The following is a 144,179-nucleotide window of genomic DNA, read 5'->3' on the forward strand; positions in this document are numbered from 1 at the left end:
TCTTCTTTGATTTCATTGTTGACCCATTGGGTTTTTTTGGAGCGTGTTGTTTAGTCTCCGTGTAATCATTTTTTTTCCTCGTTTCTCTTTCTGTGTTTTTTTTTTTTTTTTTTGGTCTGCGTTGGGTCTTCACTGCTGCACAGGCTTTCTCTAGTTGCGGCAAATGGGGGCTACTCTTTCTTGTGGTGTGCAGGCTTCTCATTGTGGTGGCTTCTGTTGTTGCGGAGCATGGGCTCTAGGCGTGCAGGCTTCAGTAGTTGCAGCACACAGGCTCAGTAGTTGTGAATCGCGGGCTTAGCTGCTCCGTGGCATGTGGGATCTTCCCAGACCAGGGATCGAACCTGGGTCCCCTGCATTGGCAGGTGGATTCTTAACCACTGCGCCACCAGGGAAGTCCCTGTGGTTGATTTTTAGTTTCATGCTGTTGTGGTCAGAAAAGATGATTGAAATCATTTCTACCCTCTTAAATTTGTTGAGGTTTGTTTTGTGTATTAGTATGTGGTCTATCCTAGAGAATGTTCCATGTGTGCTTGAAAAGAATGTGTATTGTTTTTTTTTGGATGTAATGTCCTGAAAATATCAGTTAAGTCTAACTGTTCTATTGTGTCATTTAGGATCTCTTTTGCCTTATTGATTTTCTGTCTGGAAGATCTGTCCCTTGATGTCAGTGGGGTGTTAACGTCTCCTACTATTATTGTATTCCCATCAATTTCTCCCTTTATGTCTGTTAGTATTTGTTTTATGTATTTAGGTGCTCCTATATTGGGAGCATATATGTTAAGAAGTATAATATCCTCTTCTTTTATTGATCCTTTTATCATTATATAGTGTCCTTTTTTTAATCTTTCTTTATAGTCTTGTTTTAAAGTCTATTTTTTTCTGATATGGATCTTGCTACACCCTCGTTCTCCTGTTATTCCCATTTGCAAGAAATCTTTTTCCATCCCCTCACTTTCAATCTGTGTGTCCTTCGTCCTAAAGTGGATCTCTTATAGGCAACATATTGTAGGCTCTTGTTTTATTATCCAATCTGCCACTCTATGTCTTTTAATCAGAGCATTTAGTCCATTAACATTTAAGGTAATTAATAGATATGTATTTTTTTTTGCCATTTTAAACCTTGTTTCCCAGTTGATTTTGTATTTCTTCTTTGTTCCTTTCTTTTTGTTTTTCCTTTTGTGGTTTGATGGTTATTTTCGTATTATGCTTGCGTTCTCTTCTTTTTGTGAATCTATTGTATGTTTTTGTTTGTGGTTACCCTGGTTTTCAAGTATGTTAAACCATTACTATATCTATTTGCTTTAGATTGGTAGTCATATAAGCTCAAACACATTCTAAGAAAAAAATCTATATTTTTCTTACTCCCATCCCCCACATTTTATGATTCTGATATCCTCTTTTACATCTTCATGCTTATCCTTTTGCTGTTCATTGTAGTTATAATCACTTCCACAAAAAATTTTTGATTTTTTTAAAATCTATATACTGGCTTATTTTAGTGTTTTACTTTCCTATTGTGATTTTCTCTTTCCTTTATAGATTCTTGCTTCTTTTCTATTTAGAGAAGATTCTCAATCTTTCTTTCAGGATAGATTTAGTCTTGCTGTACTTTTAAATTTTTGCATGTCTGAGAAATTCTTTCTCTCTCCTTGTATGATCAGGCCACCCAAGACGGTTTTTCTCCTGCTCTGTACATCCCCTTCTCAACCAGTGCCTGCTTCCCCTATACCCTACTCACATGACTGACCTTCCTACACATACTTGCCCCCACCTCAGCTAGTTCTTCCTACATATTTGCCCCTAGCTAATGACTGTTCTAACCTTTAGATCAGAATATCTCCACCATGATTGATAGCTTATCAAAGGGGCAGTGAGGGGGTGTTCCCCTCTGCTAGTTTCCCTGGTAACCAATAAGCCAACCTGACCTCAATTCTCCCTATAATGGGTAACCTTGCCCTCACCCCAGGAACAAAGATTGCCACCATGTCCTGCCCATCTGCCACACACAGTGGGGTGTTGCTCCAGGACCCTGCTTCAGTCATGTAAGATTCCCCCATCCGTTAAACCATTAATGTCTCTGTCACTGACTCGGGGCTCTTTCTTTGGTCTCAAGGATGGACAAGTACAGAGCTTGTAGGCCTGCAGGGTGCAGCCCAACAATTGACAAAGCCAGCAAGGAGACCCAGGAAACTCCTGTGAGCACAGAGATATCAGGAAATAAGGACAGGGAATGGAAAGTTGCAGGGACTGTCCACTAACACATGGGGTACAAAAGTTGTGGGAGAAATCCCAGTGTGGCCGTCCACTACACATGGGGCCCATAAGTTGCAGGGGAAATCCTGGGGTGGCTATCCACTAGTATGTGGGGCCCTGTGGTGGCTGTCCTTGATGAATGAGGGCTGACAAGAGAGTATGGAGAACAATGGCCTAATGGCTCTGCTACTGTATTAAAATGAGCCTTTTGTAATTGGTTTGGCTTTAATCTTGGGTGTATGCATGAGTGCCCCAGTATATGAGTCCAAATCCTGTTGTCTCTCCTTGGTTTTGACCCTTGTTAGGGGGTCCTGGTAACTTGAGTGCTGATGCATGTTCCTCTGAAAGTGATGGATATGAATGTGAGTGAATGATATGTACTACTGTCTATCACTATTATTTGTTTAAACTGAATTAGCTATTCAGAAATTGAAAAAATTCCATGAAAATGTCCAAGATGGGACTCCTGACATTCTAAAACTGGTTTCTGCATATGCCATTAGAGGAAATTAGCTTTCTAGAAGGAAATGGTATTTCTCTTCCTGTGCCTTTGAGATGTAAATAATCTACCTGTGAGTGAAGGGGGAAAAAGAGACCCTCTTAAACTCTAGGAAAACTGTGAGGTCTCTGTGTCTATATAGATATATGTATGTCTATGTGTACCTTATAAATATGATGTGTCTCTGTCTCCAAATGGCATGGTGAAGATTGGTTTGTGGATGAGCTCTGTTTAATTGGCTTAAAAGAAATTAAGCACTTACATAAATTCTCAGAAAGATAAAAGAAACTGTCCAGAATGAATTTCAGGTTCACATGATCTGGGAAATATTCAGTACTGAACTGATATCTGCTATTGAAACTACTTAAGCTTGTTGGTTTGATTAATATAGATATGTCTTTAGAGTCATCAGTGTTAAGTATAATACTTCTGTTGTACCTAGGTTTACAAGAGGTAAAATAAGACCTTAATATATCTGTTGCAAATCTGTCAGCAAGGAAAATAACTTGGGGACTTCCCTGGTGGCGCAGTGGTTAAGAATTCGCCTGCCAATGCAGGGGACACAGGATCGAGCCCTGGTCCGGGAAGATCCCACGTGCTGTGGAGCAACTAAGCCAGTGTGCCACAACTCCTAAGCCTGCCCTCTGGAGCCCACATGCCACAACTGCTGAAGCCCGTGCGCCTAGAGCCCATCTCCACAACAAGAGAAGCCACCACAATGAGAAGCCCATGCACCACAACGAAGAGTAGCCCTCGCTCACCACAACTAGAGAAAGCCTGCACACAGCAGCGAAGACCCAACGCAGCCAAAAATTAATTAATTAAAAAAAGAAAAGAACTTGATATAATGAAACTTTAAGGAAATGTAAATGAGATAAGAGATTTGGGACAAACTCTCTAGGAATTACTATGTTTTGGGAATGTCTGTCTAAAATAGTCTCTCCAGATTTTGGCAACTTGAAACTAAATGAAGAGAATTCATTGACTATCTGGGTCATTTCAAATAGGATAAAATATTGGAACATTAATTGCCAGGTGGGTCTAAGTTTACCTACCTTTGCCTTCTTAGGAGAGGAAGACTAAAGCGTAAGTTTTCCAATCAGGAAATGCTGGTATAAAAAAAGTTCACAATTACTTACTCCTTGGTTTTTGCCAGAGATTGAGGTTTTTAAGGGTTAAGATTATAATGTCATAATTTTAGTTATTATAACCAAGTTTCTTTATTGATTACATTGTAATCAGATGTTTAACTATACCTTTTTAAGTCTTCTGTCATTTATAGACAATTATTGTTGTACTCTGATGCTCTTGCAAAAAGTGCTCCATCTTCAAGAAGATTCATAGGAAGGACTTTTTGACAAGCACAAGTCTCAGAAGTTTCAGCTCACAGTGCTGAACTGGGTAAGAAATCAAACAATGCTAATGGAAAACCTGATGATCTCATAAAAAGTTAAAAGGATTGGTTACTGAGTGAACTGGTATATATGGTTATAATTTTTATGGTTTTTGTCTGGAGTATTACTGGTTTTGATCTATGTTTTCCAGATATAGGGAAGCCCTTCCCTTCAAGTTAGTTATGACTTCCAGCAATTTGTTAAACTATACCTTTGGGTAGAATTGAAACATTTTTCTTTTCTCTCTACCTGGTTCCTCCAGAAATTGAAGACTCTTGGGTTCCAAGCAGGTGAATGGGAAAGACTGTCTCCTGGCATGTGCAGGAATCTCAATATTTGGGGGACTTCTACAAGAGGGGACTCCACCAAGGCAGAGTTGATGGCAGGCCTTGGTATGGCTTTCCTGGCCTTGAGAGGCCTTTTGGGAACTCAGTCTGAGACTTCTGAGGAATTCCACAACAGCCAGTTTGGAGGAGCCTAGGTGGCCACTGTAGGTGTGATTTTGGACATATTCCTGTATTACTGAAAACTTGTTTTCTGAACTATATTACAGACCTGCACAAAAACGACAGGCAGCTGTGGTTGATATTATCTCAGAATACGGATACGGCTTGTATTTTGCTTAATGGTCATGATCTTCCCTGTGTTGTGCCTGTCAGGTGTCTTACATTTTGTTCCTAGCCTGAGTGGAGGAAATCTATTTGAGGACTGAGCAGCAACAATAACCTCACTGAGAAAAGAGTCTAATTGCTGGGTTAATGGCAACAGCAAGATGCCGTTTTTGTCTTCCTCTGGATTTCCATGAAAAATCGACCTGGCTAATGTGACCATGTGGAGACGACTGACAGTGGCGGGGTGGGGGAGGGGCAGGGGAAGACCCTTACCATCGTCCTGTCCCACATGCCAGTACGTCAGAAGGACCCTGTCGGTAAACATTACCATGTAACACATCATACACTTTGACTGCCCATGAGCCCCCCACCCAGGCTATGCTGTGTGGAGTGGAATAGGCTGGCTTCTGGACACACATGTCCAACTAGTGTGATTAACTGTTTTTTTGTTTGGAAAGACCTAATGCGTCCACCCCTAACAAAACATGGGGTAACTGCTGACTCCACCAGAATGTATTTTTTAGAGCCGAGGCCTTCTCCTCCCCATGGGGGTTGCTCGGGATTTGTGAAAAACAGGGTTGGCCTTACCTTCTTTATAACCAGACAGGGCACTGCTGCTATTGACTCCCTCTCCATTACCCCAGTAAGTGCTTGGCTCCAAAATTTGCCCACATTCTGGCAAATGACTGTTCTTAGCCTACTAGGTATCTTACTCTTGATGCTCTTTGGCTGCTGCCATCTGTATTTGTGGCATCTGGCTGCAGTGCCCCCCTACACACCTGACCCCAGGGATATCACAGAAGAAGGGCAGACCAAGATTGTGAGGGTCGTGCAGCGTACGTAGGGGTGGAGTGTATGATCAGGCCACCAAGATGGCTGCTCTCTGCACATCCCCTGCTCAACCAGTGCCTGCTTCACCTACACCCTACTCACATGACTGACCTTCCTACATACTTGCCCCCAACCCAGCTAGTGACTGTTCTAATCTTCAGATCAGAATATCTCCACCATGATAACTTATTAATGGGGTGGTGAAGAGCATGCCCCTCTGCTAGTTTCCCTGGTAACTGATAAGCCATCCTGACCTCAATTCCCCCTATAACTGGTAACCTCGCCCTCGCCCCAGGAACAAAGACTGCTGCCATGTCCTACCCACTGTCTGCCACACATGGTGGGGTGTCGTCCCAGGATCTTGCTTCAGACATAAAAGATCCACCACCCTTTAAACCACTGAGGTCTCTATCACTGACTCCAGGATCTTTCTTTGGTCTCAAGGATGGGCAAGTACAAGGCTTATAGGCCTGCAGGGTGCAGCCCAACACTCCTTCTATTGTAAATGATACTCTCCCTGGGTAGAGTATCCTAGGTTGCAGATATTTCCCTTTCAGGACTTGGAATGCATTTTCCCACTCCCTCTGGCCTGCAATGTTTCTGTAGAGAAACCAGCTGATAGCCTTATGGAGGTTCCCTCTGTTTTTCTCTCGCTGCCTTCAGGATGCCTGCTTTAACTTTTCCCATTTTAATTATTAGATGTCTTGGTGTAGGTCAGTTTGGGTTCATCTTGTTTGGGACCTTCTGTGCTTCCTGTACCTGGATATCTGTTTCCTTCTGTAGGTTTGGGAAGTTTTCCACCAAAATCTCTTCAAGTTCATTTTTGATCCCCTTTTTCTCCTTCTGGGATCCCTATTATGTGTAGATCGGCTCACTTTACATTATCCCATAGGTTTCATATATTGCTTTCATTTTTTTTCATTAGTCTGTCTGCTGTTCTGACTGGGTGATTTCAGTTATTTTACCTTCCAGATCACTTATTCATTCTTCTGCATCATTTAGTTTGCCCATGGCCAGGACCGTCTGTGTAGGTCTGTTTTCTGCCTACCACAATGCAGCTACTGCACTGCCCTCCGAGCCTCTGAAGCTCCCTTTCTGTCCCAGCTGATCTCCCAGCCACTGAAGGGGCTTCCCAGAGTGAGGGAACTTTTCCTCTTTCACAGCTCCCTCCCAGGGGAGGTGCTGTCCTAATTACTTTTTTTTTTTTTTACTTTGGGACAGGTGCTGTCCTAATTACTTCTTTTTTTTTCTTTTGTCCTACCCGGTGATCTTTCTTACAGCTTTGGTTGTATGAGATCTTATGCCAGAGTTCAGCAGGTATTCTGTGAGAACTGTTCCACATGTAGATGTATTTTTGATGTATTTGTGGGAGGAGGTGAGTTCCACGTCCTTCTATCCCGCCATCTTGACCTCCACCTGTCCTTACTGTATAAGGTTCTTGAGGATCAAACCTAGCGCGGTGCTCCCGTGGCCAAGGGCCAGCTCAGTTTCCAGCACAAGACGTGGTAGGAAGCAGGAGAGCCACCTGCTGGTGAAACTTCATCCATCAAAATCAGCAACCAGGTTATCTTCTTATGTTCCAAGGACACCCCCAGAGTTTGCCCCACTTTCCTTTCATCCCTATATCACTTGCCTCCAAAGATGCTCTCCTAACTCAATCGAAAACAGCTCTCTCAGTTCCCTCTCTTAAGCAGCACTGTCCAATAGAACTTTCTGACATGATGGAAGTATTATTCAACTGCACTGTCCACTATAGTTACCACAACCCATGTGTGGCATCGAGTACTTGAAATGTGATGAGAGCAACTAAAAACCTGAGTTTTTATTTAGTTTTAATTGTATTTAAATAGCTAAATGTGGCTACTGGCTACTGTACTTGGATAGCACAGCAGTAAAGCAGTGGTTCTCAACCTTGTCTGTCCCCTAAATTCACCCCAGCAGGGACCTTTTAAGAATCCAGATGAGCAGACCACACCCCAAATCAATTAAATTAGAATCTCGGTATTTTGTAAGCTCTTTCTGGGTATTTCAAACATGTGTCCAAAGTTGAGAACCGTTGCTCTAAAACCAGTGTTTGGCAAACTATACTGTGTAAGAACTTCCTGGGGGTCTTGTTAAAATGCAGATTCTGATTCAGAGGCCTGAGGTGAGAACTGAGATTCCACAGGTCAAACAAGCACAGGCTGCTGCCCCTGGGCCACACTGAGTACCAAGGCTCTACCCCAGCCCTTCGAATCCTTTCACTCACGCAAACATTAGGTACTTTCTGAGCCCAGTGGCATGACAGTTCTGGCTTTTAGAGTTTCCATTCTAATCGGAGAAATAATAAGCTTGTAATCTCAAACAGTGATAAATGCTTTGAAGTAAATAAAACAGTGTAGTGGGATGAGGATGTGTGCGGCCAACTGCAGATTTAAGGAGGTGAATGTTTAGCTTTTGGCTTTCAGGAGCCTACAGGTGAAGATCTAGAAAAACATGCTCTCTGGGGAAGAGGGACAGTGAGTGTGAGGCTCCTGAGGCAAGAAAAGGCCTGGCAGAGTAACGCACAGGTGAACGGGGAGAGTGACAGAGGTGGGAATCAGAGAAGGGCAGTGGTGGTCACGGTGAGGAGTTTGGACTGTGTTCTAACTGAACTAAAAGCCGCAGCAGGGCCTTAAGCAAGAGCATGAGGAATGCTGATTTACTCTGAAGAGATCTGCTCACTGCTGATCTGACTTTCTGATAGTTTTTCACAGCATCATTTAACTGCTAAGACTCGGTCTCCTCTTTCCCCTTTGCTGATTTTTTCCCCCTCACACTGTAAAAAGAAATACAAAGATAGGTCTCTAGGTATAAGAAAAACCAAGGAATCATTTTTACTTCTGAGGAAAGCCAAACTCAGAACTACACATTTCAGAGAAGCTAGGGTGGAGACTCTGGCATTGGAAGAAGCAGGCAAGGAACTCAGGGTTGCCCCCCTTCTCCGGAAGCTCCTGGTGGATGACCTCCGTGGATGGTGTCAGTAAACTGTAGCCCACCTTCCTTCTGCCAGATTCTTGCCTTAGGCAGCAAGAGGACTGAAGGTGTAAGAAATAAAGAGCAGCAGGAGGAAAGAAGGGACCCAGTGGCCACCTTTTGTCTGAAAAAAACCTGCCGAAGTGAGAGACTGCCTCTGTTTGGAGTCACAGAAAAGCCAAGCCAGAGATCAGGACTCTGAGCTATTGCAAAGGAGTAAGCCAACATGGGTCTTGGTTTTCTTCTTTCTCTCATTAATACAATTCCAAAACCACTTCTATCAGTAGCAGTTAAATGACACTGTAGCACAGGAAGCTGTCAACCAAATAAATCTTAAAATGCATACAAAAGGACATGAGTTGAATAAATTTACACGTGGCCTCATGAGGATACAGGGTTAGTTGGAAGTTATTACCTTTAAGAAAATCCTAGGAAAGATATGCACCCAAATGTTAACAGTAGTTACCGCTAGGAGATAATATTAGATGGCAGAAGGAAAAAGAAGGGTACCTTCTGCTTAACTTTCAAAAGTTAATCAAAATATTAGTAGAGGTACTTCCTGGGTGGTCCAGTGGGTAAGACTCCATGCTCCCAATGCAGGGGGCACGGGTTCGATCCCTGGTCAGGGATCTAGATCCCGCATGCCACAACTAAGAGCCTACATGCCACAACTAAAACTTTGCACGCCACAACTAAAGATCCTGCACACCACAACGAAGATCCTGTGTGCCGCAACTAAAGACCTGGTGGAGCCAAATAAATAAATATTAAAAAAAAAATACTAGTAGAGAAAAAGGAGACTCCAGGAGCATTTAACTAGATGATACAGCTTCTTCCACATCAAAGGAAGGCCTGGCCTCTTGGTTAAATCATGTTTCCTTAAGTGCATTTTGTACATATTATTACTCTCCTAAGATGCTTCATTAACAAACAAGAATCTCTGTTCAGGTAAATTTGTGAAGTACGATAGCTGATGACATCCTGGAACACACTTTGGACCACGCTGGGTGCGGTAGGCTGCATAATGCCCCCCACCAGCTATGTCACATCTTAAGTTTCGGGACCTGTGAATATTTTATGGCAAAAGGACACTTTGCAGATATGATTATGTTAAGGATCTTGAGATAAGAGATTATTATGCACCATCTGGTGGGCCCTCAATGCTATCGTAAGTGTCCATATAAGAGGGAAGCAGAGGGGGATCTGACCACACAGAGAAACAAGGCAATGGAAGCAGAGACTTGATGCTAAGCTGCTGCTGCTAAACAAAGAGGAGGGGCCATGAGCCACAGAATGCAGCTCTAGAGACTGGAAAAGGAGGGGAAAGATTCTCTCCTAGAGCCTACAGAGGGAGCATGCCCTGCCAACACCCTGGTTTTTGCCCAGTGAAACCATTTTGGACTTCTGACCTCCAGAACTACAAGGTAATAAATGTGCTGTTTTAAAGTCCCCACATTTGTGGTAATTCGTTACAGCAGTCATACGGAATGAATACAATGAGTTAAGGTCTAGGAATCGGGGAAGGAGAGCAGGAAGCGTAAGAGTTAAAGTCCCACATAGCTGGATTGGAACTCTACTCTTCAACTTACTGACTTGGCTGTGGTCCAGGCTTCTCCAATTCTCAGCTTCTTCACCTGAAAATTGGGGCTAACGACTTCCTCATGTTTAGTGTGAGTATTCAATGAGAAGGGAAGTAGCAGATGGATCGCAGGGAGTATTCAAATGTTGGTTCCCTTTCCCTGGCTGTTTTCTCTTCAGAGGAACTGCCAGAAACTTGTCTTCTCCCAGGCAGCTCCTACTGTGGAAGTCACACAAGGACCCAGAGTGACCCCCGAAGACCCAGGGTGAGATCATTGTTGGCCTTGCTCGGTATCATGTATGTGCCCGCTGTGCGAATATCCATCGAGAGAGGCTGATTCAATTGTTCTCATCCTCTAACTACAGTTTCTGCCCATCATAGTAGATAATCAGATGCAGGCCCAGTAACAAGAATCATCCCTTACCTCTTAGCTACCGTGATGATTAATTTTACATGTCAACCTGACTGGGCGATGGGATGCCTGGGTATGTCTATGAGGGTGTTTCCAGAAGAGATCAGCATTTGAACTGGTGAACTGAGTAACGCAGACGGCCCTCCCCATGTGGTGGGAATCATCCAATCCATTCAGGGCCCAAATAGAATAAAAAGGCAGAAGAAGGGCAAACTCACTCTCTCTGCTTGAGCTGAGACATCCATCTTCTTCCCTCAGACAGCAGCACTCCTGGTTTTACACCACCAGCTTTCCTGGATCTCCAGCTTGTGGATAGCAGACTGGGGGCCTTCGCAGCCACCATAATCACGTAAGCCAATTCCTATAAGAAATCTTCTCTTATACGTATCTGTTCTATTCTATTGGTTCTGGAGAACCCTAATACCACTATTAAATCTAAATTATTCCCCTGAAGGGAAGATAAGAGGGCAAGATGAGGATCACTGCAACAGTCTGAGAAGTCACCATGATCTGACAGCCCTTTAAGGACAGGCCCAGTTTATCTGGGCTGGGAAGAACATGGAGCCCAGAAGTCTGAATGGGCCACTGAAAGTTCATTACAGCAACAGAAGCCTGCCCATGTGTACTCACTGCAAAGAAGGTCAAATCCTCTGCCTTAAACGTTTAACTTTAGCCCTATCCTGTGTCCTCCTATAACCCTGAGATGTGTATAGCTTCAAAACATGACACTGAAAGGACTGACGGTGTGATTTATTTAGTTTCAGTATACTGCAGTGGATTACAAATAATCTGTACGTTTAAAAGGAAACTCTTCTGTCGTAAGACAGCAAGCTGTAACTCAAGGACTGGAGCCGGTTTCCCCCATCCCCGCAGCGCTGGCTCTGGCCAGTCAGCATTCACACCAAACAGACCCGTCTATTAATTAGCCAAGCCCTCTCTCCTGACTGCCAGCCTTCTGAATGGAATGACAAGGGGCCATGTCTTTAAAAACGTCAAGGAGCAGAAATCTCTGCTGATTCCCCCAGGAACCTCTATAAAGGCATGGGTTCTTTAAAGCAAGCTAGAGAATGAACCTGTCAGTGGGTCGGCTCTGTGGAAGAACAATCCTGGTCCCTCCCCCTGTTTTCCAGTAGTGTGCTAGTGGCTCTCAAAGATTTCCCAGAAATTTGCTTTAAGGAAAATCACAGCTTTCTTGATTAGCATCTAAAAGGCACTTACGCATATTTTCACTTAGGAAATTGATTGAGCGATGAAGAGTAACACTGAACCATTCTCTTATCCTGAATGGCCAACATTCTGGATCTAAACTGGTAGGTGGCTGCACCGCCGCGGTCAAGAGAGCCGCTTCTCATTATTCCCAGGCCCGGCCGTGTTCACTGGCTTCTCTGCACGTTTTCAAAAAGCAGACTCCACGTCACCCATCTCCACACACACAGTCTTTAGTTGTGAATAATATTCAATTGTCACACGGCCATTCTCTCTGCCAAACCCTGAAAGGAAGAGAAGGGGTGAGGGTGAGCCATTGCGGTAATCCAGCCAGTGACCTGCAGAAACAGGCACTGCTCCCAGGGCTGGAGAAGAGTGCAGAGCCAAGAAGTTCTGGGATCAAGTCCTCAACTGCATGTATTAACTGTGGAGCTAGACGTGGGAAAAGTAACACACTAGCCTTCGGGGATGGGGAACTATTTAGGTTTCATTTCTTACCAGTACGACTCTTAACTTCTAGTATCTACTCTTCTAGACTAAGGTCTAAAAATGTTCAGACTTTCTTATCAAGCATTAGAGCATTCTCTACAATTATCAATCAACCTGATGCCTTTGAAAGTCAGTGCTAACTTAAAACTTAACTCTACATAATAGGCTTATTAACCTTCTCTTATACTAAATCTGTAAGAGCACCTACTATTTATACTCTGTCCACTCACGTGGGGAGTGGACCCTTTAGGCTCTCAGGTTACTCAAAGCCAAGACACTGCCCAATGAATAGTAGATGAGGTTACAGGACAGCCTTCCTTGTGTCCCCTACCCCAGACGGAGGCAGGCTCTGCATCCTAAGAGCAAGGCCCAGTCTCCAAAAATGCACCTCTCCAGGGGGCATCATTCCAAATGGGACATACACAATGGCCCTGCTAAGGCCTCACTCTGCCTTTTGTTCCTTTCCAAATCCTCTCAGCATGGAGCCCATTGGGCATGTTAGGCCAGCTTTCTGTCCCTCTCATCTCATATAGGCATATCCATGGGCACTGATCCAAAGATTCAGGTTTAGGGAAGGGAAAGCTGGCCTCAGAGGCCCCACTGAGGCCAAAGCTGCAGATTCCAAACAAACTGAGGGTTATGAATTAATAAAACAGAGCCTTGGTTCCTACCCTGCATTTAGGTCTGTGTTACAGCTCCTCCAGGTACCCCATAGGGACAAGAAGGACTAGTAAAGTATGACTAGAGAATGCCAGAATGATACCAAACGCAATACCAAATAAAACTGTCAAATTAACACCCACCATCTCATCATCATTCATCCATGTTTATATGTTTGCCAACACGGTGATGGCCATAAATATCTGCCAGGAGAGTAGGGGTCGGACTCTTAGAATGGTGCACCCACAAAGTCCAAACCAATTTTCATACAGAATTGGTGAAATTAGCAACAAACTCCAAAGAAAGAACCTCAAAGTAATGGCTATGTTCCTGATGCCTCAAATCTCCTAACAGACTAGATTTACAAACTTGCCATGGTTAGAACGCCTAGGGGTGGTTTCACACTTAATGGCAATCACAGACTGTGAGGAAAAAGTAATCCTACCCATGAGATAAACCTTTTTCAGATATATGTCAGCTGTTCACAATCCAGTCTACACATCAAAGACTTCTGGAGAGCTTCTGGAAAAAAATAAAGATACTCAGCTTCCATTCCCAGAGACGGATACAGTGGGCCTGGGGAGGACCAGGAATTCATATACTTTTCCAGGTGATTCTGATACACACACGGGTTTAGGAACCTGTTCCATAAGGACTGAATTATGACCAGTGTTTCTAGAGACGGGGGTTTGCTTTCACAGTTCCCAGATCCTCACCTGACTTCTTATATCCACCAAAGGGCAACTCCACTGGGCTGACATTATAGTTGTTAATGAAGCACATTCCAGCCTGAAGCGCAGCCACCACTCTGTGGGCACGCTGGATGTCCCTATGAAGAAAAAAATGCATTGGTTATTCAGTTTCTTTTGCTACAATCTTACCAGGAAAAGTTAGTCGGTCACTTCTAAGGGTCTCAAAACAATGCCAAATTCTTGTTTCTTCAAACAGTGTTTTAAAACCTTATACCATCCATGCAAAATAGACAAAGATTTGAATTTTACAGTCTCATCCAAACGCATGTATAAAATAAGCAGCAGCAACAAGGGTGCCAAAACAATTCAATGGGGGAAAATAGTCTTTTCAACAAATAGTGCTAGAACAACTGGATATACATATGCAGAAGAATGAAGGAAGATCCCTTTCTTACACTACACACAAAAATTAACTCAAATGGGTCACTGACCTAAAATGTCAGAGTGAAAACCACAGAACTCTTTGAAGCAAACAGGAATAAATCTTCATGACCTTCGGTTAGATACAATCTTCTTAAACATGACACCAAAAGTAACAGATACAGAAAAAATAGAATAATTACACTGACAAAATTTTAAAATTTTGTGCTGCAAACGAGACTATCAGGAAAGTAAAAAGACAACTCACAGAAATGCAAATCAAAACTGATACAAGACACCACTGCACGACCTCTAGGATGGCTAAAATCAAGAGAACCGACAATAACAATTGCTGACTAGGATGTGGAGAAACTGCAACCCTTATACATTGCTGATGGGAATGTAAAATGGTACTGCCACTTTGGAAAACAGTTTAGCAGCTCCTCAAATAGTTAAACACAGAGTCACCATAGGATCCAGCAATTCCACTCCTGGGTATATACCAGAAATGAAATATACAAATATCTACACAAAGACTCATATATGAATGCTCACAGGAGCATTATTCATAATAGCCAAAAAGTAGAAACAGCCCAAATGTCTACCAATGGGTCAATGAATAAACAAAATGTGATATATCCATACAACAGAATATTACTCAGTAGTAGAAAGGAATAAAGTAGTGATACGTACTATAACAGTAAATGAACTTTGAGAAGAAGCCAGTAGATGAACTAAGTGAAAGAAGCCAGTCGTGAAGGGTCACATACTGTATGATTTCATCTACGTAAAATATTCAAAATATGCAAATCTATAAAGACAAAGTAGATCAGTGGTTGCCAGGGACTGGGGGGAGGGGAAAATGCAGAGTAACTGTTATTGTTCTTAGAATGAAGAAAATGTTCTAAAATTAGATTATGACAGTTGCACAATCTGTAAATATACTAAAAACTGTTGAATTGTACAATTTAAATAGGTGGATTGTTTGGTATATGAATTATCCCAACAAAGCTGTTTTAAAAAAAAAAAAGGAGTTACCCTCCTTTGTAACTGGCCTTTGTCTGTATTTTGGTGGCGAAGCAAAGCAAGAGGAGAGACTTATCCCACTCAATCCTCAAATCAAAAAAAGCAGCTCCTGGGACTTCCCTGGTGGTGCAGTGGTTAAGAGTCCACACTCCCAATGCAGGGGCCCTGGGTTTGATCCCTGGTCAGGAAACTAGATCCCACACGCATGCTGCAACTAAGAGTTCACATGTCACAACTAAAGAGCCCGCCTGCCACAACTAAGGAGCCCACGTGCACAATTAAGACCTGGCGCAACCAAATAAATAAATATTTTAAAATATACATATATATATACAAAAAAAAAAAAAAGCAGCTCCTGGGAATTCCCTGGCGGTCCAGTGGTTAAGACTCTGTGCTTTCACTGCCAAGGGCCTGGGTTCAATCCCTGGTCGGGGAAATAAGATCCCGTAAGCTGTGAGGCACAGCCCAAAAAAACAAAGCAAAGCAAAACAAAGCAAACAAACAAAAAAGCAGCTCCTCAGAGAGGACTTTTAGGGTAGTGAAACTACTCTGTATGATATTACAACAGTGAGTACAAGTTATTATACATTTGTCCAAACCCATAGATTGCACACCAAGAGTGAACCCTAATGTGGACTATAGTCTTTGGGTGATAAAGATGTGTTCATGTAGCTTCATCAGTTCTAACAACTGTTCCACTCTGGTGGGGGATGTGGATCATGGGGGAGACTATGCATGTGTGGGGCAGGAGTAGCTGGGAAATCTCTGTACTTCCACTCAGTTTTGCAGTGAACCTAAAAGTGCTCTTAAAAATAAAGTCTATTAAAAAAAAAAAAAAGTAGCTCCTCACTTTTTTCTTCAGAACTCAAAAAGAAGCTACTACATCAGGTCCTCAAGGGAGACGTGGGTCTTCCATCCCACGTTCCTGACCACAAATCTACAAAAAATAATAACCTTGTATGTCACTAAAGAAACTGCATAATCCCAAGTGTAAACAGTCTTAGAAAACTGCCTACTACTGCCAAAGACTAATCAGAATTTGTACATAAACAAGCAACCTGCAAGAATTTTCTAAGAAATTTTTCTCCGAAATCACTTTTTGTTTTTCTTATAGTGGTTAAAGTTTATGTACAAAGATATTAATCCCAACATTACTTACAACAGTTAAAACTGGAAATAGCACCCTAAATACACAACAATAGAAAAAAGGCCCACATGTGTTACAATGCATTCCAATTTAGGGACTTCTATAAAGCTAAAAATCATGGCTTTGAAGGATACTGCCCAGTATTTATATGCTTATGGATTTCTAAATTCCTTGACATACATGTTTTTAATAGGCACCTAACATGATGCTTTACATAGATCAGAAACTTAAATATTTATTCAATGTATGAATGAAAAAAGGATAGAATTTTCATCAATAAAGCTAATAGCTTAATTTAAACTCAACACTAGGGTTCTCTGGCTATTCAGGGCTAACTGTGAAATGCTACTTTGCCATCTTTTGACTTTAACTGAAGCAAATAGAAAGTGCTGATGAAAATGCAGTGAGGGCAAACTCCAGTGAGGGAACAAGATCAATTAAATATCTAAGAAGACACTGCAGCCCCATTTCTTCAAAGCCACTTGGGGTGTCCTTCCCCACCTACCTGGTGAAGACACCAGCTGCTAGTCCGAAAGTGGTATCATTGGCTCTTTCCAGAACCTCAGCTTCAGTGTCAAATGATAAAATGGACATAACCGGTCCAAAAATCTCTTCTTTCACACAGGTCATGTCATCTCTACAATTAGCTGCAAACATTATTAAAAAACCAAACATCAGCAAAGGAATGATTATTTCTGGCACGTTAAAATTTCCTGTTCATAGTAAACAGTGAATACACGGCTTTAGAGAAATTTCAATGTGACATTTTCAGTGTGAATATAAATCCGAGCATCCTTTCTGCATGACGATTCAACACTACGTATTAAGGAGCCATGGCCTCTGTGTTCATTCTAAATCTACTTTTTTGAATTCATCATAAGGAAATAGCTAATGAGGTGTACAAGGATGTACATACAAGGACTTCCATCACAACATTCCTGTGACAGTCAAAACTAGAAGCAACACACTAGACATCCAAAATAGATGGGATGATCACGTGAATGGTACACAACCCAATGATGAACTGCTATGAAGCATCAAAAAGTAATGTTGGGCTTCCCTGGTGGCGCAGTGGTTGGGAGTCCGCCTGCCAATGCAGGCGACACGGGTTCGTGCCCCGGTCCGGGAGGATCCCACATGCCGCGGAGTGGCTGGGCCTGTGAGCCACGGCCGCTGAGCCTGCGCGTCCGGAGCCTGTGCTCCGCAACAGGAGAGGCCACAACAGTGAGAGGCCCACATATCGCAAAAAAAAAAAAAAAAAAAAAGTAATGTTTTGGAGACTTCCCTGGTGGTCCAGTGTTAAGAATCCGCCTTCCAATGCAGAGGACGCGGGTTCGATCCCTGGTTGGGGAACTAAGGTCCCACATACCGCAGGGCAGCTAAGCCCGCGCGCCACAACTAGAGAGCCCATGCGCCCCAACTACTGAGCCTGCGTGCCCTGGAGCCCACATGCCACAACTACAGAAGCCCACGTGCCACAACTAAGAAGCCCATGCACCACAACAGAGACTCAGCGCAGCCAAAAAAACCAAAAAAACAAAAAAACAAAAATGACGGTGTGTGTGTGTGCATGTGTGTGTATAGGATGCGCTCCAAATGAATTAAAATGATTACTAAAAAAAAAGAAGTAATGTTTTTGAAGAAAACTTAGTAAGTAAATGCTCATGATTAACATTCACTGAAAAAGGTACAAACAGTATATGTCCTCCCAATTTCTGTTAAAATGTTACACATGACTAACATTTTTTATATTTTTTCACATTTTCTTAATGACTCTGATATGATTAGAATGAGAAACAATATTTTTAAAAAAGAAAATACAATGTAAAAATAATAACTTAGAAATAACTGAAGGAGTGTTCATTTTATATGAAAATATACTTAAGTTTTTAAGTGGCTAAATCCCTAAAAAGATTAAATTCACTTGACATTTTAAAATATGCATATATGTCTAAAGAAGCTCATATATTTAGATGTGAAATACTGAACCTCACTGATCCTCAAGACAGTGGTGCTTTTATCCACACTTTGGCTGAAGAACAGCTCACCTCAATGCTGGAAACCACGCATGGAGTGAGATATGTTGTTTGTAAGGTTGTGTGACACACGTAAACAACGTGGAGGCAGAAAAGCAGCTTGAGAACCCTACTTTAAACACCAGCTTTACACTAGCCAAAGCTAAAAACCAACTGCTCACATATCTACAAAGAGGAGGACTCTAAAATCTCATAAGAGATGAATCAGAGCTTGCACATACAAAGTAAGAACAGCACTCTGGTCGTGTGTATGTTACACTGTACTCTGGGGACACCTAAACTACCTTCAAAGGTATATTAAATAATTTTAGGTTGTGTTTAAGGATAGTTTATTATAATCTAAATCTTTGAAAATTAGTAATCCACATACAATTTTTAGGGAAATTGTTAGCCAGAATATTAAATTACTCAAGATAATTCATTACCCAACAGTCCCAGAATACAGTTTGTCTTACACAGGTTGATAACACAGTATGGCTCTGTGTGCAATGCATTCTATATTGGAGAGTCAAAAGAGATGAGGGGATAAAGCAGTAGCTGATGTTACGAGAAAAGAAAAGGTTCCTGCCCCACACATAACACTCATTATACTTTAGCCCCAAATCTCAAGTAAATGAATCTAAACATTGAGGTTCTGGAGTCATTCTCCAGTCATTTTATATGCGTAAAAATGTACTGAGGACTTATTAACATGCAGATCTCAAGGTCCTGGGCCCTGAAAGTGACATTTGGGGGTCTAGGGCAGGGATGAGAAATCTGCATTTTTAACAAGTTTTCCAAGTGATACTGACACTGTAGATGACAAACAAGGCTTTCAGAATCACTAGAATGAAGTTAAGGTAGTTAGCTCCCTGTCCTTTGCATAGGTTCACAGTTTGTTTAAAAACATTTTTTTTCCTAATTGTAAAATACATGTTCTCTGTAGAAAAATCTGTAATATTCAGAAATGCACAAAGTATAATAAAAAATCACCTTTAATCTCAGCATCTAGAGAAATCCACTATCAATATTATGATGCAGACGTCCCTGGTGGCACAGTGGTTAAGAATCTGCCTGCTAATGCAGGGGACACGGGTTCGAGCCCTGGTCTGGGAAGATCCCACAGGCCACGGAGCAACTAAGCCTGTGCACCACAACTACTGAGCCTGTGCTCTAGAGCCCGTGAGCCACAACTACTGAGCCCCCGCGCCACAACTACTGAAGCCCATGCACCTAGAGCCCATGCTCCACAACAAGAGAAGCCAGTGCAACGAGAAGACCACACACCACAACGAAGAGTATCCCCCACTCACCACAACTAGAGAAAGCGCATGTGCAGCAACGAAGACCCAACACAGCCAAAAATAAATAAATAAAATGAATTTATTTAAAAACAAAAACAAAAAACCTGATTCCTTTTAAAAAAAATATGATGCATATTCTCTGTTCCTTCTTTTTCCCATGCACATATTTGATTTTTAATAGATTTGGGATAATGCCATATACACTACTGTTTAACCTGTATTTTCTATGTAAAAACATATAGTAAGTTTTCCCTCTTCCTTAATAGCTACAAGCTAATCCATGGCATGGATGCTAAATTCACAGCCCTTAAACCTCAGCAGATCTTTAGCTTTTTAGCAAGACCTAAAAGGTTAAACTGCACCAAATATCAAGGGTTGAAAAGTGTGACACCACTATCAACCTCAGGGACAAAAATCAGCTGAATCTATCTTCACGATAAGGTGTAAGGAATTATACAACATAATTCCATCTATATATAGGTTTTTAAAGTCAAGGAAACTAGCAATATTTTCATAGGAGATACAATATAAAATGACAGAGAAAAGTAAATGACAACAGCAACATCTAGAACAGTGTCACCCCCAGTAGAAGAGAAGGAGATGGGTGTGAGGACAGTAGGATGACCACATACTTGACTGTCCAAACCAGGAGATTTTTCAGATTGAAAGGAAGTGCTAAAATTATTATATCATATAATTTTTGAAAATATTAATATATTGTCCAACAAATTGGTTTTATTATATTGATGACCTAAAGTTCAAAGAAAAGCACATTCTTTACCAACTTTCTTGAGAAAAGAAATTCATTACTGAATTTTTAACAAACATGCCCTTTCATTTTTTTGGAGTGCCTTGATTCTAGAACAACAGCTGTACACCCAGTTAAGTCCCATGTAACTGATATCATTGTCCAAGAAGAGAAGGGGCACACATGAGGCTTCCAAGGTAAGGGAGAACTTCTACTCCTTAAATCTGAGTAGCAGGGACACACAGTTTGCCAACACTTGCCTTATACCATATACACAGTTTAAAAATATTCTTGTCTATCTGACATTTAATTCAAACTGTTTAAAAGCAAACAAGAAGAGGACATACTTAACACACAAGGTCTCATGTAATACCCATCCTTTAATTTGGGATCTTCAGGTACGTAGAGGTCTCCACCACATAATACTTTAGCACCCTGCCAAAAAAGAACGCATATTTTATGTTAAACATAAAACCCCAGTATGCATTCCCGAAATGCCACTTGTGTCCTGAACAAATGCATACTTAGTCACTCCACTGCAAGTACAATGCAGAATACAGCTCCCAAATGGATATGACCATAGGAAAGAAGCATAGAGCAAGTAACCTAGGAGTAACTACCCCTCCCCCTCCTCTCATCTCACCTCCACTTATTTCTCACCTGCTCCTTTGCCACTTTAACAAACCCAAGGACTCGCTCCAGATGTGGTCGGTTGATCAGGGGACCCATCCTTGTATCTTCCAGAAGGGGATCTCCAATTTTTATCCTTTGGGTCTGTTTCACCACTTCCTCTGAAAATTGATCAAGAATTTCCTTTTGCACAAATACCCTTGTACCATTACAACAAACCTAAAGGACAGACACATAAAAATTTATATGTAGATGAGGGGGGGAAAAAGGAAAAGGATAAAAAGTTCAACAGCTTTAAATTTAAAAGAGACAGTATACTTTCTTTAAAGGTTAGTTCCACTTCTAAAAATTATCACCATACTGAATAGGATCACACGTGTAATTGTGGACATAGTACCTCACACACAAACTCTCTGCCTTTGTTTTTGTATAAATTTCCTTAAAGCAATGAACAGATCCACATGACCCATAGGACTTCTGTTTCTTCATCTCAGATCCTCAATTTGGCTGTATATTTTGAGAGCAGGAAGTAAGAGTGGAAGGGACTGAAGAGTAAAAATAGATCAAGAACTGAGGCCTTCAGTCTAATAAAAACCTAGGGCGGTTCAGAGTCAATGTTTGTCTCTAAAAACACAAGTAATGGGACTTCCCTGGTGGTGCAGTGGTTAAGAATCCCCCTGCCAATGCAGGGGACATGGGTTCGATCCCTGGTCCAGGACGATCCCACATGCCACAGAGCAACTAAGCCCATGCGTCACAACTAGTGAGCCTGCACTCCAGAGCCTGTGAGCCACAACTACTGAGCCTGCGTGCCACAACTACTGAAGCCTGTGCGCCTAGAGCCCGTGCTTCGCAACAAGAGAAGCCACCACAATGAGAAGCCCACACAGCGCTATGAAGAGTAGCCCCTGCTCGCTGCAACTAGAGAAAGCCCGCACGCAGTGCCAAAGACCCAACGCAACCAAAATTTAAAAAAAAAACACACACACAAGTAATGACTATTTAGACCCTCCCACAGACATGAACATAAATACTACTCAAATGATATCAGAACAGTAGAACAGAAAAGAAAGTCCAAAAATAGATCCAAGCACTCAAGGAAATTTAGTTTACGATAAAGGTGGAATCTAAAACCACTAGAGTAAAGATGAATTAGTAACAAATGGTTCCACTGGTTACCCATGTGGGAAAAAAGATACAATCTCATACTGTACACAGGAGTAAACCCCAAATGTATAAGGAATCTAAATATAGAATAAAAAACCAATTACCAAGAGAAAATATAGGTGAATTCTACTATAACCTAGGTGCAGGAAAAGGTTTTCTAACTAGTACTCAAAATCTAGGTGTAATGAAAGAAAAAAATGATAAATTTGACTACATAAAATCAATAATCTTTTGCATGGCAAAAACATCCTAAACAAAGCCAAGACAACAAACTGGAAGAAAACATTTACAACGTACATCACAGATAAAGGGTACTATCACCAATATTTAAATAACTTATAAAAACTGAGGGAAAATCAAAACTAATAGTATAACACACCAAAAAAAGTGAACTTGGGAATTTTCTGGCAGCCCAGTGGTTAGGACTTGGCGCTTGCACTGCCAAGGACCCGGGTTTGATCCCTGGTTGGGGAACTGAGATCCTGCAAGTGTTGCAGCATGGCCAAAAAGAAAAAAAGTGAACTTCACTATGTGTGAATAAGAAAAAAATCTCTACAAAAAGAATTGAAGGAAATGACTAGATGTTCAATATAAAATTGGATAAAAGTTATACACAATTCACACACACACATATAAATGGTCCTTAAGCCTAGAAAAGATGTTCAATCTCGTTCATAATTAGATAATTGATATTAAAACTACAATGAAGTATCACCCCTTACCTCGTGAGGAAATAGGCACACATATATTGTTGGTAGGAATGCAAGTTGGTCCAACCCATTTGGAGGGGAATATGGCACTATCTTACAAAATTATATATGCACTCAACATCACTAATCATAAGGGAAATATAAATAAAAACCTACAGTGAGATACTACTTCACATCTACTCTGATGGCTGCGACCAAAAAAACCAGAAAATAACAAGTATTGGCAAGGATGTGGAGAAATTAGAGCCTTTGTGCATTGTTGGTGAGAACGTAAAATGGTGCAGCTGCTGTAGAAAACAGTATGGCAATTCCTTGAAAAATTAAACACAGAATTACTATATGATCTAGAAATTCCACTTCTGGGTATATAGTGAAAGTGAAAGCGGGGACTTGAATAGATATTTGCACATCAGTGTTCACAGCAGTACCAGTCACAATAGCCAAAGGTAGCAGTAACCTAAATGTCCACCGGTAGATGAATGGATAAAGAAAATGTGGCATACATATACAACGGGATATTATGCAATCTTGTAAAGGAAGAAAAATCTGACACATGCTACAACATAGATGAACCTTAAAGACCTTAAGTTAAGTGAAATAAGCCAGACACAAAAGGACTAATACTGTTTGATTCCACTTACATGAGATACCTAGAATAGTCAAATCCATATAGATAGAAAGTAGAATAGTGGTTACCGGGGACTGGGAAGAAAAGGATATATGAAGTTATTGTTTAATGTGTAGAGTTTCAGTCCTATAAGATGAAAAGAGTTCTAGAGGTGGATGGTGGTGATGGCTGCATAACAGTGTGAATGTACTTAATGCCACTGGACTGTACACTCAAAAATGATTAACACGGTCAATTTTATATTATATATATTTTACCACAAAAAAATAGGCACAAAAAATTACATTTACCACTTCTAGGAATTTACTCTGAAAATATATCTCCAACAATGTGAACACACACGTGCACGAGGTTATTCACTGCACAACTGTTTGTAATCACAAAATACTGGAAACTAAATCCCATCCAAAAGACAGTAGTTGAATAAACTAACAGCTATACAAGGAATTATACTACACAGCTATAAAGAAGAAAGAAGATTTCTATGAAATGAAGTGATTTCCAAGTGAAAAAAGCAAAACAGTAATTCTGCTATCTTTTGTGTTGAGGAAAGAAGAGAAAATAAGAAATATACAAGTACCTGGTCATTTGTGTAAAAAGAAATAGGAAGGAAAAATGAGAAACAGGTTTGGTTGGATAGGGATGGAAGCAGGAGGGAACGGGAATGAGTAGAAGGGATAGGAGGAGTGCCATTTGTTTCCTTTTTTGGTAAAATTCTGACATTTAGAACCATGTTAGTATTTCGCCTAAAGCAAGGATGGGTGAAAATAAACCCCAAATGAAATAAAAACAGAAATGAATAAACTCATTATTTAAAATGAATATCATAACCATACTGAAGGGGGTGGTGAAGGAAGAACTGACTCATTAACTTCTGAACACAGAATTTTAACTGTACCCCAGGCTAAAGACAAAAAGAGCTGTAAAAAAAAAAATGTTGCACTCTAGTTAGAAGGTTTATTTTTCACAGTAGTGTACTTTCACAAATCTGAAACTATTATAAACATATTGTAGGACAGAGTAATTACATATATTGTGAGTAATGGAAGCTAAATGTCTCACTGTCAGAGAAGGAAATTATAAATATGAAAGGGAGGAGGCTAAAATAAACCTTGCAGTTTTGGAATGACTGGAAATATCTGTATAAACTTGTAGTTATTAATATAGATGGATACATAAATAGATGTGTGTATACATACATACACATATGCCGAATATATATTTCCTGGCTCTGGCCTCTGAGAAGACATATGAGCAATGATACTCCAGTAGAAACGAGTACAGCTGGCACCCAGATCTTGGTTTCTAAATACCATCTACCACTAAATGGAACCAAGCCTCCTTAGCGAAATGGCTCATTACAGAGCTTCACCAGAGAAAGCACAAGACGTGTCTAGAACGCCTTGCTGTGCCAGGAAGTAAAGAAGTGCTCAAAGAATAATGAGAACATATCAAAAAGTCACAGAAAGAGGCTCCCACTATCTGAATCTGCAATTATTTGAGCATCAAAATAAATAATACTAGTAATGGGTTATAACTTGCAGAATGAAATAAGAATCCATTGGTGCATGCTGATATAATGAATGAAAAACAAACTAGGGAAAAGGGAAAAAAGTTCTTTCTTGTAATAGACAGTGAACTATATAAATGTAGAAGGAGTAACAGAATTGGAAATACACCAATTTTTCTTGGTGACCACCAGAAAAAAATGTTTCCAGCAAACATCAACAAAGGGTGCTAACACTAGTAGGTCAAAGTTTGATAAGGAACAAGATAGTCTCCCTTTATCTCCTACAATATACTTATTAACCACAAAGGAAAAAACAGTAACTTTACAGTAAAGACCCACTTTAAGCAAGTGATCAAAGTCAGCAACACCACTGTGAAATATAAAACATCTTTTTTTGTGGTGTTTTGCCAAAAATGCATAACCTGAATCCAATTAAAAAAAAAAAAAACAGACAAAACCTAGACAGACCCAAAATGAGGGACATTCCACAAAATAAATGGCCTGTATTCTTCACAAATGTCAAGGTCCTGAAAGATAAGAATGACTTCAAAACTGTTCCAGATTAAGTGAGAGTAAAGAGACACAACAAGTAAATGCAATGCATCTTCCTGGATTAGATCTTGGACCAGCAAAAAAAAAAAATGTTTCTAAAAGGACATTAGTCAAACAAATGGAGAAATCTGAATAAGGGCTATAGACTGAGTAACAGTACTACATTAATATCAAGTTATATATTTTACTAAGTATTTTGTACTTATTTAAAAGAATGCACTTGTTTTTAGGAAATACACATAGGAATGTAGAGGTTAGGGATCTTCTGTCTGCAACTTTCAAACAGATCAGAAAAAAAAACAGTAATAATATGCATATGTAGGTATAGACATACCAACAGAATGGTAAATGTGATAAAATGTTAACACTGAGGGACCTGGTTCAAAGATAGATTGGAATTCTTTGTACTATTTGTGCAACTTTTCTGTAAGTCTGAAATTATTTCAAAATAAGCTTTAAAACACGTTTTGAGGGCTTCCCTGGTGGCGCAGTGGTTGAGAGTCCGCCTGCTGATGCAGGGAACACGGGTTCGTGTCCCGGTCCGGGAGGATCCCACATGCCACAGAGCGGCTGGGCCCGTGAGCCATGGCCGCTGAGCCTGCGCGTCCGGAGCCTGTGCTCCGCAACGGGAGAAGCCTCAACAGTGAAAGGCCCGCGTACCGCAAAAAAAAAAAAAAAAAGTGGGAGGCCCACGTACCGCAAAAAAAAAAAGAAAAAGAAAACACGCTGTGAGATGAAGGGGTCGAGATTCTTATTAAACCTCTTCCAGGGTCAGGTACACACCTCGCCTTGCGTGAGGAAGTTGGCCATCAGTGCCCCCTTCACAGCATTCTTCATATCACAATCTGAGAAGATGATCAGTGGAGACTTGCCTCCAAGTTCCAAGGTAACAGGTTTAATTCCTTTAGCTGACATCTCCATGATCTTACAGAACAAGAACAAAAGCATTCAGAAGTCTAACACCAATGAGATTACATGCTACGTTAACAAGATCCTGACCCTCCAAAGTCATCTTGAACTATGCATGACCTGCAGCCTTGTTCTTAGTATACTTTGTACTCTGTCTACTTGAAATATTCTTTTCCAGAACACTGAAGAGAATCCTCAGAATTGCACTTGATAGTCTGAATAGGGAGTTCATTTAAAAAATACTATCAATTCCCCTGACTGTCATGGGCAGAAACGCTTTTGTATTACTGTTACTATGTTCAAGGCGGACACAGTTCAGAGCACAAACTAAGGTCAAAACAATGAATCTGAAATAAACTGAGAAAATACCCTTTCTTCCGAGGTGGCTGCTATAGATGAGGTAAGTCACCAAACAATACAAGTGACAGCTCAGGGTCTGCCCTCTCAGACACAGGCAGGAGAAGATGACTCCCATCCCCAATGAGCCTAACACAAGTGGGCTGTTCTAATTATCCTTCATACTTTTAAAGCACACTTCAGACCTCTGCCCAATAATACCTACAGACTCCCTGCCAATACAAGCTGGGTAAAATCAGAGGATAAGCCTCCAACATATATTCTGGGGAGGCTTGACACAGCCGGATCTACATGCCATTTATGTTCTCCTATACTGGTCTTGTCTTTACCTTTGAGCCAGTGGGCACACTTCCAGTGAAGGAGACTTTGGCCACATCGCGATGCTGACACAGAAACTGGCCTGTGGCAGCCCCTCCTTGCACCACGTTGAAGAGCCCAGGAGGCACGCCGGCCTCAGTATAGATTTCAGCCAGCAGCAGTGTGGACACAGGTGTGAAGGGAGAAGGCTTAAAGACCATGGCGTTACCTGCATTACCGAGACACAAACACAGGAAGACTTTTAAGACAGGATCCTTTGAAGACAGGACAAGAAGACACATCAAGAACAACTCCAATTGTTTCCTTTTTTAAAATTTTAATTAATTAATTAATTTATTTATTTTTGGCTGTGTTGGGTCTTCGCTGCTGCATGCAGGCTTTTTCTAGTTGCAGTGAGCGGCGGCTACTCTTTGTTGCAGTGTGCAGGCTTCTCATTGCGGTGGCTTTTGTTGCGGAGCACGGGCTCTAGGCGCACAGGTTCAGTACCTGTGGCACACGGTCTTAGTTGCTCTGTGGCCTGTGGGATCTTCCAGGACCAGAGCTCAAACCTGTGTCCCCCCTGCATTGGCAGTTGGATTCTTAATCACTGCACCACCAGGGAAGCCCCTCCAATTGTTTCCTGTTCCCCATCAAATGCTAGGTCAAAAATGTTATTAATAAGTAAATATATCTTGCTCTTCCCACTTTGGTTTCTCTCATTAAACAGACCCCAAGCCACACACTTGCAGTGTCTCAGCCAATAATACCTTACACTTGCATATCTAGGCCTTTTTGCATATATTAATCTCAACATTTGCAACAGTAGTAAGAAGTAGGTATGATCAGACCCATTTTATAAGAGTTGAAACTGAAGACCAGAAAGGTTAATTAATTTGATGCAAGTACCCAAAGCTAGTAACTTATTCTATTTCTCCTCTATCACAGAGAAATGTGCAAAAAGAACGTGAAGCAGCAAAAAGAAAAAAGCTGCATTTCAATAGAGTGTCCTAATAGTAAAGCTTTTTTAACCTGACAGTTTTTCTAAGGTACAATGTCTTCTTTTCCGACAGATTCTTCTCTTTAAATAGCATGAGAAAACTTTTTGTTAATCAGCCAAAGCTTCTCTGATGGAAGCCTTGTTTATCACTTCTCTTAAGACACAAATGAAGGAGGAAGTTTATCTTCTGCTTCCTAAATGAAGTCAAAACTCCTAAGTGCTACCCCCTACACAGAAATTCATGCCCAGAATTCTTGTCCATAAAGGAAGAGAACTTACAAGTAGCACAAATCGAATTCATTTGACAGTTTAAAAAAGGAAGACCTCCAAGACCAAAATTAACTTTCTTCCTTCCCATAAACAAAAATAAATTAAATAAAAATGGGAATAATGTAGACACGGTCTGTGTGTATAACCTCAAAGCTCCCTAAGGGGTAGGGCAGGGGTGAAACCGTGTCCTGGGAGAAAGGGTGGCTCACATGTAGAGGAATAATTCATTCTTACCACAAGCCAGAGCTGGAGCCGACTTCCAGCAGGCGATCTGAAAGGGGTAGTTCCACGCTCCTATTCCGACACACACCCCTAGTGGTTCCCTTCTGGTGTAACCAAAGGATCCGCCAGGGAGCTGGATGTGTTCGCCTAAGGGGAAAAAGAGGGTAGAGAAGAGTGCAGTACCGCTTGTCCCAAGACTCCACCAGCACCTGGACTCACTCTGGACTTGTCAGACCAGCCCCCTCCCAGGCCCCAGCCACTGGGCTCACAACACCTCTGTTCTTTTGTTCATTCTAGTCATTCTTACACTGCTTCCGCATGTTCTCTTCACGTAAATAGTCCTTTCTATCCTTCAAAACCATGTTCGTTCAACTCAATATAACCCTCTAAAAATTAACCAAGCATCCACTACATAACTTAGATGAAATGAAACAGAAATGGGGAAAGACTCAGCAGCTGAAGAGTCTGAGGACCCTGAAACCTCAGACTTCCGGCTCCCCACAGCCCTCATGGGCCCTGCTAAACCAGCTGACACGTAAACTGTAAACTGTTTCTTTGTACACTTCCTAGACAAAGAAAATTTTCTGCTAAGTAGGTAAAACTAATAAATATGATGTACTTACTGACTCTTGCAAGAACTGGTTTTTCCACAACCTGTTCTACAGCTCAGGTATGAGGCTAGGTGCTTTACATACACATCTCATTTAATCCTTATAATAACCAAGAAGATGGAGATTACCATCTCCAGTTTAAATAAAGAAAGATAAAGTAGTTCTCAGTGTCACCGAAGTAGAGAGTGATAAGCCCAGGATTTTAACCCAGGCCTGTCTTAATTCCAAAATCTGTACCCTGACCCCCCAGGCTCTGCTCTCCTGCCTCCTTGTCAGCTGGTCACAGAAGGCCAGGTGAGGGCTTACCGGCCATGGATCCCGCTAAGCCTGCATAGTACTCCAGGCACTGCCAGGAAGTGTCAATGTCCCAGCGGGCCTCAAAGATGGACTTGCCGTTGTTGATGGTCTCCACAGTGGCGATTTCATCCTTCCGATCCTTTGGGTGAAACAGAAGACCAGATTTAAGACAAATTACCATACACCTCAACACATTCAACAGTCAAACCAGAATACATTGCCCAACTTTTAAAAATAGAAACAGCTTTCACTTTCAATGAAAACAGAAGGAATGTCAATGGGACATTTGGAAGAGAAATAAAACTTATTGCTAAACAGTACCCTGTTCTCCCCATCAAATAACTGTCACAGATACAAGACCAACACCTCATTTCAAGATCAATTAGAAAAGGAATGTTTTGAGAAATAAATATTATATATGTACATCTGTATAAATATGTATAGATACATGTGCATGTGTTTGCATGTATAGAGTAAGAGCAAACAGTCCTTACTTAGGAAAACTGTACAAAACAGCCAAACACACAATCGGCATTTAAAAGGTTATATACCCACAGCTTTAATTCACCCAAAGAAATGCAGCATGTTAAAATCATAAGATAATCACAAGACAATTATTTTCTAATGCTTAGTACTCATCAATTCTCTTTTCTAATACTGTTTCCAGATGTAGTTTATACAACTTAGAGGTAAGAGAGTCCAGGGATGAAGGAAAAAGTTTGGGAAATTAGACCTAAAAAGAAAAGCTAAATAATGCCCCTAAAGGAGATCAAAAAATTGAATATGTAAGAAATAGATATTTGCTATTATGGATCCAATTTAAAATAAACATTGTGGTCAAAATCTAAACATACAAAATCTAAGCATTTAATTAATTAAATGCTTAATTAATTAAGCATTTCTAATGCTTAATTAAGCATCTAATTAACACAAACTCTATCAAGATTGAGTACAAATCTCAGAAAAGATGGAAGGAGGAATGTGAAAATCAGTATGAAATACATAAAAGGACAGTTTGATAATGATATTTGGACATGTTCTGTTTCTACAAAGACCAGAGGTATAAAGTGCTTTGATTCATTCATTCCATATTTGTCGAATTCCAGACATGGCAGAGTAGAAGGACTTGAGCTCACCTCCTCTCATGAAAACACCAAAATCACAACTAACTACTGAATAACCATTGACAAAAAAGACTGGAACCTACCAAAAAAGATATCCTACATCCAAAGACAAAGAAGAAGCCACAATAAGATGGTAGAAGGGGGGCATTCGCAATCTAATCAAATCCCACGCCCGCCAGGTGGGAGACCCACAAACTGGAAAATAATTATATGGCAGAGGTTCTCCCAGAGGAGTGAGAGTTCTGAGCCCCATGTCAGGCTCCTCAGCCTGGAGGTCTGGCATCGGGAGGAGGAGCCCCAAAGCACTTGGCTTTGAATACCAGCAGGGCTTGATTGCAGGAACTCCACAGGACTGGGAGAAATAGAAACTCCACTCTTGGAGGGCAGACGCAAGGTCTCATGCGCACCAGGACCCAGGGAAAAAGCCGAGACTTCATAGGAGCCTGGGCCAGACCTACCTGCTGGTCTTGGAGGGTCTCCTGGGGAGGCGGAGGGTGGCTGTGGCTCACTGTGGGGACAAGGACACTACTGGAAGACGTACTGGGGAGTGCTCATTGGCATGAACTCTCCTGTAGGCCGCCATTTCGACACCAAGACCTGGCCCCACCCAAGAGCCTATAGGCTCCAGTGCTGGGATGCCTCAGGCCAAACAACCAACAGGGTGGGCACACAGCCCCACGCAGCAGCAGACAGGCTACCTAAAGTCTTCCTGAGCCCACAACAACCTCGAAACACACCCCTTGACATGGCCCTGCCCACCAGAGGGACAAAGCCCAGATCCACCCACCAGTGGGCAGGCACCAGTCCCTCCCACCAGGAAGCCTGCACAAGCCTCTAGACCAGCCTCCTACACGAGGGGACAACACCAGAAGCAAGAGTAACTACAACCCTGAAGCCTGCAGAACAGAGACCACAAACACAGAAAGTTAGACAAAATGAGATGGCAGAGAAATATGTTCCAGATGAAGGAACAGGATAAAACCCCAGAACAACAACTAAGTGAAGTGGAGATAGTAACAAATGCGGAATGACTGCCTAAGAAAAAAAGGATAGATCCAGTCTCTGCCTTCAAGGAGCTCACTTCAAGGAGTCTCACTTAGTGGGACTTCCCTGGTGGTCCAGTGGTTAAGATTTTGCCTTCCAATGCAGGGGGTGCAGGTTTGATCCCTGGTCAGGGAGCTAAGATCCCACATGCCTCACAGCCAAAAAACCAAGAAAAAACAAAATAAAAAACAAAAAGCATAAAAAAGGAAGTTAGTAACTTCTAAATAAATTCTGCAATTACTGAATAGACATGTTCCTTCAGAAAGGATAATTTGTTTACATTCAACACAGTCTAAAATAAACTGTCTTTTAAACCAGCAATTTACCTTCTCTTTCTCTGATTCTATACTCACCAAAACAACTTTTTAACAATTAACTTGTTTCCCAGTTACTGAATACTGGAAAGAGGGTACCTAGAAGGACAACAAGCATCAGTACTGATGTAACAGTTCTTTAACTAGGTGTAAGTTATTCCCCTTCTTGGATCTGTTGAGTATGATCAACATGAAACACATTTTCAAAAGGCACGATCAACCGTAAGTGACTTAAACTACATTTCTAGAATGCAACAGGGCAACTAATCCCTAAAAAGGAAGTAGGTACTGGTTCACTAATCAGCATGAATACACTGATGAATCAAACACATGAAGAAATATAAAACTGGCAAAAGTGAAATGCTGTTGTCTTCCACATTAATACAAGAGTGGACAGACAGGAAGTAATCTGTGACTATCGCTGAAAAGCCTTGGAATATTTACTAAGAAAGGAAGTTTTATTATTATTATTATTTTTTTTTGGTAAACAATGGACAGGCAATTAGCTTTGAGGACTGTTTCAAGGTTTGAACTCAAAGAGAAAATTCAAGTTATTGGCTGGCCTTCTGAGATTTTTCTTGTCTTATTCCAGCATTCTCTACCCTCACAAAAAAGGTTATTTCTAAAAAGCCATTATGAGGGACTTCCCTGGTGGTTCAGTGGTTAAGAATCTGCCTGCCAATGCAGGGGACATGGGTTTGAGCCCTGGTCCAGGAAGATCCCACATGCCGCCGAGCAACTAAGCCCATGAGTGACAACTACCGAGCCCACGTGCCATAGCTACTGAAGCCCGCGCACCTAGAGTCCATGCTCTGCAACAAGAGAAGCCACCTCAATGAGAAGCCCATGCACCGCAACAAAGAGTAGCCCCCGCTCGCCACAACTAGAGAAAGCCCGCGCACACCAATGCAGACTCAACGCAGCCAAAAATTTAAAAAATAAAATAAAAAGCCATTATGAGATCTTTTAACATACCTTCAAGGATCATCAAAAAAAGTCCCTGACGAAAACTATCAAAGAGTCCAAGTGGATCTCTACTGACACTTAATATTGCTTTCAGGGAAACGGTATTCGCTTACCCTCCCAGAATAAGGAGAGCAGAGGGAGAAGGGGAAAACAATATAAGTTTCCTGCCCCTACTAGTACAAGAGCCATCACAAAACAAAACTGTCCACCATGACAATGTACTGCTGTTAAGTATTTCTTGGGAAACATGTACTTCCTATCTACCCCTGTCATCCTCTCCACCACCCTGCTTCACATGTGACCTGACCAGGGGTCCTCTGGGATGAAAGAGAAGAAGCAAAGGGCAGGAGACTCACCTCTCTCCTTCACTTCAAACCCCCCAGCAAGCTCAGTGTTTAGCTTTTATAAGAGAACCACCTGAGCAAAGACATGCCCACTAAACCTTGACAAGCGTGAGCCCCTGCTTGCTTTAAGAGGCAGAGCTGAGCAAAGCAGTCACTGAAGGCAAGTGCATAATCTATATACACAATCTTTTTATATGTAAATGTGTTATCACAGTTTTAAAACACATTTTCTCTCTCCTTTTAAAGCCAAACGATAGCTACTTTCATAAGAACACTCCAACTAAGAAATGATTGGGGCCTACCATTAAGATCTTTATAATCTGATAAAAAGCATCAAAAGATTCAAAGTGAAAAGGAAACATAAGACCAATAAATATACCAAAAACCATTCACTTCACTAGGAGTCAATGGGCTCCCAGCTAAGGTGGAATTACAGGGACCAGATTTAGCCTCCACCTTAAGCAACTAAAAAGACCAGGTAAAATACATGAAACAACAATTTTCAGACACTGGACAGACAGCTCAGGACAGTGATCCCTGAGAGAGGGAAACAAATGAGGTGAGCCCTACACGTATTCTTGCCTACTGCCTGGAAAGAGTTCATCACAGAGCAGGGAGGAGGAACTTAGGTGGGGCCCAACAGATACTCTGAGTTGAGGAAACAGGTTGGGAGTTCAGGGAGTATGTGATGGCTACAGTCTGCAGGCTGAGTATGGGACAGAAGAGAGCTGCACAGGAGAACCCCAGAGATCCCCCTTAAGTCTTCATCTGAGAACTGGTCAGTTGTGAGGACACTACCCAAGGCCAGGAAAAAAACTAACCAAAAAGGTGAAAAAAATCCCCCAAACTCACACAGAGCCAGGAATAGTTCATGGTCCCACCAGCCACAGTGAGAAAAACCTCACTAATACACAGAGCATCAAGCTAGGTATTCAAAAGGGTATTCACTAGTGGGGCAAAATTAGCTTCTCTGGTCATACCTAACAAAGCACAGAAGCAAGCCTTGCAAGGATCATATTGATTCCAAGTAACTTCACTGTGTCCCAGAACAAAGTTCATTAATATTTTTTAAAGTACAAGAATATTCGACATCCAACAACATACAATTCACAATGTCTATTGGTAATAAATTACCAGACATGCAAAATGTAGGAATGTTATATAACGCCTAACCAGGAGGAAAAAAAACAATCAATAGAAACAGAACCAGAATTGAGAGATGACAGAATTAGTAGACAGGGATATTAAATGTTATTATAACTATATTCCATGTGCTCAAGAAGGCAGAGGAAAACATGAGTATGTTAGGGAGCAATGTGGAGCAACGACAAAAAAGACTCATGTTGAACTTCTAGAGATGAAAAATACACTGGATGGGATTAATAGCAGATTAGACACTATAGAAGAAAAGATAGATGAACTTTAGGCATAACAATGGAAATTACCCAAAATAAAACACACAGAGGAAAAAAACTGTGGAAAAAATGAACAGAGCATCAGTGAACTGTAGAATAGTTTGAAGCAGCCCAACATATATGTAATTGGAGGCTCTGAAGAAGAGGAGATATAAAAGGGGGCAGAAAAAAAATATCTGAAGAAATAATAGCCAATATTTCTTCAAATTTAACTAAACTGTAAGTGTACAGGTTCAAGATCAATAAACTCCAAACAAAAGAAATATAAAGAAAACTGCATCAAAAGCCATAATGATGCACCCCAGTGTTCATTGCAGCACTATTTACAATAGCCAGGTCATGGAAGCAACCTAAATGCCCATCGACAGATGAATGGATAAAGAAGATGTAGTACATATATACAGTGGAATATTACTCAGCCATAAAAAGGAATGAAATTGGGTCACTGTAGAGATGTGGATGGATGTAGACTGTCATACTGAATGAAGTCAGAAAGAGAAAAATAAATATCATATATTAACACATATATGTGGAATCTAGAAAATTGGTACAGATGAACCAGTCTGCAAGGCAGAAATAGAGACACAGATGTAGAGAACAAACATACGGACACCAAGCGGGCAAGCGGGGGGTGGTGGAATGAACTGGGAGACTGGGATTAACATATATACACTAATATGTATAAAATAGATAACTAATAAGAACCTGCTGCATAAAAAAATAAAATTAAATTTTAAAAAAAGGAAGATATAATGAAATTGCTTAAAACTAGTGATAAGAAGAAAAATCTTAAAAGGAGCCAAAGGGGGAAAAAACATTAAAAACAGAGGAACAAAAATAAGAATGAAAGCAGACTTCTCTTCTGAAACAACACAAGCCAGACTACAGCGGTGCAACATCCTTAAAGTACTGAAAGAAAAAACTGTCAACCTAGAATTATCTACCTAGAACTCTTTTAAAAAGGAAAGCAAAATAAAGACTTTCAGACATACAAAACCTGAAAGAACATCTCCAGCAAACCTGCACTATAAAAAATGCTAAAGAAATTTCTTTAAGCAGAAAAAAAAATATGGTAACAGATGGAAATTTGGGCCTACCCAAAGGAATGAAAAGCGCTAGAAATGCTAAAAATGTAGGAAAATATCAAATATTTTTATCTTATAAAAGATAATTGTGCATAGTTTAAAAATGGAAGGGGCAAAGAACTGCAGATCACGATTAACTAGAAAAATCACTACGAGAAACAACTGAGAGCTATAACTGTAGGCTGTGGTCAGAAGGTGGGATTTGTTTAGTTACGGAATAGTTTTGGGTAAAGGCAGATCCAGGGTATGATCATCAGACAAGAGCTTTAGAGAAATATAGTAATACATTTTTGACTGTAATATGTAAAAACATTACATAAGATATTAAAGAAAATGGAATGGGGAGTTTAAAGGAAAAGAAAATTAATATCAGATAGTCCATTTCAGAGCAAAAAAAAATTAGATATTATTCAGGATTTAAAAAGTAATTTTATAATGATAAAGGAGCCAGTTCTTAAGAAGATATTACAGCCCAAATGCTTATGCACAAGGAAAACGTGAGAGACAAATCAGAATAATAAATTATCAGCTTTGAGTTAACACTTTTAATCTATCAAATAAAAAATAAATTTTAATAGCAGAAAATACCTTGTTGGGAGAAAATTCTCCAGGAATATTTTGACACTACTGCATGGTCCAGGCTTTCTGAGCAAAGGACACTGGCAAGCTGACTGAAAAACAAAGGCCTTAGAAGGCAGAGACGGGGTCTCCCAAAAGATAGAGGTCACTGGAGCAATGTGGAGATATAAAGCTCTCTACTTCCTGTTCCTGGAGACATCTGCTTCTATTCCAGGGTAGTAAACCTAATGACACCTTCCCCCCTTATGAGATCTGCTTAATGAGTAACCTCTCTCCAGAGAAGAGAATGGGCAGATGTGCAGCCCCCATATAAGCTGAGTCTCATAATTTTAGGGTTCCTCTCCTGTGGTGCAACCACTGCATGCAACAGGGTTAACACCTGCCTCTCACTGCATCACCCCATGGGGACTGGGACTCAGAAAACTAGTGCTAAAGTATTGCTCTGGGTACAGCATCTGGGTGCTGTAACAAACCCTTTCCCTAATCCAGAAAGCTTCATGTCTCTTGTCAGAATACACATATAACCTTGCAAGTAGGGTAACTCTTAGACCCTCAGTTTCTGACAATAACACACTGATGAGGAAAAAAGAAAATCATCACAGTCCTACACTGAGAGATAGCCTTGACTTATATTTTGGTGTATATCCTCTGAATTTTCTAATTTTCTGTAATGACAATCTAGTACTTTTGCTCTTTAAGACTGTAAAAAGCTAAACTTTATTTCTTAAGAGGGGAACACTGATGAATCTATGAAATCTTCCAGGCAGCTAAGGTAGAAAATAAACCTGAAAACGAAAAGTGAACTTAAGAGTCATCAGAGGAAAAAGTAAAAAGGAAACAAGTATACATAGTAAAATGAAAAGGAGACAAGCTACAAAGGATACATTATCACTCCAACAAAGAAGGAAAAGAAGGGCTTCCCTGGTGGCGCAGTGGTTGAGAGTCCGCCTGCCGATGCAGGGGACACGGGTTCGTGCCCCGGTCCGGGAAGATCCCACATGCCACAGAGCAGCTGGGCCTGTGAGCCATGGCCGCTGAGCCTGCGCGTCCGGAGCCTGTGGTCCGCAACGGGAGAGGCCACAGCAGTGATAGGCCCGCGTACCGCAAAAAAAAAAAAGACGGAAAAGAAAACCTGCCGAGGGAGATGTCACAAGGAGCCAAGAGCCAGAATGAAATCACTGATGGAAAGCTTGTTGTACATACCAAGGTGAGCATATGGAAATGTCTTCCTAATTCATCAAAAAGGTATCACCTAATAGCGCATCAAGGTCTAACTGCAAATCATCATAAAGAACTCACAGAACAGTGCAAGAGGACTTTTCTGGAAGACATTAAATTAAAACATACCCTTATTATCCTGGCAGCCTCCAAAAGGATTCGGCAACGTTCCATGCCAGATTTTTGACTCCATATTTTAAAGGCAGCCTTTGCATCTTGAACAGCTAAATTTACTTCCTTTTCTCCTGAACACGTGAAAGTAGCTATCACTCGCCCTATAAATACAGGGAAAGTCAGTGTTATCTCAATTGGTTGCCACACATTTTAAATAAAGTATTGTGTATCCAATTTTCCTTTTATTGATCCTCTTCTTGTTTTAAAGTATGGTTTGATTTAGTGACTACCCTTATACCAGCAGCTGACCTTTTTAAGAATCTAATAAAAATTGCAGACTTCTGTCCAGAAAAATCTACTGAACTGTATCACAGAATTATAGAGAGAACATGTCCCTTGCCTAGCACACCATGAACTTCAGGGTAAGAACCCCTGCCCTCCTCTATTTTACATTTGGGTTTACTAACATTAACCTCCAATCAATTATTTCACAATGCTCCTTAACAATGTTTGAGAATCCCAGAGGTCTTACAAAATCAAAGTACTCCGTCTCCTGTGTTATGAACTCTGACTTTAAATCACTGCTTTATGTTCTATACAAGTCATATAATACTGATACTTGATGAATATGGTTAATAAACAGAATATCAAGAAAAGATATTCCTAAAAGCAAGAAAAATTTTTTCTCAAATATGGGGAAAAGACAAACAAACAGTCCCTCATTTTCTTATCTCAGTCTTATTCCCTATCCTGGGCAAAATATGAAATGATCAGTTTTTCTAGACCCAAATCCCAAGGGTTGTGACTGACTCTACTAAAAAGTATTCTCTAAGATGTCAAGTCAGCAGTTTCTTTTCCCCTCCCACAAGAACACCTGGGACTCCTGCTTTTTCCAGAGATTTCACAAACCTGCTATTTGTTACAAATTTAAGTAGCCAACTGGTAAAGGCAGTGCTTAAGGATCACACACACTGTAGGCAATTAAAATAAAGAGCAATTTTTCTTTCTTTTGTATCATTATGGCGGTGGGGGTCAAGAGGCTGTTTCCTCCTACCTAAAGAAGAGCCTGATGGTGTCTGTGGCCCCTTCCTGCTCTGACAAGTCGCTGCTCTGTGGTTTGGTGTTATTGGTCAAATGTAAATTCTCCAGTCTCTTGAAATCCAGTTTTATCCCTCTGGCTACATACCACTTGGTTTGCACAAACATTTACATTTCTCTCCTCACAAATATTCCGTAACACCCAGCAAAACAAACACAAAGCAAAACCAAAACTAAAAACCTGTTCCTCATTTGCTTTGTGATCCATGGAGCTCCCAGGGCAAACTGAGGGCCTGGCACAGTGCTGGGCACACATTAAACACGGGATAAAAGCAGGATTTTTTTTTCCCTTTCCCAGTTCTGGTTCATGTTCGGAAATATTTTAACACTAGGTGACGGCAACAAAGTCCTCATTCACGCTAACTAGAAACCTCTGTGCGCGTTCCTCCATTTTCGCACAAGTGTTTCTTTTCACCCCGTCCTTCTAGAACTCCTCTGCTACGTGCACGGTTGAAGACATTACTGCAGTCCTAACCTTAAAATTTAATAATTAACGAAGACTCCACCTCACCCACCGGGGGCTTTGTGGACTCTCTGTTCAGGCCGTTGTAAAACTACCCATGACCCCATCGAGCAACTCACCAGCCTGTCCAGTTTCCTACGACCCCCTTCGTGTCCGGTCCACATGCTTTCGAGTTTGCACAGCACCGTTAGCTGCCTACACATACAACTTTATACTCTACACTGTCACTTACCTGTGCTCAGTAAACGTCTGCTGAATGCACTACATGAAGGTTCAGGGAGGTAGACTAGGCTCACCCCTGGGGCGGGGGAGAGTCAATCCGCGCCCGACCCTCGCCCCTACCCCGGTCTCCGCCTCGTTCCCCGCCCCGCCGCCCCGGCCCTGCCGCCCGGTCTCCGTCCCGTTACCGGTTGCTGGCTCTAACGCCTTCTCGGTGCCGGAGGCGTCCACCGGATCCACGCCGGCCCCGCCGCGGTAATTGAGCGGCTGAGACACGATGAAGGTGCCAGTGCTCATGGCGGCGACCAGAACAGGCCGGAGAGTGTGGCGAAGCGGAGAGATCCCGGCCGTACCCGCTCGGAGGAACATGGGGGACGGGCGCACTGTCGTGCCCTAGGTTAAGGGGAGGCGGGGAGGGGCTGGGGCCGCTGAAGGGGCGGGGGCCGCGGGAGGGGCGGGGCCGCGGGGAGGCAGAGCTAGCTACGGGCTGAGGGGCGTGGCGCCGCTGGACTAGAGTTAAGGGGCCTCCAGGAAAGGAGCCGGGCCTTCCGGGGCGGAGTTTGCGAGACTTTTGGGGGCCCTCGCTAGGCTCCTCCGCGGTCCAGGTCTGGCCCTCGCTTAGCTGAAAGGATGGGCGAAACACCAGAGACTTAAACACACGCACACGCATGCACGCTTTCTCTCTCTCTCTCTCTCCCTCCCTCCCTTCCTCCGTCTCTCTCTCTCTCTCTCTCTCTCTCTCTCTCATTTTTGCTTTCTTCTTCCAGATCAATATTTGAAACAAGAGTTATCAGGTACATCACTGCATGTAATCATCCCAGGATCTTACTCTCGATTTTTCTGTCTGAAGAAAGCGGAGGATTGGAGTGCTAGTAATTTTACTTTGGGGATTACTTCACTATTAAGCCACCATTTCTTTATTTGTGTAATAATACTTTTAAAAAGTTATTGCCGGGCTTCCCTGGTGGCGCAGTGGTTGAGGGTCCGCCTGCAGATGCAGGGGACGCGGGTTCATGCCCCGGTCCGGGAAGATCCCGCATGCCGCGGAGACTGCGCGTCCGGAGCCTGTGCTCCGCAACGGGAGAGGCCACAGCAGTGAGAGGCCCGCGTACCGCAAAAAAAAAAGAAAAAGTTATTGCCTTTGTTGTACACCTGACACTAACACAACATTGTAAATCAACTATACTCCAATATAAAATAAAAATTAAATTAAAAAAATGTTTAAATGTTATTGTAAAGACCAACGGGAGGACTGTCAAGGAAACATGATATTTTGGAAAGTGCTGGGAGTGGGGGTGGTGGTGGGATGAATTGGGAGATTGGGATTGACATATATACACTAATATGTATAAAATAGACAACTAATAAAATAGACAACTAATAAGAACATGCTGTATAAAAAATAAATAAAATTCAAAAACAAATGCAGTAAATAATTGTGAATAAATTAATACAAGTAAAAAAACAAGATATTTTGATGTGAAGCTGCTTTTTTTTTAAAACATCTTTATTGGAGTATAATTGCTTTACAATGTTGTGTTTGTTTCTGCTGTATAACAAAGTGAATCAGCTACACATATACATATAACCCCATATCCCCTCCCTCTTGCGTCTCCCTCCCACCCTCCCTATCCCACCCCTCTAGGTGGTCACAAAGCACCAAGCTGATCTGAAACTTCTTTTTAAATTCCGAAAGATCTATGTAAATTCTATTAATGACAGCAGCACAAACGGAAACCTAATAACAGGTTATAAAGAGCAAAATCCTCATGAAAAGGCCTGTGGAAAAAAGGCACTCCCAAGGTCCCAGCAGCTAAGGGATCTTACACAAAAGCAGTCTTGTTCATTCTTCATACTGAACTCCCATGCATCTGCAGCAGAGAGTTTCATGAACAGAAATTAATTGCCAATATGCACATTCCATTATTTCCAGCAGGCTTGTTACTCTTCTAGGGGCTGCAGTCTTGCTCAATGTTCTTTCCTTTACCTACCAGCACAATATTAGGGAGGGTGATTTTCACGTTTGAAACAGAAATAAACTACACTGGTCAACTTTTCCAGAACTCTATGTCAATTTGTTAACCCCTGCAATGCTTCTGAGATTTGTAGGTCTTGGTCCTCAAGTGGAAACAGCAACATTCAAACTTAGAACACCTGGGGCCAAACTCCGCTACTACCTTTGTTATTATTGGCCATTGGAAACAGAATTGAAAAATATCATGAGTTGATAACCAGCAATGTAGATTTCCAGGATCACTGGATCAAAGATGGTCATTTGCATGTACAGAGACCACACATCTGAAGGTTTTTACTTGGGGGGTGCAATTCCTACTTACAATGTTCTGCCCCAACAAATGCATTTTGACCTGTCAGATCATGGGTCCTGATGTTTGTTTTAGACATATGGTCGTGATGTCTGTTGCTATAATTCATAGATTATAAAAATGACAAATCTCCACCAAAATATTTAGCTCTTCCCCTTACCTACTGGTGCTTTTATTATTAGTGTTATTAACATATTATTATTTGAAAAACCCAACATGTAGAGAGAGCTTTATAGGTTGCAAAGCCCTTTCACATTTATCTCCTCACATAATGCTCATAATAACCCTGTAAAAGAAAAGGAGACTAGTACATTGAGTGAGGAGCTCATATAGGGCACTCTCATAAATATCTTAGTGGTAATTCAGCAAGTCAGGTTTTATCATCCTTTGTGTAGATGAGGCAACTAGCTCAGAAAGGTTGTAGATCTCCCCGCCTGGAGGACCTGGGATGGGAATCCAGGTCTGTGCAAATCCAAAGCACATTTCTTCTCACTACACCAGGTCCAGATGTTGTCCCCATGAAGGTTGCCATCAAAATTCTCTCTTAATTGGGTAGTCATTTATCAAAGAAAAGGGGGATTTTGAAACCCAGGAAGCTGGCCCTGGGGAAAAGATTTAAAGAACCTGTAAACTTCCTGGGAGGAGCTTCTTAGCAATACTCCCAAAGCAGCTGAGAAGCCACAGAGGGTGTTGGCCAGTTGTGATCGGGTTGAAAATTTAAAGAGACAGGCACACACCGAGTGAGACGAGTGCACCTCCTGAGATGGATGCACGAGGGACAGCACAGGTGAAGGGATAAAGAGGAGTGGGAGGAGTGGAATCGTTGCTAAAGGAGGAGGAGAAGCTGAGAGAAACTGCCTACCTCACAATTTGCTTAAAGCCAAGCCTGGGTGCCACTAAAGCCACCTCCATATCCAAATTTCCTTCCCCAGAGAACTGGAGGTGAAGAAGAAAAGCAACTAGATCCTCTTCCCCCATCTCCAGGATTCCCAAAGGAGGGAGCCCTTGGGAACCCATTTGGGGTCCCTCACTCCCCTCTCACCCCCATGTCATCCAGCTGCCAGGCTGTTGCTTTGGCTTAGTTTCATCATTAGCGGTACTCCATGCTTTGATACATCCACCAGGAGGAAAAGAAAATGTCTTTAGGGAGTAGCCAGCTCTTACTCCATCTTCTAGAACTACATTAAAAATAAACAGTCATACAACTTTTTTTCCTGGATACAATAATACATCTATTACACTTTTCTTTCAATGAGGAACCAGAAAACCATCCACACAAAAAGAGGAAAAAAATTATTCAGAATCCTTTTCCTGCCCATATTTACAGGGACTTTCTCTTATAATAGTTTACAGATTGAATTCCATTTTAAGCCTTGAGAATGCACACATTCTTCACATATAGAATATAATTGTCTTGGGACTTCCCTGGTGGCACAGTGGTTAAGAATCCACCTGCCAATGCAGGAGACACAGGTTCGAGCCCTGGTCCGAGAAGATCCCACATGCCACGGAGCAACTAAGCCTGTGCGCCACAACTACTGAGCCCGCGTGCCACAACTACTGAAGCCCGCGCGCCTAGAGCCGGTGCTCCACAACAAGAGAAGCCACCACGATGATAAGATCATGCATTGCAACGAAGACCCAACGCAGCCAAAAATAAAATAAAGAAATTAAAAGAAATTAAAGACTCAAAGATTTAAAAAAAAAGTTCTCTCTGTGATAAGCCATAATGGAAAATATGAAAAAGAACATATATTTGTATAACTGAATCACTTTGCTGTACAGCAGAAATTAACACATTGTAAATCAACTATACTTCAGTAAAATAAGTTTGAAAAATAAAAATTACAAAAAGCAATTTTGAAATTAAAAAACATCATCTCTTAGTAGACTTACGTTTATCCTCTTCCATATTCATTTGTGACAGGTGAACAATTTCCTGATTTAATAATTTAAAATTTTCTTCTAAGATTCACAAAGTCACATTAATATGTACCATTCAGATGGTGAAACAGGAATGTGGGGAAGTTTTTTAAAGAGAGGGAAAAGAGACAGTGATAGTCACTTAAATGATACTCCCTGGGAACCCCAGCTTGCCTTACATGAAGACATTTTGCATAAAGGGTAACAAGTCCAGACAGGATTCCAGCTCAGCAGTCTTATACTGTAGACCCAATGGAGTCAGCCTACTGGATGCTCTAGTGGAAAGAGCATGGACCCTGGGGCCTAAGGCTCTTCCTGGTTCTGCCACTTGCTGTGATCTTGGACACATCACAACATTTCAGAACCTGATCTGTCACATAGAAAATCAGGACAATAAAAAGATATCCTATCTACCTTATAGGACTGCTGTGTTTGAAGATCAAATGCTCTCAATATGCGAGGCATAATGTCAATTGCTTTATATAATCCATCCAAAACACTATGAGGGAAAAATCCATGTCGCTGATGTGATGTAGGTTGTCGCTGATGTAATTTGTAGGTTAATCTAAAAAGTTAATTACAGAATCATGAAAAAATTTTGTATGTACTTCAGACACTTCTAACTTATAACAAATATATACCTATTCACTTCTGATGTAGGGTCAAGGCTTTTTCCCTGAATATGAGCCTAGTTTTTTGGGTCTCGCTTTTCTTTTAATAAATTTATTTATTTTTGGCTGCTTTGGGTCTTCGTTGCTGCGCGCAGGCTTTCTCTAGTTGCGGCGAGCGGGGGCTACTCTTCGTTGTGGTGCGTGGGCTTCTCGTTGCGGTGGCTTCTCTTGTTGCAGAGCATGGGCCCCAGGCATGCGGGCTTCAGTAGTTGTGGCTTGTGGGCTCTAGGGCTCAGGCTCAGTAGTTGTGGCGCACGGGCTTAGTTGCTCCGCGGCACGTGGGATCTTCCCAGACCAGGGCTCAAACCCGTGTCCCCTACGTTGGCAGGCGGATTCTTAACCACTGCGCCACCAGCGAAGTCCCTTTTTTCTTTTTTTGTATACACTAAACCCATAATAAGTGTTCAAAGAACCCTTTATTTTATTTTCCATGCATAGTTTATAGCAATAAAACAACAGAATCAAACATGTGCAACTCAAAGATTTCAAAGACTGCAAGAATTTAAACAGAGTTTTAAAAATTTATTTATTTAATCTTATTTTTTGGCCATGCCGCGCAGCATGTGGGATCACAGTTCCACAACCAGGGATTGAACCCGCGTGCCCTGCAGTGCAAGCATGGAGTCTTAACCACTGGACCGCCAGGGAAGTCCCTAAACAGAACTTGTGATGATGAAAATTCCATGTTTTGTGGCAATGCTTTCCTAAAGTAAAATGTTGTGGGTTTTTTTTTGTGGTATGCAGCCTCTCACTGTTGTGGCCTCTCCCGTTGCGGAGCACAGGCTCCGGACGCACAGGCTCAGCGGCCATGGCTCACGGGCCCAGCCGCTCCGCGGTATGTGGGATCCTCCCGGACCAGGGCACTAACCCGCGTCCCCTGCATCAACAGGCGGACTCTCAACCACTGCGCCACCAGGGAAGCCCTAAAATAAAATGTTTTTAAGACGAAAATGTATCACCTCTGATTTCCAGTTTTGGTTTCTTTAAAGTGAAGTATGAACTAAAACACTAAGAATGAATATGAGTACTGAATCTTTCTAAACTTTTATTACTTTTTTCAGTCTCTGTTATTTTACCCATATGTAAGTCAAAGCAATTATTTTTAGCAATTTGCTTTTATTGAGTCATTCCAAACCATTCAAATTAGTTTTCATAGACACAATTCTCTTTTTTGCATTCATATTTCATTAATTTACACAATACTTAGTGTACATAATTAAAATTAACAAGTAAAACAAGTAACGTTATACAATTCCCTGGTAAGAGCTAAAGTGCATACGTGCGGCTGAGAGTGTCCAGTGTGCTGTGGGCAGCAGGCAGCAGGGTTTTCAGAGGGAACTAAGAGAATCTAGCTGAAGACTCAGATGAGTGATGTTGGATATGACAGTTTTAACTGGAGTGTTCATCCCATTTTCCAGACGAGGCCATTGAGGCTTAGACAGTTAAAGAGATTTGCCCATTTTTAATAAATGACTCATACGAAAAGCTCAAACAGATATAGGGAAAAGAAACCTAACACATAAAGGTCAGAGAAAACCTTTAGGAGGAGGAGATGCTTGAGTTGAGTTGAGAAGGAAACATGAGAAAATCAGGCAAATAAGAGAAAGAATATTTCAGGCAGAGAAAACAAAGGTAATAAAGTCGAAAAATGTGAAAAATGCAGAATTTAAAAAATAAATTGCTTGACTAGATCCTAGGATGTATGCGAGACAGGGATGGGAGAAGGGTAGATCCTAGGGGTGGGAGAGGCTGGAGATCCAGACTAGGATGATTTTCTATGCTAAATAGTCTACATTTACTTACAGGTTACTGGGAGCCGGTGGACAACTTTCCTTGGAGGAGCAACACAAGTAGATTTATATTTTAGAAAGATTATTGACTTTACAGGATGGATGATGAGCCAGGAGAGACCAGAGTAAAGGAGACTACCTGGGAGGCTACTTCAGGGAAATTTAGGGGACAGAGATGAGGACATGAATGAGAAATTCAAAAAAGAAACTATTCCACATAATCTGAAATTTCAGTAATCTGACTGTATACCTGGAGTGGGATGTATTTTAAAGAACCTCCCCCCACTCTCCCCCCAAAAAAACTTCAATTATTTTCAGTAATTATATTGTTGGTAGTAATGTTGGTATTGATATTCTGGGACTTTGGGGTGGATATTGTGGGATTATGCTAAAGACTAAGTATATGATATTCCATCATTTCTGGCAATGAAAACTGGAATTCTTAGCATGAGAATTAAGAGAGACACAGGTTAAAGAAATTAAGGAAAAACTCTGTAGCTCGGAATTTAAGAGGGGCATAGAGTACTGGTATAAACGCATGATGCATTTTACCTTAAAACAACAACAAAACGTATTCCCTATCTTAGTCCACAAAAAGCGCCTAGAAACCTACTAACCCAGTCTCAACGAGCATCTTTATGCTCTGACTGCAGTCTCCAGATACCATTCCCCAGTAAAAATAATCAGGCCTCCTTGAAGAAAGTGTTGCCTTCTGCTCAGGCAGGAAATATGAGGTGGCCCTGGAACATCTTGTCATATCACTTAGCAAGGATGCCACCAATGAAAACTAGGGTCATGTCAAACAGTCCCAGGAGCCAGCTTAAAGAGCCTCTCGCTGGCCAAAAATAGGACAATTTGAGCATCCGCAAGAAAAATAACTTCAGTGAACTGAAATGAATCAAGTATGTTTAAACCTATGAACTGCTAATCACACACATTGTTCACCCCTGGAGCATTAGAGTGAACAGCTCATTATTTTGAAAACCAGATAATCATGCATTTAGTCTGCCTTTCCTATAAAATTTAACACTGGGTAACCAAACGGTATATGAAGGGATGCTTCTACCTATAGAGGTACTTTTACCTAATAAATGAAGAGATAGTAGAGTATCATAATTTTTCAATCCCTAATTATTAGTAATTAGTGATTAGCAAAAGCTAACATTACAAAAAGAGACAAGCAACAGTGTGTAAAACAGGCATGCAATCAGCAAATTTCAAACTGAGGGAAACCCTACAGGGGAAATAATGCAGTTTCTTCAACAAATAAATTACAAGGGGGGAAAAGAAAGAGAGATAGTGCAGAACTAAAATGTGAGTGGACTGCAAACCAGCCAACATCAGTGTCACCCTGGAATTTGTTAGAAGTGCAAGTTCTCAAGCTACACTGCAGTCTTATCAGAAACTCTGCAGTAGGGCCCAGCAGTCTGTGTTTTAAGGCTTCTAGGTGATTCTGATGTATTCTAGTTTGAGAACCACGATAATAGATTAGAAGAGATTTACAACGCTTGTCAACCAACTGATTCAAAAAAACTGTAAAAAATTTTGACATCTATAGACAATTATCCTATCACGGAATTGTCAATTTTTTAAAGTGTGAAAATGGTACTGAGACATATATAGAGATATAGATATTCTTTAAAGCCCTGAAACGTTTATGAGTAAAAGATACAATGCCTAGGATTTGCTTTAGAATAATATAAGAGGAATAGAAGAACACGTAGACAGAAGATTGGCCATTAATTAATTGCTGAAGATGAATAATCAGTATCTGGGTGTTCTTTATACATTTTTTTAACTTTCATTTATTTTTGAGGTTTTTCCCCATTCTAAAAAGCTTTAAAACTCAAAGCAAGAAGTAAATTCAAAGAAAATAAAAGACTGTAACTTAAGCAGAATTAATCCAAAAAAGGAGAAAGTATATGGTGCTTTTACTTGTATTGAAGGGCAGGACTGAAATACACAATATAAGTTTAAGTTATGTTGAAAAAACCCTACTACACACTAGCCTGTGACAAAATGATTTTGATTTGGATGTAAGGGAAAATTCTGGATGCTCATCAACCCACTGATGTCATTTTAAATTACTAGACAAACTGAAGAGAATAATTTTCAAATGAGAGAAGAGGAACCACAATCTGGTCAAAGGCATATGAGTACACTCGTTTGCTTTCCAGGTTTCAAACTGGCTTAGATTTTGAAGTCTTATCTGTTAATAAATTTAGGTTTACCTGAATTTTTAAAAAGTTTACTACTAAGTATATTATGAGCACAACCTGAGTAGCCTAAGGTAAATATTAATAATGCTTGATTTTTTTTTTTTTTAACTAGGAAGGGGACAATCTACCCTTTACATAAGCAAAGTAGCCAAATCACGTGTTTTGAGAGCTGTTCAGAGGCTTCTCTGGCTTGAAATGTCATCTCCACTAATTCAGTGATGGTCTGGATTTAGAGTCATCCAAATGACTAGTCTTGAAAATTTTTCAGGGCAAGTAAATTAAAAAGCTAACTGTGAGGCTACAGTAGCCCTTAGTATCTCCTTGAGTTTACATTCTTGTGATGTGATAGCTCTGCTTCCTCTGCATACATCCCTGCTATTGTGTCCTTTTAGGAATAGGGTGAATAGATGTTCTCTCTCCTCCTTCCTTCTCCTTTTTTACTTCTCCCTCTTATTTACCCTCTTCCACTGAAATATACTTTATGAAAACCTCAACATCCATTAGAAATCTGATTAGAAAGCACCAGCTTCAAAACCTAAGAGGGCTGATGGGAGGATGAACTATATATTTTCACTTTACAAGGTAATAGCAGAATTTTGAGTGTGGTTTCTTCTCTTTTTATGCTTTATTTTAGATATTCCATCATTTTCTCATCATTGTTATCATGATCATCATTTCCTTCTTTATCACCCTTTTAATTATTATTTTGCCTGGAACAGTTAATGACATGGAGAAAAGACCATTAGAAGTTATCACTATCCATTATCAGGCATCTTTTCTGATAAAGGTAACCTTGCAATAGAGATTTCTGTTCCATTTCATCTGCTTTCAATGAGCTCCTGCTGTGCTCCCTCCCACCCACGTGATGGCTTTGAGGAAACAAGAACAACCACCAAAAAAGACAAAGCCTCAACTTTAGAGCTCATATACTCTAGCTGAGGAGATAAGGGAAAGAGATGGGAAGAGACTCACCACATGCTATATTGGGATGTTATAATACAACATAGCATTTGAGAGCCTGGACTACATGGCTTTAAACTGCTTGGGTTCGAATCCTAACTCTGCCACTCACTAGCTAAGGGATGCTGAGCAAGTTACTTAACCTCTCTTGCCTCAGTTTCTTCATCTGTTAAATGAGGGCAAGAACAGTAATTACTTTGTGGGGTTGTCTCGAGATAATGCTTAAACTAGATAATCCATAAAATATTTAAATTTATCCATATATTTTATCAATTTCTGTGTTGACCATCGATTCTTCGATCCCACACCTTCCCCCTGGTATTCTTCCCCGTCCCTGAAATATACCCTTTAATAATTCAACTATCTTGGATTTTGTAGCTCTGAAAATATTTTCCCCAGTTTTGCTCCCAAACTTCTGGTTTAGCTGTACATAAAATTCTAGGTTGATAATTATTTTCCCCAGCTTTCAAAATATTATCCCACTGTCTTCTGGACTTGATGCCATTGAAAAGTTTGCTGTTGGTTTAACAGTTGTTACTTTGCAAATAATGTACCTTTCTCACTGGTAGAATACATGCATCTAAGGACACTACTGATAAAAGTAAACATTTAGTACTAGAGTTATCACTCCACATAAGATTTCTAATTCCATGGATTCGGGGGCGGGGGGGGGGGGAGATCATGGTATAAACATCCCCTCATCCTTTACAAAGGAGCAGGGCAGGAACCGAAGGCCACTGTGACTACAAGGAAGGTCTGCAAGATTAACCACAAATAACCATAACCTTGCCTCCAGGGGAGGACTGAGTGCCTTCCCAAGAATCCAACAGATTGTACTAGGGTATGAAGGAAACTGCTGAGGACCCTCATTTTTATACTCCCGTGAGTTATTACCTTCCTTTCCTCTCATGCTTTAGAATTCCTATAACAGGGCAACTCTGTATTTTGAGCATATGAAGCAAGTATGATAAAATATTACATTTAAACATTGCCCCAGGGTAGGGGGGGACGGGCGAGAAAAAACAAAAACAGCATTGCCCCTTCCTCGCCAATGTTTTCCCTTATGTTCAGATTACTAAAAATATGTATCTAGAAATATGGCAAAACAAAACACGTCTCTCCTTGTAGATGAAATAGCTAAAATTTTGGCCTCTTTTATTGATCTCAGGTCATATATTTGGGTTGAAAAAAACACACAACAAATTGTTCCAAATAAGAGTTACATAAACTAAATTTTTCTTCCAGATCTCTAAATGCTCATAGAGAGCCAACTTCCATGGTACATGGCACACAGCACATACTTGAAAGTTGATCCCACAGAAATATTTGTGTAAGCAAAATAAGAATTTGTTTCTCATTACATAAACATCACCTGTGCTTATCTAATCAAAACACTTGTTTAAAAAAAATTAATCTGTGACCAAAAGCACTATCATGTTTGTTGAGTGCCATTCTCATTCGAATCATATCCAAAAAAACCTAGAAATAACTCAAAATTAGAAAGTGGCCCAAGTGCTAAGGCTGCCTATGGCTCTTGCTACAAAATAGTTGCCGGTCTTATTTGAGTGTCTAAAAAGAATGACAGGAATTATAGGGTTCTTCTTAAATTCAAGAGAACTTTCCAGAAGGAGGTGGAGGGCCAAGAAATCCACCTGCCTGCTTGGTGGCGGCTCGTGAAGGGGCAAGGCCAAGGATCTTCTGGATGTTCTGTGAAGGAAACAGAATAAAAATTGGGTTTTAATGAGATATAGAGAAAAGTATTTAACATAGATCTCATATAAACAGAAACCTTACAAATAAAAAGTACTAATATGACCTAAAACAGGACGATTACTACTTATTTTGTAAAAGGCCTACAATGTTATAGAGATCACAGAACAGTAAAAGGCCTCTTCCCTCATAGGATCTTGGTCTACTAACCAAAGAAGCTGATTTTTTCAAGTGGAAAATCATAAAAAGAGGTAATCTTTTATTTCAACACAAAGTACATTCATTAGCTATTTCGTGTAGGAAGGCTTCTTCTCTGAGTATGGGGCTTATAGCTGGATTTAGTCATTATTGCACCGTCTGAAGCTGAAACTGAAATATTCAGTATCAGCTGGAACTGAAATATTCGGTATCAATGTCTTCAAAGAAGTGAGAGAAATCAGAATTTTGCAAAGTAATCTAAGTTCAGAATCCTCCTAGGTTTCTACACAACCCCTCATCTTTTCAGCTGTCTCACTTAAATCTAATTCAGTAGTTTTTTTTTTAGAAACTCAACTTTATGAAACTAGTTCTCATAGAAAAGACTATTTTATACTCAGATTTCATCAGTTAGTATAACATTAAATTAAATAACATAAATGCAACAATGAGTAAAACTAGCATAAACAGTTTAGGGATAAACACAATTGGCTCTTGGAAGGCAATGACTCAACTGGTGGGAGCAGACAGGTGGAGGAGTTCTAAAGAGCACAGGAGTGGACAGTGTGATGTGGGGATAAGGTGGTTTGCTTTAAAGAGGGAGGGAAGGGGTTCATGAATGTGGAGAGGGTAAATAAGGTCAGTTAAGATATTGTACAGCACCTGTAAGTGGGAAAAACCTTAAAGATCATCTAATTATTTTTGCTCAAGTCTTTCATTTTATATTTGAGAAATTCCAATTAAAACTTGGAAGAGTAGGATGGCCTGTCCAAAATTACAAAGTTAAATGAAGAACAGAGTTAGAATTAAAACCCATGTTTTTGGACTCTTAATCTAATGGGTTTTCTTACATAGTACCTCCTCTATTAAAGTTCTGTTCTTCAGAACCAAATCTAACCCAGGGTAGGCAGGTTAGCTTATATGCATTCATTCATTCAACAGTTACTGAGTACCTAATGTGCATAAGGCACTATGAGAATATCTATATCTAGGCTCCTCTGAAGTATACACTCCCTAATACTTTATCATTAAGAATAATTGCTACTGAGAGGGCAGACAGCAGAAGCAAGAAGAACTACAGTTCTGCAGCCTGTGGAAGAAAAACCACATTCACAAAAAGATAGACAAAATGAAAAGGCAGAGGACTTTGTACCAGATGAAGGAACAAGATAAAACCCCAGAAAAACAACTAAATGAAGTGGAGATAGGCAACCTTCCAGAAAAAGAATTCAGAATAATGATAGTGAAGATGATCCAGGACCTCAGAAAAAGAATGGAGGCAAAGATCGAGAAGATGCAAGAAATGTTTAACAAAGACCTAGAAGAATTAAAGAACAAACACCTAGAAGAATTAAAGACAAAAAAACAGAGATGAACAATAAATAACTGAAATGAAAAATACACTAGAAGGAATCAATAGCAGAATAACTGAGGCAGAAGAATGGATAAGTGACCTGGAAGATAGAATGGTGGAATTCACTGCCACAGAACAGAATAAAGAAAAAAGAATGGAAAGAAATGAAGACAGCCTAAGAGACCTCTGGGACAACATTAAACACAACATTCGCATTATAGGGGTCCCAGAAGGAGAAGAGAGAGAGAAAGGACCCGAGAAAATACCTGAAGAGATATAGTTGAAAACTTCCCTAACATGGGAAAGGAAATAGCCACCCAAGTCCAGGAAGCGCAAAGAGCCCCAGGCAGGATAAGCCCAAGGAGAAACACGCTGAGACACATAGTAATAATACTGACAAAAATTAAAGACAAAGAAAAATTACTGAAAGCAACAAGGGAAAAACAACAAATAACATACAAGGGAACTCCCATAAGGTTAACAGCTGATTTCTCAGCACAAACTCTACAAGCCAGAAGGGAGTGGCATGATATATTTAAAGTGATGAAAGGGAAGAACCTACAACCAAGATTACTCTACCCAGCAAGGATCTCATTCAGATTCTATGGAGAAATCAAAAGCTTTACAGGCAAGAAAAAGCTAAGAGAATTCAGCAACATGAAACCAGCCCTACAACAAATGTTAAAGGAACTTCTTTAGGTAGGAAACACAAGAGAGGAAAAGGACCACAAAAACAAACCCATAACAATTAAGAAAATGGTAATAGGAACATACATATCAATAATTACCTTAAACGTGAACGGATTAAATGCTCCAACCAAAAGACACAGGCTCGCTGAATGGATACAAAAACAAGACCCATATATATGCTGTCTACAACAGACCCACTTCAGACCTAGGGACACATACAGACTGAAAGTGACGGAATGGAAAAAAATATTCCATGCAAATGGAAATCAAAATAAAGCTGGAGTAGCAATACTCATTATCAGATAAAATAGACTTTAAAATAAAGAATGCTACAAGAGACAAGGAAGGACACAACATAATGATCAAGGGGTCAATCCAAGAAGATATAACAATTATAAATATATATGCACCCAACATAGGGGCACCTCAATACATAAGGCAACTGCTAACAGCTCTAAAAGAGGAAATCGACAGTAACACAATAATAGCGGGGGACTTTAACACCTCACTTCACCAATGGACAGACCACCCAGACAGAAAATTAATAAGGAAACACAAGCTTTAAATGACACAATAGACCTGATAGATTTTATAAGACATTCCATCCAGAAACAGCAGATTACACTTTCTTCTCAAGGGCACATGGAACAGTTCTTCTCCAGGAGAGATCACAACTTGGGTCACAAATCAAGCCTCAGTAAATTTAAGAAAATTGAAATCACATGAAGCATCTTTTCTGACCACAGTACTATGAGACTAGAAATCAATTACAGGGAAAAAAACATAAAAAACACAAACACAGGGAGGCTAAACAATATGTTACTAAATAACCAAGAGATCACTGAGGAAATCAAAGAGGAAATCAAAAAACACCTAGAGACAAATGACAATGAAAACACAACGATCCAAAACCTATGGGATGCAGCAAAAGCAGTTCTAAGAGGGAAGTTTATAGCAATACAAGCCTTCCTCAAGAAACAAGAAAAATCTCAAATAAACAATCTAACCTTACACCTAAAGGAACTCGAGAAAGAAGAACAAACAAAACCCAATGTTAGTAGAAGGAAAGAATTCATAAAGATGAGAGCAGAAATAAATGAAATAGAAACAAAGAAAACAATAGCAAAGATCAATAAAACTAAAAGCTGGTTCTTTGAGAAGATAAACAAAATTGATAAACCTTTAGCCAGACTCATCAAGAAAAAGAGGGAGAGGACTCAAATCAATAAAATTAGAAATGAAAAAGGAGAAGTTACAACAGACACCACAGAAAAACAAAGCATCATGAGAGACTACTACAAGCAACTCTATGCCAATAAAATGGACAACCTGGAAGAAATGGAGAAATTCTTAGAAAGGTATAACCTTCCAAGACTGAACCAGGAAGAAATAGAAAATATGAACAGACCAATCACAAGTAATGAAACTGAAACTGTGATTAAAAATATTCCAACAAAGTCCAGGACCAGATGACTTCACAGATGAATTCTATCAAACATTTAGAGAAGAGCTAACACCTATCCTTCTCAAACTCCTCCACAATATTGCGGAGGAAGGAACACTCCCAAACTCATTCTATGAGGCCACCATCACCCTGATACCAAAACCAGACAAAGATACTACAAAAAAAGAAAATTACAGACCAATATCACTGATGATAAATCCAATATCACTGATGATAATCCATGATGAAAAATCCTCAACAAAATACTAGCAAACAGAATCCAACAACACATTAAAAGGATCATACACCATGATAAAGTGGGATTTATCCCAGGGATGCAAGGATTCTTCAATATATGCAAATCAATCAATGCGATACACATTAACAAACTGAAGAATAAAAACCATGTGATCATCTCAATAGATGCAGAAAAAGCTTTTGACAAAATTCAACACCCATTTATGATAAAAATTCTCCAGAAAGTGGGTATAGAGGGAACCTACTTCAACATAATAAAGGCCATATAGGACAAACCGAAGGATATACAATGGAGAAAGACAGTCTTCAATAAGTGGTGCTGGGAAACCTGGACAGCTACATGGAAAAGAATGAAATTAGAACACTCCCTAACACCATACACAAAAATAAACTCAAAATGGATTAGAGACCTAAATGTAAGACTGGACACTATAAAACTCTCAGAGGAAAATATAAGAAGAACACTCTTTGACATAAATCACAGCAAGATCTTTTTTGATCCACCTCCTAGAGTAATGGAAATAAAAACAAAAATAAACAAATGGGATCTAATGAAACTTCAAAGCTTTTGCACAGCAAAGGAAACTACAAACAAGATGGAAAGACAACCCTCAGGATGGGAGAAAATATTTTCAAACAAAGCAACAGACAAAGAATTAATCTCCAAAATATATAAACAGTTCATGCAGCTCAATATTAAAAAAACAAAGAACCCAATCCAAAAATGGGCAAAAGACCTAAATAGACATTTCTCCAAAGAAGACATGCAGATGGCCAAGAAGCACATGAAAAGCTGCTCAACCTCACTAATTATTAGAGCAATACAAGTCAAAACTACAATGAGGTATCACCTCACACCAGTTAGAATGGGCATCATCAGAAAATCTACAAACAACAAATGCTGGAGAGGGTGTGGAGAAAAGGGAACCCTCTTGCACTGTTGGTGGGAATGTAAATCGATATAGTCACTATGGCAAACAGTATGGAGGTTCCTTAAAAAACTGAAAGTAGAACTACCATAGGACCCAGCAATCCCACTACTGGGCATATACCCAGAGGAAACCATAATTCAAAAAGACACATGCACCCCAGTGTTCACTGCAGCACTATTTCCAATAGCCAGGTCATGGAAGCAACCTAAATGCCCACTGACAGACAAATGGATAAAGAAGATGTGGTACATATACTCAATGGAATATTACTCAGCCATAAAAAGGAATTAAACTGGGTCATTTGTAGAGACATGGATGGATCTAGAGACTGTCATACAGAGTAAAGTAAGTCAGAAAGAGAAAAACAAATACCATATATTAACGCATATATGTGGAACCTAGAAAAATGGTACAGATGAACCAGTCTGCAGGGCAGAAATAGAGACAGAGATGTAGGGGACAAACGTATGGACACCAAGCGGGGAAAGCGGCGGGGGGTGGTGGTGGTGTGATGAATAGGGAGATTGGTATTGACATATATACACTAATATGTATAAAATAGATAACTAATAAGAACCTGCTGTATTAAAAAATAAATAAAATAAAATTTAAATATTCAAAAAAAGAATAATTGTTACTGATGTGTTTATATTTGAGATAACACTGTCAGAATATCACATAATATTTAAATATGAAGACACAACTTCAAGAACTCATTTAAATTATATTTGCCATAAAATACTTCATTCATTCATTCAATCACTCACAATACTATAGACCATGCTGTACTTTAAAAAGAAATCTAAAAACAGGTTATGAAGAAAAATCACTCATTAGTAGGTTACTTCCCCTTAGTAAAGCTGGAGAATGTCTGTATTTCTTTCATAATAAAAATAGCTCCTTCATGCTCCCCTCTAAAAATCCACTACACAAAGCAATAAGAAGACCAAATGATAGAATGTCACTAAATTTCCAACTTCTTTTATTTATTTATTTTAAAAATATATTTATTTATTTATTGGCTGCATTGGGTCTTTGTTGCTGTGTGGGGCTTTCTTTAGTTGCGAAGAGCAGGGGTTAGTCTTCATTGCGGTGCGCGGGCTTCTCCGAGCGCAGGCTCAGTATTTGTGGCACACAGGTTTAGTTGCTCCGCAGCATGTGGGATTTCCCCAGACCAGGGCTCGAACCCATGTCCCCTGCATTGGCAGGTGGATTCTTAACCACTGCGCCACCAGGGAAGTGCCTCCTTGAAAACTCTTAAGTCAGTGGTGAATCATATAATCACTAACATACCAGAACATGAAAAAAATAAGTAATAGATAAAAACCAGACTCACAAATACTTACGTGAATTAGTAATGTCATAAAATTGCCTTAGTATAGGTTTAAAATTTAATCTTTGTTTAATCTGCCTCCACTCTGAATGATTAGTATAACAGAAATAATTTTAAATGTACTTCTATACCCTCATATTTGATAATGATTTCTTTAGAAGTGAAGTTGCAGGTGGGGAAAATTAACCTTTTTATTTCAAAAGAAACATAAGTTCCATGAGGGCAAGGACCATAAGTATATGTCAGTTTTTTTTTTTATAACTGTATACTAAGCATCCAGCACAGAGCCTGATACACATATGTGTTCACTTTTGTTGAATGAATAAATGAACAGAGGACTCTATCAAGGGATTATTATTAATGTGATAGTAAGTTCTCTTATAGATAGGGGAAAAAAATATTGAAGCAGATAGATACCCTTAATTCAACCTAATATTATACCTCCATCATAATAAGGGGGCATGATATAGAAAGTTAGCAGTTTTCTTTTTTGTTTTCAGTAGTTGTTCTTAGGGTGACACCTTTTTTTAAACCAGTTAGCACACTCCTACCCTTGGGGTATTGTCACGAAGGGACTGGAGCTAGCTGATTTAATCACACTACCACTCTCAGTAAAGGAAGTGGATTCTGGTTAATACCGTAGAGATGTTATTAACTGACATATGTAAATATCATAATCTTTCACAAATATAAGGTGTTTAAAACAAATTCCAGAAACCTGGTGATAGAACTATCTACTCACTTCAGCAATTAAAACCGTTGACACTTTAAGGACATGAATAACAGAAATGTTTCTCATTCCCGTAGATGCTATATTCTAATTTACTACAAGAAGACTTCCCCATTAAAACAAGCAAGGCCACCCTACCATTGCTGGAGGTAACGAATAAAATACATTTTGTTTTTACACATTCAGCATAAACATTAACCCTGAGTGAATGAAATTATGGTTTTCACTTACTGAAACAAAAGCATGAGAAATTACTTGTATTCTTTTAAAAATGGTCTCAAACAGGTGGCAAACTGAAGCCTTAAGATAACAGTACTGGGTAAAATGATGAGTAGCTGTGGAAAACAGTATGTTGATTCCTCAAAAAATTAAACATAGAATTGCAGTATGACCAGCAATTCTACTTCTGGGTATATATGCAAAAAGAAGGGAAAACAGGAATTCAGACATTTATACACCTGTGTCCACAGCAGCATTACTCACAACAGCCAAAAGGTAGAAGCAATCCAATTGTCCTTTGACAGATGAATAAACAAAATGTGGTATATACATACAATTGAATGTCTATTCACCCTTAAAAAGGAAAGAAATTCTGACACATGCTACAACATGGATGAACCTTTAAAACATGCCAGTTACAAAAGGACATAAGTATGATTCTACTTATATGAGGTCAAATTCACAAATATGAACAATCAAGTTCACAGAGACAGAAAGTAGAATGGTTGTTGCCAGGGACTGAGGGGAGAGGGTAATGAAGATTTAGTGTTTAATGGGCAGAGATTTTCGGTTTGGGAATATGAAAAAGTTCTAGAGATGGATAGTGGTGATGGTCATATGACAACGTACAATGTACTTAATGTCACAGAACTGTACAGTTAAAAATGGTTAAAGCAGCATATTTTATGTTATGTCTATTTTACCACAATAAACAAGAAAGATTAAAAGCACTGGAATTACTGAATATAGGAAACCAGAAAGTAGCTTCTGGACATAAGAGAGCATTGCCTTGAGGATTCCTCAGGAAAACTGCTACGAGGGGTGGTCACACTGACAAGTTTAAACCTTGGCACTCTATAGGTATGACACATATATTTTGACCCACTCCTCCATATTCTTTTACTCTAGGGGTTCAGATCACAATGCTTAGCCCACTCTATGACACCTGCGCATTGCAAAACCCTAATTATCTACACAAGGTGTGAAGAAAGGAGGAGTGTCCCCAGCCAAACACTTGCACTGGGATCTGAACAGACTTTCAAATTTCAAAGAGGAATTTAGACAGGCACTCCAGAGAAAATATTAATAGTAGGCTGCTGACAGGGCTTCGTGCTATTCATATACACACTAGATTCAAGAATAATCATTAACCTTACTGCATTCTTTTGACCCTCCGGCTCCTCAGTCTTTGAAAACAAGGGATAGGCAACCTTTGATCTCAAATGAATCCATGTTTTCCCTAATAAAAATCACATAATAGTTGGCAAAGTACAAGAGCAAAGAATAAATAAGGTACACCAGTGTCAACTCCAAATGCATCGAACCATGACTTAATGAAACCAAAATGTACTAGAAGAAAACAAGGATGAATTTCTTTATTTATTTATTAATTTATTTATTTATTAATTTCTTTATAACTTTAGTTAAAGACCAAAAAAGGAAAAGAAAAACAAAAAAAAACAACTAAAAACCTCCAGCAAACAAAATTTTGCATGGCAAAAACCATACTAAGTAAAACAAACACGAATGACAATTCGTAAAAATTACTAGTAACTTAGATCACAGAGAGGGCTAACCTCCCTAAGAGCTAAAAATTAAGAAAAAGACCAACAACCCAATAGCGAAATAGGCAAAAAGCATACACGGTGTCTCGCCTACCAAAGAAAGAAAAAAAATACATGAATAGTTCTTAGACAAACAGAGATGCTCAATCCAAATAAGCAAATTAAAACTACGATGAGAGAGCAATTCTTATCTGTTAGATTGGTAAAAACCCCAAAGTTGGACAATTCCTACTGGAGGTTGGGGGCAACATGAATTTTCCCACATTGTTTTAGGGAGTAAAAAGTGGTATAACCCCAATTTTCCAAGTTTATATTTGGGTGTAGTATCTACTGTTTGTTTCACACCTGCCTTTTAGGTGCACACTACACTTTAAGGTATATACAGGAAATTCAGAAATCACTAGAAGCCCACGCACCACAATGAACAGTAGCCCCCGCTCGGTGCAACTAGAGAAAGCCCATGTGCAGCAACAAAGACCCAACACAGCCAAAAAAAATTTTTTTAATATATATATTTATTAATTAATTAATTTTTAAAAAAGAATGGCTTCATTGAGGGAATCATAATACAATCTCTAATCTGAAAGCCTCATATTTTATGACGGATCATTTCACATGCATCTACAGAGTCAACTATTATGCAATGTAAGATCTTAAAAAACAAATACAACAACAAAACAAAACATAGAAAGAGAAAGGGAATAAGAGAAAGGAATTTTAATTCAAAGAAAGAAGCATATATTCCATAGTAACACTTCAAATACTAAAGTATTTCAGACTGGAAATAAGTTCATAATCCTCCTGTTAGTATACATACTAACAACCAATGAGGAACAGAATAAGAAACTATTGGCAGCTAATAAAAATGATAAAAGTAGGTCATTTTAGTGATTTTTCAAAGATTTTTAATATCTCAGAATACCTATACTAGAGCTCTATATACTTTTCTCTTATTAATATCAGTGCATAGACTCGGACAAGCGGAAATTAAAAGTATGAATATATATCTTCCTTGGCTGAAAACAAACACACTGAATTTTTGTGTGTTTTTTTTGCTGCTCCTTCTCTCCCCACCCAACACCTTTCACCTTTTTTTTGTATTCTCAGGAGTTAGCATGGCTGGTCTACTGTCCGTTTTTTAAAAATTAATTAATTAATTAATTAATGGCTGCATTAGGTCCTCATTGCTGCGCACGGGCTTTCTCTAGTTGCGGCTAGCGGGGGCTACTCTTCATTGTGGCGCGCAGGCTTCTCACTGTGGCGGCTTCTCTTGTTGCGGAGCACAGGCTCTAGGCGCATGGGCTTCAGTAGTTGTGGCTCGCGGGCTGTAGAGCGCAGGCTCAGTAGTTGTGGCACATGGGCTTAGTTGCTCAGTAGTTGTGGCACATGGGCTTAGGATCTTCCCGGACCAGGGCTCGAACCCGTGTCCCCTGCATTGGCAGGCAAATTCCTAACCACTGCGCCACCAGGGAAGCCCCTGACTGTTTTTATAAATAAAGTTTTGATGGAACACAGCCACATTCATTCATTTACATATTGTCTAGGACTGTTTTCATACTATAATGGCAGAATTAAGTTGTTGTGACAGAGACTGTATGGTCTGAAAAGTAAATACAAAAGTATTTATCATCTAGACCAGCAGTCCCCAACCTTTCTGGCACCAAGGACTGGTTTCATGGAATACAAATTTTTCCATGGACGGGCAGCGGGGAGATGGTTCAAGCAGTAATGTGAGCGATGGGGAGCAGCAGATGAAGCTTCGCTCGCTTGCCTGCAGCTCACTTCCTGCTGCGCGGCCCAGTTCCTAACATGCCGTACCAGTCCGCAGCCCGGGGGTTGGGGACCCCTGATCTAGACCATTACATGGTGGTCAGCAAACCTAAGAAGTTTGCTGACCACCACGATAAATGACCATGGCATTCCTGATAAAATTAATTGCTACACATACACCTCACCAGACTTTCTGAAATAACTGAAAGGAGTTTAAAGACCAGCTTGAGCTGAACTTTCTCAATGATCATTCTTAACATTTATTTCACTAAAAAAAAAACCTTTACAGTTCAGATGGTGATTTCTAGGTAACAATGTCCAGGTAGCAGTGCAAATGGTGCATCTAAAATAACTATTGTGAGGGAGTTCCCTGGTGGCCTAGTGGTTAGGATTCCGGGTTTTCACTGCCATGACCTGAGTTCAATCCTTGGTCAGAGAACTGAGATCCTGCAAAGCCGCGAGGCTGGCCCCAAAAAAACAAACCCCCAAACACAAAAAAACCACAAAACTGTCGTGAGCCATCACAAATAAAGTAGTAACATCTGCATGTAATTAAAATAGAATTGTTCTTTGTTGCTTAAAGTAGCATGTATACATCATTTTTTATTAATATTTTGACCTTAGCTATAATTTTAATATTTCATACTTAAATAATCAAATTTAAGAGCAATATTCTAGTTATCAATGACCCCTGTTAAACCAACAAAGAGATCCATGTTGTCGCTGTCTTGGCTTTCACCTCGGATAAGCCAAAATGCTAAAGCATGTCAAAAGATGTAGTATACACCTCGGCTACACAAGAATACCACTTCCTGGTGGAGATACCCACTTAAGTGCCTCACAAACACCTCAAACAGCATGTTTTCTAACCAACCTACTTCTCTTTCTTCTACTCCCATCCTCCATTTGGTCACCAAAGCCATAATGTTGAAGTTACCTTAGTTTCTCCTTTCTCACATTAAATCAATCACTAAGTTCTGCTAGTTTACCTCTATATATTTTTCAACTTTGTCCTCTCCTTTTCAACCCTCCCATCACTGTAAGTTTAGAACATAGTGATTTTTTGCTAGACTACTGTGATAATCTTCTGAGATTTCTGCATCTGGTCATATATCTACCCTTCAGAATGCAGCAAGTGTCAGAAAATGATTCCAGGAAGCCTGGAAACTTGGTTGCATTTAATATGCAACAGAAAAAGGTGGGAGACATCCAGATAGAAGGAAGAGCATTCACAAAAAATGAGTCTGGGTAAGCGGAACATGGAAACTGTCAGGCAAGTCAGAATGGCTGGAGTGTTGGATGAGGTGAGAGATGAGGGAAGGAAAGTATTAAGTGGTAAGATCATGAAGATCTTTGTGACCTTCAAACTATTATTCCATTTCCTATTGATTCCCACATGCCAGACAAATCAAAAAACCTGCTGCCACAGACAATATTCAGAGGAAGAAGAAGAAAAATAACTCTGAATCATTTATGTAACAATCATTGAAAGAATCATGTTCATACTTATTGCATGTGCCAACCTCCCCACTATAATGCCTGCTGAGTGGCAGTATGTTCAAAAACTGAATAATGCCTTGAAATATGAAGAGTTCTGGAGCCAGAGACTTTAATTAACCTCTCTCACTTTTTAAAGTCCCATCTCAAAAGCCGCTTCATTCTTTCAACCTTTTTGCCTGAATCGTCTGCCACTAATTGAATGTTATGTCTCTCTTCCAGGCTCTCACAACCTTATATGTATCTCTTAGCTCTCACTCTTTTTCACTATGAATGTCTGACCATCATGTTGCTTGAATGTAAATTCTACAAGCCAGACTTTATCTCAACTGTGACTAACTTCAAGTCACCAAATTATTTGTTTATTTGTGTTTCTGAAGTGCCAAAAGGCACTGGTGTATAATAAAGAAGAAATGATAGTGGGAAGACAAAACCTACTCTTTACTTTCCTACCTTTAGATAGTTGCAATAAAGAAGAAACTTGAGAGCTCTAAAAATGGGATGTGGAAACCATGTTTGATTTTATGGCTACTTCCCATCCCTAAGGATCAGTAATCTAGACCTACATACATTTAAAACAGTTTTAGATGATACTCGAATTCTAAAACAAGCAACTGAAAGATCTCAGTAGCAACAGGTAGACACTTCCAGTATTACAGAAGTAGACACTAATTTAGGGTGTGACAGCAAGGAAGGATATACATATTAAATAGTGGATGTTGTCACTTACCTGTCGAATTGACATGGTACAGAGAATATACAGGAAGATGAAGGAACAGTCTGTGGTATCATCCCCCAGCAGATTTCGATGAGACAGTCCTTGGATGTAGGAAAGGGGGGTGAAAGGGAGCTTTGCCACCACTCTACCATCAAATCTAAAAAGGACAAAACAAAGAACTGTTATTTTTGGAAGACTGACAAGCTTCTTAGTTCCAGAGAAGAATCTGGGACAGAAATAGAACTCTAAGTCCCTTGATCTCTAAAAAACAAAGAAAGGATGATATTCTAAAAAGAGACTTGAAATATAAGGATGTAAGGAAGGGCGCCTAGATTTTTCCCATCAATCTTTTTCTAAACTAGTGATTCTTAATTTTTTCACTATCAGGATCCTTTAACACTCTGAAAAATTATTGAGGACCCTAAAGAGGTTTTATTTAGAGGTTATATCTATCAATATTACTGTTTTATAAATTAAAACAGAAAATTTAAACCATTTATCAAATCATTTAAAAGGTAGCAATATTCAGTATGTTAACACAAATATTTTTATGGAAAATATATGTTCCATACAGAAAAAGAATTTAGTGAGAAGAAAGGCTTTTTTACCCCCAATCTCTTTAATGTTTTATTTAATAGAAAAATGTTGGATTCTCATAGCTGCTTCATTACTCAGGCTGTTGCAATATTACACACCCTATGAAGCCTCTGGAAAATTCCACTGTACATTCATGAGAGAAGGAGAGTGAAGAAGGCAAATAACATCTTAGAATTATTACAACAATAATTTTCACCTCAAGGACCTCCTAAAAGTCTCAGAGACCTCCAGGGATCCCCAGACCACACTTTGAGAACCACGGTTCTAAACAATGACACCAATAAGATTTTAAGAACCCTCTTTTCCAAGACTCAAAGATTCCCAGTATATACACATTAAACAGGATAAACACTTCTGGAGAGAAATTCATGGAATATACATAGTGGTGAATGAAAAATGGCATACATAATACTCTGAGATAACTTTTAACATACTTCTAATGTTTGAAAGTAATTCTTTTTACTTTTTCTAAAATAGAAAAATGTTTCGAAAAGAGAAAATCTTAGAAAAAAACTAGAAGAAAATATGTATCAGTGTTTATTTTGAGATGCTGGGGATATAAACTTCTTTTACACTTTTCTATGAATAAGCTGTACAGTCAGACAATATTGAGAATTATAAATTAATGTGATTAAGGACAGTGATACTTCATAATATTAGAAAAATATATGACAGCATCAGTTACTTTATCCAAATAAAGTCTTTAACTCCAGTTAAAATATCTAGAACATTCCCTCTTAGAAAAACATTTGGTATTTAGAATGTTTCTATAGAGGGAGAGGGAAAAGAGAGGTAGTATTACCATCTTTTTCGCTGGGGGAAAAAATACCTAAATATCCATATTAACTATTGTGGTTATAAAGAGCTTCTTATACAGCTGAACTCCAAAGAATATAAATAGAATGAATTTGACATATTCTGTACATATGTATGATTGTCCACTTACTATGCCCAACTGCTTTCCTAGTATATAGTTTGCACAGGGTAAGGGTTCTATCATGAACTGTTGTTACTTGGATATGATGAAAATATTTAAAGATCTGCTTGAAGTAGTTATTCTTATCTACTAACCTCACAAAAGCAAAACGAAGTATTGTAATAACTTTTCCAGGAGGAGGTATTCCCATTCACTCACAGGAAGTATTATACACAGTTGTTCCAATATTTCCTGGTTATATGCTATATGCAGTATACTGTTCTACATATGCCACTCTACTCTCCATCTGTAGAGTTAAACTGTGAGGAGTAGGGCTGAAATAAATATAGCCCAAAATGTTTACCCCTCTTGCTGCTAACATACACACCCAACAAATTCATCTTATACAGTCATTTTATTCCTTGACATTTTTGACTTGAAATTGTAACCAAAAAGAAAATCTTTTACAACTAATAAATGAATTCAGCAAAGTTTCAGGATGGAAATCAACATACAAAAATCAGTTGCATTTCTATACACCAACAATGAACTATATGAAAAAAAGAATAAAACAATCCCATCTACATCAAAAACAATAAAATACTTAGGAATAAATTTAATCAAGGAGGTGAAAGATACATACACTGAAAACTATAAGACATTGATAAAGGAACTGAAGAAGACACAAATATATGGAAAGATATCCATGTTTATAGACTGGAAGAGTTAATACTGTTAAAATGTCCATACTATCCAAAGTCATCTACAGGGCTTCCCTGGTGGCACAATGGTTACGAATCCACCTGCCAATGCAGGGGACACAGGTACAAGCCCTGGTCCGGGAAGATCCCACATGCCATGGAGCAACTAAGCCCGTGTGCCACAACTACTGAGCCTGCGCTCTAGAGCCAACGAGCCACAACTACTGAGCCTGCATGCCACAACTACTGAGGCCCGCATGCCTAAAGCCTGTGCTCCGCAACAAGAGAAGCCACCACAATGAGAAGCCCGTGCATCGCAACGAAGAGTAGCCCCCGCTCCTTGCAACTGGAGGAAGCCCGTGCGCAGGAACGAAGACCCAATGCAGCCAAAAATAAATAAATAAAATAAATAGATTTATTAAAAACAACAACAACAAAGTCATCTATAGACCCAATACAATCTCTAATCAAAACTCTACTTTTCACAAAAATAGAAACATCCATACTAAAACTCATATGGAACCACAAAAGATCTTGAATAGGCAAGGCAATCTTGAGAAAGCTGGAGGCATCAAACTTCCTGATTTCAAACTATGTTACAAAGCTATAGTAATCAAACTAATATATTACTGGCACAAAAAGAGACATGCAGACCAATAGAATAGAATAGAGAGCCCAGAAATAAACCCAGTCAACTAATATCTGACAAGAGCCAGAAATGCTCAGTGGGGAAAAGGACAGTCTCTTCAATAAATGGTGCTGGGTAAACTGGATATTCACATGCAAAAGAATTACACTGGACCCCTATCATACACTACTCACAAAAATTAACTCAGAATGGATTAAGGACTTAAACATGATACCTGAAACTGTAAAACTTCTAGAAGAAAACATAGGGAAAAAAGCTCCTTGACATTGGTCTTGGCAATGATTTTTTTGGATATGACACCAAAAGCACAAGCAACAAAAATCAACAAACGTGACTACATCAAACTAAAAAGCTTCTGCACAGCAAAAGAAACAAAATGAAAAGGCAAACTATGAAATGGGAGAAAATATTTGCAGACTATATATCTGATAAGGGGTTAACATCCAAAATATATAAGGAATTTGTACAACTCAATAGCAAAACAAAAAACACCAAATAATCCAATTAAAAAGTGGGCAGAGGATCTGAATAGATATTTTTCCAAACAAGACATACAAATGGCCAAGAAGTACATGAAAAGGTGGTCAACATTATTAACCATCAGGGAAATACAAATCAAAACCACAATGAGATTTCACCTCATGCCTGTTAGAATGACTATTATCAAAAGGACAAGAGATAACAAATGCTGGCAAGGATGTGGAGAAAAGGGAACCCCTGGGCACTATTGCTGGGAATGTAAATTGGTACAGCTACTATGAAAAACAATATGGATATTCCTCAAAAAATTAAAAGTAGAACTACCATATGATCCAGAAATCCCATTTCTAGCTATTTAGCCAAAGGAATTGAAATAAACTACTGTCTCAAAGAATCTGTACTCCCATGTCATTGTAGTATTATTCATAATAACCAAGATACGGAAACAACCTAAGTGTCCACCGACAGATGAACGGATAAAGAAAATGTGATATATATACTGTATACAAGTCTGACAGAGAAAGACAAATACTGTATGACATCACTTATATGTGGAATCTAAAACAGCTGAACTCATGGAAACAAAATTAGATTGGTGGTTGCCAGAGGATGCGGGTTGAGGGAAATGGGGAGATGCTGGTCAAAGGGTACAAACTTCCAGTTTTAAGATGAATAAGCTCTGGGCTTCTAATGTACAGCATAGTAATTATATTTAATACTGTATTATATGCTTGAAAGCTAAGAGAGTAAGTCTTAATTGTTCTCACCGCCAACACAACAAAATGATATTTATGTGAGATGAAGGATTTGCTAACTGACCTTATTGTGGTAATCATTTTGCAATATGTATGTGTATCAAATTATCACTCTGTACACCTTAAATGTACACAATGTTCTATATGTCATTATATATCTCAGTAAAGCTGGAGAAAAGCTTTAAAAGAAAAAGGAGAGAGAAAACCTTTCATGTCCTATAAGTGAGTTATTCATTTATGTGAAACTGAACATTTAGTACGAATGAGACCTTAAACCAGCCACAAATATGAAGGAAAAAACCCCTTCAAATTAATTTTTCCAGGAGATTAGAGGCTTTCCATAGGAATAGCTAAGAATAGACACCATTACTAGTCTGTAGCCTAATAATGAAAAGAGTTAGGGAGAGAAAGAAAAAGGTGCAAAGAGAGAGATAGCTTATAGGTAGATTATTTCTTTAAGTGAACTTACTCTCTGCAGTTCCAGAGGGCAGGACCACTCACTGCTCATGAACAGAACAAGCAGGCATATTTTGGTCCAGTAAAAGGAACCACTTTCAAACCCTAAATACTACTCGGTAAAACTATATTATCTCAGAAAACATCAAGCTCCTCATCGTTGAAAATGATTAAAAATAATGGAAAATTATCTGCTAGAGGTATTATTGGAGAGATTTCCGTATTGACACAGAAGTAATGTGTTAAAATGACTTTTAAGATCACTTCTAAGATTTAATGTTTCAGCTTTATGGAAATGATCCAGAAGAGAAGCCAAAGACAAATAAATAGCTGAATTTGGTGCCTCTTGTTGCTACTCTGGCAATCTGGAGCTCAAGTCCTTCCCATCTTAGTCTAACTTGAGGCTTTTTTCTTATCAACAATTGTAAGACTAAAATGGATATTAGAGATAACGTATTCCATTCTATAATAAACAGATGATCAAGGTGAAACTAAGAGAAATTATGCGAAAAATGAATAGTGATTGTTCAATACAATCAAAATATGTACTAGACTGTAATAACTGACACCCACATTACTTTTGTTTAGAACTGCTAAGGGATGGTGAGCTTTTTTTTTCTATACTTTTTTTCCTTTTTTCCCATTTAAATTTAAAATCCATACATACAAATATGATTAAATTATGATTAAATTATTATTTGCTAATATTTTTAATGAAAAGAAAAAGAAAGGGGTGCATTCAGTTTCAATCCCAGCTATTGTCTGGACTGTCATGTCACATGAACAATGACGTTTTATCTGAGGATATGAAGATAGCATTGAATCTTATAGATTGGATATTCTGAACATCAGATCTGAAATGTCTGCTTTTCAATATATGTGAAATAAAACTTGGAATTTGCTCACCAAAAAAAAAATGTACTAGACTTTTAATGTCACATACCAGCTTATAAAAATAGAGATACATTCTTTAACTTCTAGGTGCTCACAGTCCTAGACATAAGAAATATATATACATATATACATATATATATATATGTATATATATATATATACACATATATATATATTTAAATTTCTGGTCTGAGCACAAAGACCAGAAAAAAAACATGAATACCATTCAGCAACCATGCTCCTTGGTATCTATCCAAAGGAGTTAAAAACATGTTCACAAAAAAACCTGCACACAGATGTTTATGGAAGCATTATTCGTAATTGCCAACTGATGAACCTGCAATGGTACCTCATCATCACCCAAAGTCCACAGTTTACATTAGGGTTCACTCTTGGGTTTTAATAAATGTATAGCAATATGTATCACCATTAAGTATCACACAGAATAGTTTTACACTAAAAAATCCTCTGTGCTCTGCTTATTCATCCCTCCCTCACACCTAATGCCTGGCAACCACTGACCTTTTTACTGTCTCCAGAGCCTTGCCCTTTCTAGAATGTCATATAGTTGTAATCATATAGTACGTAGCCTTTTCAGCTTGATTTCTTTCACTTAGTAATATGCATTTAAGGTTTCTCCAAGTCTTTGCATGGCCAATAGCCCATTTCTTTTTAGCAATGAATAACACTCCACTGTCTGGATGTTCCACAGTTTATCCATTTACCAACTGAAGAACATCTTGGTTGCTTCCAAGTTTTGGCAATTATCAAGCTGCAATAAACATCTGTGTGCAGGTTTCTGTGTGGACATAAGTTTTCAACTCATTTGGTTTCACTTTCACTTTTTATTCTACATTATACTGTTTGAATTTTTTAGAAGTACTTGTGTATTACTAGTATAAGAAAATCTTTTTCTTTTTAAACTTTGGTTCTGATGCGCACTCCTGGTTAAGATCTACTACATAGGGCTTCCCTGGTGGCGCAGTGGTTGAGAGTCCGCCTGCCGATGCAGGGGACACGGGTTCGTGCCCCAGTCCGTTAAGATCCCACATGCCGCGGAGCGGCTGGGCCTGTGAGTCATGGCCTCTGAGCCTGCGCATCAGGAGCCTGTGCTCCGCAACGGGAGAGGACACAACAGCGAGAGGACCGCGTACAGCAAAAAAAAAAAAAAGATCTACTACATAAGCTTTGGGAAGCTACCTGATATATCATAAACTAGTCATTTCAAATCATCAGGGAAAATATATTATTTGTTCCCTACCTGGTATTAACAATAGGAAGTACTTGGTAAAGTTGGAAACTAACCACCAAAAAAAATTACAGATGAAACAAAATTTAAATATAAAAAATAAAAAGTAGAAACAAATTTATATAATCTGGTATGAGAAAGGCACTACTTATATAACAGAAAAGAGTAACAGATTTGACATAAAAATTAACATTGCCCATATATCTCAAAAAGAGAGCTTAATAGTCTCAATAAATAAAAAAGTCTTATAAAAAGAAAATAAGGGAAAGAACATGAACTAGAAATTTAGAAATAGATAAACATAATAAGTATATGAAAAGATGCTACATCTCACAAGAAATGCAAATTTTAAAAGAAATATTATTTTTAGCTATTAGATTTGCAAATATTAAACAGATACATAATTCCCAGTGATGACAAATATATGAAGAAAGAACCACTCACAAGTACTGAGCGCAATAATCGAAAAATATAAATTAATAAAAACCTTTCTACGGGAATTCCTGACAGTCCAGTGGTTAAGACTCCGCGCTTCCACTGCACGGGGTCGCGGGTTCGATCCCTGGTCGGGGAAACTAAGATCCCGCCTGCTGTGCAGCAAGGTCAAAAAGAAAAATTTCACCTAAGCAATACTTCTAGGATATGCCTGAGGAAAAAATAAGTATACACTGGTGTACATACTACCTGTGAAAATTCTGTGTGAAGATTAATAGAAGATTATATAAGTTAGGGTACATCCATTCAATGGAATATTGACAGACATTAAAAATGATTATGCAAGATGGGACTTCCCTGGTGGCACAGTGGTTAAGACTCTGCCCTCCCAATGCAGGGGGTCCGGGTTTGATCCCTGGTCAGGGAACTAGATCCCATATGCATGCTGCAACTAAGAGTTCACATGCCACAACCAAGGAGCCCATGAGCCACAACTAAGACCTGGTGCCACCAAATAAATAAATAAATAATTTAAAAAATCCTAGCCTGCATGCAGCAATGAAGACCCAATACAGCCAAAAAAATAAATTTTAAAAAAATTAAAAAAAAATCCTTTAAAAATGATTATGCAAGAGTTACACATACTGCATTTAAAAAATTATCACAGGTAACTACAGCAGGTTACAAAACAACCATTTTGGGGTATAAAAATTAATACATACAAATATCTAAATGTTTGTATACGGAGAGAAGAAGTACAAATCTTGAAAGGACACGTACTCATTTGAGGAAGGCAGAGTGATCTTTACATTTTATACATTCATATATTATTGGAATTTTTCCAGTAAGAATTTATTACTTCAATGATTACAGAAAGAAATGTAATAAAAGGTTACACCTGAGGGGAAAAATATGGCATTGGGAGAAAAATATATTTGAATCAGATGCCCTTCCCATAGAGCAGCCGTTCATACCACGGTATGTTCACAAATAACATTAAGAAAGGGAACCACATGAATATAAGGCAGCATTACCACTGGTAGAAATGGCCACCATTCTTTCTTCCTTTTCTTTTTTAAAAAATTCAGGTATATGTAAGTTTTACAATATTAGATAAGTTCCTGGTGTATAACATAGTGATTCGCAGTTTTTAAAGATTATACTCCATTTAGAGTTATTATAAAATATTGGCTATATTCCCCACAGTTCTTTCTTAATCAGCCTATTTCGATAGAACCCACCTGTACATAAGACTAAGGAATAAAATCAAATGCTGAACTTCAAGCAAAGCAGTGATTCAAATTTATTGTAGGTATCACACAATAAAGCCAAGACCAGTAAGAACAGCTCTACATACACACATCACTAACCTATAAAAATATTATTTTAAAAATCAGAAGTATGAGAAAAATAAGATGTTAGGCATTAAATTTTTAAAATATAGATGAGTACTTAGCTAGCTCTATACTGTCCAGAATGTGACAAATTAAAGAATATTTGAGTATTTGAGTTGTACCAATGAAGTTTACTAGTTAACTACAAAATCTTTCAGTGTTTGGTTTGCCTGGTAATCCACGGTGATATATACCCAAGAAATGAGAGAAAGCATAGCAGTGAAAAAAGGATACTGAGTTTAGAGTTATAAGTTAGAAATTATGAGACTTCTAGAGACCTTGGGCAAGTTATTTAATCTTCCAAAGGTCCTTTTCAGCAGTAAAGGTCTATGATTTTAGTAATCACTAGTTAAGTGGAAATTTTGTATTAAAATCATTTTGGACATTCCCTTTGGTGCCTCACCTAAGTAAAAATAACCACTCCCCTTTTTCCCCCCTACTATATTTCACACACACACACATCTATTGTAACATCCATCAATGTATTGATTTGTTTGTCCTTTCTTTCTATAAAATTTTGATATTACTGAGGGCAGGGAACACATCTTATTTGTTATATTCTGATACCTAGCACAATGCCTGGCACAAAGTAGGCCCTTGACAGGTGGGAAGAGAAGAACAACTGGAGGTGGGGCGGGGTGTGGGTACAAGGAGAGAGAGACAGACAGTTAGAAATGAAGCAGGGGAGGAAGAGTAGGAGAAAGGGAAGGAAAAGAGTGGGTGAGGAAAATGCGTGGGATAGTTCAGGAGAGCTCTGAAAGGTAAGAAATGACAGCTTGTCATCTCTGGATATTTTCCCAGGTTCTGTCAAAAGCAGTCCCACAATTACTCAGGCCTGCTATATGCTAGTTTAGACAACAGTAACCTACCTTATTATTAAAAAAGATTATAGTTGTTAAGACTCTATTTTAAGAGTCAAAACATCTCTGTACGACTACCTTCATTTTGAAGAAGTTTGTTAGTAAGGAACTTAAAAACCCAGGAGACATATTAAATTCTTTTTAGAGGACCCATAAAACCTTAGTCTTTGCCTTACATATAAGATATCTTCAATATTAAGAGGGTGAAAAGTTATCATGTAATTGTATTCCATCAAAATTAAATTTCCCTTGATTTTGATAACTGGATTGAGGTCAAGTAAGAGAATGTCCATGTTCTTAGGAAATACACACTTTAGTAGTTATGGGTAAAGGGGCATGAAGCCTACAACAAACTCTTGAATGATTCAGAAAAAATATACAAATAATGTATGAATGAGTACATATATGATATGGAGAAACAGAGAAAAAAGGAAAGCAAATGAGGCAAAATGTTAACAATTGTGAATCTGGTTATCAGTGTACTATTCTTGTAACTCTTCTGTAAATTTGAAATATCAACATATTACCAAAAAAGCTAATTGTTCACATATACACACACATAGAGCAATATTTAGATAAAACCATATAAAAGGCTACTCACATAGAATTAAACATTCCCATTAGGGCAGTAAAACAAAAGCCAATTGCAAACATGGATTTCATTCGAACCTGGAAGGAAACCAACGAATTGTTATTTTACACTAGAGAAAAACCACCACTAAAGCACACCCCAAAAGTTTTGGTTTACATCATTTTTAAAAGATGCTCCTTGGCAAAAAGCTGCTTATTGGCTAACCCACCCTCCACCTCCAAGGCCTCTTCTCCTTGCCAGCTTCTGATGAATAGTATTGGGGTGGTCATATGACCCAACTCTGGCCAATGAGATGTAAGTACCAACCAGAATTTTTAAAAGGGACAAACTTGGCTAGCATCCCTTTAGGCCTTTTGCCCATACTTCTTGCCTGGAATGAAGAACATAATGCCTGACAGTAAAGCACCATCAAACAACCAAACAACCATAAGCTAAGGAAGGTTAACCTGAGTCCTCAGTGACATTACTGTGCTGCCACAGCAGCCCAGGACTACCAACCTCTGTACCTCTTGAGCAAGTGAAAAAAATTTTATATGTTTAAGCCATTATTAAGCATTTTGTTTCTTGCAGCTAACTTCTTTCTTAATTACATGTGCCATAAAAGTATAAACAAATAAAAGATCATAAAGATATAAGATTAACAGTTTATCAGCAATTTTTATCTCTTCTTTCTGCAGTTTCCAAATTTGGTCTCATGAACATGTAATAATTGCAACAACAGAAAAGCTATTTTCAAAAAAATGCACTTCTAAATTATGATCTTTCTTAATAAGAATTTCAAGAAACAGAAGATAAAATAATACAGCAAAGGTCTCTTGGTAAGCAAAAGACAACTGTTGCGCAGTTTAGATGTCCTGTGTTGAATATACAGAAATTAAGTAGAAAAATAAGTCAAGCCATATAATTAGCCTACCTACACCTCAGAAAGACATGCTTGAACTCTACTCTTTATAAATAATGAGTAAATGGCTAATAAAATCACTTTTCCTTACACTTTATGATATGCCTGATCCTCAGATCAAAAGGCCTCTTAAAGAATAAAGGCCACAATAAAGGCCATCTATGATGCTCCAACTCCTATTTGGGATTACCAGGTCACCATAAAGCCAAAGATTCAGCAATAACATGAGGAAGAAAAAGAAAATAAGCTACTTCATTTGAAAACGTAAGGGGGAAGCTAATAAAAACTGTGTGAAAGGGACAAATTATGACTTCGAGAGAGCCTAAAAAAAAAGCTATTCATATTACTAACACGAAGCTTCAGTCCAGTAGCATATTTTCACTTCTATTTGGTCCAGGAACAACCATGATATTATTTATAGCCTGCATAACTATAAATTTCTGAAAAGGTAAGTGCAGTGTACTTGATGAAAATCAGGGTCTTTTGCTGAAAAACATGTGGTTTATCATGAAGTTATATTTAGGACTCTTACCATTGATAGATCTCTGTTATTATTCTTCAGTTTCTCTTCTTGACGCTCTGCAAAGAATTAATGAACTGGTTAATATACACAGCGCTGAGCGCAAAGCAGATGTTAAACTGTCATTGCCTGATGACTATAATAGCACTTCTGTCTCAGTATCACTTAATAAGATAAGCTGAATACATGGAATACTGTATACTTTGTACTAACAGAAAATTCAAATGCAGCAGGGCACCAAAATAGTTCAAATTAAATAAATAAAAATATTTAAAGTTTAATTTAAACTTTAAGTGTCTGGACTCTGTACATTAAGATATACTCTTACATTACATCAAAAGGAAGTATAACCATAATGTCTGTACTTAGGTTTCAAGTATTAATTACCCATCTGTTATGATTTTCTTCCCCCTCTTTCAGTTTCTTTAAGAGAGCATGGAGTCTAAAAATTAAAAGCCAATTAAGATGAATTTAAGATTCAGGTTCTTTCATATTACAGTCAAATCAATCTAAAAATAAGCATAGTTTCATAGTTAAGTCACTTGGAAAGCTAGGAAATTTGACATATATTTCAACAAAATTGTTATATACACAGAACCTAAACCGCTAAAGAAGTCTGTTGTACATTAATGACCTTATTTACTGTATTCCATCAACGTAAGGGACTTTATTGTACTTACGAAGAAACTGAGGCCCAGCAAAGGAGAAGTGACTTCTCAGAGACCACACAGGTATTTTATGCCAAAGCCAGGACGAGAATCCAAGTTTCCCAACTCCCAACCCAATGATCTCTATATATACTATGCTACTGCTTTCTTTGATTATGCATTTTTATCACCAGGATCAATTCACTCAACAAGTACTTATTGATTACCTACTAAATGCTGAGCACTTTTCTGAGCACTAGGGATAAATGAATGAACAAAACACACACAAATCCTCACCCTCACAGGAAGATTTTGAAATTAAATATAATACCCTCTAAAATAAAAAATATACAATCAGAATATATGAAACTGGTGTGAGGGCTACAAGTTCAGGCAGTTAAAGGAAAGGAAGGAAGAACAGGCCTATAGGAACCGCAGACTGGAGTGTAGTTTCCAAACAATGTATGGTGAGACGAATATATGCTTCCTTGTCCTAAATCGTTCCTATCCAGTTTGTTTTCCCTGGGAGGAAAGGATACAGGCAGGAGAAAGTGGGGATTATGAAGATATATGGAAGAAAATGAACAAAATGGGGTGGAACTAAGGTGTATCTCGGGGGCTAGAGCTCTTCTACCTGAGCAGCCCTCTTAAAATGTAATAAGACTGTTCAAAATTGGGTGTTTGAAGATTGGGATGACTAGAAGGTAAACAGGCGTAAAACCAAGTGGAGGGGGAAAAGGACTACCACTGAGACATGAAAAGAAAGGTATAGAAAAGCATCTATGCTAGAAACCTTGGCACATCCTTGACTCCCTACTCTATCTTCAATCAAACACCAAGTCCTATTAATTATACCTCATAAATACTTATGAAATCTATCTCTTCCCCTCCTCCTTACTATACTTCCTTAGTTAGGATTTCTAACATCTCTTACCTATATTACTTTCAAGTCTCCTAACAGATCTGCCTCCAAACTTGTTCCCTCAAATCCATCTTCCACATAAATGCAGTCAGATCTACTTAAAAGGCAAAACTGAACAAAATCTTGATACTCCCCAGCTTAAAATCCTTCCATGGCTTTTCATCCCTACAAGATCATGTTTCTTTTTTTTTGGCCACGCCACGCAGCATGTGGGATCTTAGTTCCCCCATGAGGGATCGGACGCACCCCCTGCAGTGGAAGCGTGGAGCCTTAACTACTGAACTGCCAGGGAAGTCCCAAGATCATGTTTCACTATCACCTGCAAGTCCTGCATCTGGCCCCTGCTTACTTCTGCAGCCACATTTCCAACCACTCCCATTAATTTTTATGTTCTTACAATACCAAACAACTTTAAGTTCCTGTATATATGATGCTTTTCTCTTGATTCAGTGTGTTTGTTCATAAAGTCTCTTCTACCTTCGGTGACCAAGTGTCCCAGTTTTCCCTGGACTGTTCCAGTTTTAGCTCTGAAAATCTCACATCCCAACAAACTCCTCGGACTAGACAAATTGGGATGGTTGGCTACCCTACTTCCACCGAGACTGTTTTATCCTACCCCATCAAACCCTTTCCTGGCTAGCCTGTACTCAACTTTTAAGCCTCAGCTCTTGTGTCACCTCCTTTTGACAATCTTGATTCCTTAAACAATACTATTCTAAAAAGCTTTCTACAATTATGAAAATATCCTACATCTGTGCTGTCAATACAGTAGTCACTAGCTACATGTAGCTACTGAGCAATGAAATGTGACCAGTATGATTGAGGAACTAAAATTTCAACTTCATTTATTAATAATTTTAATTAATTTAAAATCTGAACAGTCAAATGTAGCTACAGGCTGCTGTACTGGACAATGCAGTCTTAGACAATGGATTAGAAGTCCTTTCTTTATGCTTCCAGAATATTCCAAGCACATCTCTATCATTATACTCACCGAGTTTATACATTTTGTTATAATGATCTGTTTATGTACTTAACAATGCAACTAGATGGCAGGCTCCTAGAGAACGAGGACTTCTTCATCTTTGTATCCTCAGTAATTGGCAAGTAGTTAGTTGTTCAGTATTGTAGTATATGCTCAATATTGCTTAATGAATCAGCAATATAATAAAAGCTGATCTGAAGATACCCTACACCAAAAATCCCTTTTCTGGGACAGGAGTCTTTGATAAAGCTGGTAGGCTGAAGAGGCACTTAAAGCCTGAAAGGCTGAGAGGACACTAAAGTGACACAGTTTTTATGAAGTTCTATTCCACTTTTTTCAATTATGTCCAAACAGAAGCTCTAACCATATGTAGTGTCAAGGTAGACTGTATGTATACATGGCTCAAGAAGAATATAGCAGTACAGGTTTATGATATATCCCAACACTACTGTGCTTGGTTCCTGAAGACTTTTCAACTCAAATTGTTTTTAGGTGCCCACCATATACAAATAAAGTAGGTCTTGTTGGTTTCAAATAATTCAGAAATAAGTTAACATTCATCTGGTTTTGGAGGGGATAAAAGAAACAGAGACAAGTTTCTTATGACCTTGATGTGCTTAGTTGGTAGGAAATGCTAAGATGCCTCAAGAAGCATAAACACTACAAGCACTATAACATTTAAAGTCCTAGACAATGAAAGAGTTTTCAGAAATCCAGAAATGCCCATGTGGGAAACAGCAAACCTGATCTAATAAAAATGTTACCAATAGGGAAGCAATTTCAGGTACTCCCCAAGTTACGAACAATAAATTTGTAAATGTCTCCAAAAAGCCACAGTTAGGTTTTTATACCTCCCCTCTCCCCAGTAACCCCAATGCCTAATCTAAAGTTTTTCCATTTTCAGTTTTCTCCATTCCCAGCTCAGTTAATTGTGTCTCAGATCCTCCTAATCTCTCTCTCTCTCTCTCTCAATACCCACGTTCTCTTTTACCCTCTTTATTTTCTTTCCGGTCTTAGAAAAGTATTAAACTCCTTCTCTATCTCTCTTCCATTATGACTACCAAACCCTGACTCTAACAAAACTGCTAGGCAAAGATTTATTCTATTCATTCTCATTATTTTAAAATGTAAGATTCAAGTTTTACAAGGATATTCTGTTAGACACAATGAGAAATGAAACATTCAAGTCCTTAAAAGTACTTAAAACATCCTTTTAGAGTTTCTATCTCTCATACTGTAATCAAATCTACTTTTCTTTAAGCCTCAATGATTTAAGTAAATTTTAAATGTTATTTCCTAACGAATTTTGCTTTTAATTACCAGCAATACAAAAGAGGAACAAAAACAAAACCAACTATTGTCCCTAAAAATAAAGTTTTTACATTACATTATGGGTTACATAAGCTTATGAAGACAGGTCTGTCAATATGACCACCATGTAATACATGGTTTTATAAGAATAATCCAACTTCTAATAAACTGTATTGAAAAAAGTATCTTTTTTTAAACAACCTGCTTTTCCCTTATCAAGAAACTTTGTTTCCTCAAGTGAATAATTTCTGGGAAAGTCACATTAGTAAGTAAAAATAAGTGCAAACAATTTATTTTGAAATGATGATTTATATTGTTTATTAGCAGCAATCAAATATTTGAGCATAATGCTTCATGTAATTATGAGAACAGTTTTGGCTGAGATGATGCAATAAAAGCTAGCTAGTTAACTCTTAACTTCTAGTACCCCAAATAGTTAAGAGTATACTGAAATAAGTAAAAGTGATTGACTGGTTCTCTATTGCTCTGTGTGTAACTTAGCCCTTAACTGCTGTCAGTTAACTAGCATAACTCCTCTCAAAAAGTTGTTTCTTGGCCCCAATAAGGTAGGGAGGTCACTGTCTCAGTCTAATGTTATTTTAATCTTGGTGGTGTGTTACTTAAAAGAAGTATAGCTAGGGCTTCCCTGGTGGTGCAGTAGTTGAGAGTCCACCTGCCAATGCAAGGGACATGGGTTCGTGCCCCGGTCCAGGAAGATCCCACATGCCGAGGAGTGGCTAGGCCCGTGAGCCATGGGCGCTGAGCCTGCGCGTCCGGAGTCTGTGCTCCGCAACGGGAGAGGCCACAACAGTGAGAGGCCCGCATACCGCAAAAAAAAAAAAAAAAGTATAGCTAGTGAACCTCCTCCTAAGGTTCACTCACCCTTAGTTTTCTCCTTTGAGAAAACTCAACATCTAGAAGCCCAAGTCTTCCAAGATGGTTGTACTCCCCAACCCACCTTTCAACTGTTATGTTGACATAAGAAGGGAGAAAACTATGTCTAAATCCTTCTACACCTCCCCTGAAGATCTAAAATTTAAAGGTTCCAAGCCGAGTGCTGGAAATAAATATTCTATGTCATTCAGTGTTCACTTGTCCTGTGTGAACTATTCTTTATGCCATTCAGAACCTCAGGATTTAATACAGAGGAGAATCATACCTCAATTCCTCCATTTGAAAGGAATTCTATACACCCTTTTACTACGGAACTTTTGGAATACACCCTCTATGAAATTTGAGGAAATTTCATGGAGAGAAAAAACTGGAAGTATAAAGGAGATATATTTATATTCTAGGATGATTTATTATCCAAGATGATAGACAAAAGGAAACATTAAAATTCTAAAAGGGAATACTCCAATTAAAAAGAAGCTACATTTCTTGTAGCTATTGGAATACACTAGTAGCAACGATGACATCCATTCTGACCAAAGAATGAACAAACTCAAGCCAATCTATCACACATTTTTATTTGACAGCATTAGACTCTGTACAATAAGAGAATATAATTTAACTAAGAAAGGAACACATCATCGTTTACCTTAGTCAATAACCAGTGACGGGACTTCCCTGGTGGCACAGTGGTTAAGAATCTGCCTGCCAATGCAGGGGACATGGGTTTGAGCCCTGGTCCAGGAAGATCCCACATGACGCGGAGCAACTAATCCCGGGCGCCACAACTACTGAGCCTGCGCTCTAAAGCCCGCAAGCCACAACTACTGAGCAGATGTGCCACAACTACTGAAGCCTGCGCACCTAGAACCCATGCTCCACAACAGGAGAAGCCACCGCAATGAGAAGCCCACGCACTGCAACGAAGAGTAGCCCCTGCTTGCCACAACTAGAGAAAGCCCACGCACAGCAACAAAGATCCAATGCAGCCAAAAAAATTAAAAAAATAAAAAATAAATAACCAGTGACTTTTCTGTCAAAGAATATAAATCAATTAAAGTACTCACGGGGCAACTGAGTAGTCTGATCAAACCGACAGTTTGGGAGATGGGAAACATTTTCAAATAAGGAAGAGATGATCAAAATAGCAGATGCTTCTCTATAGATTAAAAGAGTTAGGTATGCCATGACATTTCTATATTCTGAGTTGTCTTGAATGGAAGACCAATTAATAACATGCCTTTAAAATTTCATGTAGATTGGGAGAAGCAAAATTTAAATGAAATGCCTGATACAGCCTTCTTTTATAGAAAATCCAAATAGCATAAACATCTAGAATAAATATATTAATTCAGGGCCCCAAATAAATTTCAAAAATGTCCTCCCGTATTTCCAAGTCACCAAGAAAGGAGATACACACCCCATTCAGCAAAGCTTCAGAATGCCTGCTCTCCCTTCTCTGGCCACCTTCTGGGGAATATCTCCCTCTCATCATAGTCTCTGTTGAGGTTCAACCTTATGAAGATTCCTAACATCCCCTGCCCTGCCACTACTGACCAAAAAGGAGGCCAATCCATAGGCTTACCCATGACCTACGGCATAAAAAGATGAGCTGAGCTAGTTGGATTCCTTCTTGCAGGAATTTAAACCAGAAAATATTGGGAAAGTAAATCATTTAACTGTGGGAGCAGAAACAGCAAAATAGTAATGTAGAACTGGCTCTTGAACTTTAGTTCGTCTAAAAATTATCTGGGAAGCTTGTTAAAAAAGCAGGCTCCTGTGTCCCATGTCCAGAAATGCTGATTCAGTAAAGCCTGGGAGTAAGACTCAGAACCCTTCATTTGTAACAAGTATCTCAAGCAATACTGATACAGGTGGTCTAGAGAGCACATTATGAGTAATACCGATATAGAAAGAACCACAGGAGACAAGCCAAAGTTAGACACAGGCAAAAATTAAACGCTAGGGAAGCACTGCAGAGAAAGTGGGGAAGTTGAACAACAGAAGAGAGAGAAGTACTAAAAATTAATAGTGGAGCCCAATGTCTGGCTTTATCCCAGGGCTTGCTCTGCCTGCAGGAATTGCTTTAACACAGTTCCTGCCTTCCTGTAACCAATTAGTTCAGCTTTTCCTGAGTTCTGGATCACATATATCTTTAAATTCCTCATTACTTGAGGTAACTTGACTGCAGCCGAAAGATCTAAATAAAATTCATACATCAAAAGTAGTTTCTCTTTTATGAGACGGAAACGTAAAATAACCAAAACATCTGCTCCTGAAATTAAGAATGGGAAACATAAAATCTTCCGACACCTCAGTTTCAAATTAATGTCTCTATCCAAGACCATTATCTCTAAGAGCTTCACCTAGTGATATCAATGACATTTTCCTTCTCTAAAACACTGAATATTGCTGACCACATCCCTCTTACTAAAAACTCCCTTCTTTCAATGCAGCTATATCATTCTTTATAGTCTCCCCATTACTGTATATATATGTTTGCTTTTTAAAAAATAAATTTATTTATTTTTGGCTGCATTGGGTTTTCGTTGCTGCTTGCGGGCTTTCTCTAGTTTTGGGGAGCGGGGGCTACTCTTTGTTGCGGTGCACGGGCTTCTCATTGCGGTGGCTTCTCTTGTGGAGCACGGGCTCTAGGTACGCGGGCTTCAGTGGCTGTGGCTCGCGGGCTCTAGAGCACAGGCTCAGTAGTTGTGGCGCACAGGCTTAGCTGCCCTGCAGCATGTGGGATCTTCCTGGATCAGGGCTTGTACCCGTGTCCCCTGCATTGGCAGGTGGATTCTTAACCTCTGTGCCACCAGGGAAGTCATATATATATATATATTTTATTTTAAAGAAACCCAAGTGGGGAATCTGAGCAAAGGGAAAGTAAGGGTTGCATAATAACAAAATTGTAGATAGGATCAGTATACAAAAATACATTTAACTGGTCTTATAAAGTTGCTGGAGATGAATAGCAAATCTGACTCTATGCTTATTAGCAGCCAGTCTCAAAGTGGAGGGAAAAACCATCAGTTCAAGCACAGGGTCAATAAGATAAAAAATAAATCAATTATTTATGAGAATCATTGCTTGTCTTGACACTGAAAACTACTAGAAAGTTTCCATAATTTCTCGTCAAAGGGGTATCGTGCAATGTTGTAGATAATGTTCTCAAAAATAGTCCATAGCAACTACAGTAAATTTTATCTGGCTGAGTTTTTCATGACATGTCTAATAGTGCAAATGTCAAGGAGAAATAGAGTAGAAGCAATTTTATAAAGTCCAAAACTATATACAAGTTTAGGTTTATAGATTTCTGATAGTCTGGTTTAATTTAGGAGTAAAATTTATAAATCTACAGAATGGATAGGATGTTTGTCCTTCAAGCAACTCCTAACAAATATTATGTCTTGTAACTCCTATTAGATTTTGACAAGCAACTCTTCATAAATATTATTTCTTTTACCTTCTGATGACATTTTGGTGAGCAAACAATTTAAGGTAGCATTCCATGGTAAAATAATTTGAGTATAGATAGTTTGTGCTGTCAATTTTAAGAGTAGTGGGTAATGTGCCTTCCATTTTTATACCTTGCCTATCCCTTATAGCAAAGCTACTCCAAAGAATTACCCATGTTCAATGTCTTTACTTCCTCACCATGCATTATCTCCCTAATCTATACAATCTGGCTTCTATCCCTTATCATGCCACTGAAATTATTCTTCCTAAATCACTACTTATCTCTGTTTTGCCTCTTAGATATTTAATACCCAACCTCTAACCCTTCCTGTCTTCTGAAACTCTCCCCTCAACTTCCGTGACACAACTCCTTTCCAACTTCTCTGGCAATACCTTTTCAAGCTCCACTTCTTCTTCTACCCCTTAAATTTCTATGTCTCAAGACTCTCTCCATCCTTAGCTCTTTGCTTTTCTTACTTTATATGGTCTCCCTGTGTGATTTCATTTACTTTGTGGACTCAATTATAATTTATAATCATATGATTCTAAATTCTATTTGTAGCCTTTATCTGCCAGCTCCAAACCATACATCCAATAGTGTACCAAGTATTTCCGCCCTATTGTCACACAGACACTGCAAATCTAACATGTTCAAACCTGAAATCATCCTCTCCTCTTCTTCATCCCAATCTGCAACTTCTCTGATATTTCCTCTCCTAATCAGAAATCTGGGCTGTTTCCCAGACTCATTCGTCTCTACATACCCTACATCTAAAAAGTCTGCAAGTCCTGGGACTTCCCTGGTGGCACAGTGGTTAAGAATCCGCCTGCCAATGCAGGGGACTCGGGTTCAATCCCTGGTCCGGGATGATCCCACATGCTATGGAGCAACTAGGCCCATGTGCCACAACTACTGAGCCTGTGCTCTAGAGCCCATGAGCCACAACTACTGAGCCTACGTGCCACAACTACTGAAGCCCCCGCACCTAGAGCCTGTGCTCCACAACGAAGAGAAGCCAAAGCAATGAGAAGGCCACGCACTGCAATGAAGAGTAGCTCCCGCTCGCCACAGCTAGAGAAAGCCTGTGTGCAGCAATGAAGACCCAATGCAGCCAAATAAATAAATAAAACTAAGAAAAAAAAAAAAGGCCTTCAAGTCCTGTTACATCTACTTCCTCTATATCCATTGAATCTGCACCATTCCCATTGTCAATGCCTAGGTTCAGGTTCTTGCCATTTGCATGCCTAGGATACTTAAAAAGCCTCATAACTTCCCTGCCTCCAGAATGATCCCCTCTCTGATTTATCCTCCAAACTATTGCCAGAGTTGTCTTCCTTAAAATCTGATTTCAAATCTGTTTAAATCCCTTAATGGTTACGGGAAGACTTCTGCATACGTTAACCTCCTTACCTTAGTTTAGGCCCTACTTATTTCTCTAGGCTTGTCTGCTTGTACTTTACACATACCTTCTTTTTTAGTTGTTATACTAAACTATTTATAGTTCCAGGTATATACCCTGCTATTTGATCCCTCTATGCTTTTGTATATGCCTATCCTTCTACCGAGAATATACAAGGCTTAAAAATGCAGATTCTTGGGACTTCCTTGGTGGCGCAGTGGTTAAGAATCTGCCTGCCAATGCAGGGGACACGGGTTCGAGCCCTGGTCTGGGAAGATCCCAGATGCTGTGGAGCAACTAAGCCCGTGTGCCACAACTACTGAGCCTGTGCTCTAGAGTCTGCAAGCCACTGAGCCCGCGTGCCTAGAGCCGTGCTCCACAACAAGAGAAGCCACCGCAGTGAGCAGCCCGCGCACTGCAAAGAAGGGTAGTCCCTGCTCGTTGCAACTAGAGAAAGCCCATGCGCAGCAGCGAAGACCCACAGCAGCCAAACATAAATAAATAAATAAACTTATTTTAAAAAGCTGCAGATTCTTAAAGTTATGAATGACTAGGTTCAAACCCCTTCTCTACCACTGACTTAATCCATCATACCACTGAATGACCAAGAGCAAGTTACTTAAACCTCAATTTTCTCATCTCTAAAATTGAGGTAACACTGTTCACTACCACATACCATTGTTAAGAGAATTAAATGTCAAGTGCTTACTTCAGGGTGTTGCAGATGGTAAGAACTCAACTGACCAGTATTTTATTTATTTATATTTTTACTTAGTTAACGCACACTAAAGCTTCAAGATTCAGCTTAAGCATTATCTCTTAAAGAAAACCTGATCCTCTAGATTGGTTTGGATATCCTTTCTTCTTTACTTTTATGACACTCAGAATATCTCTCTAAAAAGTAAGTATTACACTGCATTGATCTGTTTTTCCTCTTTAGACCTCTTAAAACAGCAGTCCCCAACCTTTTTGGCACCAGGGACCCGTCTCGTGGAAGACAATTTTTCCACAGACGAGGAGGGCGGGTTTGTGTGTGTGGGGATGGTTCAGGTGGTAGTGCATACGATGAGGAGTTATGGGGAGCGGCAGATGAAGCTTCGCTCCCTCACCCACCCACCACTCAACTCCTGCTGTGTGGCCCCATAATGGTCCGTGGTCCAGGGGTTGGGGACCCCTGTCTTAAAAGACAGAATTTTTTCCTACTTTGTTTCTCCAATGCCCACCAGAGTGACTGACACATACAGAGCAGATGTACAGTAGCATCTTGCCATGGAACTAAATGAAAAGGCCATTTAGAGCACATCTGATACTCCTACACTAAACTGAAAAGCTTTAACCAGAACAGAACACTTGTATAGTCTAGCCTGGTAGAGTAATCTCCCAGGATTTAACAGCAGTGACCTAGGCACAGAGACATAGTTTCTGAGCCAAATACACAATTTCACAACCATTTTGTTCTGACTGTAGAATCAGGAAGCATCATAAAGTATAAATACAAATCACAGGCAGTCACTTATAAATTGTCTTTTTGGAACTGAACTACATTCTGTATTAAATTCTAAATTACACTGGAAAACCAAAAACATATAATTATTTTGCAGACTAGGTAAAATTACTCAGCAGAAAATTTCCTACATCTTGGTAGATCTCCATCACCAGTCAATTCTCAGTAAGGAAGTTATGGCAACAATAAATACAAGTAACTCAGACTTAACTGGAAATAATCATCTCAGATAAGAAAAACAATACCCTTTTACAAACTATGCCAAGAACCTTCAGCCAAGTTCAAAAGCCATGACTGTCAACACCATTTCACTAAACTGAAATTTCAAACCTAAGAGCAAAAACAAGAGAGAGAATCAAGTAAGATAACATATGCAAGTGCTTTGTAGACCATAAAACTATACAAACATAAGTTACCACTACTAAATACTTTATTACATTTTCATTATCTAAGAATTTATTTCTTCCAAGAAACTTCAATATTTTGTATACCAATAACTCATCTTACCTATTTTCTTTTTTTGTTGTCTACCAGCTGACTCCGTTATTGTTTCCTTCTTCTTTTCCACTGTAAACAACACAGTAACACAATAAAAATTAATTATGCATTACACAAAAGAAACAAAGGATGTTTTATCACAGCTGAACCAATGAAAGAAGCTTACAAGAAAGTTACATGCTGCCTTTGATTATGGTCATGGTTAACTGGTATGCTCCCACACCTGCTGACAGTAAAAGGTAGACACAATATTCTAAAAATAAAACAGCAATATTGTAAGCATCATTAATTAAATACCCATAAAGGACTTTATAAACACAAAGTCATAATCAAAACTGAGATGATTTTCAGACCATTAGCTGTGGGTGATTGCCTTAGGTAGAGTCTAAGCACAATTTTAAAATTCTGCTCTCAGGTGATTAATTGTAGTGCCATTCTCATATTCACCATAGAAGGTGGGCATTCATTCATTCAGTTATTGGCTGCCTAAGTTAACAGGCACCATTCTAGGTAAATAAAAAGATAAACATGATCCTTGCCCTCTAAAAAGCAATTTAGTGAGGGCACATAATCAAGTAACAATTATAGTATAGAAAAATGGCAACACATGCACAGGGTAGGAAGATCAGGGGAGCCAAAAAAGCTACGACTAAATTTTTTTGAGGCTTTTCAATTAATATGACAATAGAGTAACACTAAGCTTTTGAAGAAGAATAGTGTTAATGTATTTATATTTAATATTTACTATCTTTAATCACCTATGAATGGACTAGCAATAGATACACCAAAAATTACCTTTACTCTATTTACATTATCTGTTTCTTATATTATCTTAGTATACTTCCTTTACTAGCAAATAGTACAGTACATGTATTATTTCTAAAAGCTGCATTAAAGAGAATTGGCAGGTAGGAATCTTTCCCTTAGTATATTAAGTATGCTGAATTCTAAAAGGAAAATTGGTGTTACTCCTTTATCAAAGAGATATAAAATTCAATTTAACTCCACTATTACAAATAAAATGGTAAAGTTCTGACTAAAATAAAATGGTAAAGTTCTGACTATAATAAAATGTGTGTGTGAATTGGGTGTCTAAGTGACAGGTACTGTTCTAGGTAGATAAAAAGATAAAACATGACATATATAGGGGGAAAAAAGAGGGATATTTTTGTTTGTTTGGCCGCACCAGGCGGCATGTAGGATCATAGTTCCCTGATCAGGGATCTAACCCATGTGCCCTGCAGTGGGAGCTTGGAGTCTTAACCACTGGACCACCAGGGAAGTCCCAAGACAGAGATTTAGAATGAACTACTGGTATGAGATCATAAAAGGAAATTAAGTCAAATTCTACAAGATGTTACAGAAATAACATTTTAAAAGACAAAATGGACAGAAACATTGATGCTTTATTCTTTATCATTATTATTAACCAAAGAAACAAAAAATATCTTTCCCACCTCAGAAGGACTATAACACAGCTACTTGGCATTTAACCATGACTGAATAAAAAACAAGGGGGAAAAAAAAAGTCAGAAGGCTAGAGAATAGAAACATAAGATAATACAATGAACATTAACCTGATCTTCTAGCACACTGGATTAAGACTAGATAAATCTTTTCTAGGGATAATATAAATTAACCTAATGGTTATTTAACCTCATGAAGTTGCAAAGAAACTCTTTTTGCTGATATTTATTCACCAGAACCTCACCCCATAACAAGAAATGGAGATACTGGACTTCCCTGGTGGCGCAGTGGTTAAGAATCCGCCTGCCAATGCAGGGGACATGGGTTCGAGCCCTGGTCCGGGAAGATCCCACATGCCGCAGGGCAACTAAGCCCGTGCGCCACAACCACCGAGACTGCGCTCTAGAGCCCGCGAGCCACAACTGCTGAGCCCACGTGCCACAACTACTGAAGCCCGCACGCCTAGAGCCCGTGCTCTGCAACAAGAGAAGCCACCGCAATGAGAAGCACGCGCACCGCAACTAAGAGTAGCCCCTGCTCGCAGCAACTAGAGAAAGCCCGCACACAGCAATGAAGACCCAAGGCAGCCAAAAATAAATAAATTAATTAATTAATTTTAAAAAATAAAGGGAGATCCTCCTCTAAAAAAGAAAAAGAAAGAAAAGAAATGGAGATATCAGAGTTGACAAAAATAAAAGACGTCTACTATGAAACACATTTTTTGCCCATGACCTGGTATTGCTGCGTTCTGAATTAGAGTTGTCAAACAGTTTATAAATTACTCTAAAAGCTTTATCCTGTTGCACTGTAAGCTAAAGAAATACTTCATACTTTACAATAATTTGTACTTAATAAATGTTCTCAAATAAATAATTTTGTTACAAGAATCCAATTACATATAGTACTTTAAATCTTTCTCATTTACTGAAGTGTTCTTTCATTGGTCTACATTATTAAAGTGACACAACGAAAAAAGACTTACTGACATTTAGAGCACACTCATAAGTCTAGTGACCACCTAAATCAAACAGCTTGGTACCTTTATGAAAGCATCTTTTGTCAAAGGCCCCACCACAATAGGACAGCTTTGTAGGTAACACCAGTATTCTCCAAATAATGCCTCTGATCAGATCTGCTCAAGATACGAAATCTACACCTAATTCTGATTCAAATATATTTATATTTCTTTGTATTCCTCAAAAACCCTACAAATTTTTTTGAGGTTTTAATTATTTTAATTTTTTCATTTCATTTTATTCTTTTACATTTTGAGCCTGTGCTTCCCATCGCTTTATTACAGAACAAAGAGTAGATGAAATAGCAAGGCTTCCTTTCAGTTTGGTTTATTACTATTAATTGGTTTGTTCACTGAAATATGTGAAAATACACTTTAGTCACCTTAAATTCATTATTAGCTATCAAAGTCCAAAATGTACTGATTGATTCAAAATTGTTTCAATAGACAGAAAATTTCTACTTTTTCAACTGTGGCTGCCTACTTATTTAGACTCATAAAGAATTTTTGTTTGCCTGAAGTTGTGAATAGATTAGATTTTTATCTAAGTTTAAAATATCAGGTAGTAACTATTTTAATAGTCTACAAGTCTACTCTCATCATCCAATGAGAGTTGTCACTGGAAAACATTTTAAAGAACAGATACGTGTATACGTATAACTGAAACACTTTGCTGTACACCTGAAAGTAACATAATGTTGTTAATCAACTATACTCCAATACAAAATAGTTAAAAAAAATAAATAACCAAAGTAAAACACTCATTTATTTTAAAGAGTCAGTTTTAAAGATAAGCGATGGTCTTATGCTTACCCCCACTCCCTATTTCCTTCATTTCAAAGAGCAACCACTTTTACCTCTTTTAGCTGATTATTTTGATATTTACCCCTATATCCTTTTTTTTTTGGTAGCACCGGTGGCTTGTGGGATCTCAGTTACCCGACCAGGGACTGAACCCAGGCCATGGCAGTGAAAGCACCGAATCCTAACCACTAAACCACCAAGGAACTCCCATAAAGTTTTTTTTTTCTTTTAACCCCTATATCTTGAAATAAGCTAGTTACATCATAAAATCCATTGTTATAGTTGTAATTTTGGTTAAATGTGAGTTCAACATTTACAAAATTATGATCATGAAAATACTGTTCACAGGTAATTTATGCAGCAAACTATTTAACTTCCTGCAAGTTTTTCCTAGATTTATGGCATTTTAAAATTTGTTTGGTCGTCTCCGTACTTATCACTAATTCAGCCCCAAATTCTTAGTTAGCTGTCTAAATCTTTCCTGTACAAAGTCAGATCACTAGGCATTATAAATTTTCCTGAAGAAGTTTCTCCTAGCACCCTCTTACAAGCTCAGCCTGGTGCACAGCTGACATTCCTAAGAATGTCAGATCTAAATCTGCCTTCATCATCGTCCGGGCGATTCCCTTCACCTGAGTCCTGTGTTGGAGCTCTTGTTTCCTGGAGTTCATATCTTCCTTTTCTTCTTGGTTTACTCATTTGTCTTGGTGTAGTGTATTTTCCAATAGTTGGCTGAGATAAAATTTTTTAAGGCCTTGCATATCGGATAATTTCCTCAAAGGATCCTTTATGTCTGATATGTTTTTATTTCTGTCATTTCCACGTGACACTTTTTTATAGTTTCCGTCTTCTGAAAATCCCCATCTGTTCATGCATATTGTCTACATTTTCCACTAGATCCTTTAACATGTTAATCATAGTTATGTACAAGTTCTATGCCTTGGCCATCTCTCTCTCTCTTTTTTTTTTTTCTTTTTTTCTTTGGTCACACTGCACAGCTTGCGGGATCTTAGCTCCCCAACCAGGGATTGAACCCGTGCCCCCTGCAGTGGAAGCGTGGAGTCCTAACCACTGGACCACCAGGGAATTCCCATGGGCCATCTATAAATTTGGTCCCTACAAACTTTTCTTGCCTGGATCCATACGAAATTTTGAACACAGAATGTCAGAAGGGATTATGTTTGCAATTAAGACGTTTGTTCAAAGAGGGAATTTACCTTATTTCTTCCTATTAAATATCCCATGCTAAATAATAGTTATCCATTTGATTACAAATATCTAGAAGACAGTATCTATGCCCGTTCATTGCGTACTGCACTCATCATGGTGACCTCTACAGCGAGCAAGCAATCATACGTGTCAACTGATCATATAAATGAAAATAATACATGCTCACTGAGTTCTTGTGGGTTTTTTTTTAATTGAAGTATAGCTGATTTACAATGTTGTGTGAATTTCTGGTGTACAGCAAAGTGATTCAGTTATACATATATACATAAGTTCGTTTGCAGATTCTTCTCCATTATAGTTTACTACAAGCTATTGAATATAGTTCCCTGTGCTATACAGTAGTACCTCGCTGTTTATGTATTTTATGTATAGTAGTTTGTATCTTCTAATCCCAAACTCCTAATTTATCCCTCCCCCAACCCTTCCCTTTTGATAATCATAAATCTGTTTTCTATGTCTGTGCATGTTCACTGAGTTTTGATAGATTACCTGAAATAGAGGACTTAAGACCATAAGAAATGCCATGAGACATTCCAATCATCACCAACCTACCTCATACTTATCTTCAAAGCAAGCACATTAGTCAATTATATTAAAAAATACAACCATGGAAGCTTTGCCTGGCAACTATTACTTTGAATTTAGGTGTCAGGTGAAGGAGACTTAACTTCTATAATACAGATAACTAGAAACAAGGCAATTAGTTGTGGATACTAAGGAAGCCCAAAATCTACAGAGCAAATTCATATAAGTATTTAAGGTATGAGAATATTAATCAAAACAAATTCGAAACTAAAGGTGTTTTGTATTCCATAAGACTACTCCATGATACATGTGATATGAAGAAATTTGTCTTTGGATGCCTCTGCATGCTGGCTAACTAGTTTATGATCATAGCAGAACAATTCCTCACAAAGAATACATGTGATGTTATGTTATAGAGATCATTTATTCTTTAAGCTATTCAACATGCTTTTATCAAGTAGTGAATCTGTGCCAGGACCTGTGTTAAGTGCTAGAGACACAAGGGCCTTTGCCCTCATAGAAATTACAGTTCAGTTGGGGAGAGGACATTATTTGAATAATAATCATATATAGAAAAAATTGTAATTATGATAAGTTCTCTAAGGAGAAGTATCTGGATAAATTAAGGTCCATGATCCAAAGATTTGATCCTGCTGGGGAGACTAAATAAGGCTTTGAGATCTGAAGAATGACTAGGAGTTTATTAGACAAATGAGAAGGGAAAATTATTCCAGACAGAGGAAAAAGTAGATACAAAAGCCCAGCTCCATAGTAGGAAAAAGCAAGATTGGTTCAGAGGATGGCTAGAGAATAGAAAGGAGGGAAAAACATGACGCAGATGTGGTCGGAGAGGGAGAGAGGGAGGTACCCGACCACGCTAGACCTTGTAGGACACACCTTTGTCCTCAAAGCAATGGGAAGAAATTGAGTGTTTTAAGAAGGGCAAATAACACAATCAGATTTGTGTTTTGAAAAACTACTCCAGGTGTTACTGAACAGAATAAATTTGAGTGGCTGCACGTGGAGCAATGAGGAGTCTATCACAGTAAATCAAATGAAATGTGATAGAAGTTTAGGCTAAGTGATGGTGGTGGAAATGAAGAGATGTGGAAAGACTGAAAACTCTTCAGGAGGACAACAGGATCAGGGGTTGAGAGTGGACTGCACATACAGGGTGACAGAAGGAAGTATTTGAATCAACAAATATTTATTAGACATTTCCCATGTGCCAGCCACTTTTCTAGGTGCATGGGATACATCAGTAAACAACAATGATAAAAAAAAAAAGAACCCTGCCCTAGTGAAGCGTTCATTGTAGCAGATGAATGAAAACAAAACAAAACAGCAGGATAAGGAAGATGAGGAGCGGCAGTGGTACAGGAGGTAGGCTGACTGCAGTTTTAAATAGGGTGGTCAAGTTAAGACTCACTGAGGTGAGCTGTGAACAAAGATTTGAAGAAGATACAAGGGTTAGGTAAACAGATATCACAGAGAAGAACATTCTAGGTAGAGGGAACAGCCATTAGATAGGTCCCAGCACAGGAGCGAGGCTGATGTGTAATAAGGAACAGCAAACAGGTCAGTGAGGGTGGAGCAGAGTGAATGAGAGGGAAAGAAGATCAGAGCTGTAACAGGGGACCTCTGTAGGCCACTGTAAAAACTTTAGCTTTTCCTCCGAATCAAAATGGGACACCATCACAGAGTTATGAGCAGAGAAGGGACATGATCTGATATACTTTTTTTTTTTTTTTTTTTTTTTTGCAGTATGCAGGCCTCTCACTGTTGTGGCCTCTCCCGTTGTGGAGCACAGGCTCTGGACGCGCAGGCTCAGCGGCCATGGCTCACGGGCCCAGCTGCTCTGCGGCACGTGGGATCTTCCCAGACCGGGGCACAAACCCGTGTCCCCTGCATCAGCAGGCAGACTCTCAACCACTGCGCCACCAGGGAAGCCCTGATATACTTTTAAAAAGATTATTCTGGCTGCTATCTTGGGAACAGATTACAGGGAAACAAGACCACTTGCTGGAGGCTATCACAATAATTCATGCAACGAATGATGGTGGTTTGGACTATGGTAGTTAGCAGTGGAGGTGATGTAAAGTGGGCAGATTCTGGATATATTTGAAGGCAGCCCAACAGTACTGGATGTGGGCTGTGAGAGAAGAGTCAAAGATAACTACACAAGGATTATGTCCTTATGTCCTACACAAGGACGGGATTACCACTGACCAAGACACTGTGACGGCTACTAATGTAGCAGGCTTGGAAGTGAGGAACAGTGTTCAATTTGGACAGGTTGGGTTTGAGATATACATTAGACATTCCAATGGAATTAACAAGTTGATAGTTGGATATTTGAATCTTGCATTAGTAGAGAGGGCTAAGGATATAAATTTGAGGGTCACTGGCAAATAGAGCACATAAATGAGTTCATTAAGGGAGTACAGAGGGAAAAAAATAAATTTTGAGTCACTCCCAACAACAGGAAGTCAAGAAGAGGAACCAAAAAGGAAACTGCAAAAGAACGACCAATTGACAAGGTAAGTGCAAACCCAAGAGAGTGTGGTGTCCTGAAAGCCAAATGAAGAAAGTATAGTAAGGTTTCTGGCTTGCACCATTGGAAGCAAGGAAGTACCATTCACCGAATAGGGAAATACTGGAAAAGGATCACATGTGTGAAGGTAAAGATAATGAGTTTGGTTTTAAATATGTTGAGGTGCATTAACAACACTGAATAAATGAAGGAACAGTAAACCGTAATTTAAAAGGCCTGAATTTGGTTTCTAATTCTTTGTTTGCTCTGAGACATTAATATATCATTTAACCTGAGTCTCAATCTCCTTTTCTAGAAAAGGAGAATAATTTTACACAACTGACCACAAATTGTTACTATGTGGATATTAGAAATGGGATGTTGTAAAAAAGAAGACTTCAAACTCTTATGAAGACATACAGAAAAGTCATAGAATACAGAAAGTCACAAGAATTTTAAGATGTGAAAGTTAGAGTTAATCTTTATAAGGCAGAAAAGGAGACCAATCAAGCTTGTAAGGAACCATTCACATTATACCTATAGCAGCCCCCTCAGCTGTATCCTGTGGAATTCTTGTTTTATTTCAAAAACAACAAACTCAACTTGTTCTTAAACTTTTCCTCAAATACTCCTTCAACCATCAGACCCAAATGAAAGTTGGCTTATCCCTGAAGACACCACTTACATTGACACCAATCCTTATGACCTGCTGTTCTCCAAACACACCTTACTAGTTAAAATTTCCCTTTTTGCACATACGCTATATCCTTTGTCTGGAACTCCTTCCTCATCTCATCCTCTGTCCAAATTCTAACTACGCATGAAGGACTGCAAGGCTATCTGCATCACAAAGGCTTCCATGGCCCCTCACAACTGAATGGGGTCTCTTCTTTAGAACCACCACAGCACATAATAAGTACCTCTCTTGTCAGTTACTCCACTGAGGTTTGTATGACGTATTCTGCATAAAAGTCTTATATTTGGGGACTTCCCTGGTGGCGCAGTGGTTAAAACTCCACCTGCCAATGCAGGGGACATGGGTTCAAGCCCTGGTCCACGAAGATCCCACATGCCGCAGAGCAACTAAGCCCGTGTGCCACAACTACTGAGCCTGTGCTCTAGAGCCCGCAAGCCACAACTACTGAGCCTGCGTGCCACAGCTACTGAAGCCTGTGTGTCTAGAGCCCGTGCTTCACAACAAGAAGCCACCACAATGAGAAGCCTACACACCACAACGAAGAGTAGTCCCCACTCACCACAACTAGAGAAAGCCTGCACGCAGCAACGAAGACCCAATGCAGCCAAAAATAAATAAATAAATAAATTTATTAAAAAAACTTTTCTTTAAAAAAAAGAAAATCTTATATTTCTAAACAGACTTCAATTCTAGTCAGATTCACCTTTGTATTCCTATGAAGTTTTTACATCAGTTGATGCTCCTAAAATATGTACTGTGAACATGCACTCAGTGAGCCTGATGTATTGAAACTGTTTTTAAAGGATGTTGCCATACTCACATTTTTTTTTTTTTTTCTTTGCGGTACGCGTGTCTCTCACTGTTGTGGCCTCTCCCGTAGCGGAGCACAGGCTCCGGACGTGCAGGCCCAGCGGCCATGGCTCACGGGCCCAGCCGCTCCGCGGCATGTGGGATCTTCCCAGACCGGGGCACGAACCCGTGTCCCCTGCATCGGCAGGCGGACTCTCAACCACTGCGCCACCAGGGAAGCCCCATACTCACATTTTTTACTCTGTTTTTCCACTTCTGCCTTCAGTCTCTTGTACTTGTCTGTCCTGTAAACCAGGACCCAGGTTATACCTGAAACATTAAAAGCAGCATGCTAATAGTGAAATGTTTAAACGGTCACAACAGCCTTTATTAGTGGTTACCGTTGGATAAGAATGGATTTCAATTTTTTGCTTTGTATTCACCAACAGTTAACTTTTTTCAAACGTTAAGACAACTGAATTTTCAACCAAAACTGTGACACGATACGAAGGTGTCTTCACAAACACGCAAGTGAAACCTCCCCTAGACCGAAGAAACCTCGGCAATCGATTCCACACTACCCCTCCCGCTCCTGGAGGTAAGATTCCCTGGAATGGAGATGAAACCCACTCCCACCCCCGCCAAGGCTCGCGACCTCTCCCTAGGCTCGAGGGACCCAGGGCCTAGGATCCTTCCCTCGGGGACTGATCAAACGTCAGAGAAGCAGCCGCTCTCACCCTCGGCGAGCAGAGCCGTACACACGGAGATAAACACGATAAGCAGCGTGTCTGCGAACATGGTGCTCATCTTGCGCTTCAGTCTCTGCACTCCCACCCGCCAGGGGGGAAGCGCTCGAAAGCCAGGGAAAGTGAAACGAAAACGACTTTCCTGGATTTCAGGACAGCCGAGTAACACACCGAAAGCCTGGAAGCCTCACTCTCAGCCTGGAAGCCTCACTTCCGCTTCCTGGGCGCAGCGCCGGAAGTGCTCCTCCTGGCGGTTCGCGCTACCGCGAGAATCCCGCGGAAACCGAGCTGCATGTCTCTGGGACTTATGGGCTGGCGCTCAGGCCGAATCTCGCGAGAGTTGGAACTGGAGCCGCTGAAACGGAGTTACGGAGGCGGAACCTCGTCCGGCAGCGTTTGCTCACGGTGGTGCTGGAGTGTGCTTTCTTCTCGCCCAGAGTCCACTTGTTTTGACTCGTCTGCGTTTCTGTCTCAGTCCCACATCTAAGGTCGAGTAGGTAGTTTAGCCTGGGTTTGCGTAAAGTGGGGAGTTTGACCTCACGTACCGAATGCCTGTGTTTAGATGCCGGGCCACGGATTTGGGGCGCGAACGTCAATGAATCGTGGGCCGCTGGCTTCCAGGCACTCACATCCTAGTAAAAGAGAAAAACTTGTACGTACGGTGTGATTGGGGTTTTAATAGAGGTATGACCAGAATGCTGCGGTGACCCGGTTGAGGGGATGGTCAGAGAAAGCTAGTAGAAGGAATTGAAGCAGTCGCTTAGAGAAGTCTGAGTGCTTTTGTAGAAAGCAAAGTCTTTCCAGGCAGAGACACGGTGCTTGAAAATACGCGGTGTGTAATGAAGCAGTGAGCGGTTTGTCTTGAGAAGGGGTCCTAAACCCAAATACCCATCATGGTCAGGTATAAAGTATTTTACACTGGGTGGGCGTAAGAAAATGGTGGGAGGTACTACGATGAGCAAGGGAGCACTGACTTTATCTGAAGGGAACAATTGCTACATCCAACCAATTTCCCTTGGAGAATGAGCACCCAGTTTCCAATACCTTCCCATTTTTCAAGAAGATCCAAAACCCCTGATTTTATATGAAATTTTACAAGTTCAGTCTATAAATGCTGGTAACTCATTAAATTTTAAAATGGGTAGAGAAATTGTCTCATTAGCTTGGTTTCAGCCTTTTCAGCTTTTCCAGACTGTGTCTGTGTGAGTGTGTAGGAAAATCTGGAAGCTGGCTGAACTGTTTCCCCTTGACCTGTACTCTCTGTCGTTTTTTTTCTTTTCTCGTAAACTCCCAATGCACTTTATTTATAATTTTCCTATAACACTATATTTGGCCTTTATTAGTTATATGTGCATTTCTTGTCTCCTCTTTACACTTAGTGGCAGAGACCCTGTTTCCTTTTAACAGATATTGAGCTTCTCTTCATGTGTCAGGCTCAGTGGTAGGCACTGTTAAGGTTGGAAAGAGTGATTAAGATACTACTACTGACTTCCCTGTAAGTTATACATTATAACAACATATACTAGAGGTGTCAACTGAAAAAAATTGCACAACCTGAAAGTTGGGAGTTATATTTTATTCCGTGCGGACTTTCTGAGGCCTTAAGCCCGGGAGGCAGCCTTTCAGCTCTGAGACACTGCTCCAAAGAGGTAAGGGAGGAGCAAGGATATATAGGAGTTTTTGCAACAAAAACCAGGTAGTTGGCAATCAAAAGATTACTGCTAATTGAAGAAAAACCAGACATCTCAAGTTAATGAATTTAGCTGTGTATGGGAAGATGCAAGAGTTTGGGCTTATTGAAATCCTTCCTTTGATATGCACCTTAACTGTCTAGGGCCAGTATCCTGTTTTTTACTCCATCCTGAATCCCCTCAGGTTGCACCATTGGGGACAGCTGCAGTGGCTGACAGCTTGGTGACCAGCAGCCTGTTTGTTTTTCTCTATCCTGAGTTGCCTCAGGGCTGATGTAGTGGCTGATGGCTTGATGGCCACAATATCCTATGTTTGCTGATATGGCAGGTGACATTTAACATCCACAGAGGTACTCATAAAATGTTATGGGAGCACAGATGAGGGCAAGATTGGTTCTTTCTGGAGGAGTTGGAAAAACCTCATCCCACCTGAACTATTCAACTTCGATGGTTTTTATTCAGCTTTGTATCACCCATGGTAAATGTTGAGGTGCAACAGAGCATGACCTTTGAAGTAAGGCTTGGTTTTCTTTTTCTGTTTTTTTTCTTTTTGGCCATACCACGAGGTTTCTGGATTGAGCCCAGGGCCCCGACAGTGAGAACACTGAGTCCTAACCACTGGACCGCCAGGGAATTCCCCAGACCTGGTTTTCAATTCTGGCTTTGCCACTTAGTTGACAGCAGTCCTTGAGCATATTGTTTAACATCTTTTTTTTTTAATAAATAAATTTATTTATTTATTTATTTATTTATTTTGGGGTGTGTTGGGTCTTCGTTTCTGTGCGAGGGCTTTCCCTAGTTGCGGCGAGCGGGGGCTACTCTTCATCGCGATGTGCGGGCCTCTCACTGTCGCAGCCTCTCTTGTTGGGGAGCACAGGCTCCAGACGCACAGGCTCACTAGTTGTGGCTCACGGGCCTAGTTGCTCTGCGGCATGTGGGATATTCCCAGACCAGGGCTCGAACTCGTGTCCCCTGCATTGGCAGGCAGATTCTCAACCACTGCGCCACCAGGGAAGCCTTGTTTAACATCTTTGAGCCTCAGTTTCCTTGTCTATAAAATAGTAATAGCATCAGCTACATGAAACTGTTAGGAAGATTAAATTCGAAAGAGTAATATTATAAAGCATATAAAACTGTTTGTGGCACACATAGTTGATCAAATCCAACATGCTATTGATTAGAAGATGCACTATTATTTTATGTACTATTAAGAAAGAAAATAATTAAACCATGACACACCATTGATTGTAAGATGCATCCCATCCAGAGGTTTAAAATATGGGGAGAAAAGTCTTACAATCAGTGAAATACAGTAATAAAAAGCATTTCAATTATTCCTATGTGAATATTTACTACAGAACTGTCTGCTATGATAACATTTCCTTCTCTAGGGCAACAATATTATGACCCTAATGCCCTTTGTTCAAGAACAGTGCTAGAGGCAATTCAGTGACATCTTTACTACATGCTACCAGATTCCTTTATCATATCTCTAAAGTCTCATTGTATTAATTTTTAGATTTCAAAGTCTTCTCCATGAAGAACACTGTCCAAAAATTCACTGTCCTGCTCCAATTTCTATGACTACTATAAGGCTTTTGTACTGGGACTTCCTTTCACTATTCTCTAGGGTACGAGTCACTATTTCCTGGACCCACATCTTCCGCCTTAGTTTATACTTTTTTTATGTTGTGGTACAACCTCAAGTAACTTCCTGTGAAAGGTAAATTGGAGCTAAACTTCAATGTTCTTACATTATTAGTAGTAATAATTAAGGATAATAATACCATTTTTTAAACAAATATTTAGTACTAGGTGAGGCATTGTAAAAGATTATGAGAGAAATTAAATCTCTTCTCATAACTGACGTATTAAAGGATATGGTCTTTACGTTTGAATCGTAATCCTACTTCATGCAAGCTGTATTACTCTAGCAAGTTAATTTAATTTCTCTGAGCCTCATTTTTTTTTTAATCTATGAAGTAGAGGTAAAAATACCTACCTTCCAGAATTACTGTGAGGTTTGTATAGGGTTGAGAACAAAATTCTGGAGTCAGGCTACCTGTCTTTAAATCTTGGCTTCACCACTCAATTTAATGTGCAATTTCAGGCAAATTATTTCACTGCACTGTGCCTTGGTTTTCTTAAATGTAAAATGGCATAATAATAAGTCCAAAGTTGTTTTTTTTTAATTATTTGAGCAAAATATTTAGAATGGTACCCGGCTCATAGAAAGGTCACAATAAGTGTTAACTGTTATTGTTACTGGTTCTTATTAAACCACCTAGCACATAATCCTTGAACTAGTTTTTTCTCATTCTATTCACTTTCCCTGTCATCTTGCTTTCTTCAGTAGCTTCAGTTACCATTTACCCACTGATAATTCATGAAATAATATCTGTAGCTCAGGTTTCTTTTCTGATTCTCAGACCTAGTAACTTAACTGCCAACTGGGCATTTCCGTTTGGATATCGCAGACTGAACCTATCCAGTTCTTTCACTCAAACTCCAATTTTCCCTTCTTCCCTTATACTTAGCAATCCAAGTGTTCATAGATGGATGAATGGATAACCAAAATGTGTCCATATATATGTGTATATATATATATATATATATATATATATAAAATTCAGTCTTAAGGAAATTCTAACACATTCTGCAATGTAGATGAGCCTTGAAGACATTACACTAAGTGAAATAAGCCAGTCACAAAAGTGTGAATACTGTATGATTCCACTACGAGGTACTTAGAGTAGTGAAATCCATAGACACAGAAAGTAGAATGGTGGATGCTAAGGACTGGGGAGAGGAGAGTTATTGTTTAATGGGCACAGAGTTTCAGTTTGGGAAGATGAAAAAGTTCAGGAGATGGATGTGGTGGGTGATTATTGCACAACAATATGAATGTACTTAATATCACTGAACTGTACCCTTAGACATAGTTAAAATGGTAGGCTTGATATTGTGCATATGTTACCATAACTTAAAAGAACTTTTTTAAGTTGGACCATATCTAGAGGATGTGGATCAGCAGAATCTTTTAGTCATTTCTAGTGGGAGTATAAATTGGTACAGCCTCCTTTGAAAATTTGTCATTACCCTGTAAAGATAAACATTTGGTAACCCCTTGACCTACCATTTTGCTCCAGGTATATACCCAAAAGAAACTTGAACAAGTACCAGGACATACACAAGATTGTTCATATGAGCATTCTCTTTAATATCAAAATCTGAAGACAACCCAAATGCCCATCTACGAGTAGAAGAATAGATAAATAAATTAGAATATATTTATACAGCACTCCAAATGAATTTATTGCAGTTATATGCCATAATGTGCATTAATCCTAGCAATATAATATTGAGTGAAAAGAGTAAGTCTAAGAATTACATACAGCATGTGATAGACTTCTTATAAAGTTAATAACTTCTAAGCTGCCCCCCCAAAACTGTTTAGGAATATATATATATATATATATATATATATATATACACACACCTGTGATATTAAAAAGAAAAGCAAGAGAATGATGATTTAGATAGTGTTACCTTGAGTGGGAAGAGGCTGGGTGAGGCAATGGAGGGTCAAAGAGGTGAATGTCAATGTAAATTCATGTCCTAGTTTTCACGTTGGTGGTGATTTCGTGGATATTTGTTTGTTTATTTATTGGCTGTGCGGCTTCTGGGATCTTAGTTCCCCAACCAGGGATTGAACATGGGCCCTCAACAGTGAAAGCTCGGAGTCCTAACCACTGGAACGCCAGGGAATTCCCCTGTTGTATTATTTTGAATGAAAGAATGAATGAATGCTTGAGAGCCTTGAATGAACCAGTGGTGAGAATGTGTCATGAGCCAAGAATAATAGTGAATCTAATTTTCTGCATCTGAGCTCAAAAATATTTTATCTTTTTATATTCAATTCGATATCTCTTTGATGCAAGTAAAGAAAAGGGGGGAAATAATCTTTTAAATTACTTGCTATCAAGAAAAAAATGATACTCTAGAAAAATGTGTCACATTTCTCTTGTGGCTTCAAGTATCCTCTTATTGACTGTCACTTTTGCCTGGGCATTTAAGCATCCCAAGTGTAGAAGATCAGTGATAGTGGAAAGACACCAGAATATCTTGAGTTTGGATGGGAATTTTGCAAAATAAGCAGTGTTTCTTTTTAAGAAAATTAGTCTGCCATCTTTACATAGAATAGATTTATTTGGAAGGGAGATTGCAGTCAGGAAAACCAACTATCAGGCTATCATCATGATGCAGTTTTCAAGTGAGGAAGCCCTGAACTAAATAGTATCAGCAGAAATTGGCAAGAGAAAGTCCAATAGAGTTTTGAAGGATGAAATAGTAATTCTTAGAATTAAATAAAATGAGGTGAACAAGAATACTTCAGTAATTATAAGGTTTCTACCAGAGGCATTTCTAGGTGTATTGTGACCTAAAGCTTATACAATTCTTGGGCTCTTTTTACAAAGAACAATATGGAATTACATGTCAAAATTAGGTACAAAAGTGAATACTTATTTATTTATTTAAAAGGGGCCAGCGCAAGTGAGGATCCCAAAAGCGTAAGTTTCTTTCATTAATTCCACGGTAAATCTGTCTCTGTATTTTGACAAACCTGACATAGAATGTCTGGGAAAAGTAGCCTTTTAAGAGCGGAAAATATAAAAAATTTGGTTTTGACAATAAGCTTTATAATATTAAGAGTTAGAAGGGACCCTTGAAAATGCTTAAATACCTAAACAAGTCCACGTTCCTTTTCTCACATGTGAGTCTGGGCCATCTTTAATAGAAGCTTAAAATCTGAGGTGACTTTTCCCATTAGAAATACACATTGTCATGCTTACTCAGTATTCCTATGGTAGATTCTTGGCCAATAATTCACTTGTACTCACTACTTAGACTCTTACCCACCTTAATAATTCACTTTGCTGCCAAAAAGGCATTGATTTTATTCATGGAGAAACATAAATACCATAAACAATACTACTAAATGTTCATTTCTCTGACTCTGGGCCTTTTCAGGAGCTCCATCTCAAATTGACATATACACCAAGCACAGGGCCTGTTAGTAGATACTTAAAAATATTTGTCAAAGGGATGAAATGCATGTTCTACGTACAAAAGCATTCAACCAAAGCACAGGGAAATTTTAACTTTCCATTCTTGTGGTACAGATCACTTATCCTTTCCCAAGCAGAGGGAAATTGTTCTGTGCAGGACAAATTAGACCTTTTTCACTCATTTCAGTCTGATTTTTACGCATTTTTCTGTGGTCTGTTTTCTGTGTTCTCTCTGAACCTCCTGCAAATAATTCATTCCATAATGTTCTGAACATAGATGGCAGTTGGTTATTTCAGGTAAAACTTCCTAAGTGACTGTACCATAGTGATTTTACCTCTATCTGAGGTCTGATCTTCAACTTTGAAAGTTCAGAAACTTCATTATATGGATTTGTATGAAGGTGATCAGATTTCCATGAACCTAGGTTGAAGGAAAGTGACTATCCCTGTCATTTAGACTAATGCCACATTGTAGGTACTCAGTAAGTGTTTTCATTAATGATTAAGTGAGAGGCAGTAAAATGAAAGTTTGTTGGAAATAACAGATAATTTAGTACAGCTATATCATAAGACAAAAAGCTGGAGAAGTAGGTAAGACTTTGAACTGCAGGTGAAACACAGTCCAAATTTTTATTCAGAGGGCAGCGGAGCCTTTGAAGATTTTATAGCAAAAAAAAGTGACATGATCAAAGTGGTGCCTTAGGAAAAATAATTTGGCAACACAGTTTAGAATGAATGGCAAATTAATTAGAAGACCATATTGACGTCCAGACGAACAGAAAAAGAGCCAGAACTAGGGTGTCAGTGAAAAGAATTAATACTAGAGAAACCAGGAAAGTAATTCATCGGACTAATTTAGCGTGGCTTAGAGAATAGAGAAAGGAGAAATGGCAAAAATTATTCTGGTGTTTCTAGTGTGGCTAATGGGGAAATGGATCCTTAACAGAAACTATGTTATACAAACTCAGCATAGTCTTGTATGCTCTTTGCAATCTTTTTATCTATCTTTTTTCCTAAACCTCTATCCTATTTGCCTTTTAGAATCTTCCCTACCTCTCTCACATCTTCCAGCACATTGGAGCTTGTCTCATTTCAATAAGTTCACCTTTTTATTCTCAGAAATCTAAGGTAATCTGTGGTAAATTTTCTCTCTGTGTTTCATTTGGGATGGTTTCTAGTGCTTTATCTTCAAATTCACTGAACAGTCTTCTGCAATATCTAGTATGCTGTCACTTCAGTGTGGTTTTCATCTAAGACAATATGGTTTTCATTTCTAGGAGTTCTATTTGTGATTTTTTAATATCTTCCGTGTCTCTACTTAGCGTGTTCAGTCTTTTCTCTAGCTTCTTGACCATATGGAATTCAGATATAACACTGTTTTATACTGTTTTTAACTACCACCCTAGATCCAAGAATCTCAACTAACCCCAAACAGGGTAAGTGTAAAAAGAAAAGCACATTATAATCACATTGCTGAAAAGTGCTGATAAAGAGAAAAATGAAAAGCAATAAGAGGAACTAAAATACACATTATGTACTGAGAAACAAAATTAAAATGACAACAGCTTTCTCATTAAAACCTAGGCAAGTCAGAAGATAGAACATTTTTAATACTCTGAAAGAAAAAAAAACCTGATTTTTCATGTAACAAAAATATTCATCAAAAATCAAGGTAAGATAAAGATATTTTCAGACAAATCTGAGAGAGGTGGTCTGTAACATATTGTACTACAGTAAAAGAAATGTTGAAGTTCTCCAAGCTGAAGGGAAATGATACAAGATAGAAAGTTGGATTTATACAAAGGAATAAAGATCCCAGAAATAATACATATGGTAAATATAATGATTCTCATAAATAAACTATAATTTATTTAAAAGATATCTGTTTAAGCAAAAATAATAATAGTGTATTGTGAGGTTAATAACGTGTAAAAGTGAAATGTATGACAAGAACAGCAACAAAGAATGGATGGGAGAAATGTAAGTATACTTGTATGATTTTTACATTTTATCATGTCGTATAACAGTATTTGAAGATAGAATATAAGTTAAAGATGCAATTGTAAACTCTAGATCAACCACTAAAAAACTAATACAAAAATACAGCTAATGGGACTTCCCTGGTGGTCCAGTGGGTAAGACTCCACACTCACAATGCAGGGGGCCAGGGTTTGATCCCTGGTCAGGAAACTAGATCCTGTACGCATGCCGCAGCTAAAGAGTTCGCGTGCCACAACTAAGAAGCCCACATGCTGCAACTAAAGATGCCATATGCCACAACAAATCTCCCGCATGCCGCAACTAAGACCCAGCGCAGCCAAAATAAGTAAATAAACAACAACAACAACAAAATATATATATAGCTAATAAGCCAGAAGTGGAAATTAAATAAAATAAAATAATTCAAAAAAACCAGGAAAATATTAAAAAGGGGACAATGAACAGATCATAAAAATAGAAAACAAATGGCAAAATGGTAAATTTAAACCTAACCTTCTGGAAAATTACACTAAGTGTAAATGGTCTAAACACCAAAATGAAAAGGCAGAGATTTTTCATACTGCCTTTCATTTTTTTTTCAAAATTACATTTTATTCTGCTATTGATATGATAAAAATAATACATGCCTAATAAATGAACAAATAGGAAGAGGTCAAGCGATGTTACTTGACATCATTATGCCATTCTTCTGTTGATCATACTGGCGTTTAAAAGGAACCAATTAAGTAATACACAAATATATATATATAATGTATATATAGATATGCAAGAATATAATATATTCTTAAATATTAAAACTCATAAGTTAAAAGAAATTGGAAAATATTACTCTTAAGAAAGCTGAACTATATTAATATGAGACAAAGTAAACTTTAGGACAAGTATATTACCAGGGGTAAAGAGGACATTTCATAATAATAAAAAGATTAGTTCAACATAAAGACATAACAATCTTCAATGTATATGCACCTAATTCAGAGCTTCAAAATACATGAAATAAAAGACTAACAAACCAGAAAAGAAAAATAGATAAATCCACAGTCATAGTTTGATACAAGTAGGTAGAAAATCAGTAAGAATATGAAAGACTTGAAAACATTAGCAAAATAGTTTGAGATCTAAAATTAAAAACATGAAACCATACAAGCCCTAGAAGACACAGGGATAAATTTCTTTAGAACTGGGAGAGGGGAAATCTTTTAACTAGTACCCAAAATCAGAAGAAATGATAATAAAGACTGATACATTTAAGTGTTTAAAGATTATAAATATTCTTTTTTGCATGGCAAAAAGGGCTACAAACATAGCAAAAGACAAATGAAAAACTGCAGCTTGTACCACAGACAAAAGGCTGATTTACATTAAGAAACTGAGATCCATAACATGATAGGACAATGGACAAAATTCACAAATAGGCAGTTCACAAAAACGACAGAAAAATGTCTTTTAAACAAAAAGACAGTCGAGCTTACTCATAATAAGAAAGTCAGTTTAAAACAACACTGGGGGACTTCCCTGTTTGTCCAATAGCTAAGAATCCACCTTCCAGTGCAGGAGACATGGGTTTGATCCCTGGTCAGGGAACTAAGATCCCACATGCTGTGGGGCAACTAAGCCCACAACTACAGAGCCCACGCACTCTGTAGCCTGCATGCCGCAACTAAGGCCTAACTAAGCCAAAAATAAAAATAAATAAATAAATGTAAATAAACAACACTGAGACACCATTTCTCAACTCTCAACTCTCTCACCTATCAGAAATCCAAAAATTTGACAACATACTCCATTAGCATGGCTATGAATTATCAGACACTCTCATACATTGCTGATGGAAATGCAAAATTGTATAACTGCATGCAAAGGAATTTGGCATTATCTGATAAAATTATATATGCAAATCAATTTTTAGGAAACCATCTTGAAGAAACAATGTGAGAGGGAAAGAAAAAAAGCACAATTAAGTTCTCACCCAGAATATCCATTTTCATGGTATTGGCACTCTTACATATTGACTGTCATTTTTTTCCCCATTCAGGAACTGAATCACTATTTTTTCTCCCCCAGGCTTTTCTTACAGTAATTATGTTAAGTTCTGGAATCTATCAACTTTCTTGCTATTATGGCATCTTTACAGTTGGGTTGGAGGAGCAAGACTTCAGCCCAAGTTTGCTGTGTGTCCCCAAAGGGTCATTTTTGAAAGATGTTTTAATTTTTTAACAAAAATTCAGCTTTATTGAGGTATAATTGACAAATGAAATTGTAAGATATTTGTAGTGATTTGATACACATATACATTGTGAATGATTCCCTCCATCTACATAGTTAACACATCAATTGCCTCACATATCTTTTGTGTGCATGTGTGTGGTGAGAACATTTAAATTCTACTCTCATAGCAAATCTCAATTATACAATACAGCCTCATGTTAAAAAAAAAAAAAACAGGCCAAAAATGGAGTCATTTGCCCCCCATGGCAGCAAACCAAGACTTCAACAAAAAGAACAAAGAGTGTGGCTTATCATCCCATTTATAAAAGGGTTAAGTTGCAACTCACTGAGATTGCTCACCATCTGTGCGCTCTGAGGGGAATTCAGAATGGGATGTGGGGGGGGGGACTTCTCTGGTGGCACAGTGGTTAAGAATCCACCTGCCAATGCAGGGGACACAGTTTAAGCCCTGATCCAGGACGATCCCACATGCCGCAGAGCAAGTGGGGCCATGGGCCACAACTACTGAGCCTGCACTCTAGAGCCTGCGAGCCATGACTACTGAGCCCGCACGCCTAGAGCCCATGCTCTGCAACGAGAGAAGCCATCACAATGAGAAGCCCATGCACCGCAACTAGAGAAAGCCCTCATGCAGCAGTGAAAACTCAACACAGCCAAAATTAATTAATTAATTAATTTTTTAAAAAAGAATGGGATGGGATGGATGGGGAACAGCATGAAACATTCTGTGCTTTGGGCTCCTAGATAGCTACGATGCATATCTAAGGAAAAATTTCAATGACCCCAAATGCTTGAATCTTCCCATACGCAGAAAAGCATTACAATTACTAACTTGAGATATCTGTTCTTTGTGATTAGCAGTCATCTTTTACCAAGATACATGCTTGACTACATGTATTTCCCAGCCCCACAAATCATGTATATCCTGGCTCTTCCCCCACCTCTTCAGAGCAGCCCCTCAGAGCTACTGAGAGGCTGTCTCCTGTGCTATAGTCCTCTCTAAGGTCCCTGAATAAAACTTAGCTCACAACTTTTACATTGAGTAGGATTTTTTTGTTTGTTTTTTAAGATAAGGAGTTTTTAAATTTTTTTATTTATTTATATTTTTTTGTCTGTGTTGGGTCTTAGTTGCTGCACGCGGGCTTTCTGTAGTTGCAGCAAGCGGGGGCTACTCTTCGTTGCAGTGTGTGGGTTTCTCATTGCGGTGACTTGTCTTTGTTGCGTAGCATGGGCTCTAGGTGCGCAGGCTTCAATAGTTGGTGTGTGCAGGCTTCAGTAGTTGTGGTATGTGGGCTCAGTAGTTGTGGCTCGTGGGCTCTAGATTGCAGGCTCAGTAGTTGTGGCACATGGGCTTAGTTGCTCCATGGCATGTAGGATCTTCCTGCACCAGGCATCGAACCTGTGTCCCCTGCATTGGCAGCGGATTCCTAACCACTGCACCCAGGGAAGTCCCCTCATTGTGGTTTTGATTTGCATTTCCCTGATGATTAGTGATCCTGGGCACCTTTTCATGTACCTGCTGGCCTTTTGTATGTCTTTGGAAAAATATCTATTCAGTTCCTCTGCCCAGTTTTTAGTTGGATTGTTTGATTTTTTGCTGTTGAATTGTATGTGTTCTTTATATATTTTGTGTATTAATCCCTTATCAAATATATGATTTGCAAATATTTTCTCACATTCCATAGGTGGCCATTTCATTTTACTGCTGGTTTCCTTTGCTGTGCAGAAACTTTTAGTTTGATGTAGTCTCACTTGTTTATTTTTTGCTTTTGTTGCCTCTGCTTTTGGTGACAAACCCCAAAACACCATCAACAAGACTGATGTCAAAGAACTTACTCCCTATGCTTTTTTCTGGGAGTTTTATGGTTTCTGGTCTTACATTCAAGTCTTTAATCCATTTTGAATTGATTTTTGTATATGATATCAGATAGAGGTCCAGTTTCATTCTTGTGGCTGTCAGTTTTCCCAACACCATTTATTGAAGAGACTATTTTTTCCCCATTGTATATTCTTGGCTTCTTTGTTAATTGACCAAATATGCATGGGTTTATTTCTGGGCTCTCTATTCTGTCCCATTGATCTATGTGTCTGTTTTTATGCCAATACCATACTGTTTAGATTACTATACCTTTGTAATATAGTTTAAAATCAGGACATGTGATACTTCCAACTTTGTTCTTTCTCAAGATTGCTTTCACTATTTGGGGTATTTGGTAGTTACATATGAATTTTAGAATTGTTTATTCTATTTCTATGAAAAATGCCATTGGAGTTCTGTAGGTATTGCATTGAATTTGAGATTTCTTTAGGTAGTATGAACATTTTAACAATATTAATTCTCCCAATCCATGAGCACAGAATAACTTCCCACTTACTTGTGTCTTCTTCCACTTTTTCATCAATATTTTATATTTTTCAGTATACAATTTTTTTATTTCTTTGGTTAAATTTTTTCCTAGGTATTTTATTTCTTTTGATGCAGTTGTAAATGGTATTGTTTTCTTATTTTCTCTTTTGGATAGCTCATTGTCAGTGTTTTTAAATACAACTAATTTTTGTATATTGATTTTGTATCCTGCAACTTTACTGAATTCATTTATTAGTTCTAACAGTTTTTTGAAAGAACCCTTGGGAGTTTCTATGTATAATATTATGTCATCTGCAAAAAAGACAATTTTACTTCTTCCTTTTCAATTTGAATGCTTTGTATTTCTTTTTCTTGCCTAATTGCTCTGGTTAGGACTTCCAGTACTATGTTGAGGAAAAGTAGCAAGAGTAGGCATCCTTTTATTTTCCTGATCTTAGAGAAAAAGATTTCAGCTTTCCACCATTGAGTATGATGTTACCTGGAGGCTTGTCCTAATGGCCTTTATTATGTTGAGGTACACTCCTTCTATACCCACTTTGTTCAAAGTTTTTATCATGAATGTATGTTGAATTTTGTAAATGCTTTTTCTACATCTATTGACATGATCATATGATTTTTATCTTCATTTTGTTAGTGAGGGATATCAAATTGATTGGTATGCAGATTGTGAACCATCCTTGCATTCCTGGAATAAATCCCACTTGATCATGGTACACGGTCCTTTCAATATATTGTTGAATTTGGTTTGCTAATATTTTTTTGAGGATTTTTGCATCTATGTTTATTAGGGATACTGATCTGTAATTTTTTTTTCTCATGGCATCTTTGTCTGATTTTGGTATCAGGTTAATGCTGGCCTCATTAAATGAATTTGGAAGTGTTCCTTTTCTATTTTTGGAAGAGTCTGAGAAGGATTCGTATTAATTCTTTAAATGTTTGGTAGAATTCGCCAGTAAAGCCATCTGGTCTAATGTAGTTGGAGTGCAATGTTTCCTTATTAATTTTCTGTCTGGATTACCTATCCATTGTTGAAAGGGACTATTAAAGTCCCTTACTATTACTATGTTGCCATTTCTCCCTTCAGGTCTGTTAATATTTGCTTTATATATTTAGGTGCTCATATTTTGGTTGCATAAGTATTTACAAATGTTATATCCTGTTTTTGCATTGATCCCTTTATCACTGTATAATGACCTTTCTAGTTTCTTATTGCAGTCTTTGGCTTAAAGTCTGTTTTATCTGATTTAAGTATAGCTACTCCTGCTTTCTTTTGGTTTCCATTTACAAAGAATAACTTTTTCCATCTCTTCACTTTTAATCTGTGTGTTTCCTTAAATCTTCAGTGAGTCTCTTATAGGCAGCATATAGTTACTTAGGTTTTATTGTTTCTGTAATCCATTCAGACACCAGACACTCTGTGTCTTCCTTTTTTTTTTTTTTCTTTTTCTGCGCCATGTGGCATGTGAGATCTTAGTTCGCTGACGAGGGATTGAACCTGTGCCCCATGCAATGGAATCGCGGAGTCTTTTTTTAAAATTTTTATTTATTTTTTTATACAGCAGGTTCTTATTACTTACCTATTTTACACATATTAGTGTATATATGTCAATCCCAATCTCCTAATTCATCACACCACCATCCCCACCACTTTCCCCTCTTGGTGCCCATACGTTTGTTGTCTAGATCTGTCTCTCTATTTCTGCCCTGCAAACTGGTTTATCTGTACCATTTTTCTAGGTTCCACATACATGCATTAATATGCGATATTTGTTTTTCTCTTTCTGACTTACTTCACTCTGTATGACAGTCTCTGGATTCATCCACGTCTCTACAACTGACCCAATTCCGTTCCTTTTTATGGCTGAGTAATATTCCATTGTATATATGTACCACATCTTCTTTATACATTCCTTGGTCGATGGGCATTTAGGTTGCTTCCATAACCTGGCTATTGTAAAGAGTGCTGCAATGAACATTGGGGTGCATGTGTCTTTTTGAATTATGTTTTTCTCTGGGTATATGCCCAGTAGTGGGATTGCTGGGTCCTATGGTAATTCTATTTTTAGTTTTTTAAGGAACCTCCATACTGTTCTCCATAGTGACTGTATTAATTTACATTCCCACCAACAGTGCAAGAGGGTTCCCTTTTCTCCACACCCTCTCCAGCATTTGTTGTTTGTAGATTTTCTGATGATGCCCATTCTAACTGGTGCGACGTGATACGTCATTGTAGTTTTGATTTGCATTGCTCTAATAATTAGTGATGTTGAGCAGCTTTTCATGTGCTTCTTGGCCATATATATGTCTTCTTTGGAGAAATGTCTATTTAGGTCTTCTGCCCATTTTCTGATTGGGTTCTTTGTTTTTTTTAATATTGAGCTGCATGAGCTGTTTATATATTTTGGAGATTAATTCTTTGTCCATTGATTTGTTAGCAAATATTTTCTCCCATTCTGAGGGTTTTCTTTTTGTCTTGTTTGTAGTTTCCTTTGCTGTGCAAGAGCTTTTAAGTTTCATTAGGCCCCATTTGTTTACTATTGTTTTTATTTCCATTACTCTATGAGGTGGATCAAAAAAGATCTTGCTGTGATTTATGTCAAAGAGTGTTCTTCCTATGTTTTCCGCTAAGAGGTTTATAGTATCTTGTATTACATGTAGGTCTCGAATCCATTTTGTTTTTATTTTTGTGTATGGTGTTAGGGAGTGCTCTAATTTCATTCTTTTCCATGTAACTGTCCGGGTTTCCCAGCACCCCTTATTGAAGAGACTGTCTTTTCTCCATTGTATATCCTTGCCTCCTTTGTCACAGATTAGTTGACCATAGTTGCATGGGTTTATCTCTGGACTTTCTATCCTGTTCCATTGATCTATATTTCTGTTTTTGTGCCAGTACCATATTGTCTTGATTACTGTAGCTTTGTAGTATACTATGAAGTCAGGGAGTCTGATTCCTCCAGCTCTGTTTTATTCCCTCAAGACTGCTTTGGCTATTCGGGGTCTTTTCTGTCTCCATACAAATTTTAAGATTTTTTGTTCTAGTTCTGTAAAAAATGCCACTGGTAATTTGATAGGGATTGCATTGAATCGGTAGATTGCTTTGGGTAGTATAGTCATTTTCACAATATTGATTCTTCCAATCCAAGAACGTGGTATATCTCTCCATCTCTTTGTGTCATCTTTGATTTCTTTCATCAGTGTCTTATAGTTTTCTGAGTGCAGGTCTTTTGTCTCCTTAGGTAGGTTTATTCCTAGGTATTTTATTCTTTTTGTTGCAATGGTGAATGGGATTGTTTCCTTAATTTCTATTTCTGATCTTTTGTTGTTAGTGTATAGGAATGCAAGAGATTTCTATGCATTAATTCTGTATCCTGCAACTTTAACAAATTCATTGATTAGCTCTAGTAGTTTTCTGGTGGCATCGTTAGGATTCTCTGTGTATAGTATGTCTTCTGCAAACAGTGACAGTTTTACTTCTTCTTTTCCAATTATTATTCCTTTTCTTTCTTTTTCTTCTCTGATTGCCGTGGCTAGGACTTACAAAACTATGTTGAATAATAGTGGGGAGAGTAGACATCCTTGTCTTGTTCCTGATCTTAGAGGAAATGCTTTCAGTTTCTCACCATTGAGAATGCTGTTTTCTGTGTGTTTGTCATATATGGCCTTTATTATTTAGAGGTAGGTTCCCTCTATGCCCACTTCCTGGAGAGTTTTTATCATAAATGGGTGTTGAATTTTGTCAAAAGCTTTTTCTGCATCTATTGAGATGATCATCTGGTTTTTCTTCTTCAATTTTTTAATATGGTGTATCACACTGAATGATTAGTGTATATTGAAGAATCCTTGCATCCCTGGGATAAATCCCACTTGATCATGGTGTATGATCCTCTTAATGTGTTGTTGGCTTCTATTTGCTGGTATTTTGTTGAGGATTTTGGCATCTATATTCATCAGTGATATTGGTCTGTAATTTTCTTTTTTTGTAGTATCTTTGTCTGGTTTTGGTATCAGGGTGATGGTGGCCTCATAGAATGAGTTTGGGAGTGTTCCTTCTGCAATTTTTTGGAATAGTTTGAGAAGGATGGGTCTTAGCTCTTCTCTAAATGTTTGATAGAATTCACCTATGAAGCCATCTGGTCCAGGTCTTTTGTTTGTTGGAATATTTTTAATCACAGTTTCAATTTCATTACTTGTGATTGGTCTGTTCATATTTTCTGTTTCTTCATGGTTCAGTCTTGGAAGGTTACACCTTTCTAGGAATTTGTCCATTTCTTCCAAGTTGTCCATCTGATTGGCATAGCTTGAAGTAGTCTCTTAGGATGCTTTGTATTTCTGCGGTGTCTGTTGTAACTTCTCCTTTTTCATTTTTAACTTTATTGATTTGAGTCCTCTCCCTCTTTTTCTTGATGAGTCTGGCTAATGGTTTATCAATTTTGTGTATCTTCTCAAAGAAGCAGCTTTTAGTTTTATTGACCTTTGTTATTGTTTTCTTTGTTTCTATTTCATTTATTTCTGCTCTGATTTTTATGATTTCTTTCCTTCTGCTAACTTTGGGTTCTTTTTTTTTGTTCTTTTTTCTCTAGTTCCTTTAGGTGTAAGGTTAGATTGTTTATTTGAGATTTTTCTTGTTTCTTGAGGTAGGCTTATAGAGCTATAAATTTCCCTCTTAGAACTGCTTTGGCTGCATCCCATAGGTTTTTGGATCATCGTGTTTTCATTGTCATTTGTCTCTAGGTAGTTTTTGATGTCTTCTTTGATTTCTTCAGTGATCTCTTGGTTATTTAGTAACATATTGTTTAGCCTCCATGTGTTTGTGTTTTTTACATTTTTTCCCTGTAATTCATTCCTAATCTCATAGCATTGTGGTCAAAAAAGATGCTTGATATGATTTCAATTTTCTTAAATTTACTGAGGCTTGATTTGTGACCCGAGATGTGATCTATCCTGGAGAATGTTCCGTGCGCACGCATTTGAGAAGAAATGTAATCTGCTGTTTTTGGATGGAATGTCCTATAACTATCAATTAACTCTATCTGGTCTGTTGTGTCTTTTAAAACTTCTGTTTCCTTATTTATTTTCATTTTGGATTATCCGTACACTGGTGTAAGTGAGGTGTTAAATTCCCCCTCTATTATTGTGTTACTGTCGATTTCTTCTTTTATAGCTGTTAGCAGTTGCCTTATGTATTGAGGTGCTCCTATGTTGTGTGCATATATATTTATAATTGTTATATCTTCTTGGATTGATTCCTTCACCATTATTTAGTGTCCTTCCTTGTCTCTTGTAACATTCTTTATTTTAAAGTCTATTTTATCTGATATGAGTATTGCTACACCAGCTTTATTTTGATTTCCATTTGCATGGAATATCTTTTTCCATCCCCTCACTTTCAGTCTGTATGTGTCCCTACATCTGAAGTGGTTCTCTTGTAGACCACATATATATGGGTCTTGTTTTTGTATCCATTCAGCAAGCCTGTGTCTTTTGGTTGGAGCATGTAATCCATTCATGTTTAAGGTAATATCGATATGTATGTTCCTATTACCATTTTCTTAATTGTTATGGGTTTGTTTTTGTGGTCCTTTTCCTCTCTTGTGTTTCCCACTTAGAGAAGTTCTTTTAGCATTTGTTGTAGAGCTGGTTTGTTGGTGCTGAACTCTCTTAGCTTTTGCTTGTCTGTAAAGCTTTTGATTTCTCCGTCGAATCTGAATGAGATCCTTGCCAGGTAGAGTACTCTTGGTGTAGTTTCTTCCCTTTCATCACTTTAAATATATCATGCCACTCCCTTCTGGCTTGTAGAGTTTCTGCTGGGAAATCAGCTGTTCCCTTGTCTTTTATTTGTCATTTTTCCCTTGTTGCTTTCAGTAATTTTTCATTGTCTTTAAATTTTGTCCATTTGATTATTATGTGTCTTGGCATGTTTCTCCTTTGGCTTATCCTGCCTGGGACTCTCTGCGCTTCCTGTAGTTTGGTGGCTGTTTCCTTTCCCATCTTAGGGAAGTTTTCGAAAATAATCTCCTCAAATATTTTCTCAGGTCCTTTCTCTTCTCTTTCTGGGAACTCTATAATGCGAATGTTGTTACGTTTAATGTAGCCCCAGAGGTCTCTTAGGCTGTCTTCATTTCTTTTCATTCTATTTTCTTTTTTCTGTTCCGTGGGAGCGAATTCCACCATTCTGTCTCCAGGTCACTTATCTGTTCTTCTGCCTCAGTTATTCTGCTATTGATTCCATCTAGTGTATTTTTCATTTCAGTTATTGTATTGTTCATGTCTGTTTGTTTGTCCTTTAATTCTTCTAGGCGTTTCTTTTTTAATTCTTCAAGGTATTTGTTAAACATTTCTTGCATCTTCTCAATTTTTGTCCTCATTCTTCTTCCAAGGCCCTGGATCATTTTCACTATCATTGTTCTGAATTCTGAAAGGTTTCCCTCTTTTGAATTTTTTGGCCTATTTTCGACCCCAGGATTTTTTTTAAGGGCAGGTGTCGTTTACAGGCCTGCAAATATTGTTAATATTAAGTGACCATTAGCACTGGGTTTAAAGCTGCTATTGTGAGAAACGGCCACAAGGTGGCAGCCTTTCTCCATTCCCAAATCTGGTTACTAGGGCAGTAGACCTTTCCTGGAAGTTGTGTTCCTAGGTTGTAAATTAGAATGGAATGTGACAGGGAAAACCTCCATACGTTTATGTCTCAGTACTTCTTGTTCGTTGTTTTAATTTATTTTTACTAATCAGGGTAATTATTAGAATATTATTTGTACTAAGTGTACACAATCTGTTTCATTTGTACATTATATATATATATATATATATATATATATATATATATATATATATATATATATATACATGGACAGATCCTCTTCTCATGTAAATTAATACACAGTGATCTGTACCCCTGCGTTGGTATATGGTCTGCCTTTTGATATATGTATTTAATATGTATTGGTATAGGTTTGGTAACCCTAATCTTAATTTATCCATTACTCCCACCTTTCGTTTTAGATAACCAGAGTTTGTTTTCTGAGTCTGTGTCTTCTCTGTGGAAATAAGTTCATTTGTGTCAGTTGTTAGATAACACCTAGAAGTGATATCATAAGATATTTGTCTTTTGCTTTCCGACTTACCTCATGTTCTGTGATTATCTCTAGGATCATCTATGGTGCTGCAAAGAACATTGTTTCATTGTTTTCCACAGCTAATATTCCATTGTGTACATGGACCACTTCTTCTTTGTCCATTCATCTGTTGATGGACATTTTGGTTGCTTCCGTGTCTTGGCTTTTGTGAATATTGCTGCAGTGCACCTTTGCCAGCCTGTGTCTTCTTGACTCTGGTCTTCTTAGGTGAAAGGCCAGCGGTGGACCTGCTGGATTGAATGGTACCTCAATTTTTACTTTGAAATGCAGTTCTTTTCTGTTCTCATTATTGGCTCTTACCACTTTACATCTCACCAGCAGCTAGAGTTCTCTAAAACCTCTTCAGCATTTATTGTTTGTAGACTTTTTGCTGGTGGTCATTTGCCTGGTGTGTGTCGAAACCTTTTCGTAGATTAGATTTGCATGAGTCTAATAATTCCTGATGTTGACCTTTTATCCATTTTCCTTTTTATTTTTTTAATCAGTGTGTAAAACTTACCTCTCATATGATCTTCTTGAAAAATTTCCTCTCTTTTGAGTTTTTTTCACTACTCCCTACCTCAGAACATTTTTTTGAGGGCAGGTGTCCTTTACAGCCCTGAGTCCTTGTGAATATTAAGTGACCATTAGCTGTGGTTTAAAGCCGATCTTGTGGGAAACGGCCACAAGGCGGCAAAATTTCTACATTTACAACTCAGGGGAGTTGGGCAACAGAGTCTTCCTGGAAATCGTGTAAGCAGGCTGTGAATTAGAGTGGAATGTACGAAGGCAAACCCCCGACAGCTTATATCTCCTTACTTCTTGTTTGTTTTTTCAATTTAATTTTTATTTTTTATCAGAGCAAATTTGATAAAAATGTTGTCTATGTTCTAGGTGTACAGAATCTGTTTCATTATATCTATGTATCTATCTATTCATCTTTGGATCCTTTCCCATGGCTGTTATTACAGTGTTGAGTGTACCTCTTGGTATTCCATACGTCTTTGGTGATTATATGTTTCTTATGTTAAATTAGTATAGGTCTGTCACCCCCATATCCTAATTTATCCATTCCTCCCACCTTTCCATTTGGTTCAACATAATTTTGATTTGTTAATCCATGAGGGTCCTTTTCTTGGAAATAAGTTCATGGATAGCATTTTGTAGGTAACACCTATAAGTGTTATCACAGGTTATCTTTCTTTCGGTTTCTTTCTTACTTCAAGTTGTATGATTATATCTAGGTCCTTCTATGGTGGTGCAAACAGCACTGTTTCATGCTTTTCCATGGCTAATATTCCATTTTGTACATGGACCAGTTCTTCTTGCTTCGTTCATCTGTTGATGGATATTCTGGTTGCCTCCAAGTCTTGGCTGTGGTAAATATTACTGCAGTGTAGGATTGCCAGCCTGTGTGTTTTGGATTCTGGTCTTCTCAGGTGATAGGCGCAGCAGTGGGCCTACCAGATCATATGGTAGCTCAATTTTTACCTAGAAACTCACATTCATTCAGTTCTAACTACTGGCTGTTACCAGTTTACAACCCACCAGCAGCTAGAGGGTCCACAGTTCTCTAAAACCCCTTCATCACGTATTGTTGGTGTACTGTTTTGCTGATGATCATTCTGACTGTTGTGAGGTGAACGTTTTTATAGATTGGTTTTGCATGTCTTTATTAATTTCTGATGTTGAGCATTTTTCCATGCCCTTTTTTTGGTGAAAGAAAAAAAAGAAAGAAAGAAAAGACAAAATGTGTGTAAAATGTGCCTCTTGAAATGGTCTTTTTTAAAGGTTGCCCTCTTTTGAATTTTTTGGTCAATTTTCGACCCCAGAATTTTTTTTTGAGAGCAGGTGTCATTTACAGGTCTACAATTAAGTTGAATTTTAACTGACCATTAGCACTGGGTTTAAAACTGCTGTTGCAGGAAGGCCAGAATGCTTCAGGATTTCTCCATTCTCATATCTGGTTACTAGGTCAACAGAGCCTTCCTGGAAGCTGTGTTCCAAGGTTGTAAGTTAGAATGGAATGAGCCAGGAAGAACCCCTATAATTGTGTGCCTCATTACTTCTTGTTCTTTTTTTAATATAATTTTTTTTTTTTTTTTGCAGTATGCGGGCCTCTCACTGTTGTGGCCTCTCCCGTTGCAGAGCACAGGCTCCGGATGCGCAGGCTCAGTGGCCATGGTTCACGGGCCTAGCCGCTCTGCGACATGTGGGATCTTCCCAGACCGGGGCACGAACCCGTGTCCCCTGCATCGGCAGGCGGACGCTCAACCACTGCGCCACCAGGGAAGCCCTAATTTTTATTTTTACCACAGCAAATTTGATTATAATGTTTTGTTTGTTCTAGGTGTGCAAGATGTGTTTGTTTTACACCTATACATATATGTATTCATCTTGGGATCCATTTGCCGTGTAGGTTATGACACAGTGTTGAGTAGTCTTCTTTTGGAATTCCATAGGTCTTTGGAGATTATATATTTCACATGTGTTTGTATATCTCTGTTAACCCCGATATCTTAATGTGTCCAATCTTCACAACTTTCCTATTGGTTAACCATAAGTTTGTTTAATAAATCTGATTGCCTTTCTCTGTGGAAATATCTTCATTGGTATCAATTTTTAAGTAACACCTATAATTGATATCATGGGATATGTGTCTTTCGCTTTCTGACTTACTTCCAGTTGTGTGACTACCTCCAGAGTCATCTACGGTTCTGCAAACTGCATCGTTTCATTTTTTTTCCATGCTAATATTCCATCTTTACACATACAAGTTCTTCTTTGTCCATTCGTCTCTTGATGGACTTTTTGGTTGTTTCCATGTCGTGGCTATTGTAATACTGCTGCAGGGCAGTTTTGCCTGCCTGTGTCTTTCCATGTCTGTCTTCCTATGTTACAGGCCAAAGAGTGGTCCTGCGGGATCATATGGTATCTCAATGTTTACCTTTTAAAGGCAGCTCCGTTCTGTTTTCATTAGCGGCACTTACCAGTTTACGAGCCACTTAAAGTTGAGGGTATGCATATCTTCACAACCTCTTCAGCATTTATTGTTTGTATATTTTTGCTTATGGTTATTCTGACCGGTGTGAGCTGATACCTTTTTCTGGCTGGATTTGCATATGTCTAATAATTCTTTATATTAAGCTTATAGCCATGTACGTTTTTTTTGTTTGTTTTTTAAAGAGTGAGTACAGCTTACCTATTCAAATCGTTTCTTGAAGTATGTGCCATGTTTTGAATTTTTTTGGCCATTACCTCTCTCAACACATTTTGTTGACAGGTGTCATTTATAGCCCTGCAGTACTTGTGAATATGAAGTGACCTTTAGCACAGGTTTTAAAGCTGCTGTTGCGGCAATCGGCCACAGGGCGGCAGCATTTCTACATTACCCACCCTGGTTACTAAGGAAACAGTATTATCCTGGAAGTAGTGTTCCTTGGTTGTAAATTAGAGTGGAATGTGCCCGGATAAAGCCCCAAAGCTTATGTCTCCTAACTTATGTTTGTTTCTTATATTTAATTTATATTTTTTATCGGAGTAATATTCCATTGTGTACATGGACCACTTCTTCTTTGTGCATTCATCTGTTGATGGACATTTTGGTTGTTCCAAGTCTTGGCTATGGTAAATAGTGCTGCAGTGTAGGATTGTCAGCCTGTGTCTTTTTGATTGTGGTCTTCTCAGGTGATAGGCCCAGTAGTTGGCCTCCCAGATCATATGGTAGCTCAATTTTTACCTTTAAACGCACCTCCTTTCTGTTCTCACTACTGGCTGTTACCATTTGACATCCCACTAGCAGCTAGAGGGTACACAGTTCCCTAAAACCCCTTGAGCACTTATTGTTTAGAGATATTTTGCTGATGATCATTCTGACTGTTATCATGTAAAAGTGTTTGTAGATTGTATTTGCATGTCTTTTTTAATTCTTGATGTTGAGCTTTTTCCATGGCCTCTTTTGTTAAACTAAAAAAAAAAAAGGAAGAAAAGAAATGTGAGTTAAATATACCTCTTGATATTGTCTTCTTGAAAGGTTTCCCTCTTTTGAATTTTTTCATCGATATTCGAACAGAGGATTTGTTTTGAGGGCAGGTGTCATTTACAGAGCTGCAATTCTTGTGAGTATTAAGTGACCCTTAGCACTGTGTTTAAAGCTGTTTTTGCAGGAGATGGTCACAAGGCTGTGGCATTTCTCCATTCCCAAATCTGGTTACTATGGCAAAAGAGTCGTCGTGGGTGTAATGTTCCAACTTGTAAATTAGAATGGAATGTGCCAGGAAAAAACCCCGTAAGTTTATGTCTCAGTACTTCTTGTTGGTTTTCTTAATTTAATTTTTATTTGTTATCACAGCAAATTTGATTCCAGTGTTTTGTTTGTTCTAGGTGTGTAAGATGTGGTTCTTTTACACATAAACATATATCTATTCATCTTCGGATCCATTTCCTATGTGGGTTATGACATAATGTTGAGTACTCTTCTCTTGGTATTCCGTAGGCCTTTGGTGCTTATATATTTCACATGTGTTGGTATATCTCTGTTTACCGCAATATCCTAATTTATCCAATCCTCACACCTTCCATTTGGTTAACCATACGTTTGTTGATCGAATCTTTGATTGCCTTTCTCTGTGAAAAATCTTCACTGGTATCAATTTTTAGGTAACACCATTAAGTGATACTATAGGATATGTGACCTTCGCTTTCTGACTTCAAGTTGTGATTACCTCTAGACTCATCTGTGGTGCTGCAAACAGCATTGTTTCATCTTTTTCCTTGGCTAGCATTCCATCCGTACATGTACCAGTTCTTCTTTTCCATTCATCTTTTGATGGACTTTTTGGTAGCTTCCATGTCTTGGCTATTGTAATACTGCTGCAGTGCAGTTTTGCCTGCTTGTGTCTTTCTAATTCTGTCTTCTTAGCTCATAGGCCCAGGAGTTTGCCTGCTGAATCCTATGGTAACTCAATGTGTACCTATTAAAGGCAGCTCCATTCTGTTTTCATTAGTGGCTCTTCCCAGTTTAGTCCCACTTAGAGATGAGGGTACGCCTTTCTCCACATCCCCTTCAGCATTTATTGTTTGCAGAATTCTTGATGATGGTCAGTCTGACCGGTGTGAGCTGATATGTTTTTGTAGACTGGATTTGCATGTCTTTAATAATTCCTAATGATGAGCATTTTTCCATGCCTTTTTTTGTTTTTGTTTAAAAAAAAAGTGCGAGGAAAATATACGTCTTGAAATTGTCTTCTTGAAAACCTTGCCCTCTTTTGAATTTTTTGGTCGATTTTCGACCCCAGAATTTTTTTTGAGGGCGCGTGTCACTTAACAGACTTGCAATTGTTGTTAATATTTAGTGACCATTAGCACTGGGTTGAAAGCTGCTGTTGTGGGAAACGGCCACACGGCGGCAGCGTTTCTCCATTCCCAAATCTAGGGAATGAGAAACGGGCAGCAGAGCTGCCTGGAAGTCCTGTTCCTTGGTTGTAAATTAGAATGGAATGTGCCAGGGAAAAACCCCATAAGTTTATGTCTCAGTACATCTTCTTCCTTGTTATAAATTAATTTTTTTAATCAGAGTAATGATTAGAATATTATTTGTTCTAGGTGTACACAATCTGGTTCATTTGTACATTATGTATATCTATTCATGTACAGATCCTCTTTCCACGTAAATTAATACAGAGTCTTCAGTAGACCTCCCTTGGTATATGGTCGGTCTTTTTGATATATGTATTTAATATGTATTGGTATACGGACGGCAACCCTAATCTTAATTTGTCCATTGCTCCCACCTTTCCTTTTAGATAACCATAGTTTGTTTTCTAAGTCTGTGTCTTTCTCTGTGGAAATAAGTTCATTTGTGTCAGTTGTTAAATAACACCTAGAAGCAATATCATAAGATATTTGTCTTTTGCTTTCCGACTTACCCCATGTGTTGTGATTATCTCCAGGCTCATCTGTGGTGCCTCAAAGACCAGTGCTTCATTGTTTTCCATGGCTAATATTCCATTGTGTACATGGACCACTTCTTCTTTGTCCATTCATCTGTTGATGGACATTTTGGTTGCTTCCATGTCTTGGCTTTTGTGAATATTGCTGCAGTGCACCTTTGCCAGCCTGTATCTTCTCGACTCTGGTCAACTCAGGTGAAGGGCCCAGCGGTGGGCCTGCTGGATTGAATGGTACCTCAATTTTTACTTTGAAACGCAGTTCCTTTCTGTTCTCAGTATTGGCTCTTACCACTTTACATCTCACCAGCAGCTGGAGGGTACACAGTTCTCTAAAACCTCTTCAGCATTTATTGTTTGTAGACTTTTTGCTGGTGGTCATTTGCCTGGTGTGTGTCGAAACCTTTTCGTAGATTAGATTTGCATGAGTCTAATAATTCCTGATGTTGACCTTTTATCCATTTTCCTTTTTATTTTTTTAATCAGTGTGTAAAACTTACCTCTCATATGATCTTCTTGAAAAATTTCCTCTCTTTTGAGTTTTTTTCACTACTCCCTACCTCAGAACATTTTTTTGAGGGCAGGTGTCCTTTACAGCCCTGAGTCCTTGTGAATATTAAGTGACCATTAGCTGTGGTTTAAAGCCGATCTTGTGGGAAACGGCCACAAGGCGGCAAAATTTCTACATTTACAACTCAGGGGAGTTGGGCAACAGAGTCTTCCTGGAAATCGTGTAAGCAGGCTGTGAATTAGAGTGGAATGTACGAAGGCAAACCCCCGACAGCTTATATCTCCTTACTTCTTGTTTGTTTTTTCAATTTAATTTTTATTTTTTATCAGAGCAAATTTGATAAAAATGTTGTCTATGTTCTAGGTGTACAGAATCTGTTTCATTATATCTATGTATCTATCTATTCATCTTTGGATCCTTTCCCATGGCTGTTATTACAGTGTTGAGTGTACCTCTTGGTATTCCATACGTCTTTGGTGATTATATGTTTCTTATGTTAAATTAGTATAGGTCTGTCACCCCCATATCCTAATTTATCCATTCCTCCCACCTTTCCATTTGGTTCAACATAATTTTGATTTGTTAATCCATGAGGGTCCTTTTCTTGGAAATAAGTTCATGGATAGCATTTTGTAGGTAACACCTATAAGTGTTATCACAGGTTATCTTTCTTTCGGTTTCTTTCTTACTTCAAGTTGTATGATTATATCTAGGTCCTTCTATGGTGGTGCAAACAGCACTGTTTCATGCTTTTCCATGGCTAATATTCCATTTTGTACATGGACCAGTTCTTCTTGCTTCGTTCATCTGTTGATGGATATTCTGGTTGCCTCCAAGTCTTGGCTGTGGTAAATATTACTGCAGTGTAGGATTGCCAGCCTGTGTGTTTTGGATTCTGGTCTTCTCAGGTGATAGGCGCAGCAGTGGGCCTACCAGATCATATGGTAGCTCAATTTTTACCTAGAAACTCACATTCATTCAGTTCTAACTACTGGCTGTTACCAGTTTACAACCCACCAGCAGCTAGAGGGTCCACAGTTCTCTAAAACCCCTTCATCACGTATTGTTTGTGGACTGTTTTGCTGATGATCATTCTGACTGTTGTGAGGTGAACATTTTTACAGATTGGTTTTGTATGTCTTTATTAATTTCTGATGTTGAGCATTTTTCCATGCCCTTTTTTTGGTGAAAGAAAAGAAAAAAGAAAGAAAAGACAAAATGTGTGTAAAATGTGCCTCTTGAAATGGTCTTTTTTAAAGGTTGCCCTCTTTTGAATTTTTTGGTCAATTTTCGACCCCAAAAAATTTTTTGGGGGGGCAGGTGTCATTTACGGGCCTGCAGTTAAGTTGAATTTTAACTGACCATTAGCACTGGGTTTAAAACTGCTGTTGCAAGAAGGCCAGAATGCTTCAGGATTTCTCCATTCTCAAATTTGGTTACTAGGTCAACAGAGCCTTCCTGGAAGCTGTGTTCCAAGGTTGTAAGTTAGAATGGAATGAGCCAGGAAGAACCCCTATAATCGTATGCCTCATTACTTCTTGTTCGTTTTTTTAATATAATTTTTATTTTTACCACAGCAAATTTGATTATAATGTTTTGTTTGTTCTAGGTGTGCAAGATGTATTTGTTTTACACCTATACATATATGTGTTCATCTTGGGATCCATTTGCCGTGTAGGTTATGACACAGTATTGAGTAGTCTTCTTTTGGAATTATGTAGGTCTTTGGTGATTATAAATTTCACATGTGTTTGTGTATCTCCGTTAACCCCGATATCCTAATGTATCCTGTCTTCACACATTTCAATTGGTTAACCATAAGTTTGTTTAATAAATCTGTGATTCCTGTTATCTGTGGAAATATCTTCATTGGTATCAATTTTTAGGTAACACCTATAATTGATATCATGGGATATGTGTCTTTCACTTTCTGACTTACTTCCAGTTGTGTGACTACCTCCAGAGTCATTTATGGTTCTGCAAACTGCATCGTTTCATTTTTTTTCCATGCTAATATTCCATCTTTACACATACAAGTTCTTCTTTGTCCATTCGTCTCTTGATGGACTTTTTGGTTGTTTCCATGTCGTGGCTATTGTAATACTGCTGCAGGGCAGTTTTGCCTGCCTGTGTCTTTCCATGTCTGTCTTCCTATGTTACAGGCCAAAGAGTGGTCCTGCGGGATCATATGGTATCTCAATGTTTACCTTTTAAAGGCAGCTCCGTTCTGTTTTCATTAGCGGCACTTACCAGTTTACGAGCCACTTAAAGTTGAGGGTATGCATATCTTCACAACCTCTTCAGCATTTATTGTTTGTATATTTTTGCTGATGGTCATTCTGACCGGTGTGAGCTGATACCTTTTTCTGGCTGGATTTGCATATGTCTAATAATTCCTTATATTAAGCTTATAGCCATGTAATTTTTTTTGTTTTGTTTTTTAAAGAATGAGTACTTACCTATTCAAATGGTTTCTTGAAGTATGTGCCATGTTTTGAATTTTTTTGGCCATTACCTCCCTTGACACATTTTGTTGTCCCGTGTCATTTATAGCCCTGCAGTCCTTATGAATATGAAGTGTCCTTTAGCACAGGTTTTAAAGCTGCTGTTGTGGCAATCGGCACAGGGTGGCAGCATTTCTACATTCCCCACTCTGGTTACTAAGGAAACAGTTTCTTCCTGGAAGTAGTGTTCCTTGGTTGTAAATTAGAGTGGAGTGTGCCCGGATAAAGCCCCAAGGCTTATGTCTCCTAACTTATGTTTGTTGTTTACATTTAATTTATATTTTTTATCAGAGTAATATTCCATTGTGTACATGGACCACTTCTTTGTGCTTTCATCTGTTGATGGACATTTTGGTTGTTCCAAGCCTTGGCTAGGGTAAATAGTGCTGCAGTGTAGGATTGTCATCCTGTGTCAGTAAAGATGTTAAATAACTAAATAAGACATTGCCAGAAAAAAACAAATCTGAGAAACAGTTTTTTTCCCAGCTGAGTTGCCCTTCGGGAAATACTGAAGAGAATTCTGCAGGCTGAAATGAATTTAATTCAGACATTACCAACTAGCCATGTAGAACAGGAAAGGGAAGCTTTATTTTATGTTAGTTTATGTCTTTATGTAGTAGTTATACCTGTAATTTGTCTACTTTTTTGAAGTAGAGTTGATTTATAATGTTGCATTAGTTTCTAGTATACAGCAAAGTGATTCAGTTATACATATATATATATTGTTTTTCATATTCTTTTCCATTATAGTTTATTACAAGATATTGAATATAGTTTCCTGTGGTACACAGTATGACCTTGTTGTTTATCTATTTTATATGTAGTAGTTTGTATCTACTAATCTCAAACTCCTTATTTATCCCTCATCCCACCACTATTTTTTTTTAACTTGAATATAACTAACTGATAACTTCATTCTGTCTTTGATTTGGATCATTAGACCGTCATTATTATTTAATGACAGTATTATGGGACAAGAGGAAATGACTGCCAAGGGTATATCTCTAAATCAGCATTTGCTAATGAATGAATGAAAATAAAACACTGTCTTTTATTTTCTATCTTCTTTAATATCCTGGAGTATCACCTTTTATACTATAAGAGAGTGGTTATTTTTTCAGGCAGGTGGCATGAATATGTCAGTCCATTCTGGAGTAGGTAACAGAGAAAGAAGGGTGGGAACTATAGTGAAATGAAGAGTGAGGTCCCACCTAAAGCTATCCCCATGCCATTTGTCAAACAAAACATGCCTTCTGGGTGGAATTTGACTAAAAAGCAGGCTAATGTGCTACTCGTATTCAATTCCTAGCCCTTTCATTAAATTACTCCTAATTATTATAGTGGCCAAGACCTTGGAATTTACTACACTTCTGAGGTATTGTTTTCACTTTAGTTCTAAGATTATTTTCTGCCTCATGTTGTTAATATATTATGGTATAGCTCCTCTAGTTTTTATTCTCACATTTTCTTCCTTATTTCTGTTCCTAACTTTTTTCTTCCTGTCTTTCCTACTTTCCTGCTGTATCCTTCATTCTTGCTCTTGGAATCAATGCAGTCAAGTCATGGTTGTCTAGAATGAAAGGTAGAGTTGGTTCTCTTTCAGTGTCACACTTCAGTGAAATGTCTAGAGTTCTCTTGTTTGCCTTTTAAGTACATTCACCCGCAGTTCAACTTTGGCTATAATTTTTATTTTTCTACATGTTGGTATCAATTGAATTAGGCTAATAGCAGACTATTCTGACCACAGCATTACTAAATATGTGTAGCAGGTATGTGCATTGGAGCCCAGAAAAGTAGAAAAGAGTAAAAACATAGAACGGTATGAATAAGGAAGTATCACTTTGAAATTAGATATAACTAAAGTTTTCATTTATAATTTGTCTGCTAAAATTCATTTAGCTTCTCATGCAAAAATCACGGCTCAGATTCTTCTGAGTCTTCTATGACAACCAAACAAAAAAATCTAGTCATTTTTCGAAAGGAATTAACTGATCTTCTGGATGACCAGTACTAGGTGTGTATCTCATGTTAACGATGATAGCTGTCTGGTCTTTTACCCTCACTTAGACCTGCTATTGAAACATTTTCATGTCTTCTGTACCACAGAATTATTGCTGTGTAATATAGGATGCCATAATCTGCCTGCTCTAGGCTGTTAGCAACAGCATAAGAGCAACCTCCTTGGTTTGTCTGTTTTCTGCTAGAGCAAGTTGCATCACTACATTGTCAGCTAAAGATATTTCTTAACACATAGCCAAAAGCATATTTTTGCACATCTCATTGCATTGTAAATTAAATGTGTTATTTAGTTGGGGAGGTGAATCTTGTACCACCTGTAGCAACAGGGTGATGGGAATTTTAGTCCCACCCAGAATATTAGTGGTACAGGATTTTTGTCTGTGACATTAAAATTCAGCATCTTTACTAAACCTGACAAGCTGTGGCCCCAAAGAGGCAGTGAGTATTAAATATCTCAAAGAATGGTATTACTAGTGAGTATTTCCCACTAGTGAGTATTAAATATCTCAAAGAATAGTATTACTACAACCTTTCTGGTGCCCAGAAACTTTCTGTTTCTTTGCAATCACATAATTATGGCAACCAGCAAAATTTGTTACTGAGAAAGGTTGCTTGTTATGACTGGCTCTCTCATCTCCAGATCTCTCAGACTGATGCGCAAAATGAGTTTTGTTTCAAAGAGTTAGCGTCATTTTAGAACAGACATTATCAGTCACTTTATTCAGAAGCTTCCTCTCTTTTATCCAGAGAAACTAGGGGAAAATTGTCAGAATTTGTCTGAAAATTGTCAGAATGATTGTCTATATTTAACTTAGAAGATAACATGTTTTCTGTAAATGTAAATAATGGTCAGAATAATCTGGGATGTATTAGATTACAATTTAGAAGATCTAGAGTCATTTTTTTCATCATATCTTTCGTCTTGAAATCACTTTCATCATCTCTTCGAGAATTGTCAATGTGAAAAAGAATTATACTGATGAGGTACTGACATTGTAAGTTAGGCTGAGGAAGCCAATGAGCGAAGTCCTTAAGAATTTGGATTTGAATTTCAGCCCTGCCGCTTAGAAGTTGTTGAAGTTTCTCTAAAACTATTTCCTCTTCCACCTAGGAATCATCATAGCCCCCCTCCCAGGGTTTTTTTGTGAAACACAGGGAGTATGCACCCAAAATGATAAGCATAAGGTCTGGCACGTAGTAAGCTCTCAATAAATGGCAGTAGCTATTATTGCTAGAAATATGTATAATAAACTCCACGTAGCCAATGGTCAGTTATCCCTGCAAAAACGAAATGCAGAATGCTTGGGCTACTGAATTACACCAAATTATTTAACAACGCTATATAGAAAATCAAACAACTTTTCTTCAATAATAAGTGTAATACGTTCTTCATTCTTAAAATTTTTTTTAAAAATGTCCTGTTAGCTAAAAGAATTTCACTGGTCCAGTTTTCTTGTCTCCTTTCATTTCCTCTTGCCATCCTTTAATCAAGATACTCATAAGCTCTGACAGTCCAAATGTCAGCTGAGATGAGGTGAAAGAAAGACAAGGAAATAGCCTGAAGAGTCCATGAACTCAAAACTTGTCCCTGGATAATTAAGAAATGGAAATGAGCATATCTGAAGGATTTCGTTGTGGTTTTCTCTCATTACACTGTTGGACAGAGTACAGATTTTTTCCCACTAGTGAGATTTTGCCATGGCTGAAGCTGATTTTTGCTATCATGATACCTGGAAACCTAATTCCTGGCTGGACTTTCTCTAAACACCCTCATTAGCATCTCAAACTATTTCCTCTGGAAAGAATGTAAAGCAGATTCAGGTGTTGTATGTGTTTACAATTTGAAGGCCCAAACATTTTATTTCAATAGATTTTAAAGGAAAAAGAGAATTACAAACATGTTTTAAAGATCCATCCAAAAACCATTTATTTAGCGCAGACTGCTCCAGACTCTGTGCTGGGGTTGGCATTGAGAACACAGCCATAGTGTCAGACCTCAGGGAGCACAGAGGACAATCAAGTGACAGCCCATAAATGCACTATTGCACACAGAGAAACAGAGCTTATAAAATGGGATATGCTCTGTGCTTCTTTCTAAATTAAAGGCAACATATTCAGAGGAGTAATTTTGAGAAAACTACACACACACACACACACACACACACACACACACATATATGAAGACCTTCAGTACTTTAGATAATTCTATGAAAGTTAAGAGCAAACAAGCCATTATATTCCATTCTTCTTTCTCAATTTTTTTTACAGAGAAACTCAGAGAACTGTTTTTATTCTGCTGGTTTAGGAGAGGGTAATTGAATTTTAAGTACCTTTTTCTGCCAGCCTTAAAATCATATCTACCTATGAGAAAATGATTGTCCAATAATAAAAAAGAGAAAGAATGATAAAAGAAATTAGTCAAAACTTTAAGGAAATAAAGGTTTAGATTTTTTTTTTTTAAGTTTTTGGCCGCACCCCCACGGCATGTGGGATCTTAGTTCCCCGACCAGGGACCGAACCCGCACCTCCTGCATTGGAAGGCAAAGTCTTAACCACTGGACCACCGGGGAAGTCCCTAGATTTTTGTTTGATAAGCACCATGTTCCATCTTGATTACTTGACTTTTTATTTTCCCTTATAAAAAAACTTCTCTGATTATTACATATGGCTTAATTGTCCTAAAATAATGTCATTATTGCAATCTTCCCATGAGGGATTGTAGTGTGTTTACCAGACACGGTAGGAAAGGAAAAGGAACTCCACTTATTTCTCAGCCTGGATTTCAGCTCACATTCAAGAATCCCTCTGCTTACCTGGCCACCTTCAACTTGTACATCCACAGATTTTGATATGGTGATGAGCACAGTGGAGTTTTCAATTGTGTAAAGTGGGAACACAGTCCATTGACATCATGCCCAAGATGGTCAGTACATGGTAGCTATCAAACAAGGGTTCTTGAAGGAAGAGCTTTGTGTGGCCATCTCTGCGTGTCAGGAAATTCAAGTGTACATTGCAAAGTGGTTGCAAGTGATCCTTTACATTACAAAGGATCTCATTGGCATTTACACAGGTCAACCAGGGCTGGTAGAGGCAGGATCAGGAGAAAGGTGTGTTTACCCTCGTTAACCCGAAAGGCAAAGGGCACAGACCTTGAGTCTTGAGAGAACTAGAGATTCAAACTTATTAGTAAGATTAAGATAACCTAGTAAAGTGAACATCTAGATTTTTCCCAACTAATTGGGGTTATATGTGAGTGTATCTGAGGAAAAGTAAATTTTGAATAATTATCCTTAGTTGTTCCACAGCACTCTCTTAGTCTTAGGATATACCATTCAATATTTCCCTAGGCAACTCTAAAGCTGTCCTCATTTTTGATATGTGTATATATACACACACTATAAATAATTTATGTTATATATATAAAACATATTTAATTTGAAGTGTACAGTTTTTGACTGTAAAATAAAGAAGACAAACTAGACACTTCAGCTAATGAAACCTGCAATTAAGAAATTTTATGATGGGCCTAATCAATTGAGTTCATATAGCCCATGTTTCAGAGCAAGAAATTAGTTTCCCTGTGTTTGAAACCTGGTCCTATGAATTAATGACTATGCAACCTTGCCAACATGCCTGAATTCCTCTGAGCTTCAGTTCTTATCAGCTATAAAATCGGATAATAAATAATACTGGACTCATAGAATTGCTTTGAGGGTTAAATAATGTAACACATGAAAAACACTTAGAACTCTGCCTGTGAAAAAGCATTTCGTAAATGTTAGCTGTTATTATTTCAATGTGCTTACTTTATAAAGTGCTTCTCATGACATAATGGTATGTCAGTACAATTAAGAGTTTTGCAGCTGTACGTTTTGATAGAGCGTAATTCCTGGTACAGAGTTGGCATTCAATAATTTTGCTACATATGGGTGAAAAATGACTATGCATGTGAAATATAACAATTATTAATATTTATAAATTAAGAAAATATGTTGACTAATACATCTTTTTGAAGGCATTTCAATAGTTCAGGCTATTTTAATATATACTGACATATATAGAATTTTAGTAAAAATACATGAGTTTGCATTTGACATTAATTTCCATCTTCAATCTTATTTTAAAATTTTGTGCATTCAATTTTTCAGAATTTGAAAAAAATAACAATTTTACCACTGTTCACTGTATTATGAATCTTATCCCTAATATATTTTTCCCATGATCTCACCACTTGGATAATTAAGTCCAAAACAGATAGAAACTTTAAAGCTCATACTACACAATGTGTTTTTTTCTTAGTATACCTACTACAGGAATAGCCATGAATTCTACAGTAGCAACCAAAGTTGGCTATTAACTTAAAAGTGGTCATATTCATTCTTCTTATGTCATTAATTTAAAGAATCAAAATCATAAAGCATAAAAGGACATAATTTGCTAAAATAGTTTTGAATTTTGTTATAAAATATTTTAAACTTACTGAAAATTATAGAAAATACTGTCACAAATACTTGTGTTCTTGCTATCCAATTTTACCAAATCGTAACATTTTGCTATATTGGCTTCATATTTTTTTAAAAATATATATATATTACAGGTACCCCTGAAGTCCTCTGAAACCATTCCCCTGTCGTCCTGAGATAACCACAAAATAGAGTTTAACGTCTACAATTCCCAAGCTGTCTTATGATGTTAATGTTTGTCATACATATATACAAGTAGACATAAATAATTTACAGTATTATTTCATGTAATTTTAACTTTATATCATGATAACTTACTATGGGTTTTCTTCTGCAAATTATTTGCTCAAGATTTTTTTTAAGATTTATCTATCTTGATAAATGAAGGTGTATTTCGTTTAATTTAACTGCTGCTTAAATTTCATTGAATAAATATAATGTATTTATTTATTATATTATTAACACACTATTAGAAACAATGTTGCAATGAATGTTCTTTAACAAATTCCTTTTGTACATGTGGGAGAATTTCTCTAAAGTAGAAGTGGAGTTAAGTCAAAGTGGAATTTTCTGGGTACTTGAGTGCATAAACTTCACTAGACATAGACAAATTTACCTAAAAAGTATATGTACAAATGTATACTTTCTGTCCACAGTCTATGAAAGTTCCTGTGTCTTTGAATCATTGCCTATACATTTCCCCAGAATTATTTGCACTTTGTGCCGAATGACAAAATTGTCAAATCCTACTCTCTTGTTTTGTACATTCAGATAGGTTGGTTACAAATGAGAATAGTGCTGCTTCATTTCTTAAATTGGATTCAGTTCACAGTGGCTGAAATGTGAGGTCTTAGGAGACATGAGCTCAGCGGTTCTCAGTGGTTCTCAATCTTGGCAATACTTTAGATTTACCTAGATCATTTTTAAAATTCTGATGCTCAAGCCTCACCCCAGACCTGTTAAGTAAGACTCTCCTTGGGGGTGAAGGGCAGGGGGATGTGGGTGCCCAGCTAGTTGCCCCACCTACAACCCTTGGAACTCAGATCCCAAAGTGATCCTAATATGCAGTCAGTGTTGGAAATTATTGCCCTTGTGTATGTCTGATAAGAAAGAGAATAAAGCCAGAGGGAGAAAAAAAGATACTTGGCTGTAGACCCATCTCTAAAAGTGAGTGGTGAACTGGAGCTTGATTCTTAATAGTTTTATCTAGAATGAATAAGTAAATTAGCATCTGGGGAACAATAGTAGGTATTCCAGAATTTGGTAATGCTTGAGACCAGGAATATAACAAGAGTTAGTCTGCCGACAGTTGGGAATAGAACTACAGGTCCAGGGTCAGGATGCAGTACCTTTAGGGTAAGGCAGCTTATGAAGTCCAGGCATGTGAATGGACCCCAAACAAGTAGATTTGTTTTCTAGGCAGAAAATTTGGAAAAAGCCAGTGAGTGTTAGAGAAAAGCTTTGTGTAAATGGGCACCATTGCCTCATAGCAAATGGCAATAATTCCAACCCTATTAGCTGGTTGATGCCAGTTATAAATGTTTGGTCAGACTTAATTAGAATAAGTTTTGAAAATAAGTTATGCTTAAACGTGTAAGGTATAAGCTTCTAACTGGTGATCAGAGGGCATGGAAGAGTCAAGGATAAACTGAAATGCCCCAAGTTATAATGAATGAGGAAAAGTTTTGATTTGGTTCATCATTTGTAACATAAGCTATTGACATAAACCAAGAATTTGTATTTAATTAAGTTTATTTCATAAGTAAGTATTCTGCTTTACCAAGAGTGTTAAAATCTACTATAAATATAAGGTAACACAGGCTTCCCTGGTGGCACAGTGGTTGAGAGTCCGCCTGCCGATGCAGGGGACACAGGTTCGTGCCCCGGTCCGGGAGGATCCCACATGCCGCGAAGCGGCTGGGCCCGTGAGCCATGGCCGCTGAGCCTGTGCGTCCGGAGCCTGTGCTCCGCAACGGGAGAGGCCACAACAGTGAGAGGCCCGCGTACCGCAAAATAAATAAATAAATAAATAAATAAGGTAACAAATGTTCATGGAATCTCAGCTATAGCAACAGCCATTTTTCATCCTTTCCTCAGTCAGTACAGTTATTTCAGTTTTCTATAGAAAAAAATGAATTGAAAGACCATTTGGCTTTGCTGACATGATCAGTTGCAAAACTATTGGAAAGTTAAATATCAAATTATTTATAGGACATGAAGATATTGACGTTACTGTATAGTTCATGTAATTATCTCACACATTCAGGAGAGATTAAGATTTCTAAAATTGTATTCTAGTTAGAACACCTAAAAGCTTTTCTTTAAAAAAAATACCTTAGGGAAAGTAAAACTAAAGGCATCCAAGATATTTTTAAATTGTCATTGTGCATTCAACTTAAAATACAGTTTAAGACATGAGTATGATGAGACGATTACAAGGTGATTCAAAACAAAATACCTTTAAAAGTCTGCATGCCCTTCAGGTTGATTATGAAGTCATCCGTCAAGGTAAATAATCAGGGTAATTCTTTTTTTCCAATTCAGTGCTGAGTACAAGAGAAGGACTAAATATGTTCAGAAAAGTCTTAATCCTGAGTGGAATCAAACAGTAATTTATAAAAGTATCTCCATGGAACAGGTATGCAATGATTATTTTCCATATGACAGATTCAGGCTAATATAAAACTAGTGATGACAGAGTTATTGAAAGATTGTGATTCATATCAATTTTTCCATACAAACAAAAAAAAATATAGCCAGTAAAAGGAACTGGGTGCAGTTCGAAGATACAGTGAAAGAAAATGTGCACATTTTGACAAAACAGCTAAAAAATAAACAAAATGAATAAGACTAGTGGGACATTTTCCACTGATTATTTCAAAATTAAATATTTCAATAGACTGGGCTCTCTATTTATCATATTTTGAGGGAAAATATTTTCCAAATAGCTGTATTTTGACTTTCATAAACAAAGAAAAAATAAGATTCAGATGCACTGAAATGAATTACCCCTCCTGGCAACAATTTAGGGATCATCTCTTTTCTAAATTGAGGCTTCCTACAGATCTGGCATTGTGCAACTAAACTGTACGGAAGAAAGCATGAAGAAGACCAGTGTAAAGGATTATCACAACAAATAGATGACTCTAAGCAAAATTGCATCAATGTGTTTCTGAAAGTCTTCATGTCATAACTTTGTATCAATAATAGAAAATAACTGATGGTTTATAAAGATGAATTCAGAGAGAAAAGAATACAAATAGAATAGGAAGAAGACATCCATGAAAACAATTTACAAATGAGTTGTCTTTCAAAATGAGGTTTCTAATTTATCCTTTGGAAGATTTCTAATTTGACTATGAAATTGAAGCTGGATATAAATTATAATCTGGGTTCTTGAATTTAAAATAAGTTAAATTTCACCTGCAGAAATAAGACAGTGCTACTAATGTGTTTTGGCAATTTACTGAAACAAAAAACTATAATCCAAATACTTTGAATAACCTAGACATTTTTGCAACCTATGAATTTCATGTATTTAAAGAGTATATGTAGATTCTGCTTGGTACTTTTAATAATGGGCAGGGGTAGAATAACAGGAAATAAGTAAAAATCACCCTTTTTTTTTGAAAAATAGTGAGGTATCTTATGATCAAATACTTGGTTGGACCACAAAATGATTGACAGTTTACATAATATTGAATGTAAGTATACAGTTTTATATAAACTTAAAGTATTTTTACATAAGTGAAAAGAGTTCAAGGAAAGAAAATATAAATGAATCTATTATATGAGTATAATGAAAATTTATGATGAGAAATGAGGTTTAATGACATTTTGATTTGAACTGTAGCTCAAGAAGAAAACATTGGAGGTGACAATCTGGGATTATGATAGATTTTCTTCCAATGATTTTCTTGGTGAGGTGAGCCTATGGTTTCCTTTTTTTATTTGCTTCTTTATAAACCATCAATTAACTCTTTATGGAAAGCATATTTCTTAAGTGTATAAGATAACTGTTTCTGGATAAAATTCTTTGGTGGATAGAATTTATTTACGAATGACTCTTTGAATAGATGAATAGCACCTGGAGAAATAATTTTCACTTTACCACTTGATGTACTTTATAATTAATTTGCAAGATGAAATATTAATTGTTTTGATTGAAAGTTATATAATCGTGCTGTGAATCCAAATGATTATGTAAAAGATTTGAGATAAATTTATTGTAATATAAAATGAGCTGGATTTTTTTCAAATGCATTTTCAGGTTATTTAATTGCTATTCCTCATTGCACGTATGAATGACTTGATATGACATTTTACATTCTTATTTCTTTTAAGTGTCCCACAAAAAAATCTCACAATATTTTAAGAAGCAAAACTAGAAGTAGGAGAAAACAGTAAAAACAATTTTTATAAATTTACAAGGAGTGTAACCTAATTATGAAATGTGTGGCAGGATGGTCAGATTCTGTGATATTTTTCATCTATCATATTCCAAAAATACATATTTTGTTTAGTGATCTTTGCTTAAAGCAGAAGTTATGAATTAATGTTAAAAAATAAATCTCTAAAAATATATAACACCTAGAAAATACAATATCCTTTTGATAGAGACAATAGAAAACAGTTGAGTAGTCTAGGTGACATGAGGTCTTGTTTGGTTCCTACACTCTGTACCTCTTTCCCATCAAAACTAGATCATTTGAACTTCACCTGCAGGCTCCATGCGGTATAGCCACTTGGACTAATCTTGGTCTTAGGCAGGACTACTCTAGAGTACGGTTATATCTGATTTATTGTCCTATTTCAAAAAGCTGATTTATTGAAGTCCTTATAATTTATTGTTCTCATGAACCTAAAGCATATATCCATTGTGTGGTTTTATTTTTTAATATCTGCTCAAATTTAAGATGCCAACTACTGTAAAATGCACCATTGTTTATGTACCACTAAGAAAGAAAACATGTTGCCAATTAAACCATGACACAGTGCTTTCTTATTGTAAACTGTTGGTAATATCTCTGTTTCAAATGTGAACTAAAGTATGTTTTAAAATAGAGGGAATAAGTTAGTAATTGAAAATTAGCCATTCTTTTTCATTTTTTCTCTCTTGTAACTAAAATCAAACAATCTGCAAAAAAAGCACTAGCCCAGTTTAAGAATATAACGTGTCCATTTAACAAAAGAAGACTTTATTTCATAAAGAGGTTGACTTGTGACTCTACCTTTTTGCATCATCTCCAAATAATTTAATTAATAGTCAGAGATGTCATACAGTTCGATTTAACCAAACATTTATACAGCGTCTGGTATGCACAAGACAGTCTCAGTATCATGGGTGAAGAAAAATGAGGAAGACGTCATCATCCTAAAGGTTATACTGTATCCTTTGACTTATGTCCTTGAATAAATTTCAGATCACAGAAAAAAACAACAAATGAATTACAGCTTAATCCATAAATTTTATTCACTTATTGCACTTTTTTTTGAGGTATTGATTGATTTATCTAGCACATCGCACCTCGATAACATGCCTAGGTGGTATCCTCTCAAAGAACAGACTGAAAGCATTGATCATGGCAAGCCCCATTCCAGTCAAAGCAGCCAACAGTCCCCAAAGCCATCTGTCATCAAAAGTAGAAGCCATGGTATCTTCCCTGACCTATCCAAAGGTAGGAGATATTTCAAGTAGAAAAAAACTTTTGTCTGTTTTTTCACTCAGTATCTTCTTGAATATGAGTGCCTGTATATTTAATATCTTTTGAAAAGTATCATATTGGGAAATATTTAATATAATATCATGCAAAGATAATGGATATGGAATCAGGAGAAATGGGCTTTAGTCTCAGATCAGCTCATAATTAGGTTGATGCCTTTGTGATCTTCACCTCTCTGGTTCTCTGTTTTTCAACCTATAAAATGGAGGAGGTTGGGTTATATGAGCTATTGGGTCTTTTTCAGCTCTCAAAATCGAGGTTAATATGACTTTATAAAATACATTGGGGTATTTCATAAAGAAAACATAAAAATCCTCAACAGTTCATTGACTAGACATAATCATCATTACCATTTATGCATGTTTCTTCTGTTTAAATCCCTATTTTTTCATATGCATATTCTTACTCATAAATCATATATGTAATATATGGACAAAACAGTTTTGCATTCTGCTTTTTAATTATATCAAAAACATTTTCCTCATGTCATCAAAACAGTTGGTATGCTGAAAATTACTTAAACCTTTCCTAAATGGTGCATTCAAACTAATTCTATGATTTTTTTTTAACTACTATTATTATTTTTAAATTGCAGCATCGTACATTGGGTTTGGCAATATGCACAGCTTTCCCATTGGAATGAGCTTTTCCTTTGGGAGGTTCAATAACCAGTTATCCTACAACACAACAGTAATCTTCATCATAAAATGAGTTACTGCCTGTATGAGGGAACCATGTAGTATGTTTCCAGGATATGCTGAGGTATTTATAAATATTAAATAAAAATTTTTATATTGGATCTGAGTATTCCTTTTCGCCAATTCTCAGGAAGTACAGCAAATTGAAAAGTGGTTCTTTACAATTTGGATTGGAAATGCAAGTGTTCTAGGAGATGAAAAACTGAGGTCACGTCCAGGAGGCCACTGAGTTGATACAATAAACCACTGACTACAATAAGTGCTATAGATTACTTATGAGTTGTATAGATCATTTCTGGATTCCACTTAGCCAGATCAACTCTGCACTAATTAACATTCTGGAAGATGATTAGTATAAAGACCTCTCTCTCTATGACTACCACAGTAAATGTGTGATCTTATATATACATTCTCTAAAATCACCTGAGATGATGATATAATAGTCTCCACTTCCATGTATCCCAGTGACTCACACACCTTCCTCCAGGAATTTTACTTAAAACTCCTCCTGCGGCAGTGTCAGCCTATTGTTTCTTACCTGGTCCCTACTAGAATTAGCAGAGTTGCTTGGTGAAACTATAAGTTAATATATTCATTTATATGAGACTACTTAGAATGTATTCATTCCTCTTCTCAAACCTCTCTTCTCAAGATTAACATCCTCTTGCCTTTTCTCCCAAAAATTGTCTCCCAAATGTTGAATCACACTGCTGTATGGTGAGCAGTTGAATAAACGTGCCAAAAAAGAAACAGAATTAACATAAATCTTAGGCGGTTTCAAATTATGTGAGACCCAGCTTGACAGGAGGAACGCTGGAGCAACTTTAACTCATGTTTTATCCTTTTGTAACCAGACATGCAGGTTCCCACCATTGAGAAATCCCATAGTAGTCCCGGTAGCTCGAAATCCTCATCCAAAGGCCATCTCCGCTCTCATGGACCATCTCGCGGTCAAAGCAAAACCAGCGTCACTCAGACCCACCTGGAAGATGCAGGGGCTGCTATAGCCGCTGCCAAAGCCGCCGTGCAACAACTCCGCCTTCAACCAAGTAAAAGATGCAAATAAATTCCGCAGCATGGCAGCTTAATGTTCATCTGTTACCTTTCTTTCCTGCTGTCCTTCCCCATTTGCTTTGTTTTGTGCTTTCCCTGCTCCCTCTGTTCTCTGTCCCTTTGTGTAGGAACAGTATCGATACATAAATATGCTGTCTCTCATTTAGTTCTTTTTTGTTTTAATTTACATAGAACGAAATAAAACTGGCTGTTTCTCCTTTGTCTCCACCATCCATCCAACCTGGCTCATAGTATTTGGTAGCTGTGTCTGTGATGTGTGCAGGCAAAACTATGTTGTGTGTCCTTTTTGTGTGCACTTAAATATCCTTTAGAATACAGGAATTATAAGCACAAGTGGCTGCCAGTTTTCTGGGCATTACACGAAAAAAAGGCACACACATAAGCATTTTGAGCAGATTAGCAATGAGAGTCTCACCTCTGAAAAACACTAAAAAATTTTAGGCAGAAGAGTCATGTAACCAACAGTCAAGTTCTAGAACCTAGGGGAAATGGAAAAAACATTTTATGCTTAAATTTTTAAATAAATTATGCATGTGAAATAATGAAGCTTTCCGTGTGAGAAACTTTCTAGTCTTTTGGAAAAAAAAATCTAAAGAAAATAATGTTTCTTATATTCTCAAAAAAGTATGTAGTATTAATATGTGTCTAAGCATATTCAATGAGGCCATGTTACCTCATTAAGGAGCACAGTGGGGTCCATTCTGTTGGATCACACTTTGTATATGATACAAGAGAATTTATAGGGTTATTCTTTTTTCTAACCATTGGAAATCCTTTGGAAGTCAAGATATCAATTAAAGCATAACAATTCACCCATCTTAACTGCTGTAATTTCAATTGATAGAATTATATAAGAACTTAGTGAATACAGAGACTTTAAAAATGTAGGGGCACTGTTACTTCCAAGAGGCATCAGGCAAACAACGGAGATAGATGAATGTTCTCCCCATCTCTCAAAGTCATCATTTCCAAAGAAACAGCCAGTTTTAACCCCCTTTAGTGCTGTGCATGTGGTGTCATTTTGGCATTTGAAAACACAACTTACTTCAATAGAGCAAAAGATCACTTCTATTTGCATGAATAACATTCAAGCTGGTTCCATCTGAGGATACATACTCTGGGTTTCCATTTCACCCACACTACCACAGCAGCACATAAAAGCGGTCAGTCTAATCATGCCGGGAAGCAGCACAGACACAGCATAGCAGGAGTCCTCCCCATTCAAAGAACTCAGTCTGATAATCTGCCTCCACCAGCTAATGGCAACCAAGACCAAAGCCAGCTAGCCCTCAGGAAGATGATGTCTGATGGACCAGTCAAGCCAGGAGGTGAGCAGAAATGCACTATTCAAAGCACACAGCAAGAACATCCCCCAAATTTAAAGCCCTCATCTTTTAATTTTTAGAGATTGTCTAATAAAGTATGTTTATCCACTTTTTAATGTGCTTTTGTGGGCATGGCATTTCAGGACTTCATCATCACTGTGTAAGTCCCAAGATCAGTCCCATAATGTATTGACTACAGTGATTTGTATTTTTCTATGCACTGGGCATCTTTTGACTTTTGTTGGGAAATAGATTAATAATATTCATATTGCAGAATGGAACGCGTGCTTCTAACCTAATCTGTTCAAGCATGACTATAAATATATTGCACTGTGATAAAAGTTTAAACTGCTCACAATTCGAGTTAGCATACCAGTTGGAATGTAGATCAGTTTTTGTTGAATATTATTTCAAGTGTAACTTAAAAAAAAATTCAGTGGATTTTGGAAATTCTCAGAGAAAGTAAAGGAAAAAATGTTAATGCACTCATTCACCTTTACATGGTGAAAGTTCTTTCTTGACCCTATGAACACATTTTTTCCACTCATGTTTCCGTAGTTGTCAAGTGTATCAGATGTGTTGGGCATGTGAATATCCAAGTGCCTGTGTAATAAGGTATCTTTATTTCATTCATAAACCACTGGGTTCTGATCCATTGTTACATGATGCAGCTTAAAATGAGTGTGTCAGTTTTTGCTTTCTCATTTGATTCCTTGCAATAGAGGATTTAAGGTTACTGCTTCGTTGCTAGTGCGAGCTATAATGATAGAATATTGAGTTGCAGGACAAAGTTTCATGTCGGAAACATAAGATGGATGGGGAATTATTACCAAAGAAAAGTACCAGAGCTTACATAAACATGTCAATAAATAAGGGTTGGGCTACTCTAGGCAATGCTTCCACTCTTCCTTTCTTGCACATCTGATCTACTTCACAATCTTCTCAGCTTTCTGGATAGAGGAAGACAATTCCAATGAGTCTTGCTCCAGACAGCCACCTAGACTTGATTCCGTGGCTTTGTTAGGAAGGAAATCTAGTTAATATCTGTCCCTAACTTGACACCAACAATTTGTGGAATTTTCCCCAAGAAAGAATGCCACTCACTGCCAGTGACAGGGATCAAACCAGTGTGATTATAAAATCATCTTCATTGTAATTCAAATTTAATTTTGATTTAAAAACATATATCAAAGAAAGGATTAAAAAAAACGATAGCAGTGTTTGCCCCCTTAAGTCCCTTACAGCCCTAAAACACTTGATTCTATGATCCTGTACTTTCCACAAAACTAAAATTAAGACTTGTACTTTCCTATTGCATTTCTCTGTATTCTCAGAAATTTTTAAAATTTAATATGCTTTTGTCCCAACTAATCAGATATTTAGGAGCAATTGAGGATGTATGTGGCAGTACAAAGGGCAAACCACTGTGATGTTCCTTGAATTAGCAGGCAATTAAGGAAACAGCTTAAATATTAAGATAATTGTGAATATGCATTTACTGAGCCCAGTTTATAGACTATCACCAAAGCAGTTTCCCTTTCCTAGTTAGCCTTACTAGTACTGTCCAAGAGTACTTAAAATTCCACCTCTCACCTTTTTTTCCATCAAATAAGTTCAGTTGATTTCTTCATTTTCTTACTGCAAATATTTCATAATTGTGAATGTCATAGTAGTCAAATGCTTCTTATTTCACTCTATTTTTAATTATCATGATTTAAGTATTCCTATGATACTTTGAGTTTTCCTAGGTGTGGGTCTTAAAATTTGCAACAAAATGCATTTAACTCCCTTTCTTTGAATAATGCTCTAATGGATATTCTTATACATTTAATATAGTTCTTCACATTGTGCAAAGTGTTTCATCACCCATTTTCTCATTTTGTCACACCTAGTGGATGAGGGATTCGTTGCAGATATTTTCATTTCTGTTTTCTGAGTGAGCCATCAGAGAGTCGGGGTGTGCGGGTGGCAGCATGACTGATGAAGAACACATAGGTGGAAATTGTCAGAATTGGCAATCTAACCCTTGTTTATGATTGCACCTAATAAGCCTTTGCTTTTGAAATACATTGGCTCCTGAAATACAAACTCTCCTGATTTCACTAAAAACAATTGTCATTTATTTATTTGCTATTTACACTCCAGTCCTTACAAATGATTAGAGGTTGCTAGAAATGATGGCAGGATACGATTTAGACTTGGTCTACCTACTTGATCCTCTTTTCTGAAGGCTGATAATTAAGCTGCCACAAACCAGGGAAGTAAAACCCTCCCACTGCACAAGCCAAGTGCAGCAGTAAGGAGGCTCTGTAGAGGAGGCAGTGTGTACATCTGCAGTCATTTCTATCAAGGGTGACGAAATTGTCCCTAAAGAGCTTTTCACATATATATATATATTTGGCAAGCTTTTCAGCAGATTTCTGCTTGAAGTAGAAGAAAATATGGGTCAGGTGAGAATTATGGAGTAAGCCAGGAGGAACTTTTTCTCTCCCTCCAGGGTTTAGTTGCATGCTAGGAAACCTGAAGGGAAGGATTTAGACAGATTGTGCCAAATCATCCTGATACCTAAACAACTCTCTGTTTGTATTTAGAAATCCCTGGAAATGTTTTTTTCCAAGCCAGTTGGTTTGGTGGAATATAGGCCCGGCTGTTTTAGAAGGTGACGCCAACCAGGGAAAAGAATTTCAAAATAGGTTGTTTTTTAAAACCATACCCAAACTAATTGAAGTGTTTTTAAAACCTTGAAAATTAATTTAGTTGCTCTGGATATATTACATTTTATATATATATTAAGGGCATTTTAAAATTCCTGAGCTGTTTTTGTTTGATGCTGAGATTTTAGGTAAGCTTTAAGTTTAGAAACACTCATACAGGATGGATAGAAGTATCCCTCCACC

At 38.3% G+C, this 144,179-nt stretch overlaps 3 protein-coding genes across 6 annotated transcripts; 1 reads left to right on the forward strand and 2 right to left on the reverse strand.

Annotated features, from left to right (window-relative positions):
* Positions 1 to 11,308: 11,308 nt before the first annotated feature.
* Positions 11,309 to 39,844, reverse strand: ALDH9A1 (aldehyde dehydrogenase 9 family member A1). Of its 3 annotated transcripts, XM_067728501.1 has the most exons (12): positions 39,609 to 39,844; positions 37,656 to 37,801; positions 29,447 to 29,576; positions 28,542 to 28,676; positions 27,073 to 27,269; positions 26,261 to 26,401; positions 20,941 to 21,129; positions 20,628 to 20,715; positions 16,719 to 16,860; positions 13,645 to 13,757; positions 13,374 to 13,450; positions 11,309 to 12,063 (listed from the first exon to the last, which is right to left on the reverse strand). In XM_067728501.1, the coding sequence occupies exons 1-11, from the start codon at positions 39,787 to 39,789 to the stop codon at positions 13,392 to 13,394; spliced, it is 1,521 nt and encodes a 506-aa protein (XP_067584602.1). In that variant the 5' UTR covers positions 39,790 to 39,844; the 3' UTR covers positions 11,309 to 12,063; positions 13,374 to 13,391. The 3 variants fall into 3 exon arrangements, with proteins under 3 accessions (XP_067584602.1, XP_067584601.1, XP_067584603.1); XM_067728500.1 differs by lacking the exon at positions 13,374 to 13,450 and having other exon boundaries at positions 39,609 to 39,843; XM_067728502.1 differs by lacking the exons at positions 11,309 to 12,063; positions 13,374 to 13,450; positions 13,645 to 13,757 and adding an exon at positions 15,931 to 16,003.
* A 10,592-nt stretch (positions 39,845 to 50,436) lies between these two features.
* Positions 50,437 to 96,778, reverse strand: TMCO1 (transmembrane and coiled-coil domains 1). Of its 2 annotated transcripts, XM_067728508.1 has the most exons (7): positions 96,536 to 96,772; positions 96,051 to 96,128; positions 86,748 to 86,807; positions 75,134 to 75,180; positions 73,710 to 73,777; positions 63,735 to 63,879; positions 50,437 to 51,014 (listed from the first exon to the last, which is right to left on the reverse strand). In XM_067728508.1, the coding sequence occupies exons 1-7, from the start codon at positions 96,603 to 96,605 to the stop codon at positions 50,916 to 50,918; spliced, it is 567 nt and encodes a 188-aa protein (XP_067584609.1). In that variant the 5' UTR covers positions 96,606 to 96,772; the 3' UTR covers positions 50,437 to 50,915. The 2 variants fall into 2 exon arrangements, with proteins under 2 accessions (XP_067584609.1, XP_067584610.1); XM_067728509.1 differs by lacking the exon at positions 96,051 to 96,128 and having other exon boundaries at positions 96,536 to 96,778.
* A 37,750-nt stretch (positions 96,779 to 134,528) lies between these two features.
* LOC137211643 (protein piccolo-like) lies at positions 134,529 to 142,009 on the forward strand. Its single transcript, XM_067714212.1, has 5 exons — positions 134,529 to 135,100; positions 136,316 to 136,387; positions 137,960 to 138,140; positions 139,738 to 139,932; positions 141,214 to 142,009. Exons 1-5 carry the CDS (start codon positions 135,092 to 135,094, stop codon positions 141,360 to 141,362), a joined length of 606 nt encoding a protein of 201 aa, XP_067570313.1. The 5' UTR covers positions 134,529 to 135,091; the 3' UTR covers positions 141,363 to 142,009.
* The last annotated feature ends 2,170 nt before the right edge of the window (positions 142,010 to 144,179 follow it).

The sequence above is a fragment of the Pseudorca crassidens genome, chromosome 2, assembly GCF_039906515.1.
Source record: "Pseudorca crassidens isolate mPseCra1 chromosome 2, mPseCra1.hap1, whole genome shotgun sequence".
NCBI classification, from domain to species: Eukaryota; Metazoa; Chordata; class Mammalia; order Artiodactyla; family Delphinidae; genus Pseudorca; species Pseudorca crassidens.

Excerpts from the sequence above, each read along its gene's own strand:
- ALDH9A1 (XM_067728500.1), bottom strand. The coding sequence starts at position 39,789 with ATGTTCCTCCGAGCGGGTACGGCCGGGATCTCTCCGCTTCGCCACACT. Across the intron at positions 29,577-37,655 it reads AGGCTGCCAGGATAATAAGG|GATCGGAAGGATGAAATCGC; the intron begins GTATGTTTTAAT and ends TTTCACCCAAAG. Across the intron at positions 16,861-20,627 it reads CATGAGACCTTGTGTGTTAA|CTAATTGTAGAGATGACATG; the intron begins GTATGTCCTCTT and ends TAATGTTTGCAG.
- TMCO1 (XM_067728508.1), bottom strand. The coding sequence starts at position 96,605 with ATGAGCACCATGTTCGCAGACACGCTGCTTATCGTGTTTATCTCCGTG. Across the intron at positions 96,129-96,535 it reads TACGGCTCTGCTCGCCGAGG|GTATAACCTGGGTCCTGGTT; the intron begins GTGAGAGCGGCT and ends TTAATGTTTCAG. Across the intron at positions 63,880-73,709 it reads ATGGGAATGTTTAATTCTAT|ATTTGATGGTAGAGTGGTGG; the intron begins GTGAGTAGCCTT and ends TGTCCTTTTTAG.
- LOC137211643 (XM_067714212.1), top strand. Across the intron at positions 136,388-137,959 it reads CCAATGATTTTCTTGGTGAG|GTATTGATTGATTTATCTAG; the intron begins GTGAGCCTATGG and ends CTTTTTTTTGAG. Across the intron at positions 139,933-141,213 it reads ACAACTCCGCCTTCAACCAA|CTAATGGCAACCAAGACCAA; the intron begins GTAAAAGATGCA and ends TGCCTCCACCAG.